General features: G+C 39.5%; 3 protein-coding genes and 1 non-coding gene across 6 annotated transcripts in view; 1 reads left to right on the forward strand and 3 right to left on the reverse strand.

Annotated features, from left to right (window-relative positions):
• PROX2 (prospero homeobox 2) overlaps nt 1–2,749 on the forward strand; it is a 9,153-nt gene extending 6,404 nt beyond the window's left edge. Inside the window, 2 exon segments of the mRNA XM_053601602.1 lie at nt 112–306; nt 2,023–2,749. Of these exon segments, the coding sequence (XP_053457577.1) occupies nt 112–306; nt 2,023–2,208 (381 nt within the window). The 3' untranslated portion in view covers nt 2,209–2,749.
• A 25,170-nt stretch (nt 2,750–27,919) lies between these two features.
• On the reverse strand, nt 27,920–110,185 carry YLPM1 (YLP motif containing 1). Of its 3 annotated transcripts, XM_053601603.1 has the most exons (21): nt 109,148–110,185; nt 97,635–97,871; nt 88,296–88,475; nt 86,609–87,591; nt 67,804–69,921; nt 64,752–64,872; nt 57,732–58,146; nt 57,528–57,620; nt 56,691–56,886; nt 56,073–56,191; nt 51,617–51,771; nt 48,248–48,310; nt 47,850–47,969; nt 47,186–47,362; nt 47,015–47,098; nt 46,385–46,468; nt 44,579–44,659; nt 41,386–41,437; nt 35,936–36,066; nt 28,642–28,824; nt 27,920–28,326 (listed from the first exon to the last, which is right to left on the reverse strand). In XM_053601603.1, the coding sequence occupies exons 1-20, from the start codon at nt 110,009–110,011 to the stop codon at nt 28,678–28,680; spliced, it is 6,420 nt and encodes a 2,139-aa protein (XP_053457578.1). In that variant the 5' UTR covers nt 110,012–110,185; the 3' UTR covers nt 27,920–28,326; nt 28,642–28,677. The 3 variants fall into 3 exon arrangements, 2 of the variants coding, with proteins under 2 accessions (XP_053457578.1, XP_053457579.1); XM_053601604.1 differs by lacking the exon at nt 57,528–57,620 and having other exon boundaries at nt 109,148–110,171; XR_008382377.1 differs by lacking the exons at nt 27,920–28,326; nt 41,386–41,437 and having other exon boundaries at nt 28,686–28,824; nt 109,148–110,171.
• Nucleotides 89,540–89,662, reverse strand: LOC128595212 (small nucleolar RNA SNORA19). The gene has a single exon (XR_008382861.1). It is a non-coding gene; the product is annotated as a small nucleolar RNA SNORA19 (small nucleolar RNA).
• A 13,322-nt stretch (nt 110,186–123,507) lies between the features above and the next one.
• LOC128594412 (NOP protein chaperone 1-like) lies at nt 123,508–124,074 on the reverse strand. The gene has a single exon (XM_053603198.1). It carries the CDS (start codon nt 124,072–124,074, stop codon nt 123,529–123,531), a length of 546 nt encoding a protein of 181 aa, XP_053459173.1. The 3' UTR covers nt 123,508–123,528.
• Between the last annotated feature and the right edge of the window lie 20,105 nt (nt 124,075–144,179).

Here is a 144,179-nt window from a genome sequence, read left to right on the forward strand (position 1 = left end):
AATGCTGGCTGAAGTCATTCATAATAACCCTTATGTTGAACTGGAAGCAGACAATCTGATTCTGAACACTCGTGCTAACTGTCTGACTTGATGGACCCCTTGTTTGTACAGTTCAACCGCTGCACTACCTCCCAGATGATCAAGTGGTTCAGCAATTTTCGTGAGTTTTATTACATCCAAATGGAAAAATATGCCCGGCAAGCAATTTCAGATGGTGTTACCAATCCCCAAACGCTGGTGGTTCTCCGAGACTCAGAACTTTTTCGAGCTCTCAATATGCACTATAACAAGGGAAATGACTTTGAGGTAAGATCGTGTACTGGGGTCCCATGAAGTCTGATGAGTGTCTTCCCTATGTGACTGGAGCTTTAGAAAGACTCCTTTCTGCATGTGTCCTTAGGTTACTGAGAGCCAGGGAAACCTGAGGGTAATCTCTACATCATCTACCTCAGCATCCTTTAGGTAACAAGTGGATGCAGCAAACTGAATATACAGCAAGTCTTCATTCTCAAACTTAAGCAAATGTCTGCCAGATGTTATGCCACTTTAGAGTTAATACTTTGAAATGTTCACCTCATATAACTTACTGCCAGGAGGCTCATGAATGATTACTGGGCTCTGTTGCAGCACCTAGCCTGCGTTTTCTGAACAATTTCTTTTCATCATTTGGTTCTTGTCTGTATTCTTACTTGACCAGTTTTATTATTTATTTATTTAGATAGAGTCTCACTTTGTCACCCTCTGTAGGGTGCCGTGGCATCATAGTTCACAGCAACCTCAAACTCTTGGGCTCAAGCAATTCTCTTGCCTTAGCCTCCCAAGTAGCTGGGACTACAGGCACCTGCCACAAAGATCAGCAATTTTTAGAGATGAGGTCTCACTCTGGCTCAGGCTGGTTTCAAACCTGTGAGCTCAGGCAATCCACCCACCTCAGCCTCCCAGAGTGTTAGGATTACAGGCGTGAGCCACTGCACCAGGCCTTTGACCAGTTTTATTTGTGGGCCTTGCATGGCAAGTCCCCTCATATCCTTTCTGGAAACAACAAATAAATAATATTCAAGCTTCCCAGTCCCTTGGGGATCTCTATGAAGGCACACTGGTGGCACCTTAAAGTGTCAGTAAAGGTTGAGTCTAAGTGTCACTGATGCAAATTTCCAATCAAGAGACACCACACACGTTGACCTATACGTACAGGTGACAGTTGTCTGGTCATAGATTACACTTCCCTCTTGTCTCTCTCACCTGTGATCACAAAGAGCAGTTTATCCATACCTCCAAGAAATATAAGAACTATTGACATTCCCTGGTTGAATGCCCAGTCACAATCTGTTTGGAAAGCTAAGCCTACCTGTGCGGAACACGGACCAAGCCTCCTTTCTAAGGCTTCAAGGGTCAGGGCCTGTATTGGGTGGGTAGCACTGCCACATCTTTCCACACGGGGACAGTCACTTGGCATGCAATAGCAGCAAGCCCCACACCAAACTGGATCTGGAGGACCCGTGGATACCCGATCGTTCACAGTGCCAGTCTGGGTAAGGATCTTGGAATAGCCTCCCTCTACTGGTTTTGAAAGCAGGAAGGGTAAGCTCCTTGGGTCCAGTCAAATAAGGTGGTGGGATAAGGTATGATTATCATAATTTTTTTCCTTTCCATAATAGGTACCAAGGGAAAGAATTCAAAAAACCACTTTCAGCCACAGATGTAACTTCAATAAACTTTTCTTTCCTACTTAACTTACTAAAAAGTCACCCATTGGTGACTTCTAAATCAGCTCCTTCTAAAGAGGGAGCATTTCTTATTCACCTTCTCCCAGGGCTGTCTCAGAGGAACTGTCATATTGATGTCTGTGTTTGATAGGGAGCAGGGGAGATTCCTGGGGCTGCAGAAATCAGGGGCCAGTCGAGCAGAGATGCTCTGAGCCCACTACCCAGGGAACAGGCAGCATCCATTAGTGAGTCTCTGCGGCACCAGTGCTTCCCAGCTCACGTCTTTTCTTTCTTGTGGGTGTCTTTGGGAATGCAGGTCCCAGATTGCTTCTTGGACATCGCCAGCTTGACAGTACAGGAGTTCTTCAGAGCTGTCTCCACAGGGAAAGACTCAGATCCTTCCTGGAAGAAACCCATTTATAAAATTATTTCGAAACTGGACAGTAACATCCCAGAGATATTTAAATCTTCCAGCTGTCCCCAGGAGCTGTTGCGGAGTTAAGATCCCACAAGGTGAGGAGTTACTGGCCAGGGTTTCCTGGGTTTGTCTTAAATGGCAGGTTAGCTATGGTCATGCAAAACAAAAAAAGCACAAGGACCCCCCTCCCCCATTAGTACTATTACTGTTTTGATAATTTATTTCCTTTTCCAGGATCATCAAAAATTTAACCTTAACTAGAAAATACATCAACTTAAGTATACTGGTGTGCTGGCAATACATTGTAAAAGGAACACAAATTTGGAATAAGAGAACTTGAATTTCACAGCTGGTCACAGTCACTCATGCCTGTAATCCCAGCACTCTAAGGTGAGATAATTGCTTGAGCTCAGGAGTCCAAGACCAGCCCGAGCCAAGAGCAAGATCCTGTTTCTACTAAAAGTAGAGAAACTAGCCGGGTGTTGCAGCGGGTATCTATAGTACCAGCTACTCGGGAGGCTGAGACAAGAGGATTGCTTGAGCCCAGGAGTTTGAGGTTGCTGAGAGTCAGGCTGAGGCCATGGCACTCTAGTTCTGGCAGCAGAGTAAGACTCTGTCTCAAAAAAAAAAAAAAAAAAAAAAAAAAAAAAGAAGACTTGAATCTCAGATCTCCACTTGGTTGTTTCCAGATGGTGTGACACCCTGGGAACTTACCTGGTGTCTCTGTATCTATAAAATTAGCATGTAATGATTAAAAGAGAATATATTCTAAAGTGATATAACATTTCTTACTTCACAAATGGTAGTTTTTTCCCCCTTGGCTTTAAGATAAGGTTACTTTATTTGGGGTTTTTATAAACTGCTATTTTGATTTTAGTTACCTACTTAGCAAGCTCCATCTGTTTGTTAGACACTTTCACATACATTATCTTTAAGCTGTTCACTCTGAAAAGTAGTTATTATCCTCATTTTTTTATGTAACCAAACAGAAGTTTTAGAATTGTGAGGTAATTTGCTAACAGCCATGAGACTGGACATCTGCATGGGTAGCCTGTCAGGTGCATGGAGGAACAACGAGCTTCTGACACCAGACTCACAGGGGACCCCCTCCTGCTGCCACTCAGACCTCACGCGGGACTCCACCCCACAAGAAGCATCCAGCACTGATAGGGCACTGAGGAGCACTTCCTCACCCAAGATTTCTGCTGATCATTTCAACAAGCTCAATACAAAATTTCTCTAGGATTTGAGTGTTGCTGTGAATTCACATTGGTCTGAGTTTATCAACTGGATAACCCACAGTCACCAGTTGATCAGTACAATTGATACCCCAACCTCTTATTTGAAAAAGAAAGTGAATTTCAGACAGTAAAAGCTAGAAAGGACTGTAGGAAATCATCTAAATGAGGGAGGAGGAAGCTTGAGGCCTAGACAGGGGGCTTGTACAGGCTGTGCCCAGCCTCACAGACAGTGGACTGCATAACTGTGACAAATGCATCATCTCAGCAAAATGGAAATTTTCCCACTCCATGAAAAATTCACAGTCCATGGATGATCTTCCACAGATGAAGCAATTCGTGAAATCAACACTTTTTCCCACCAGCCCTACACAAATTGTGACTTACTCTGAGCATACAGGTGAGATGTGCAAAACTGAGTAACTGAATCCACCTTCTAAGCTAAACAGCCAAAGGTGTGAGGGGTGGAGGGGACAGGCAGCTCAGAAAGCTTTGCAGTCCTGGTCAGGGGACTTTATTAGTTTACTTCTTTCTCATCTATACAAAGCAAGTTTTCATATTCAGCTACCTTACTTCCACAACTTTTTGGGTGAGGTGCTAGCTGGAGCAGATGAGATTAAGTCCCTAAATTAGTACTACACACATCACAAAGGGGTATGGAAGATGACTTGCCTTTGAATTTTTTCTCATTTCAAACAGCTGAGATGAGAAACAAAATAAACATACTTAGCCTGACCTGTATTTAGAGGTTATTTTTATGTATCCTTCAATACATTCAATTGCACTCAGATGATCTTTGCCCTATTTTCTTCCATAAAGTTCCTGTCACAAGAATGAAGGGATCTGCCAAATCTGTTTTAAACACAGGCAAGCACTGTGTACCCTGAGCAGGGGTAACTGGCTCTCTGCGTCTATAAACACTATCCAGAGTGACATTACAGAGCTGTTTAAGACAAACATGGAAAACAACTCCAAGTTCGCATGACTGTCCAATATGGAGCAGCCTCCTTTTCTGTCCCAAACCTGAAATTTATTAGTGTGTGTTTTAAAGATGGAGCCAAGCCACCTCCAGGGCAGTGAACCTTGTCTCGGGGACCGATTAGAGATGACATGAACAAACTCAAATTGAAAACATTTGTGTACTGTAGTCTTTCCAGGAAGTGTTCTCTAACCACTGAGCTAAACACAGAAGAATGTATAAATATATATGCTCTGCCAAGAGAAGAATTCTATTTTATTACAATTTTCTGTTTTTACCAAGTATATATCTTTCTCTGTTGGAAACACATTCTGAGTGTAAGCTGAGCTGGTTATTATGTTCTTTTAGCAGTCAAACTTTGCCAAAGATCCAGTCATTCTTTCCAGTAAGGTATATGTGGGTGCTATTCTTCTCCAAATTAGACATGCTTGCAGTCTAGTCAAATATTGCATAATTGTCTTGTCTTTCAGGGGTGGACTATAGGGTCTGGAGTATGGTTTATGATGATAGCACTATTGAGGAGTTAATGTCCAATTATCAATTAAAAGCAGGCAGTTAATTGGCATTCTGTGCAGGAAAATATTTATTAGAAAGCTTTATTTCAAACATGGTTTCACACAGTATATACAACTCCAAACCAGACTCAAACCTCTCTCAAATAGGAAGAGGCCAAAGGCATCTGATAGGCATGTAAGGTGCCAGAACCATTTCTTTCCATCAGAGAAAGGACAGAGTATAAATGGCCGTGATAACACAAAATTCATTAAATAAAGCTCTATACCCAGCCCCATTGTGGAGGTCCACTTTTAAAATGCTGTCTTTGTTTCCAGTGACAAGACACAGAATCCACAGAAAAAGAATTTTAAATTGCACTTCTAACCTAATTTTATATGTCTCCCAAAAAAATTTCCTTTAAAAATCCTAAAATTTTGATAACCAGTTTCCTGAATGAAGTCCTATATATTCCAGATTTCATAATTACTGATTATAGTCCTCTTTATAGTTTCAACTCTGTTTGATGTATGCATTCGAAACAAAACAGTTAAAACATTTTTTGTTAATTTTACACAAACTGTTTCTCTAAGCATTTCCATAGATTTCACATAAAGCAAGATCATTTTCTCAGGATTGAGAAAATCTTCAGATAATGAAATAGAGAGATGGGAAAAAGAGATATTGAACACTTTAGCTGAAATAAGTTATAGCGCTATCAAGGTGATGATTAAATTACATACATTTGAATTGGAAATACACTCTACAATTCTTTTTTTTTATTTTTATTTTTTTGTAGAGACAGAGTCTCACTGTACCGCCCTCGGTAGAGTGCCGTGGCGTCACACAGCTCACAGCAACCTCTAACTCTTGGGCTTACGCGATTCTCTTGCCTCAGCCTCCCGAGCAGCTGGGACTACAGGCGCCCGCCACAACGCCCGGCTATTTTTTTGTTGCAGTTTGGCCGGGGCTGGGTTTGAACCCGCCACCCTCGGCATATGGGGCCGTCGCCCTACTCACTGAGCCACAGGCGCCGCCCATTCTACAATTCTTAATTGCTTCAGGCCTCGATGCTTTGGGGGAAAAGATGAACTTGGGACAACATGGCGAATATACTATTTCTCATGAAAGTATTGTTTAAAAACATTATTGTTCAGATTTACTATATTATATATACACAAACATCTATAAAAGTATGAGCCCAGGTGATCTACCTGAGACCTACTCTTTTACTTCCTTCCTCACCCAATACTGTTCCTATGCATGTATCTCTGGGGTAGATCATGGTACCTTCACTTGAAACTATTTATTAAACATTCACTGTAGAAAAAGATGATTAATGAAAAGACTAATTTTCAGGGTTAAACAATTCCTATAGACCAAGAAAAAGCTCTTTTCAATTAACCTATAAAGTATAACCAAGTACCCATGACTTGAATGCTCAGTCCTTTAAAAAAAAAAAAAAACAAACAGCAAAAAGCAAAAATGATGCTAGCTTCCAGAGGAAGAAGGGAGTGTCTGAGGAAATGTTGAAGGCAGATACAGACAATGAAAACAGGAGAGGAATACCACACAAACCTCCCCAGCTTCATGTTTATCTCCTTGCTGAGGAGCCTCCCTTCCCTTTACCAAGAGTCTTTCCAGGTTATTTTCTGACAATCTCATTCCTTCGTGCTCATGAACTCTTGTTTTACCACTTTTTTTTTTTTTGTAGAGACAGAGTTTCACTTTATCGCCCTCGATAGAGTGCCGTGGTGTCACACAGCTCACAGCAACCTCCAACTCCTGGGCCTAGGCGATTCTCCTGCCTCAGCCTCCCGAGTAGCTGGGACTACAGGCGCCCGCCACAATGCCCGGCTATTTTTTTGTTGCAGTTTGGCCGGGGCCGGGTTTGAACCCGCCACCCTCGGTATATGGGGCTGGCGCCCTGCTCACTGAGCCACAGGTGCCGCCCTTGTTTTACCACTTCTAGACTCCCTAATCCCCCTCTCAAACAAATGTCAATTCCTATTTTTCCCTTAGAAAAATCTTTTTCTTCCCCTATTTACTGATTTCTGTGGCTCAGATTCTCATCTCCCTGACAACTGCTTTTGGCCTGGAAATTCAGACTTAGGCAAGAATGCATCCCATCCCTTACCTTTTCCGTCTTGTATTCTCAGTTATTTGACCTGAAACCGCTCTCCTTTCACACAATACCTTTCCTAAGTAGAGCACAGTGGTAGGTGCATGGGTTGAGGTGTGGTTTGCATCCCAGCTCAACCATCTAACCACCTGTCAGCTGTGGCTCTCTGCAAGTTACTCTCTTGGCCTAACCTTCCAATCTATAAAAAGGAATAACAAAATCGTACCTACCTCACAATACTGTTGGTACATAGTATGTGCTCTACAAATGTTAGCTGTATTAGTACTCGGCAGTCATAAACTGTTCGCAAAGTCACGAATTAGTACTGCTTTACAGTGAAAAAGAATTATTTCTTAGCTTAAGAACAGCACTGATGTGTGATGTTACTTATGCAAGCATAAAACTTACCTTTGAATTATGTTAATACATTTTGAGAGCTAAAGAAAACCCAGCTAAAAAGCTTTGTGCTATAAATTTTATGCATTTCTTCATTTACTCTTAGAACCGATGTGATTAGTTGATATCCAACCTAGCTCCTATTGCTGTTTGCTAGTTAGTTGTTAAGATATTGACCTGCTTTTGTCTTACACAGGTCAATATAATACACTGCATTTTAAACATCTTCTTAAATTAATTTTAAGCTTAGTGACTAATGTGATGCTTCTAAAATTATGCAATTTGCCATTTTAACCACTGCTTTGAGGGGCTGTATCTGTCCACTGAGTAGACCACAGGAATTCAAAATACCTTTGTAGTTTTTCTATTTGCTTTTTTTCCTTTGTAGAGACAGAGTCTCACTTTATGGCCCTCGGTAGAGTGCCGTGGCATCACACAGCTCACAGCAACCTCCAACTCCTGGGCTTCAGCAATTCTCTTGCCTCAGCCTCCCGAGTAGCTGGGACTACAGGCGCCCACCACAATGCCCGGCTATTTTTTAGTTGCAGTTCAGCCGGGGCCGGGTTTGAACCCGCCACCTTCAGTATATGGGGCCGGCGCCTTACCGACTGAGCCACAGGCGCCGCCCGTTTTTCTATTTGCTTAAAGGGGCTGGTTCATGGCTTTCTTGATTGGGTGAGGGATGCAGAGGGGAGCAGGTAACTGACACAATTCTGTTTTTTCTCTTGTGACATTTAAAATCTACATTTAGGGGTGGCGCCTGTGGCTCAAGGAGTAGGGCGCCAGTCCCATATGCCGGAGGTGGCAGGTTCAAACTCAGCCCCGGCCAAAAACCACAAAAAAAAAAAAAAAAAAAAAAAAATAAAATCTACATTTAGGATTACTTTTCCAGGCTCAGCACCTGTAACTCAACAGCTAGAGTGGCAGCCACATACACAGGAGCTGGTGGGTTCGAATCCAGCCTGGGCCTGCCAAACAACGACAACTACAACCAAAAAACAGTCAGGCAATGTGGTGGGCACCTGTAGTCCCAGCTACTTGGAAGGCTGAGGCAAGAGAATCGCTTAAGCCCAAGAGTTTGAAGTTGCTGTGAGCTGTGATGCCATAGCACTCTACTGAGGGCGACATAGTGAGACTGTCTCCAAAAAAAAAAAAAAAGGGATTACTTTTCCATTAAGATTTACATTCACTAATATTGGTAATCTTCTCTGTTCTATCATGCATGTGGATGTGGTTTAGTGATTACCTTTTTCAGAATATTTAGGACGCTAAGTGTTTTTTGGGTACTCTAAATAAATTGACTTCTTAAAATCAAATTTATGAGGCAGTGAGATAATTAATTTGAATTTTTGCTAAATTTTCACTATATTAAATTTCTAACAAAACCACACAATAACAACTGGCAGAATGTATTCTTTTAAATAGACCAAAGCTGCTTTTGCTTCACATTACTATATTGGTGTTTAGATACTTCTTGTCTCATCACCTCCCATTATTTCATCAGAGCTGCGTGTACTGACTCTGACCCACCCAAAACACATCTCTCCTACAGAACTCTTGTCCAACACAAGAATTTCTAAGGAAGATAGTGCAATGCAGCTATAAGAAAATAACACAGACACAAACTGGTTTTTTTTTTTTGGGGGGGGACACAGTCTTATTCTGTCAAAGCTCCCAGTAAACTCCAACTCCTGGACTTAAGCAATCCTATCACCTCAGGCTCCTGAGTAGGTAGGACTATAGGCACCTACCATAACACCCGGCTAATTTTTCTATTTTTAGTAGAGACAGGGTCTTACTTTTGCTCAGGCTGATCTTGAACTCCTGAGCTCAAGCAACCCACCTGGCTTGGCCTCTCAGAGTGCTAAAATTATAGGTGTGAACCATAGTGCTGAGCTGCTAAGATTGTAGATTTATCAGCAAATCTGGGAAACAGAAAGATTAGTAGGGCGGTGCCTATGGCTCAGGGAGTAGGGCGCCAGCCCCATATACCAGAGGTGGTGGGTTCAAACCCGGCCTCGCCAAAAACTGCAAAAAAAAAAAAAAAAGAAAGAAAGAAAGATTAGTAACACTGAACTTATTTTCCTAAAGACCTTAATTTTGACATACTAGATGCAAAAATAAATATTAATAAATATTCATGCCATACAAATGGTAGACACGGTTATGCATCTGTAAGCTTTGAGACAGTAATAAAATATATGAGTGAGGCTGGGCGCGATGGCTTATACCTGTAATCCTAGCAGTCTGGGAGGCAAAGGTGGGTGGATTGCCTGAGCTCAGGAGTTTGAGACCAGCCTGAGCCAGTGCAAGACCTTGTCTAAAAATAGCCAGGCATTGTGGTGGGTGCCTGTAGTCCCAGCTACTCGGGACGCTGAGGCAAGAGAATCACTTGAGTCCAAGAGTTTGAGGTTGCTGTGAGCTATGACGCTATATCACTCTACCGAGGGTGACAAAGTGAGACTGTTTCAAAATAAAATAAAACAAGTTGAGTGAGGCAGAGTCTGAATATGTTATTAAGTAACTATTCAATTTATCAGACCATTTCTCTGGGAGGCCAATGGTCTTCCTGTAGTAGGAACTTAAAAGATGCACTGACTATTAACTGACTAGGTCTTAAATGTCCTGAAATTTAGCAGAAAAATAACTTTTTAGCATTCAATTCATTGCCGTTGTGCCAGAATTGATAGATGTGCCCCAAAGCTAACATCTGTTACAGACTGTTATGCTTTGGGGTTTACACTTCTCATTTTACTCCCTTTGAACAAAGCAAGTGACCAAGCTTTAACTACTCAAACATGGCATTAAGAAAAGCACCAATAATAATGATCTCATGAAAAAAGGACTAAAAAGTCACTTTTTGTTGCCACTTACTCCTTCAAAATGGTAGTTCCCAACAACATAACGGTTCTTCAAAATCCCATCTGGAGACCTGTATCTTGATTGTAGTGGTGGTTACATGAAACTACATGAGATAAAATTATACAGAACTACCCCTCCCCACACACAAAATGCTTTTCAAACTAGTGAAACCTGAATAAACTCTATGGAGTATATTAATGTCAATTTGACACACATTTCTCTTTATATAAGCCCGAGTGAAGAACACACCTCAGACTTCCCAGTACATTTTTTTTTTGTAACTTTCTATGAATCTATAATTATTTAAAAATAAAATGTAAAAAAAAAAAAAAACCAGAGAAATCAATTGTTTAGAAAAAGATCTAAAGGAGCGATGTACCCTAAGAAAGAGGCAGAAAGTCCATACCTCCATAGAGTGCTTAGAGTGTGTTAGTAAGGATACTATGCCACAAATACCTAATTATCATAAGTATCAAAGCAAATTAATTTAACAAGATACATTCTACCTTTTTTTTTTTGAGACAGAGTCTTATTTTGTTGCCCTCGGTACTAGTGCTGTACTGTCACAGCTCACAGCAACCTCAAACTCTTGGGTTCAAGTGATTCTCTTTCCTCAGCCACCCAAGTAGCTGGGACTACAGATGCCCGCCACAATGCCCAACGATTTTTATTATTATTATTTTTATTATTATTAAATCATAGCTGTGTACGTTAATGTGATCATGGGGCACCATACACTGTTTTTACAGACCGTTTGACACATTTTCATCACATTGGTTAACCCAACTATTTTTAGAGATTGGGGAGGGGGTGTCTCGCTCTTGCTCAGGCTGGTCTCAAACTCACGGACTCAGGCAGTCCACCCCACTTGGCCTCCCAGAGTGCTAGGATTACAGGTGGGAGCCACTGTGCCTGGCCATAGCTTCTTGATTAAATAGTAGTTTTCATTTTGTTGTTTGTTCCATTTTGTCTGAGATAATCAGAACTACAACTATGAGCAAATTCTGCTCTTCTTAAAACCAGAAAAGTGAAGCCTTAGAGACAACTGGTTCTGGGCTCGGCACCTGTGGCTCAAGCTGCTAAGGCGCCAGCCACATACACTTGAGCTGGCGGGTTCGAATCCAGGCTGGGCCTGCCAAACAATGATGGCTGCAACCAAAAAAAAAAAAAAAGGCAGGTGTGGTGGCAGGTGCCTGTAGTTCCAGCTACTTGGGAGACAAGAGACAGGAGAATCGCCTGAGCCCAGCAGTTGGAGGCTGCTGTAAGCTGTGATGCCACAGCACTCTATCCAGGGTGACAGCTTGAGGCTCCGTCTCAAAAAAAAAAAAAGAAACAATTGGTTCTGGCTCAGTGCCTGTAGCTCAGCAGCTAGGGTGATGGGTACATACACTGGGGATGGCAGGTTTGAACCTGCTAAGGGCCTGCCAAACAATAACTACAACAATAAAATAGCTGGGCATTGTGGTGGGCGCCTGTAGTCCCAGCTACTTGGGAGGCTGAGGCAAGAGAATCTCTTTATTTATTTTTATTTTTAGAGACAGAGTCTCACTTTATCACCCTTGGTAGAGTGCTGTGGCATCAGAGCAACCTCCAACTCCTGGGCTTACGTGATTCTCTTGCCTCAGCCTCCTGAGTAGCTGGGACTACAGGTGCCCACCACAATGTCTGGCTATTTTTTTGTTGCAGTTTGGACAGGGCCAGGTTCAAACTTGCCACCGTTGGTATATGGGGCCAGCACCCTACTCACTGAGCCACAGGCGCTGCTCAAGAGAATCTCTTAAGCCCAAGAGCTTGAGGTTGCTGTGAGCTGTGATGCCACAGCACTCTACTGAGGGCTAAATAGTGAGACTGTCTCAAAAAAAAAAAAAAATTGGTTCTGGTGCCCATTGCACTTTTCTCCCATCTACAACCTCCTCTAAATTTTTAAGTTTAAATAACATTGCACATGTTTTGTTTTCTATCTTTTGTGAGGAAACTTCACCACAACTGCAAAGGTCTAGGCTTGTTTTCAGGCCCAGGGGCACACATATGCTTTAGATTAAAAGGTATTTTAATTCTTGGCTTTATCTGTTCCCTCCCAATAAGTCAGATTCTCCCTAAGCTATTCCTTGGCTATCAAGCACCTTTGGAAACTGCATTAACACTTTCAGGCTGGGTGGCTTTTATTTTGCACATTTTAAAAATGTTTTTTTGTTATTAACAAGTATCTTTCCAACAACTCTCTCTTCCACACCTGCAAAGCTAACTAACAGACCGGGGCTTTCAGAAATTGTGTTTAATGAGCATATCTTTAGCTAGATGTGACATAAAATTATTTATTTATTTTGAGACAAGAGCCTCAAGCTGTTGCCCTGGGTAGAGTGCTGTGGCATCACAGCTCATAGCAACCTCCAACTCCTGGGCTTAAGCGATTCTCTTGCCTCAGCCTCCCAAGTAGCTGGGACTACAGGCACCCGCCACAGCACCCGGCTATTTTTTGGTCGTAGTTGTCAGTTATTTGGCAGGCCTGGGCTGGATTCGAACCCGCCAGCTCTGGTGTATGTGGTTGGTGCCTTAGCTGCTTGAGCTACAGGCGCCACGACTATTTTTTTTTTTGAGACAGAGTCTCACTATGATGCCCTTAGTAGAGTACCGTGGAGTCACAGCTCACAGCAACCTCAAACTCTTGGGCTCAAGTGATTCTCTTGCCTCAGCCTCCTGAGTAGCTGGGACTATAGGCGTCCGCCACAAGGCCCAGCTATTTTTTGTTGTAGTTGTCATTGTTGGTTAGCTGGTCCGGGCTGGGTTCGAACTCACCAACTTCGGTGTATGTGGCTGGCACCATAACCACTGTGCTATGGGTACTGAGCCATGACATAATATTTAAAATGTTACTAAAAAAAAATATGTTACCCCACTGGTTCTCAAACTTGGCTGCACATTAAAACTACCTGCTGGCCTTTAAAAATTACCCTAGATTCTGATTTAATTGCTATGAAGTGTAACCTGAACTTTAGGAGTTTTAAAAGCTTTGCAAGTAAAAACCACTGCTTTAGCACACAACTCTTGATATGGAATGCTTTTCATATTTCATCATTCTCCAAACATGCATATGTAGAGAAAGGAGTAACAGAATACATGAATATTTAGGGAATCTAAGCCATTATTCCCTTGGAACCTTACCAATCTATCAACAGGGCCACCCCCGTCAATTGCCTTCCCTCCTGTCCTAACAATAAACACTGAGAATAATGCCTTTCAACCAGCACAACCAGATTCCTATCTAGTGAATAGAAGGCTCACATGAGAAATAGGAAATCCGCAAAGCATGTTCTTTTAATAAAAGCTTTAATATCCAAATGAACTAGATCCTAGTAAGAAAAGTGAGTGCTCCAGACTTCACTAATTATTTTGAAAAGGGTACAGAACCAAAAACTGTATTTTCTAGGATCATTCAAATCAGTATTAAAAGAAGAGGTATGATGTAAGAAAATATTTTCATAGCGTCTGTGGATCCAATTGTCCTAATTCCAAAAGGAGCAAAGAATGACTTGAAAAAAAGAACTTCATTAGCCGGGCGTTGTGGTGGGCGCCTGTAGTCCCAGCTACTCGGGAGGCTGAGGCAAGAGAATCGCTTAAGCCCAGGAGTTGGAGGTTGCTGTGAGCTGTGTGATGCCATGGCACTCTACCGAGGGCCATAAAGTGAGACTCTGTCTCTATAAAAAAAAAAAAAAACAGAAAAAAAGAACTTCATGATTAAAGAGTATCTTCTCAACTGACATTTAAATTTTTCCATGATTGAAAAACAGTACCCATTCCAAAAGCTTGTAAGTTTTTGATTATGGCTATTACTTAGAACTTATTTGCTTATTCTTATCAACTTCAAATCTAGATTCAAAAGGCAGAATTCAAACAAAGGCAGAATATAAAATTGGAATTTTAAAAATAACAAGAATTTTTTTTTGGATATCCCCAACATTAAGGTAGAACACTTTCCAAAACAGACATGCCCATAGTAGGTGGACATAAAAGGAGAAACTGTTTCCCAGGGGCCCAGTAATTCAATTCTTTTATATTTTCCCTGAGAAATTTTGAAAATACATCCACAAAGGGCATTTACAAGGATGTTTGATAAAACATTGTTATAAGAGTGAAAAACGAAAAAGAAAAATCCATTATATACAATAAGGAAACTTATACATATGCATGTATATATTTACATATGTTTATATATACATGCATGCATGTATCCAAGACATAGTGGGTTTGCAGAACAGTATGTAAAGAATATCACTCATGTAAAAAACTTTAAAATTATATTTTTATAAGTACATACATATGTACATGCAAATGCATACAAGTACATAGAAAAAGGTTTAGAAAAGCCACACTCAAAAGTGATAATAGCAATTACCTCTAAGATCTAAAGTACTTTTTTGCTTATTTTTCTTAGAAGTGTTCACTGACAGAAGATCTATGGTATTTGTGTTTGAGGAGTCTTTTTATCCGTAATAATTTAATTTTTTATATGAAAATTAATTCGTATCTTACAGCTGGAAGAAATGAATTTTAGAATACCCAGAAACATTCTTTAAGAAATGAAACAAAAGTATACCTACCTTGACAGTAACAGGCACCAACAAGGAAGCTTTAATGACAGGTATCCTTTTCTCCAGTGGAAATAGTAGAAAGCAGTGGAGAGGTTACAGCAGACTATTCTAATCAAATTTGCATCCAGGTATGGCCACTTGGCTGCTCCACTTAACCAAAGGAAATTCTCAGTGTCTTCTTACCCTGGGATAAGCTATCCCTACTTAACTGTATATACACAAGGTGCTTACCTGCATCTTAAGAAATGTTGGTACTGGAAGATGTTATTTGGGGTGATTATTGGAGGGTATGTATTCATGGTTCCATGCGCAAGCAAGCAATGGACAAAAATTGACCCCCTATAAATTCAGTGTATTAAAAATACATTGTCATCTGGCTTAATGTTAAAAGAACTACTTTTCTAAAATACCAGTAAAAAAGTTCTGGTCAAAATATTTATATATATAATGTATCTTACATTACCCGATGTTTCCTTTCCTACAAATATTTTCATTGCAACAACTGTCTTTCGGAATTTTCCCCATCCTTAGAGTGTATGTCAGAAGTGTCAACATAATGGCCCATTGGTACCATGTGGCCTGCAGATGTGATTTGTTTTGCTTCTACCATGTTATCTCCACAGTATTTTTTTTTGTAGAGACAGAGTCTCACTGTACCACCCTTGGGTAGAGTGCCATGACGTCACACGGCTCACAGCAACCTCTAACTCTTTAACTCTTGAGCTTTTGCGATTCTCTTGCTTCAGCCTCTCAAGCAGCTGGGACTATAGGCGCCCGCCACAACGCCCGGCTATTTTTTTGTTGCACTTTGGCGGGGGCTGGGTTTGAACCCACCACCCTCGGTATATGGGGCCGGCGCCTTACTCACTGAGCCACAGGCGCTGCCCATCTCCACAGTATTTTAAAAATACTATTTCACATAAAAATTCAGATTTCCACTTTATGTTCACCTGGTAAACACTGGGTCTTTCTTCGTGGCAACTTCTAGCTGGAGTACTGTCTTGGTGGGACAGCACAAGCACTCCGCGTCATCCTAGTTTCCACCATGCCCTATTGCCTTCCCAACACTGAGGAGTAAGCACCGTTGCCCTGCAGCATTCTGTGTTTGCTGTTATTTTTCTCACAGTAAAGAAAAAATAAATACTAATTATACTAATATTTCTACCAAAAGTAAAACTACAGAGTGCCAAATGTTTCAAGACCAGGAAAGAGGATATTTTCCCATGACAGTAAAGAATATTCCTACATATCTAATTTGCAAAGTATGTTTCTGTTGAAAGACTATAACTAAACATAGCATTATGAAACTTCTGGCCAATTCTCTCATTTACAGTATCTCCCTGTCCGTCACAGGCATTTGAATTTGCAGCACCTAGTTCACAAGAATTGGTTTTGTAATTATACAAATATGGACCTATATGAATTAATTTTATATTTAAAATTCACCAGGTCAAATTTCAATATGCTTATTGAGCATCAACTACATGATATATATATATAATTATAAATATTGCCTATTAGGTGTTGTTAAGGATTGAAGAGAAGTAAAACGGTTCTTGCCCTCAGGGAGCTTGCATTTGGGAGTGAGAAGGGATGAGGGAAAGGACAGACCGTCCTAAACGAGTATACTAGAAAGACAAATTAAGAAAAGACAGTAGGACAGTAAGAGCAAAGCTCTGTGAGAGCTGCGAAAAGGTAGCCAAGATAGGCTGAGCATTCCGGTTAGCTATAATTTCTAAAGCATTCGAACAGAAAGGCAGGAACACCAGAAACTGCAGGGAGTCTACACGTAAGAACAGTGGAGGAGGAAGCTGTAGAAATGGCTGGGATTATGTTACTGACATTAAATTTCATAGTCAAGTGGATGAGTTTGTCCTTAAGGTGAGTCATGGGGACCTACCCAGTGAAGCAGGTAAGATGCACAAAACTGTGGTAAAAGGTAAATAGGCCAGTTACATGACATAAGAAATTACAAATTATAGAAAACAAAATTACCTCTGTTATTTGCAAAGCAATACACAAATGATTTTTTCTATAGAGTAAATTTCACTGTTCTCGTATAACTGAATCCATTATTCCTATTTTTTTTTTTTTGAGACAGTCTCACTTATTAACCCTCCATAGAGTGCTGTAGTGTCATAGCTCACGACAACCTCCAAATCCTTGGACTTAGGCGATTCTCTTGCCTCAGCCTCCCGAGTAGCTGGAACTACAGGTGCCTGCCATTATTTTGACGCCCGGCTATTATTTTGTTGCAGTTTGGCTGGGGCTCGGTTTGAACCCACCACCCTTGGTATATGGGGCCAGCGCCCTACCCACTGAGCCACAGGCACTGCCCTATTGCTGTTGATTTTTAAGCTTCCATGATTAAAAGAATTATCCATCTGAGATCCTAACTGCATAGCTACCTTTTACTTGTGAGAATGTAAGGAAGATGGTTTTAGAGGCAATCACACTGTTCCTGACAAGAGATCTTTACATCAGAATAGAGTTTATGAAGGCCCTCATAAAGGAGTTGTAGTTAAGGAAAAAGAAAAGTGGAAGTTTATGAACCAGGAATCCCAAGCTGTAGCCTTGTTTTGCCATTGAGTAACTGTGAGACTTCGAGCAAGTCATTTCTCATATGACCAAGACAGACTTCCTGGTTTCTTTAAACTATTCTCTAAATATCAAGAATTTCAAACTAGTAGCCCTCAGCCAGATGTGGCAGGCAGGCTGTATGAGCCAAAGTACTTAACAAAAACAAAAGATCCCAGTGCTAAAATACTAGAAAATCTCACATAAAAATCCAGATTTCTTTCCTTTTCTTGAAAACCCAGAAAATCTGGCAACACAAGATCCACACCTCCACATGGCCACAATCTGCCATGTAGATAGGCTGAGTAGTTGCTTGCTAGCTGCTTAACTGGACTTTACTAGTTCTCCAGTTAGCCATGTTTCCTCACTCATTTGTTATTTGCCTAACTCTGAATGAGTCTGTGACTGCCATACACGCAGAAAAGATCCCCTGTATTTACTCACTCTACAAATATATGAGCCATGCACTGAGCCAGATGCTGTAAAAGAAATACCTAGTCAAGAAATATAAATTCACTGTCAGAAATAACAGATCATTAAGAGTGGGATTTCAAGTTACTGCAGAAGACATTATTTCAATTCTTTTTTTTTTTTTGCAGTTTTTGGCCGGGGCCAGGTTTGAACCCGCCACCTCTGGTATATGGGGCCGGCACCCCACTCACTGAGCCACAGGCACCACCCCTCAATTCTTTAAATATGGTTAAGAAAGAAACCTATGACCTAGATCAATAGTCAGGGGGTGGGGGAGAAAGAGTACAAATATTTGGTAGGAAGTTCAAGCTTCTTAAGTAAAAGACTTACAGTTAAGCCTTTCCCATACATTAAACCAGGGGTCCTCAAACTTTTTAAACAGGGGGCCAGTTCACTGTCCCTCAGACCATTGGAGGGACGGACTATAGAAAAAAAACAAAACTATGAACAAATTCCTATGCGCACTGCACATATCTTATTTTGAAGTAAAAAAACAAAACAGGAACAAATACGATCATACCACCTCATGTGGCCCGCGGGCCACAGTTTGAGGACCCCTGCATTAAACCATTAAATCAACAGGCTCCTGGCGGTGCCTGTGGCTCAGTGAGTAGGGCACTGGCCCCACCCATATACCGAGGGTGGCGGGTTCAAACCCGGCCCTGGCCAAATTGCAACAAAAAAATAGCCAGGCATTGTGGTGGGTGCCCTAATCCTAGCTACTCAGGAGACTGAGGCAAGAGAACTGCTTAAGCCCAGGAGTTGAAGGTTGCTGTGAGTTGTGCCGTCACAGCACTCCACCAAGGGCGGTAAAGTGAGACTCTGTCTCTACCAAAAAAAAAAAAAAAATCCACAGGTTCCTCTTAGGATCATGAATACCAGGCACTGCTAGCAGGCAGTGGGCTGCCCATAATTGCAAAAGTTCAGCCCCAGTCATGCGAATGCCCCTTGACTATGGTTAAACGTGAAAACAATGGACCTGAGAACCAAGATCAGATCAGTCACTGAGGTGTGGGTATATATAAATATCCAGGTTCTGAACGGTGGCCCTTGTATGGTCTTAACTCTTTCTTACATCATGTGTGGACAGGGAACCATCAGAGTCTATGGCCATTCTGGTCCTCTAAGGAACACCATGGATTTTTGCTGTCAGAATCCTATCATGTAGAATTTCCCAGGAAACAAGATCTCATTCATGTTCTCTTGATCGCAATTCATTGCTGTGCTGTGTGGGCTCTTCAGCACTTGTCACCCATTGAGGATGTCTATGTAAGGGATGGTATCAGTATCATTCTTTCATTGCTAGAAATTAGGAAAGTAGACCAAGTGGCAGAGTGATGTATACATGAAATTCACATTTTATAACAGCAAAAAATAGCATAAATATCCATTAATAGAGAGTTGTTAATTTAAATTATGGCAAAGAAAAAATACTCTGCAGCTGCAGAAGAGAATGGGATAGAATAATACTCAGTAGTAAAAAGGAATAAACTATTGATACATATAAACAACTCAAATGATTCTCAAGGGAATTACAAGTGAAAAAAGTCAAAATGCTGACCCCAAGGATTACATACGTATAACTTCATAATTGTAACATTCTTTAAATGACAAAACTACAGAAATGGAGAACAGATTAGTGATTGCCAGAGGTTAAAGACGAGCAGTGGGAGAGCAGGAGAAAGGTTGAGAGTGGTCACACAATACAAACAGACCCATACCATATATTCCATGCCATGAAAAGAAGAGAAACATAGCTGGAACAATTTTTTAAAATTTTCAGTAAATCTCTTTATAATAAAGTACCTTTAGAAAACTAAAGAGGGAGAAAGAGGGGAAAGGGAGAGAGAGAATGGAGTATTTATATATGATCTGAATGACTTAAGGCGTATTGTTAATAGAAGAAAATAGTGTGTGCACAAAGCCCAGGTAAAGATGTTAATACTTAATGCTTATCCACAGCATTTTTCTGAAAGGACACAAAAGACACAGTTAACATTGGTTGCTTTTACAGATGTGGTAGTGGGAGGCTGAGGACTGACATGGAAGAGACACCTTTATACACTTCTGAACCTTCTCAATTTCATACCATATGTTTTACTTATTAATATTTTCTTTTTGAATATGTGAAGATCAAGGCAAATCAATGCTTCAGTGCCCTCACCTGTTGTGGTCTGGCACCTGCTCTCTGTTATCACTCATCCCCTCCTCCATACTAAATCACCAGCCTTTTACACCGAAGCCTCTTCAGCTTCAAAATTGGTTCTGAGTATCAGTGTTCCTGGTTACCTGGAAAACGCTTCTGCATAATTACTTTTTCAACCCACACAACACTGTACTCTTTCAATGGCATAGCTTAATCTATGGTAGCTGACTATAGAAGTATCACCTTTATATCTTTAAGCAGCTAGACATTCTTAATTTCAAGAAGAGGACATTAGGACAAGGCAAAAAGTAACTGATGATGATGATAGCTACCACTTTTTGAGCTTTTACTATGTGCCTGGTACTGTGCCATGCAGCTCACATTGCAATATCTCAATTTAATCCTTATAGCAACGTTAAATAGGTGTTTTGTTTGGGTTTTTTTGAGACAGAGCCTCAAGCTGTCACCCTGGATAGAGTGCGTTGGCATCAAGCTCACAGCAAACTCCAACTCCTGGGCTCAAGTGATTCTCCTGCATCCACCTCCCAAGTAGCTGGGACCACAGGCGCCCGTCACAACGAACCACTATTTTTTGGTTGCAGCCATCACTGTTTTTTTTCTTTGAGAGTCTCATTATGTCGCCCTGGGTAGAGTGCTGCGACGTCACAGCTCACAGCAACCTCCAACTCTTGGGCTGAAGCGATTCTCTTGCCTCAGCCTCCTGAGTCACTAGGACTATAGGCGCCTGCCACAATGCCTGGCTATTTGGGGGTTGCAGTCTGGCCGGGGCTGGGTTGCAGTCTGGCCCCTCGGTATATGGGGCCGGCTCCCTAACCAATGAGCCACTAGGCGCTGCCCCAGGTCCTTTCTAATTTTTGATTTTTCGAGAGGCAAGAACTATTCCAAATGGCCACACCGTGGCTTTTGTACATGGCCCGTGACCCTCTCTGACCAGCAGCTGTCATTGTTGTTTGGCGGGCCTGGGCTGGGTTCGAACCCGCCAGCTCAGGTGTATGTGGCTGGTGCCTTAGCCGCTTGAGCCACAGGCACCGAGCCAGGTTTTTTTTTTTTTTTATCATTTTCATTTTATAGATGGCTTCAAGGCAAACACACACACACAATTACTCATGATTCAAAGTGATTCATGGGTAATTACCATTCCTTATTTCACTGGCATTCTGAATTATTGTCAATCAGAAACTAAAGTTTAGATGAGGTGTCCTCAAACTTTTTAAACAGGGGGCCAATTCACTGTCCCTCAGACTGTTGGAGGGCCGGACTATAGTTTAAACAAAAAAAACTATGAACAAATTCCTATGCACACTGCACATATCTTATTTTGAAATAAAAAACAAAATGGGAACAAATACAATTCATACCACTTCATGTGGCCCGTGGGCCGCAGTTTGAGGACGCCTGGTTTAGATGGTAAAAAGATTTGCTTAAGGTCACACAGCTTCTAAAGAGAAGAACCTGAATTTGTACTAGGATCTGTCAATACCAAACATAAGGAATCATTCTCCTATGCCTTAGTAAAATTCATCCCAGTTTTGATAGCTCAGAATTAAAACTCTATCCAAAACAGCTACACCATCTCATTGTAGCTAAGAACCTGTCGTTTTTACAGTCCTAGCAATTCAGTTAGGCTCTAGACTAGAGGTGTAGAAACTTTGCTTTTTTTCTTTTTTGAGACAGATTCTCAGTCAGCCTGGGGTTGAGTGCCAGGGCATCACAGCGTCATAGCTCTCAGCAGTCTCAAACTTTTTGGGCTCAACACCCAGCTAGGTTTAGGGACAGGGGCCTTGCTCTTGCTTGGGCTGGTCTCAAACTCCTGAGCTCAGGCAATCCACTCACCTCAGCCTCCCAGAGTGCTAGGATTACAGGTCTGAACCACCCTGCCTGGCTGGTGATGAAACTTTTTATGGTGGAAGGCTACATTAATTTAGCTGTAATCAAATAAGGCTGTACTCAAGAAACCTCAATTAAATTTACTTAAAACTGTACATTATTTTGTAAAAATCTATGTATTTAATTTCAAAAACCGAAAACTTTGTCAATTTTAAAGTTAACTAACCTTTTAATAACTTTGTTGTCTGCATTTTATTGGAAAACATTTGATATCTGGTTGCAGCATGAAGGTCTGCAGTTTCAGTGGATCCTATAGATGGGTATCAGTCATTAGTGACCTTAAGGGTTAGATAGGAGAATACAGATTCACAGCAATAAGTGGCCAAAAAAGAAGAAAGCATTTTTTGGTCATGTTGCCAAGGGCCTGGGTATTCTACTGCATTTTTCCATATTTCAATTGGATCTTTCTTAGCGTCAAAAAATGACATTAAAATATCATCTACTGAGAGCTCAATCAATTCCTTCTACATAGTTCTTTAGATGTCTTGATGGTATCAACTAGGTGAAGCTGACATGTAAATTTGATTGTGATGTCATGATTCTCAAAGTCAGTGAAACTTCTGTTCTCTAATTAATAGGTCCATAACAGCTGCATATTCTTCAAATGGTTCACACATACCATCCTGCTCATTTGCCACATATCATACATAGACTTAGTTTTACTTTGTGAAGAAATAGTTTCAATATTATCAAGTCATTTTGATTTGGTATCATACAGAAATGCTGGATTCCCAATAATTCACATTGTTGGTTGGGCGAAGTGGCTCACACTTGTAATCCTAGAACTCTGAGAGGCTGACGCAGAAGGATCGCTTGAGCACAGGAGTTTGAGACCAGCTTGAGCAAGAGTGAGACCTGGTCTCCAGTAAAAATAGAAAAATTAGCCAGGCTTCATGGCTTCCTGAACTGTAGTCCCAGCTACTTGGGAAACTGAGGCAGGAAGATTGCTTGAACCCAGGAGTTTGAGGTTTCTGTGAGCTATGGCGCCACAACAGTCTAGTCTGGGCAACACAGCGAGATTCTGCTTATTCTGTCCTTCATACTATCTGTTCTCACAGAGATAAAATTTTGGCTAACATCTGTCCCTATGATAGCCAACACACTTCAGAATCATACAGCAAATTGGAAAATTTACCCTGAACACCTACCTTATCCTTCAACTTTACCATATTACAAAATTGACAACGCTGTGTTATATTTGCATGAATATAGTTTATAATTTGTTGCAATGTGCCACTTGAAATAGCTTTAGCATAGAAATTTTACTTATGCAAGATACAATGAGAGAGTCTGGATTAATACTTTTTAAAATCTCTGCAATAAACCCTTCGTATTTTCCTGTCATGGAAGGTACACCATTTGTACATACACTCACTAAATTTACCAAATTCAGTACAACTTCACATTTATCTTGAAAGTTGTTGAAAATATCTATTCCTTATATTCTGTTAGCAAGAGTGTCCAAAGTGAGTAACTCTTTGTAGCAAAGAAAATCTTCTATTATGACCTGAATGAAATATAAAACCTGTGCCAAGTCAGTAGTGTCCGTTGATTCATCCAAAGTGATTTAATAATATATATTTTCCTTCTGAAGTATTGTACGAAGTTGTTCTGTTAAGTTGAAAGCTAATTCATGCCAATGAGTTATGCTTTTCCTTGAAGGAGGCAGTTGTTTGTACTCTGAAATGTTATCAGGGTCTAAGCATCCCACGACATGGACAATGCATTCTTTTACAATTTCTACACCACTGAATGGCTTCTCTTTGTTCCTGAGTATATAAACTACTTCATAAGTTATTTCAGGTCAGGTGCTGCGGCTCACGCCTGTAATCCTAACACTCTGGGAGACCAAGGCAGGTGGACTGCCTGAGCTCACAAGTTTGAGACCAGCCTGAGCCAGAGTGAGACCTCATCTATAAAAATAGCTGGGCGTTGTGGTGGGTGCCTGTAGTCCCAGCCACTTAGGAGGCAAGAGAACCGCTTAAGCCCAAGAGTTTGAAGTTGCTATGAACTATGATGCCACAGCACTCTACTGAGGGTGACAAAGTGAGACTCTATCTCAAAAAAAAAAAAAAAAGTCTGTTTTCTTCCTTCCTTCAGGGTCAGTCTTCTTTGACATGATGGACTGTTAAACAGACAGAATTAAAAACTGTCAAGCTGTGCAACTATTTGGAAATTCCACTTCCAAAAGAAACATAGTGCACTATTGTCAAAAGCTGATAACTGGTGTACTGGACCCCCATAAACTTGCCAATCACCCTCTTGTGGTAGTGGTGCTAGTCAGACAGCAAAAGTTAGAACTAAATCAGCATAGCAGCTGTCAATTTAGCCCTATGGCCTTACTAATGTTCTAACTGTGGGGACATTCAATCTGGGGGGATTATTTCACTGAAACATTTTTTTTTTTTTGGCTGGGGCTGGGTTTGAACCCACCACCTCTGGCATATGGGACCGGCGCCCTACTCCTTGAGCCACAGGCGCCACCCTTCACTGAAACATTTTATTCTTTAGTATTTTAAATATATTCACTTTACAAATAAAACAAAGGTATCAAAGATGAACAAAAATGCATTAACAAAAATAAAAGGATTTGTTCTATAAAATTTGGATTCACTCAAAAGGCCACACTTAAGGACCTAGAAAGCCACAGGTTTCCCAAAACTGGTCTAGACACTTATTACTAAAACATTTGCAACTTATAGCAGGATAAAATATTTAACACAAAAGTGTCTCCAAAGTAAGAAAAACTAAACTAAAATTTTTAGTCAATCCAATTCAAAATTTAATAGCTGGTCTCCAGAGGAGAGGGCAACTACTTTGGCTTGCTTCTTAAGTCCAAGCAGAAAAATTTAGATTTTACCTTAGTCAATAAACCTCTGGACTGATCACTCATATCTGAGTCAAACTCAATCTTCTATAAAATTATGTGAATCAACTGTTAACAAATAGACTATTGTGCATTATTGATAGCTTCTGCTTTCTGTAATTAGTCCCTAAATATTAGTATTTTGAATATGTCAGCCCTAAACAAATAACTCTCAAACAGAAAAATGTCTGCATCTCATCTACCAAGTTCCCAGCACTGGAAGTTTACAAGTAATATTTCATTACTAAAGGTTTACATTTAGTTTAAAATACCTGAAATGCCCAACAACATACCATGAAACATCTCTAATATCAGACAGTTTTCATAAAGTCATATGTCACCACAAAAAAACTTAAAAGTAAAATATGATTAAAATAAAAATTTTAAACCCTATCACCAACTTTCTGAGAGAAGAAAAACAATGTTAATGAAATTAAAATGCTAGCAAATAAATGGAATCCAAGTTTGGTCCTTTGCATTCTCCAGGTACTTCTTAATAAACTTAAATATTTGCATTATTGAGACATTTTCTAACCACACTAAATATCTCCAAGATGCCCTTGGACTTTCTGTTCTATTCTGCTTCTAGGAATAATGTAAGTTCAATAATTTCTTTTCTTTTTTTGAGACAGAGTCTTACTACGTTGCCCTCGGTAGAGTGCCATGGCGTCATAGCCCCCAGCAACCTCAAACTCTTGGGCTTAAGCAATTCGTTGGCCTCAGCCTCCCAAGTAGCTGGGACTATAGGCGCCCGCCACAACACCTGGCTATTTTTTTGTTCAAACCCAAAACCACCAGCCCCGTGTATGTGGCTGGCGCCCTAACCACTGAGCTATGGGTGCCAAGCCTCAGTATTTCTTTTTTTTTTTTGTAGAGACAGAGTCTCACTGTACTGCCCTCAGTAGAGTGCCGTGGCGTCACACGGCTCACAGCAACCTCTAACTCTTGGGCTTACGCGATTCTCTTGCCTCAGCCTCCCGAGCAGCTGGGACTACAGGCACCCGCCACAATGCCCGTATATTTTTTTGTTGCAGTTTGGCCGGGGCTGGGTTTGAACCTGCCACCCTCGGCATATGGGGCCAGCACCCTACTCACTGAGCCACAGGCGCCGCCCGCCTCAGTATTTCTTAATAGTCCAGTACTGGACTAGAAAAATCAACTAGCAATTGGCTGTCTCCGTATTTTTCTTTTTGGTGCCTAATCATTTTTCATTAATCTTCTTGAAATGAAGTTATTTGTTATACCAATTTCCTATTATAGGCAATCCTCTGTGTTCATTCCCTAAGGTCATGTAATCTATACCTTCTAAAAACTGGCAGCAGCCATTTCTCTCTCTGTTAATTCTTCCCCCAACCCTCTGGGTATAAGAGCACAGACACAGAGCCATGGCTTCAAGGCAAACACACACACACACACACACAATTACTCTTGATTCAAAGTGATTCACAAGTAATTACCACTCCTTATTTCATTGGCATTCTGAATATTGTTAGTCAGAACATAAAGTACCTTCTAGAACAGTGATTTTTGACTGGTGTGCTGTAAGATCTTAAGTGTGCACCAAAATTTTTAAAGATCATTAATTAAAGTATTTTTGCAAAAATTCAAAGCAAAATAAGTATATTCTTATGTTCTTTTTTTTGGATCAACATAAGTGTGCTGTGAAAGTTTAACTATAGGTTCAAACGTGCCATGAGATAAAAAAGGTTGAAAACATTGTTCTAGAAGAACACAAAGGTCTTCATTTCTTCTAATCTAGTCAACACATGCTTTTTTTGTGTGTGTGTGTGTGTTTTTGGCCAGGGCTGCGTTTGAACCCGCCACCTCCAGCATATGGGACCGGCGCCCTACTCCTTGAGCCACAGGCGACACATTCTGCAAGTCCCATTTTTGATGAGAAGAGACATTGGGTAACTTTAGTAATAAATGAGTCTTTGTTCAAACAATAATTCATTTGGCTATCTTGCGATATACCTGCACTCAACATTATAAAGGTAGCTAAAAAACGTTAGTACAAAAAAATGTAACGTAGGCCAATAAGCAGTCAAAGTGGCATATTAATACTATAAACGGAAGTTATTTAGAAATTTACAAATTCAATATTGACTTGCTAATGAATAGTAGTCTCTTATGCTTAAAATTCAGAATTTCAGAGAAGATAAAAGTACAGAAAGCTGTCAGTGAATATTTCCATTCAATTATTCAGTACCATAGTATCAAGTTGTTGAACTCAAAGTGATATTATTCAAACGCCAGTAAATATGACCTCTATTCAGATAGTATTTACTGAAGACTGTAAAACTAAAGGATTTTTATCTGTAGTCCAAAGGAGAACATTTCAAAATAAATGAAGTCTTCAGTGAACACATTTACAAATTGCTGAGTTAGAATACAAAATGGAAATGATGTTTGAGAAAGAAGGTTCTTCTCTATCTTCTTATATGTTAAAAGATAATTCTTTTTCTTTACAGAATGAAAAAGGGGAAAGAGTCCCCTTTCTGTGTTTAAATAGGAATGATACTTGCCTTTTACCTCTTTATGTTTCTGGATCTCACCTAGTATTATCCTCAAGAGAGGAAATTCTGTGCAGAAGGCCACGGGTTCTAATAACAAGCCATCTGGCAAGAACCTGAAAGCTGATAAGCTTAACGGTTGCACACCAGAGGGCTCTGTATCTTCATACTCCTTCCCTGAAATCTCTATTTAAAAGTCAATAATTCAAGTTCAAAGTAAGGCAACAAGCTCAAGTTCTGTGGAGCATATCAGTTCTGTCCACCAGAATTCAAAGCCAAATTAGGAAAAAAAAAAAAAATCAAAAGGAAGTGAAAAAAGGAAAGAAAGAGAGGGAAGAACAGAGAGAGGACCAAAACACTTTTATAAATAATCATGCTACAGAAAGTTCCAAGGAACTGATGAATATTTGAACTTGGTCTCTTTCAGTCCTCAAGACAGAAAGATAAAGAAATCATCTGTAAGACAAAGATCGAGGGTTTTGAAGCTGTGTTTTGCAAAATGTGCTAAGAAATCATGGAACCATTTAATATTTAGTGGAGAGGTTTTAGAATGTTTAGCTAGCATTTAATTAGGACACATCATATTAAAAAAGCAATAAAAATAAAATTAAGAAAACAAGAGAAAGGGGCCTGTGTTGTATAGCCCATGAATCTCATTGGCTTTATCGTGAAAGTTTATTGTTTTCAATTCTAATACAATCAGCTACCAGTTACATACAGTAAAAAACAAAACATCCACAAAGCAATGATGATATAGTCTGTGACATTGTACAGTGGAGGAAATATTCAGTTGGAATCCTCCAGCGGACCCCCTCCTGGCTTTAGCAGTTAAGCTATCACTCCCTCCCTCCCCAATACAGTTAAAAAGAAAAATTAACTTCTTGCTTGGGTATAGCAAGATTCTAATACCTCCTGGGGATACTGGAGAACTTTAAAAAAAACTAAAGCAGTAGAAACAAAATAAAAATTGAAACGTGGAAGCAAGGTGACACACAAAGAAGCTGCATGAGGCCTTCACTTCAGATCACCTCAAAGCGAACCACCTGGAAAGAAAAGAAAACGCTGTCAGGCCAGGAAAGAATAGGTAGAAAAGTCAGTGTTAGTATCACAGCACTCCAGTCCTTTCCAAATCTACAGAATTCAAGTATTTCTCAAGATTTTTATTTTTATAATTCAGCCAGGTTGCAGAAAATTGCTTTCTTTTCCAATAGTCTGTATTGTACATGTTAGCAACTAGCACATAACTTTCAGAACTAGAAAACAATATGGGAAGAGAGTATTTTTAGCAAAGCATGCTGTTTAACTGAAACCCTTATAGACAACCACACAGTAGGCTCTTTATGACTGTGTACCCTTACCTTATAGGAACAATGACTCCATTCAAAAACTAAGTCTCATATATATTTGGTTCGATTGAGGGCTTTTTCAGCCAGGTGACCACTTTCATCCGTGATCTTCTCCCAATCAGTCTGTCCGACCACAAAACCTATGGCCCTTTTCCTATCTGCATCCTTCTTTTCTTCCAGGTCTGCCCATCTGACCTAAAAAGAACACAGCATTAGGCTGAGCTTTAGGAAAAGTAAATGTATAAAGAGCCCCTCCCTCTCTGGATATTCTAAGGGGTAGAATACCTTACTTGAAACCAGTTAAAAATTTTTTCAATTAACATGGGAGAATTGGTGAAAGCCATATATCCTAGGTCTTAGAGAGAAAACTCTGGTCAATCACGAATCAAGTCCTAACCATTTCAGCTTCTGAATGGTTTAGCTCTCTGCTCAGTCCTGTCCTCTCCCTTTCCTTTGCCACACTTTAGTGCACTCACCTATTTTTTACCTCAAGTTACCTACTCTTCCTGTTATTACTCACTTCCTTCAATCCATGCTACTGACAGAATGATCTTTCTAAAACACATAGTTCTGACTCCACCTGCTTTAAATCCTTCCTAATTCCAACCCTACCAGATAAAGTCTAAGCACCCAGGACCCTCTTGATCTGACCTTCATCTACCCTCCTGTGATATACCTGGCCAGTGCCTATGGCATTTTATACAAGCCATACAGACTTTTTTCTCTCTCTCCCAGAGAGAGAAAATGGGCCATTTCACGTCTCTGTAACTTCGTATCTACATATTAGCTCTCTTCCTAAGACCTTTTCTCTATCCATATTCACCTGGTAGGAGTCTAGTCATCCTTCCCTTCTTTATCCCTCTTTTCCTTCGCCAAAGGGATAATCATTGCCTTCCTTGAGTTACTTCTGGAGTTTGCAATGCCTACTTTTGAACTTCTACCATGCATTGTAATTATCCATTTATGGATCTGTCTTACCTAACAGACTATAAATACCATAGACTGAGTTTTATTTTAACTTTATATAAATAAGTATTTCTTGAAATTGAATCTTAGAGAAAACAGTGAGCTGGTTATTATTACTTTCATTCATGAGATAAAGAGACTGATTTTATTGATGACAAGATAAATATATAGATCAGGAATATTTCCTATTGTACTGATTTAAACATATTCTTCTTCTTTTTCTTTTGTTTTGAGACAGAACCTCAAGCTGTCTCACTGGGTAGAGTGCCGTGGCATCACAGCTCACAGCAACCTCCAACTCCTAGACTTAAGAGATTCTTTTGCCTCAGCCTCCCAAGTAGCTGGGACTATAGGCGCCCACCACAACACCCGGCTGTTTTTTGGTTGTAGTTGTCATTGTTGTTTGGCAGGCCGAGGCTGGATTCGAACCCGCCAGCTCTTGTGTATGTGGCTGGTGCCCTAGCCGCTTGAGGCACTGAGCCTTTAAACATATTCTTACACATTAATAAGTTCTCAAGATACAAAGAGATACATCATATCTGTAAAAGTTCAAATACTTAAAGAGAAATTACGAAACTGCTGCTTGCAGTGCATAGTACCCAAGTCTGCACAGACTGTATTTTAAATATGGTTGTGATTTATTATCTGTGACAAGGAGAGAACCAGGGTACAAAAACTCTATGCTCTTTACACTGGACCTGGAAATGCACTATTGCTTTGAGGTAGACTATTTACCACTTGCAAGACTGGTAATGAAATAACTAGGCTTCTTCTAACAGCAATTATTTAGTCAAAGAGAATACATGTAGTAATAGCAAGGGAAAACTGATAACACCTGATTCTTGTTAAAGTATACTTTTAGTTTGTAGAAAACCTACAGCTTGATTCCTTCCCAGACCTCAGTAAGAAGTCTAATAAATAATGTGGGTTTCAGTATAGAAAGATCTTTGGTCATTCTATCCATCAATGCTGATGTGCTTATTTTGATTAATTCACATTCTCTCTCAACTCTGCCTGAGATCAAGGATATACATTTTAGTAAAAGATGACTAAAGATGATGTGTTAAGGGTCATGAAAGATGGATGAACAGACAGACAGATTGCGACCATTGACAAAAAGTAACCAGCCCATGGTAATAAATCCACACCCAGGGCATCATCCTTAGCACATAGTTAAATACCAGGTGGACATAAAAAGTTTGTGTGCAATTTTACTATGTTAAACTATTTTAAATTGCACATGAACTTTACATCCACCCTATATACTGATCAATCTTACTGTTACTTTTTTTTTTTTTTTAGAGATAAAGTCTCACTTTATCGCCCTGGGTAGAGTGGCGTGGAGTCACATTTCACAGTAACCTCCAACCCCTGGGCTCGGGTGATTTTTTTTTTTTTTTTTTTTGAAAACCATTACAACTTTGTAAGAAATTAGAGAAATACAAATTAAAATAATGAGAAACCATGTTTGGCATATCAAAGTGGCCAAGATTTTAAAAAAGTAATAATGCCAGTATTGGCAGAGATGTGGCAAAATAAGCATTCTAAAGGTAATATAAATTAATAAAACTTGTCTAAAGAGCAATTTAGCAATGCATGCAAAAAGCACAATAATTCCACTCCAGAAACTTATCCTAAAGAAATAGAGATTCATGTGACAAAGATAATCATTACAGAATTAGGAGACACACCTAAAGATCCAACAATAGGGTACTGGGTCAATAAATATACTAATGCAATTAAATACTAAGCACCACTACAAATCACACTGCAGATCAAAATTAAGGCTATTAAATACTCCTGATGGCTTGGCGCCTGTAGCTCAAGCGACTAGGGCACCAGCCACATACACCAAGGCAGGCGGGTTCGAATCCAGCCCGGGCCTGCCAAACAACACTGACAACTATAACCAAAAACTGGCCGGGCATTGTGGTGGGTGCCTGCAGTCCCAGCCACTTGGGAGGCTGAGGCAAGAGAATCACTTAAGCCCAAGAGCCTGAGGTTGCTGTGAGCTGTGACGCCACGGTACTCTGCCCAGGGCGACAGCTTGAGACTCTGTCTCAAAAAAAAAAAAAATACTCCTGATAAAAAGTGAGAAAAAAAAGAACTCTGAAGTATGGTGTAATCTCTATTTAATCTCTTTCATTTAAGAGGCAAGGTCTTGCTGTCACCCAGGCTGGAGTGCAGTGACACAATCAGGCTTAGGCGATTCTCTTGCCTCAGCCTCCCAAGTAGCTGGGACTACAGGTGCCCACCACAACGCCCAGCTATTTTTTGTTGCAGTTTGCCCAGGGCTGGGTTTGAACCCGCCACCCTTGGTATATGGGGCCGGCGCCCTACCCAGTGAGCCACAGGCGCCGCCCATTATTCTGCTACTTTTAAATCCACAGCTTATTCTAAGTCTTTAAAATTCAGATAAAATAAAGAACATAGGATTAGAAGAAAAAGCATATAGTTATTTGTCAAATAAGCAGTATGTTTTAGCATAAATACCCACAAAACCAAAGTTAAAATATTTTAAAAAGTGCCAGGTGCAGTGGCTCACACTTTTAATCCTAGCACTCTGGGAGCATGAGGCAGGTGGACTGCTTGAGCTCATGAGTTCAAGACCAGCCTAAGCAAGAGCGAGACCCCCATCTCTAAAAAAATAGCCAGGTGTTGTGGTGGGCACCTGTAGTCCTAGCTATTTGGGAGGATAAGGCAAGTGAATCACTGAGCCCAGGAGTTTGAGGTCACTGTGAGCTTTGATGCCACGGCACTCTACCCAAGGTGACAAAGTGAAACTCAATTAAAAAAAAAAAAATTTTAAATATTTAAAAAACTATTGTACTTTGTTAACATTTCTAATATATACTGCTGCTGCAGCTGCATTACAACTTTTTATTTATTTAACTGCAAGACAATGGAAAGGCAAAAAATAATTATTTATTTACACACTGGACTCTTCCACTGGAGGTCAGCTCCTTAAAGGGACTCATTCACAGACCTCAAACATGAACATTCAACACTGTAGAATGAATGGCTACCAAAACATTAAAACAATAAAGAGCAGAATTTCAGCTAGAAATGGCTTCCTGAATGTCAGTGTCCCTAATTGTCCCAGAGGTACTTTTGAGATTTACAACTTTTTAAAATTGTTGGTTTTGCCTATAAAAGAAATACTACCCTATTTCCCCGAAAATAAGACATCCTCCGAAAATAAGACCTACTTACAGGAAAGATAAGACGTCCCCTGAAAATAAGACCCAGCGCATCTTTGGGAGCACACCTTAAAATAAGACACTGTCTTATTTTCGGGGAAACAGGGTATTATAATACAGAAGAATCTTGACTAACACTCAAAGGTTTGAGGTATAGATATTTTATTCATTGTTGCTAAAAATATTCTAAAATATACAAATTCAGTAAACGAATAAGGGAAATGTACAGCCATCGAAGAAGTACAGATTAAAGTCCAAGTGAGCTACCATTTATATCAAACTAAGCAAGTGAAAATTTTTATATTTTATGTTACATAATATTAAAACCTAGCCCTTTAGGTAAAATTCTAATAAGATCAACTCTACAAAACCACCTTTTTGTTACAGAGCAAGTTAATCCCAGGAACCCACTGGTATCTGTAAAAAGCCAATTTAAGAAACCAAGATGCCCCAGGAAAGGAATAAGTAATGTACAGTATTCTGCATACTTTGCTACCTGTGGGATCTTGCACTTTGGTGTTGATTTTGGTGAGTAGTTTAACAGTTAAAAATATTTGAAGTCAAGTATAAAGTAGGGGAGGGGAGTTAAAGAGCAGCAACCTTAAAGAACTAGAATGTATACCACTCAGTTCTCTTTGGTTGCCCAACTTAACAAACTAAACTGCATGATGTAACTCCTTAATGAAGACAGTGATAGTCATCTGACAAAAATAAAGTCAAGGAAAAATTTCTCACTTCAGATTATTCACCCTTACCAGAACTACACATTATTATTATTATTCCTAAGGAAGAGCTACTTCTACTTCTGTTAGCTCCAACCTTAAAATTTCTATAAGATGTATCAATACACGTAGTCTTTGGGTGGGGCTGGCCACAAATGAAAGGCCATTAGTGTCATCTCCCTTTCTCACTCCCTCAAGCTAGGTAGACAAAGTCAGGCTTTGGACTGTCTGCAATATTTGAAAGAGCTTTGAAAGATGGATTCTTTGTACTGATATCCAATGTAATAAAGTTTTACAGGCATTTTTATTTCCTTGCAATAGGATATTCTCCTAATATTCAAGCATGGAGAAAATTCATTAAAAAAGACAATATATAAAGAAATAATGTACAATCTCATTCTTAAAGAAATGAAAAATGAGATGATACCACCTATTTCACCTATCGAAATGTCAAGTTAGGAAGTGTGATAATAGCACTGCTAGCTTAAGTGTGGAAAAATAGGCATTTATTTGCACGAAGGTATGTAAATAGGTATAACCTTTTTGGAAAATAACTTTATAGTATCTGTCAGAATGAGAAATCATTCTATGACCTTGCAGCTTTACTGCTAAAAATTCACTCTAGATGTATATTTGCAAAAAGATGCTAAGAGAGGGCCAGGTGCCATGGTTCACACCTGTAATCCTGGCAGTCTGGAAGGCCAAGGCAGAAGGACTGTTTAAGATCAGGAGTTTGATAGCCGGGCCTTGTGACAGGCGCCTGTATCCCAGCTACTTGGGAGGCTGAGGCAAGAGAATTGCTTAAACCCAAGAGTTTGAAGTTGCTGTGATGCCACGCACTCTACCAAGGGCGACATAATAAGACTGTCTCAAAAAAAAAAAAAAAAAAAAGATTTTGAGACCAGCATCAACAACATAATGAGACTCTGTCTCCATAAAAAATAGATAGCTGGGCATGGTGGTGTACACCTACGATCTTAGCCACTTGGGAGGCCAAGGCAGGAGGATCACTTGAGTCCAGGAGTTCGAGAATGTAGTGAGCTGTTAATACACGACTACACTCTAGTTCAGGTAGAAATCCTGTCTCAAAAAAAAGATGCCAGGACATAAGCACCCACGACTTTATTTCACTGTAAGATCTATAGTAGCAATAAAATGAAAACAGCATAAGCATCCATCTATAAAGGACTGAATGAATGATTCATTGTATAACCAAACAATAGCATACTAGGTAGCCCTTTGAAAAGCATAATACGTCTGTATAGACTTATACAGAAAGATCAAGATGGATTAGGTGCAAAAAGCTTGTGCAGAACAGTACATATACGATCCCTTTGCTTCGTTACTTTGTTTGAAAGGATATGCACATCTATCACTTTTACTGAAGTTGCCATCTCTGTAGAAAGCTCATCCAATATTCTGGCCTCATTTCTCTGCTCCCTTTCCTAGCAGAACTTCAAAAAGTTGACTACATTTTCTATTCTGTGCTTTTTTATTTCTACTTACTCTTCAATCTGCTCCAGAGCCTGTTACCCCTCATCTAAGAAAACTACAATCATGGCTGACTTCCATATTGCCAAATCCAACAGCCATCTCCCTGTTCCCAACTTACTTGTCATTTTTGCATCATTTAAAAATTAACTACTCTTTTATTATTTCAACACCTTTCTCTGAACTTCTAAATTTTAGAGCCCTGCATCCTATTATCTTTTCCTTTACACTTACTCCTAGGCAAGATAATTCAGTCTTGAGGTTTTAAATACCACTTTCTCAAATTTATACTTTCAGTCTTATCTCCCCCATGAAATTTCAGATTTGTATATCCAACAGTCAATCTGACATCTTCAATTAGATTATGGTCCCTTACTGAACTTCTGATTTTTTTTACCCTCAAACTTACCACTCTGCCAGTTTTCTTTGTCTTAGTAAATGGCACCACCTAAATGGAGTACTAATGGGGTACTCATGGCCAGATCCCAAGGAGTCACCCATCATTCTGTCTAAGCTTAGACCCTCTATACCAGTGGTTCTCAACCTGTGGGCTGTGACCCACAGGAGCTGTATTAAAGGGCCGTGGCATTAGGAAGGTTGAGCCACGAAAAAGTCCTACAGATTTTCTTTAACACCTCTACCTGGCTCTTTTACCCCATGACAAAATGGCACAAGTGTCAACTCCTTTAAGGCTGATACCATGCTAGCCTTGTGAGGTTCTGGTCTACATTTTTAAAGTTACTCGTACATTTTGATTTCATAATTTATAAGGTCTAACTAACTCCTTCTTTGAATGTGTGATACAATATAGTATAAACTAAATTGCTCTAAAAAATAGCACACGTGAGATTATCTGACTACTACTTTCTAAAACCAGATGGCTTTATGGGCCCTTCATGTGTGGCAGTTACTGACGTAGTCTCTTACCCTCTTTTTCCCAGGCTCAGAAGCACGAGTATCATAGTCATCAGGGAGCTGAAGATAATCCTCCATTCTGCTGGCAATCGCCTCCCAGTCACGTTTCCTTTTAGTACCCGTTCTCAAGCCATCCAACTTGTCTGAAGGACAAACACAGAGCCGTGGCATTAAGGAAGAGTGTGAGTTTGCATATAACACACAAACAAGGGAAAAGAAGGCTGGAACACTGTCAGAGGGCACATCCACATTTTTGAATGCAGCATCACTTGCAGATCCAAACTATCTTCTTGGCTGAGATAATATCAAGTTCTGTGCAATTTCCATTGTTTGGTATTCATGCTGGCAGTCATTACATTACAATGTTGATTTAAATATTAAATATGGACAAAGTAAGAAAAGGTACTTGTCTCTTGGCTTCTTTGTTTTCCCACCCTCCACAGCTTTTATGTTCTGAGGAAAATGCAAAGTTGGGTTTTTCTGTACAGTGTCTTTCATTCTTTTTTTTTTTCTAACACAATATATTAACACCACCAATTTGATCTGTAATCATGTGTGATACTGTGTCATATAAAAGCAGGTAGTATCCAGAACTTAATGAGGCAAACTAATGCTTAAGAAGGTTTTAGATTAACAGAGGTTTGTTTTTTGTTTTTTCTGGTTTGGTCGATTTTTTTGGATTTTAGCCACTGTGAGAGCATTCACCATGAGTTCATATTTATGAATAAGTTGACTGCATGATATCACTACTTTCTTTGGTTATACTATGAGGTAAGTGCTATTCACCACTCTGATAGTAAGGGCTAGTCAGTCAAAGAGACTAGATATGATCATTATTCTTGAACCCTCAATCTAAGAGGGCTAGGCTTCCCAAGGGCTCAAAATTAAATGAATAGGAACTGTAAATTCAGAAATTATGAAACATGCGTCTTAAAGAAGAACATGCAATGAAAATGTCTTGTCTTTTTTATTGGTTATTAATACTGATTTTGAATACCACATGTGGAATACAATGAGTTAAATACATTCTTAGCTACATTCAAGTACTAAACTTTAGAATCATCTTATGACTTCTTAAGAGCTTCCAACATTAAGAAGTTATATAAGAAACTGTTATTAAGCAGGCCAATAAAGGAAAGCCTAAAAACTTCAGAAACACATAACTACACTTCACTGAACTCCATAAAGGGTGCAAAGTGCATATAATAGTAATTTGTTAGATACCAAGTAGGAGAGAACTTCATATGAAAAGAAAAGTGCAATGAAAGCAGTGGCAGGAAGGAGGGTGAGCTTATGTATGCTTCATATATAAAAGTTTCACACACAACTAATTGTACAAGAAACTCTACTGCTTTAGAAACCAGTAATATTTCGCATACTTCACATAGCTTTTAGTTCCTAAACCCTTTCCCCATAAAAGCAATTATCACTGAAAAATCATTACGGCAAACTACAATACTTTATAAAACTCACGAAAATGTTATCTCATTTTGGCAAAACTATAACATGGATGGGTTGAACAGATCCAATCTTCTTTCTCCTCTATAAATCACATGCTGTACCAAACGGCTCTAACTACACATATATGATTGGCCATGTTATACATAATCTTAAAGAAGTGACCCGTTAACTCCACAGGGACACAGGATATGGTATTAGAAAACTAATGGAAGTCCCACAAACCATAAAACTATTCTCAGTTCAACAATGTATGGTATTACCAGAAGAGTAGGAAGCCCCAACACACTTATTAAATAAACCTCAAAGGATTTCCAAACTCAATACAACCAAGTTTGACGTTAACATACTTCAAAGGAAAAGTTTCATATTTCAGTTTGAAGAACAGAGCATGGCAGTAACGTAGAAAGGTAGTGTGAAACCTGCAAAACCTTTTCCTCATACCCTGGGTATATATGATAGGAATTATAGACCAGGAGTTGCAACATGGGATTTCAGAAGAGCATGTATTTCTATCCTGAGCACCCTGGACTGAAATGTTTAATTTGAAATTTTATTGTGCAAACATGTTTAAAGTTTCCTTGTTAGGCTGAAGAAAGGCTCACACCTCTTCCACATGGCATACTGGAAACCAAACACAAAGATGGATGGCATAAGATGAGGGAAGGGAAACCTGGGGTGTTAATTACAAATGAAAGACTGTTGTCAAATACACTCACACTGATGATTTTCAGATTTACAAAGAAGTTGTTTTAAGATGAGTTTTAAATCCAACTTGGCAGGTCACAGAATTCTACCAAATCATCGTGACAGTATATATTATTATAGCACAACAGCAGAATTCTTTACATACATCAATGTATTTTCTAAATATAAATGGTATTTCTGAAAATATGTTAAAGGTGAACAAACAAGAGTTATGTGCCTATATAATTACATTCCAACTGTGAAGAGATTAAGTCTGTGTGACATGTAGAAGGCCAATATACAATAACTCCTAAGTACAGACAAATGACACTGTTATGAGAAAACCAAAAGTACTTTATATGGAGAAAACCATAGGATGGTAACAGTCTTAAATGTTCTAGTTCTCACAGTCTGAAAAACTAAAATCATGTCATAGGAATTTAAGTAGCTGAATTCCTATGACATGGGATTCAATGCTGAATCCCACTACCTGATAGGGCATGTAATAGCCATCCTTGCATTAAGGTGCCTATGTCCCTGTGGGGAAGGAGCCAGTCAGGTGGGACTGCAGGTGGGCCATAGGGAGCCTTCAACAACTCCATGACACCCATGCCAGAGATAGCTCAGACCTCTTCTAAAATCATACCACTTCCAATTTAACATTGAAAGGCTGAACTATATGCTATATTTAATGAGCAGAGATCAAAAATGTGCAAAGAGATCTAACAAGCTGCTTAAAAGATTATAGGTAAGTATTCTCTTCCTCACTGGCAGACTCATTTTGAATCAAAATTCCTTAGTTTTAGATTCAACTCTTTTTCTGGCTCAATGTGTGACACTTGCTATAGGTTAATACATTTCCACCCAGCACAACTATGTTACCAAGAATAACTTAAGAATGTTGGTAAAGCACTCAGAAATTAATTGTACATAGTAATCAAATATGCTAAATTTGTTATGATGAGGCAATTTCTGAGACACGAATCCTCACATTTTAGAGAAGAATCTTCTCAGGTGGCTCAATGGACCAACCAAAGAAGTAAGCATTTTTATGAATGCTCACACTCAATTTCCCTTCCTCTATCGCTGGATTAGCTCTCAAGATAAGATAGTGGTACAAGGTACAAGCCCTTATACGCAGTATCACTGCCACTCTTATTAAAAACAAACAAAAACCCAACTGCAAACATGGTAAAATTTTTTAGAAGCATCACCAGATCTTCAGTGCCTTTAACTAAAATGGTTTATTAAGAAATCTATTTCTGGGGCAGTGCCTGTGGCTCAGTGAGTAGGGCACTGGCCTATATACCGAGGGTGGCAGGTTCGAACCCAGCCCCGGCCAAAGTGCAACAAAAAATAGCCCAGCATTGTGGTGGGCGCCTGTAGGCCCAGCTACTCAGGAGGCTGAGGCAAGAGAATTGCCTAAGCCCAGGAGTTGGAGGTTGCTGTGAGCTGTGACATCTTGGCACTCTACCGAGGGTGACAGAGTGAAACTCTGTCTCTAAAAAAAAAAAAAAAAAGAAAAATAATCTATTTCTAGAATTCAGTGCCTAATATTCTGTCTTTAATATTGACTAAATTCGTATAAAATGTATTTTCTGAGAAGCAAATGGTAGATAGGCCATTTCTAGGAATTCCAAGAAATGCCAAGATTAATGTCACATTTTCTTGAATCATCATCACAATTAAATTCCATTTTCTTTTGTCTTTAGAAACTAGAAAGTTGAAAATGGACTGGCTTAAGTTTAAAAATGCATTATAATAAAATATAACTGCATTATAAAATGCATTATAATAAAAATGCATTATATATAAAATGTATGATATATAGATCATATATCACATAAGGCTTTTAAAGATTATATGCCTTGCTAAAATATGGACCACTTACATAATCTCCTTGACTATTTATATTCTCTCTTTGCTCCAAAAAGATAATCAATATTCAAAGAACCAGAGAGAGAAAGGATCTTAGCATCTTATGGATTATTCTAAATGTATAGAACTTCAAATAGAGTTAATCTAATGTCAAAATAAGCAGAACTAAAGCATCATTATTAAAAAAAATTAGTTTATAATTATTATGTTTCTAAATATTTAGTTTCATTTAAACACGTAAGTGCTTTAAAGATCTAAGGGAAGAGATAGTTTATTATTATTAAGATTTCCCACAGAGGGAAGACTAGTAGAAGAGTATGTCAGAAACCGCATATAATTTTTACATGGCATACACTAAAAAAGAATTTGACTTGACAACAAAGCACCTATCCCAATAAAATTATAAAAGTAAACAAGTTGTGGAACTATCTTTCAACATAAGAGCTAGTCAACATGAACCACTACAACTACTTGGGCAAAGCAAAAGGCATAATGTAATTGTGTGTAAAATACACTCTAATGGTCTAAGAAACACATCCCAAGCAGAGAAAGAACTAAATGACTCAAACTTGTTCTATAGATTTAAGATATTTAGATGGTTACTTCAGTTTTGGAGTAATAGCATGATACCAGGAAGAAAAAGAGACTGACAATCATACTTCATATTATCAGTGAGGCTGAACCTCTTAAAAACTCTTTAGCACATTTTCTTAGTCTGGTCTTAGTTCATCTTAATCAACATGTTAAGGAAAGTAAAAAAAAAACTAAAAAAAATTTTGCAGTTATCACGAAATACTAGAAGAATCTATTGGATATGTATATTTTGTTGGACAGATAACCTCACATTAAGCAACTTCAAATTATTTTAACTGGTTTACCTTGTAATTAGCACTAAGGACAACTTGCATGTTATCAAAGATAGCACCTCCAAAACCAGAATTGCATATCTACTTCCCTCTACCTAGAAATTCTAATTTATTACACAAGGAAAAAAAAACCTATCTTTTAATTAATTTAGACTTCAATATATATGTATTATTATTATCATTACTATTATTATCCAAAGTACTCATAAATCAGGCTAAACTTTGGACTGTGGTTATATATTCTTTTAAAAAAGAAATCTCATCAGCACCAACATTTCTGATAATATAAAAAAATAGATATCTTTTAAGTGACAGTATTTTGTTACTAAATTTATCCAATATATCTCTTTACTCTAAAAACTTTAAATGATACCAAAGGCAGTTCTTTTAAAATACTCTTTTCAATCTGCCATAAGAACCAACAGGTAGCAAAATAGGCTGGAGGATGTAAGGTAGGCAGAAATCTTTGTTTAAGTAGAAGCTTTGGGAAATTTCTTCCTCTTACAGCAGAACGATCTATGATCATTACCATCAGGTATCACATATAAAAAACAGGAAAAAGGAAATACCCACCTAGCTTTGCCTCAGATGTGTCCATCTCCCATTTGCTTTTCGGAATGTAACCCTAAATCGTACACAGAGAGAAGCTCGAAGGGTTAGAAAGAGACACATACATGCATATCACTTTTGAATTGGAAAAGCATTAAAATTGGGAATGGATTCAGTTTCCACTCACTAGTTGTGAATATATCCTTAGAGGAAACACAATCTTATTATTTTTGAAGAAACTAAATGACCAAATTCACCAAACTTCACTGTCCAGATTTCAGAGTAGTAACTTTCAGAACAGTATCATGAACGCGCTCTGAAGTAGCTACATTTCAAGACTTCACAATTGTAGTTGAACATCAGCTATACAGCATATATGATAAGAATGTACAGATAGTTACTGTGCTAATATTAATAGCAATAAGAGTATCAGAGGATTTGTAATACTAGTGAGGTTATTTCCTAAATACAACTGCTATTCTCAAGTGATATGAGGTCTAAAACGTGTTCTTCAAGACAGTTACTCTGTATTTCCCTGTAATTTTACTTGAAAGACAGGAGAAATGGTATCTCTGAACTTAATTACCCAATTACGAAGTTCAACCTCATTTCAAAACGATTCAATCCATTTACCAGTTAAAGCATACAAAGTCTTATTTCATTGAATCAATTTCAGAGCATTTCTCTTTCATCAGGTGGAAATTAGATTATTACTTCTCATGTCATTTCAAATTACATTTTCCTGTTGCATGAAAAACTACAAATCTCCACTTGCAACTTATATCTTTTAAAATCTTCATAAAATAACCAGGTGGCTGAAACTCCCCCAAGATTTTCAAATTTCCTAATGTGCTCTATTGAACTATAATAATTCTCTCCATTTATTTACCTAGTAAGTACAGGCTTTTCTGTGTGATTTATGATTGCCTTTTTCCTTCATTTTGATTCTGTTTTTTATTAGACCCTAACATACAGAAACATTAACATTAGGATCTAATAAATAGGATAGATTCATCAGAAGTGTCAGCATATTCTTTAATGAATCAATATATCTCTCTATTATTGGGAATGTTCAAGTTCATAGAACATACTGACACACCAGTAGTCAGAAAGCATGTTGAAAATTTCATGACAACAGCCTTTGTGAGTTTACTAGAGCATAACATTATTCCAGGAAACCTATGGGTTTTATGTTTATTTCTAGTCTTGAAGCCAGAACTAATAATTCAATTTCAACCTACTACGTAGTATTTCAGATTCTAAATTATATTATTTTTTCCCAAATACATTTTTAGAACAAATCAAGACAAAGCTATGCTGAAGTAATGGTGCTGAAAGTTAAGTAGTAAAGAAACTTGTACAAGATACATCTCAAAAATCATCTGAAAACTTTAAGCATCACTGGGATAATCTATTTATAAACTCTGAATCTTATCTAATAGTTTATGAAAACACTAAAGAAGGCAAATTATACCAATGATCCCCCCAAAAGGATTCTCTTAATCAATAAAAGTTTGAATTCCAGTTGTATTCATCGTACAGTGTAGAAAATGAAGTGTTATGAGAATAGAACTGAGAATTCTATTAAAATTATCTGAATCACTTGAGACTTGCTCTTAACCCTTTGGTTAATATTCTCCAAAATCTTTTACTCTTGGTATAGACTCCAATAGTAGAAGATCTGGATTTTGCATCTTTGAATGGGTTAAGAGAAGTTCTTTAACATAAAGTTAAGCAAACAAGTATATTAATTCCTGCTGGAACCATCCTGTGATTTTCAAATTATACATCCTCCCACGGCCTGAAATAGTATGCCCCTTGGAAATAGATAGCCCAGCAGTGTAGATTTCTAAGGTTTCCTTGCCATGTCTGATGTAAAAATATGGTATATTATAGTTTTTCATTTTGAAAAATACTACTACAGTCAATTAAAAGTTCCAAGTTTTGATCTACACCTAAGCCAAGTCAGATGTTACGAACCATACCCTGAACTGAAATCTCCACAAAAGAAAGACGGAGCTTCAGAAAGCTAAAACATTATAGACTTCTCACATGATCACTTTCTAGTATACATGCTGCAAATTAAAGCTAGAGAGGTCATTGGCCATATTCCAGAACAGCATGGACCTTTAATGAATTTCCTATCTACATTTAAATTTATGTATGTCAAAATACAACTTAAGAAAAATATTTTGTTAAAAAAAAAAAACATACTGAGACTCAAATGCCATCAACTTTGAAACTTATTTTTTAATCCACATTTGAAATCTACGAATGTAGAGAGTAACACCATTTTTATATAAACACAGTTTCTATCAAGAATGCTCTATATTACACATAGGTTTAAAGGGACCATTCCTTGGAGACTCTGTATAGTCTAGGGGATAGAAATCAGGGTTCCAACTTTGTACATTTTCAGAAGAATATGAGAAGCAACTTTAGCAAGGGCTGAAGTATTAAGTAAACCAAGTATTCTGGATTTAAAAAACAACATTATTCCAAGGCTTTGCTAATTTCTGTATCTCATCAGAAAACACTGAAAAGTCAACAGAGCTCTATTGTCGCATATTCATGAGTGACAGGGAAAAGCAAACATCTCTACAGGCGTGTGATCAAAAGCATTTACACATTAGGTACACATGAACTCTGAACTCAACTATGTAAGCCTCTAATCAGTCTAAGCAAAATCTGTTGCCTACACAGTCATATTATTTTTCCCCATCACTTAGGATAAAATACAGAAGAACAAATCCAGCAGCCAGTGGCAATCTTTTGCCTCCTCATTCACTAAGTTCTTCTGCCTCAGTTGACAGAAACTCAAATTTTGAGATCATATAGCCAGCCGTAAAGAGACAATTATGCATATGTTGGGTAGGCTGTACCACATATCTGCTGGAATGTAAGAATGTCCTTTCATATGTAATTATTTTTTTAAAAAAGATACTCCCCTAAAACCACCCACAAATAAGATCAGCAAGTACAAAGGTAAGTTTCTTAGCACTTTGTTAAAATTTTCTTTTAACAACACAGTAGATTTTTTTGGTGGGGGTGGTTCTGGAGAAAAATAAAGAGTACCCAAAAGTCTCCTTGAGGATGATTATGGAAACTTTTATCATTAAAAGAATGTATCCATAGAAGAAATCTAACCACAGATCTGAATTTAAACCTTCCTTAAAATTTAAGAGACACTGTTCAAAGTGGTTGGTCTGTCTCCTACCAGTTCGCTTTCCTCTTCCTCTGCATCTTTCTTTTCTTCCTTCTGTTCTTCAATATTTGCATCAAAATCTTCCATCTCTACCTATACCGTGCCAATAACCATTTAAAGAATAAGATGATTGAGTTAACATTTAGGAAAATGCTGGTAAAAGCAAGCAAGACAGCACAGACTCACTGTTACATACAAAGTAATGTTAATATCCTACATTTTGAGATAGAATTGATAAAAGAATGATATTCCTACCTTAATTTCCCTGGGATAGCCATCTTTATAATTCCCTATAAAGTTAAATGTAATATTCTGTTCTAAATAGATTGCCTAGTTTTGAATGTCCATGGATTCAACATCTGTAAAGATTTTAAAATTTTTAACAAAGGCTGAGTATGGTGGCTCACACCTATAATCCTAGCATTCTGGGAGGCTGGGGTAGATAGATTGCTTGAAATCAGGAGTCCGAGACCAGTCTGAGCAAGAATAAGACTCTGTCTCTATTAAAAATAGAAAAACTATTAGGAGTTGTGGTGGGCGCCTGTAGTCCACTACAGCCTTGGGAGGCTGAGGCAAGAAGATCGCTTTGAGCCCAGGAGTTTAAGGTTGCTGTAAGCTAGGACAACAGCATTCTACTGAGGGCGACAAAGTAAGACTGTCTCAAAAAATTCAAAACAAACAAACAAAAAAACACAAAACAACAACACTGAGTATAGATAACTCTCACTCACTGGAAAAGGTCAAATATAACAGAAGTACACAACTGATTAAACTGAGAAATCGCTACTTTTTCATAATAAAGATTTTCTTCAAATAAATAAATAATTTAGGTTAAGAATTACCAATGAGTGAAAACTTGTTTGGGAACTGGATATTAACAGAAAGTATTTCCCTATAGATCACTTATTACAAAAAGGAAAAGCATAGAAAAATCTGACAAATATCATCATAACCAAGTGATTGGTGTTTAAATCACCAATAATGAGATAAAATGACCTTGTATGGCTTCTGCTGTGATGTATTGAGGATACTGTATTACTTACGTAGCATTCCTGCTAATCTTTAACCTAATCCTAAGCACGTGGAAACAAACAAACCCAAATTGAGAGGCATTCTGCAAAACACCCTATACTCTTTTTCTTCTGTGACAATGACAAAAAACTACTTTTTTTTTGAGAAATTATTTTTTTACATTAAAGGACTGGATCCAGGATTTTAAAAAGTTGCTACAAAGTACATTATAAGGTCAACTGATGAAATCTGAATATAAATTGTATATTACATTATTAAAGGAGTTTAATTCAGGACATTTATATAACTTAATATAGTATTTTATCAATGTTAATTTTTCTGAATTTAATAATTAACCTGTTTTGAAACACAATGTTCCTTGTTCTAAGGAGATACCTATGGAAGCATAAAAGTAAAAGATTATGAGGTCTGCAACTTAATTCTCAAATGGTTCCATAATAATAGTGACAACACTAATAATAATATTAATGAGTATATACAAAAAAAATGTAAACAAAATATTAACAAGAGGTCAATCTCTATGAAAGGTGTACAGGTGTTTTTATACTATACATGCAACTTTTCTGGTAGGTTTAAAATTTTTCAAAGTAACTGGGCACAGTCGTTTACGCCTCTAATCCCAACACTTTGGGAGGCCAAGGGAGGGGGATTGCTTAAGACCAGGAGTTCTAGATCAATCTATTGGGCAACCAAGCAAGACCCCATCTCTATCAAAAAACAAAATTTTTGAAATAAAAAGGTGAAAAAATGTTACTTTGCATTGCATTCAAGGTAAAGAACACTCACCTCTTCAATAGCAGCATCTTGTAGCAAAGAACGAATATCTAGACGCATCATGTGACGAGGTGCCGTTTCCCAGTGATCAGCCATCTATTGAGACATGTAGAAACCAAATTATCTCTGGAAACCACTCAAAGACCAAGTAGACATCCAAGACAAATTTAATTAAAACTGTGAAGACTAACAGACCAGTTCCAGGAAGAGCTAGACCACTCCCTTTTACTTCTATACATATGAAAAGAAATATTTACTAAAGCAGGCAGAGAAGATTTTATGAAAGAAAATGGGATAAACAAGAGCTTCTAAACTATAGTGCTGATACAGACAAATAGAAGTTTAGGGTATAATCATGCATCACTTAACAGTCAGGATGTGCTCTGAGAAATGTGTTGTTAGACTATTTCGTTACTGACTGTACTTTCACAAATGTACATGAATATAGCCTACTACACATCTTGCACAGTATGTTACTGTACTGAATAGTATAGGCAATTATAAAACCACGGTAAGAACATGTGCATACTAAACACAGAAAAAGTACAGTAAAAATAGAGTACTATATAATCTCCTGGGACTACCATCTTACATGCAGTCCCTTGCTGACTGAAACATCTATTCTATGTTTCTGAAAATCACCTTATTTATTTCTTTAAGCTTTCTTCCATGAATATTTCTCTTGCCACAAGTCTGGTTATCTGCACTCATTTCAGCCAAATACACCTAAGCAAGAATAAATAATAATTAGGCAAAGAAATATAACATTTACATGACAACATAAAGTGCTTTGAAGTTCTTTTAAATTTGTACCTCAAATCCCTTGGTTTTTGCTGCACTCCAAAACTGGTCAAAATGTCTAACTCTGTCATTGATGGCATCCAGAATGATGAAGGGGAAAAAGCCATCATCCAGAGTCTTTTTGAAAGTTTTGAACATGCTGGTGCGGTAAGTCTCCTCCATCTCAGCTTCATATTCATATTCCATTACCTAAGGTCCCCCCCAAAAGACGTGGAATTAGCAAAAGCAAAGAATCATCCTAAACCTTTTTCCTGGTTAGCATTTGGATAGAGATGACTTTGTACCCTTTTCTACACATCTGAGTACTAAAATTTGTGTTCACAAAAGAGAGAAGTCTTTGTCTTCAAAAAATCTACCTCTCTCCCTTGGTGTGTGCCACACCTTCTGGGGGCAAGACATGATAGCAAGAGGGACTTTACCTAACAAATGCAATCAGTGTAACCTGGCTTATTGTACCCTCAATGAATCCCCAACAATAAAAAAAAAAAAAAAAATCGGGCGGTGCCTGTGGCTCAACGGGTAGGGCGCCGGTCCCATATGTCGGAGGTGGCGGGTTCAAGCCCAGCCCCGGCCAAAAATAAAAAAAAAAAAAAAAAAAAAAATCTACATCTCTCTGAACGTATTTTCCTTTAATACTATTAATTAATCAGAATGTAATCTGAGAAGATTATCATACCTTCTTTTTAACTTTCTTTCCAGAATCTGGATCTTTTTCTTCTTTTTCCACTTCAGTGATGAAGTAATCATCCAGGCTTAGAACTCTGGGTGCAGGGCCTCCAAATTCTACTTCCTTATCCTAAGAATGATATAATCAAGAAAGTTAAAAAGAATTTATTGAACAAATTAATGAATTTTCACACCAAACTTCCCTCTTGTAGCTAATATGTAATATTCTGAGGGTTTCAAATAAACAGAGGCAAAAATGTAAATAGAATAAAATGTATATGACAATGTCTACTACATGGGTCAACTATAATGGATCAAATGGAAGATACTTCCATCAGTATCATGCTGTTTGCTAAGAAGGCAAGGGGCTAACATAAACAACTGCTCTTTTGGCTTTCCCATACTCACTCGAATAAGTTTTGCAACATGTGTCTTCCCACTGCCAGGCAATCCTCTCATTATAACAACAATCTAAAACACAATGGGAAAAAAAAAAAATCACTGAAGAGATTTTTTTTTGGCAATGAGGTCCTATTATCTGACCAAAACGGAATGAAATTAGAAATAGTGGGAAAAAATTGGGGAAATTCACAAATATGTGAAAATCAAACAACATACTCCTGAATAAATAATAAGTCAAAGAAGAAATCAAGAGAGAAATCAGAATATAGTCTGAGATGAACAAAAATGAATACACAACATACGAAAGCTTATGGAATGCTGCTAAAATAGTGCTAAAAAGGAAACTGTTAACTATAAACGCCTACAGTAGAAAGGAAGAAAGAACTCAAATCAATATCCACCAGAACACAGTGGAAAAACAGCAAACTAAAAGAAACAGAAAGAAGGAAACAATAAAGATTAGAGTAAAAGTTAATAAAACTGAGAATCGAAAAAGAGAAAAATCAAAAAACCACGAGCTAATAATTCTTTGAAAAGAGAGACAAAATTATCAACTTACAGCTAGATTGACTAAGAAGAAAGAGAGAAGATTTAAATTACTAGAATCAGAAATGAAAGAGGGGGGAGACGCCCATAGCCCAGTGGGTAGGGCACCATCCACATACACCCAGGCTGGTGGGTTCGAACCCAGCCAGGGCCTGCTAGACAACAAGGACAACTGCAACAAAAAAATAGCTGGGCATTGTGGTGGGTGCCTGTAGTCCCAGCTACTTGGGAGGCTGAGGCAAGAGAATGGCTTAAGCCCAAGAGTTTGAGGTTGATGTGAGCTATGATGCCAAGGCACTCTATCAAAGATGACAAAGTGAGACTCTGTCTCAAAAAAAAAAAAAAAGAAAAAGAAAAAAAGAAAGAAAGAGGGACCATAATTAACAACTTTACAGAAAGAAAAAAGGATTATAAAGAAATACTATGAACAACTATATGTCAACAAATTAGGACAACATAGGTGAAATAGACAAATTCCTAGAAAGACACAGACTACCAAAACTAACCTAAGAAGAAACACAATCTGAACAGACTTTGACAAGTGAAGAGACTAAATTAGCAATTAAAAATAACTCAGGCTTGGCGCCTGTAGTTCAAGCGGTTAGGGTGCCAGCCACATATACTGGAGCTGGCAGGTTCGAATCCAGCCTGGGGCCACCAAACAACAATGACAACTATAACCAAAAAAACAGCTGGGTGTTGTGGCGGGCGCCTGCAGTCCCAGTTACTTGGGAGGCTGAGGAAACAGAATCGCCTGAGCCCAAGAGTCTGAGGTTGATGTGAGCTATAATGCCATGGCACTCTACCAAGGGCAACAAAGTGAGACTCTCTCAAAAACAAACAAAAAAACCCCAAAACCAAAACTCTTCACAAATTCTTCCAATAAAAAGAATAGGAAGAAAATTTCTAACTTATTTTATAAGGCCAGCATTACCTTGCACTAAAACCAAAGATGACAACACAAGAAACTACAATGTTTCTTATGACTATAGATGGAAAAATCCTTGACAAAATACTAGGACATAGAAATCAGCAAATAAAATTATATACTCTTACCAAGAGGGATTTACCTCAGGAATGTAACTGAACATATGAAAATCAATTAAGCTAACTAGTCATCTCAACAGATTAAAAAACAAAATTCACATGATCATAACACTTGATACAGAAAAAGCATTAAACAAACCCAATTATCTTTTCATGATAAAAAACATTCAACAAACTAGGAATAGGACTTCTTCAACCTGACAAAGTATCTACAAAAAATCCAAACCTAACATCATTCTTATGATGAAAGACTGTATGTTTTCTCTCTAAGATCAGGAAAAAGATAAAGATGTCCACTCGTGGGTGAAGGGCACAGCTACAACAGGGACCTTAGCTAATAAATGCAAACACTATAACCTAATCATTTGTACCCTCATATTAATCTGAAATAAAAAAAAAAAAAAAGATATCTGTTCTTGCCACATCTATTCAACACTGTTACCAGAGGGTCTAGCCAGGGCAATTAGGAAAGAAAAAGAAATAAAAGGCATCCAGCTTAGAAAGAAAGAAGTAAAACTGTTTTTGCAGATGACATGATCTTATGTATTTGTGGTCCCCAACCCCTGGGCCGTGGACCAGTACTGGTCTGTGGCCTGTCAGGAACTGGGTCACACAGCAGGAAGTAAGTTGCAGGCAAGTAAGCAAAGCGTCATGTGTATTTACAGTCACTCCCCATTGATCACATAACTGTCTTAAGCTCCTGTTGAATCATCAACAGCATTAAATTCTCATAGGAATATGAACCGCACTATAAACTGCACATGTGAGGGATCTAGGTTTCGTGCTCCTTATGAGAATCTAATGCCTGATGATCTCAGGTTGGGAAGTAATTCATCTGAATCATTCCCAAACTATCTCTCCCACCTTTCATCCATAAAACCAGCCCCTGGTACCCGAAAAGGTTGTGTGTTGCTATTATATACAGAACATCCTAAAATCTGGTAAAAATCTTTTGGAAACAAGTTCAATGATGTTGTAGGATACAAGATAAATACAAAAAAATTAACAGCATTTTTTTGTATTTGGAATGAACAATTAAAAAATGAAATTAACCTAACTATATCAATAATAACATTAAATGTGAATGGATTAAACAATCCAATCAAGAGGCAAAGATGGTCAGACTGCATTGAAAAACATGATGCAGCTATACGTTACCTGTAAGAGACACAGTTTACATTCAAAGACACAAACAGATTAAAAGTAAAGAAATAGTAAAATATATATGATGCAAACAGCAACCACAGTAAAATTGGAATAACCATATATTAATAATAGGCAGAAAGACATTAAAACAATGACCTATTAATTCTACAAATATGGAATCAAATTATCTTGCTAAAATCTCCAGTAATAGTTTATTCAAATGGAGTCTAATTATCCTACAATGTAAAACAAATTTAAAAAAATTTATACATTTGGAGGTCACTAGGAAATTAAGCCTAAGCTCATCAAGTCTTCTAACTCTTCTTTTTGTTCTACTTACTATACAACAAAACTCACTTTTCTTCTCCAAAATGCAATTAAATTGAACTCTCATGAATTATCTTTTAAAGTTTTTAAAGTAACTTTTGCCAAGTAATTTAGTCCAACTTCTTAAAGGTTCCATAATGCAGGTGGTTTATAATATTTACATGGTTATTCAGAGATGGTTAAATGCCTTGCATTTGATGTTATTACAGATTTCTTGCAGAAGAACAGAGACATTCTGTTTAGGATATTAAAAAGATGTCCCATCATCTTCTGATTTGCAAGAAAACTAGTCAATTTCATAGGACTCACTCTCTCAGGTCTGCTCTCCCGGCCTGGTGGTTTCAAAATATCATCTACATTTTTCGATTCGGGCTTCTTCTCAACCCGTGGGGCTGGAGGTGGCTGGTGGCTTAGTGAAGGAGCTGGCAGGGGCATCCGTTCCTCTGGGTAAGTTCTTCGTTCTCCTAGGATTCCAGTAGTTGAACATTTTTATTTTGAAAGTTTTATATTTTGCAACTTAATTCTCCCCACGTATCACAGGGTGATATAATTCCAACCAAGTCTAATGATTTGAGAGCTATTTTTAATCCTAATTAGAGAAAGTCTGAAGTAAAGTAAATCTAATAAAATCAAGAAAATGAAAACACTTACGTTTTCAGGCAAACAGAATGTTCACCCTTATTTGCACTGAATGTAGGAAAGAAGTTAAGCAACAGGACATAGAAGAATAATAACTCTGCTGGATAGTACCAAGTTCTGTTAACTTCCGCTTTATAGTTTTTTTTTTTTGTTGTTGTTCTTCTGTTTTTGAGACAGTCTCATTATATCACCCTTGGTAGAGTGCCGTGGCATCACAGCTCACAGAAACCTCAAACTCTTAGGCTTAAGCTATTCTCTTCCTTTAGCCTCCCAAGTAGCTGGGACTATAGGCGCCCACCACAACACCCAGCTATTTTTTTGCTGTAGTTGTCACGGTTGTTTAGCAGGCCTTGGCTGGGTTTGAACCCACAAAGCCTCGGTGTATGTGACTGGCGGCTTAACCGCTGAGTTATGGGCGCCAAGCCTGCTTTATAGTTTTGGGTTTATTTTTTTAGAGACAGAATCTCACTTTGTCGCCTCAGGTAGAGCGCTGTCGCGTCACAGCTCACAGCAACCTCCAGCTCTTGGGCTTAGGTGATTCTCTTGTCTCAGCCTCCTGAGACAATTTTTTGTTGCAGTTTGGCTGGGGCCGGGTTTGAACCCGCCACCCTCGGTATATGAGGATGGTGCCCTTCTCACTGAGCCACAGGCACCGCCCCATATAGTTTTAAGAACAAAAGTCACCAGCTTCAGAAAGTGTATTTCTAAATCCACTTTTCTCCTTCAAAATGCAAGTAATTAAGCTCTCGTGAATTATTTTTTAAAGTTTACAACCTATTTTTTGCTAAGCAGTTTAGGTGTAACTTCTTAAAGATTCTATAAGGCAGGTGGTTTACAATATTATGTGGTAAAATGCCTTGAATCTGATGTTATTATAGATTTGTTGCAGAAAAGTGGAGAAATTCTGTTCAGGGTATTAAGAAGATCTCTTCTCATCTTCTAATTTGCAAGTGTGAATTTTAAAAACCTAGAAATAATCTAAATATCCAACAATAAGGGTTTTATATTTTATCTACTCAATGGAATGTCACAAAGCCATTAATAGGTTTACATGTGAAAAAATGTATATAGTCCAGTTATCAATCAGAGTTAAGTATAATAAATTATATTACCCTGTATTTATACTTTAATTTTTTTTTTGTTATTGTTTTTGTTTTTTTGAGACAGAGTCTCACTATGTTGCCCTCAGTAAAGCACTGTGGCATCACAGCTCACAGCAACCTCAAACTCTTGGGCTTAAGAGATTCTCTTGCCAAGTAAAACTGAAAGCTCTTCCTCTTAGAACTGGAACCAGACAAGGTTGTCCTCTGTCACCTTTACTATTCAACATAGTGCTGGAAGTTCTAGCCAATACAATTAGGCAAGACAAGGAAATAAAGGGAATCCAAATGGGAGCAGAGGACGTCAAACTCTCCCTCTTTGCTGACGACATGATCTTATACTTAAAGAACCCCAAAGACTCAACCACAAGACTCCTAGAAGTCATCAAAAAATACAGTAATGTTTCAGGATATAAAATCAATGTCCACAAGTCAGTAGCCTTTGTGTACACCAATAACAGTCAAGATGAGAAGCTAATTAAGGACACAACTCCCTTCACCATAGTTTCAAAGAAAATGAAATACCTAGGAATATACCTAACGAAGGAGGTGAAGGACCTCTATAAAGAAAACTATGAAATCCTCAGAAAGGAAATAGCAGAGGATATTAACAAATGGAAGAACATACCATGCTCATGGATGGGAAGAATCAACATTGTTAAAATGTCTATACTTCCCAAAGCAATCTACCTATTCAATGCCATTCCTATCAAAATACCAACATCGTACTTTCAAGATTTGGAAAAAATGATTCTGCGTTTTGTATGGAACCGGAAAAAACCCCGTATAGCTAAGGCAGTTCTCTGTAACAAAAATAAAGCTGGGGGCATCAGCATACCAGATTTTAGTCTGTACTACAAAGCCATAGTGCTCAAGACAGCATGGTACTGGCACAAAAACAGAGACATAGACACTTGGAATCGAATTGAAAACCAAGAAATGAAACTAACATTTTACAACCACCTAATCTTTAATAAACCAAACAAGAACATACCTTGGGGGAAAGACTCCCTATTCAATAAATGGTGTTGGGAGAACTGGATGTCTACATGTAAAAGACTGAAACTGGACCCACACCTTTCCCCACTCACAAAAATTGATTCAAGATGGATAAAGGACTTAAATTTAAGGCATGCAACAATAAAAATCCTCCAAGAAAGCATAGGAAAAACACTGGAAGATATTGGCCTGGGGAAAGACTTCATGAAGAAGACTGCCATGGCAATTGCAACAACAACAAAAATAAACAAATGGGACTTCATTAAACTGAAAAGCTTCTGTACAGCTAAGGAGACAATAACCAAAGAGACAACCTACACAATGGGAAAGGATATTTGCATATTTTCAATCAGACAAAAGCTTGATAACTAGGATCTATAGAGAACTCAAATTAATCCACATGAAAAAAGCCAACAATCCCTTATATCAATGGGCAAGAGACATGAATAGAACTTTCTCTAAAGACGACAGACGAATGGCTAACAAACACATGAAAAAACGTTCATCATCTCTATATATTAGAGAAATGCAAATCAAAACAACCCTGAGATATCATCTAACCCCAGTGAGAATGGCCCACATCACAAAATCTCAAAACTGCAGATGCTGGCGTGGATGTGGAGAGAAGGGAACACTTTTACACTGCTGGTGAGACTGCAAGCTAGTACAACCTTTCTGGAAGGAAGTATGGAGAAACGTCAAAGCACTCAAGCTAGACCTCCCATTTGATCCTGCAATCCCATTACTGGGCATCTACCCAGAAGGAAAAAAATCCTTTTCTCATAAGGACACTTGTACTAGACTGTTTATTGCAGCTCAATTTACAATCGCCAAAATGTGGAAACAGCCTAAATGCCCACCAACCCAGGAATGGATTAACAAGCTGTGGTATATGTATACTATGGAATACTATTCAGCCATTAAAAAAAATGGAGACTTTACATCCTTCGTATTAACCTGGATGGACGTGGAAGACATTATTCTTGGTAAAGCATCACAAGAATGGAGAAGCATGAATCCTATGTACTCAATTTTGATATGAGGACAATTAATGACAATTAAGTTTATGGGGGGGGAACAGAAAGAGGGAAGGAGGGAGGGGGGTGGGGCCTTGGTGTGTGTCACACTTTATGGGGGCAAGAGGGACTTTACCTAACAATTGCAATCAGTGTAACCTGGCTTATTGTACCCTCAAATGAATCCCCAACAATAAAAAAAAAAAAAAAAATTTTAAAAGAGATTCTCTTGCCTCGGCCTCCCAAGTAGCTTGGACTAGAGTAGGCACCCACCACAATGCCCAGCTATTTTGTTGTTGTTGTTGCAGTTGTCATTGTTGGTTAGCAGGCCCGGGCCAGGTTCAAACCTGCCAGCCCTGGTGTATGTGGCTAGTACCCTAACCACTGAGCTATGGGCGCCGAGGCCTATACTTTGTTTAAAACTTCAAAGTGACTGGGCTCAGTGGCTCATGCCTATAATCCCAGCATTCTGGGAGGCGGAGGAAGGCAGATCTCCTGAGCTCACGAGTTCCAGATGAGCCTGAGCTAGAGTGAGACCCCACCGCTAAAAGAATAGCTGGGCATTGTGGTGGGTGCCTATAGTGCCAGGTACTCCAGAAGCTGAGGCAACAGAATTACTTGAACCCAGGAGTCTGAGGTTGCTGTGAGCTATGATGCCATGGCACTCTATCAAGGGTGACAAAACAAGACTCTGACTTAAACTCCCCCCCCCCCCAAAAAAAGCAATCTTCAAAAGTATGTAAGTGAAGAGAAAATGAGAGGAAACATACAAAATTGTAATATGGTGGGCAGTGAGCCTGTAAGTACTTCCTATTTTCCAAAACTTCTTTAATATAAAAAACTTAATTTTACTTCATTAATCATATTGCTACTTTCAATGACAATGCTGCTATCTCTAAGAAAGCTGTGAATACTTTTTAGTTGGAAAGCTTAAATCCACAGTTACAATGGAAAGCACTTCCCACCGTTTACATTCTCAACATCCTTACAGATAATAAGACATCACTCTACCTCCAAACACGGATGGCCCTTCGTAGGCTGGTCGGTCAGATTTCCGGTCATAGGATGGCCTATCAAATCCCCCTCTTCTGGATGAGGAATGGTCTTTTTTGTCTCGGTATGACTGAGCCCTAGATGGTATAACAGGAAGTATTCTGGTAAATGAGAAATAATTGGAGGTCCCTGCTTTATAATGTAATACCACTATCTGTGTGATTTTAACTACGGGCAGTTGCTCTACATAGTCAATATTTACATATTGGTATTGTATTATATTTTTATTTCACTATACCTTATAATCACACATCTAAAAACCTCATGAACTGCCAAAAGAAATTATCATACTTGTTTAGTAACTAAGTAACGATTGCACCTTTATCAATAACACCATTTCCATTCCTTTCTAACTATCTCCATTTCCCATTTAATTCTTCAGAATTCAAGCTAGCAACTCAAGCACCTACATTCCTGAAAATTGGTCCAAAATTGCTCTTCCCTCTCCAAATTATGTGCACACCTGCATGAGAAGAGTATATCATTTACTAAATTTCCCTTAGAAACACTTTTGCTAAAATTAAATACAACATCTGGTCATTTGCACACTAAGCGAAGATATTTTTCATAGCATACCTATCATCTCGGGGTCGGCGTTCTCTGTCAAATCGATCTCGGTCATAGTCAATAACACCACGATCCCGGTCTCGATCTCTGTGTGTCTCACGATCCCTTTTAAAATCTCGATGATCTGCTATAATATTACTCTGACGATCAAAATAAGGCTCACGGTCTCTATCTCTATCGTAGCGATCACGCTGGCCTGGATGCTCTATAAAAACAATCAGTACAAAATCAAAACCATATGTCTGTTTTTCTTAGAGTAGAAAAGTATAAATCTAACTTTAGAACTAGTATAAACCGCTGCCCTAAATTCAACTTAAGAATCTTCTAGCTATATTTTTTATTTATTTTTTATTGTTAAATCATAGCTGTGTACATTTGTGCAATCAAGGGGTACAATGTGCTGGTTTCGCATACAATCTGAAATATTCTCATCAAACTGTTCAACGTAGCCTTCATGGCATTTTCTTAGTTATTGTATGTAGACATTTGTATTCTTCATTTAGTAGGTTTCGCCTGTACCCATTCTAAGATGCACCCTAGGTGTGGCCCCACCCATAACCCTCCCTCCACCCTGACTTCTCCCCTCCCTTCCCCTCCCTTGGCCCTTTCCCCATATTCTTGTGCTGTAGTCGGGTTATAGCCTTCATATGAAAGCTCTAAATTAGCTTCATAGTAGGGCTGAGTACAGTGGATACTTTTTCTTCCATTCTTGAGATACTTTGCTAAGAAGAATCTCTTCTAGCTATATTAAAGGGAGGCCCGCCCAGATAATCTCACCATAAGGAAAATCATCTGATAATTAGGCCCTAAAATGTTTAAAAATACTGTTCTCTCTGGGAATCCTACCTGTCTCAAAAGTTGATCTTTCAGGTAGTGGGTCTGGGCGGAGAGTTATTCTTTCTCCATAGGGAATCTGTTCAACTTTATTAGTGGATATATCTGGTAAATAAAACCAGGGATAAAACACTGTAATAGTAAAACTTAAGAAAGCTAAACTGAAGCTAATAATTCCTGTGGTATCTTAAATATAAGTTCACCACCATTACTCACCTCGGCCATGGCCATAATCAACAGTCTGCTGCACTGGTGGTGGTTTGGACATGGGTGGCATACCCATAGGCATTGGGCCAGGAGGGGGAATAGAAGAGTGAACAGGTGGGGGTGGTAATACTGGAGCAGGTGGAATTGCTGCAGAATCTGACTTAAATTCTGAATTCAGTCCTTGTTCATCATTTGTATCCCAAAGCCCATAGAAAGAATCTTCATCCCACCGTTCCTGTTCCACAGCTGAAGCCTGTGGCTTTATCACTGGAGGAGGAGGAGGTGGAGGAGGAGGAGGTGGAGGAGGTGGTATTGGGACAGGCGGCCTGGTCACAGGAACAGATGATCTTGGTGGAGCAGAGGGTCTTACAATGGAACCTGGTGGTTTACCCATAGGAGGGGGTGGTCTATAGGTCCCTGGAGGCTAGAGAACAGAGCAAATGGCTTAGTGGATGAGCACAATACCATGTTTTCATAGATCAGAGGAAGTTAAAAATGTGGTTCTTGATTCATTTTAAAAAATAAATCGGACTCATTCAAAACTTCATGCTTTAAAAGATATCTTCAGAAAAATGAAGACAAGTCACACAGGGGAAATATATGCAAATCTCCTATCTGATAAAGGACTTGAATTCAGAATATATAACATTCATAACTCAATATTAAGACAAATACTCAAAATATATGTACATATATATATGGGTGAAAGATGTGAATAGATATTTCTCCAAAGAAGATATATAAAAAAGCCAACAATCACATGAAAAGAAACTCAACATCATTATTCATTAGGGAAATGCAGATTAAAATCACAATGAGATAATTTTCATACCCAGTAGAATGGCTGTAATTAACAAGACAGACAAAAACAAATGGCAGCAAGGCTATGGAGTAAGAAGAACCCTCTCAGATTGTTAGTGACAATGTAAAATAGTAGTGCCACTACTCTGAAAATCAGCTTGGCAATTTCTCAAAAAGTCAAATATAAATTTGACTTATGACTCAGCAATTCATTCTGAGGTATCTACCCAAGAAAAATAAAATACATGTCTACCCAAACACTTGAACACAAATATTCACAGCAGCATTATTCAACAACCCAAATGTCCATCAACTAGTGAATGGTTAAAAAAAAATATGGTATAGCCACACAATGGCTTATTATTCAGCAATAAAAAGAAATGAAGTTCTGATTCATGCCTCAAGGTGGAAGAACCTTGAAAACATTATGCTAAGTGAAAGAAGAAAGATGCAAAAGACTATATATTGTCTGATTCCATTTATACAAAGTATCCAGAAAGGCAAATCTGTAGAGACAAAGTGAGTTAGTTGTTGCTTGGACTAGGGGTAGCAATAAGGATTAACTGCCTGTAAATTGGCACAGGGATCCAACTGGGGTGATGAAAATGTTCTAAAACTGGATTATGGTGACAGTTGTACAACTTGGTAAATATGGTAAAAAAAAAAAAATCATTAAATTGTACACTTAAAATGGGTGAATTACAAGGTGAATTATAGCTCAAAGAAGTTACTTTTAAAAAGGACAAAGAACTGCCCTCAACACTATCACCCCCTCTCCTGATATACCACACCTTTTCTATCTTCTCCTTATCCTAACTTAGGTGGTAGCTGCTTAGATTCCAAAGTCCTAGGCCAAATCCAAACCTACCAAATTTCTGTACTGGGGTCCTGCTATCAGTTTAAAACAAAATAAAACCCTCCATGAGTAATTCCGATCTTCACCCCTTGGTTAAGAACCTGTGTTATAAACCATCTTCCTATACTAGAGATCTATCTCCCTCCTCCGTAAGAACAGAAAAGTTTCAGCAAGAGAAACAAACTCTAGGTAGCCTCCTCACTTCTATCCCTTTCAGTTGTCTGGATGACAAAAGCAGTTTGTATTAATAGTGAAGCTGGTACCAACACAGAACATATGTACTATGAAACAAAACAAAGAAACTAAATGAACATTTAGTAATCTCTGCAAGAAGGATGGCCCCTGTTGTGTGCCAGGCTTACATTTATTTTCAAAGTATCACCAGATACCAAGAAAAATGTATTTTAAGGAAATGGTTGCACCTTTTGGCAGATAGGTCCCATCTATTTAACATTGAAACCCAATTATAAAGTGCATGTTATTTTAATCTTTGCAATCCTGATTAAACACTTATTTCTCTTAATTCATTGCCATTTGTTTTTTCTTTTTTATTTATTTTATTTTATTTTATTTTTTGAGACAGAGTCTCAATATGTCACCCTCAGTAGAGTGCTGTGGTGTCACAGCTCACAGCAACCTCCAACTCTTGGGCTTAAGCGATTCTCTTGCCTCAGCCTCTCAAGTAGCTGGGACTACAGGTACTCACCACAACACCTGATTATTTTTTTGTTGTACTTGTTTAGTTGGCCTGGGCTGGGTTCAAACCCGCCACCCTTGGTATATGTGGCTAGCGCCGTAACCACTGTGCTACCAGCACCGAGTCATTTGCTTTTACTTCTTTGACAGCTATTTTAGACTAGATCTAGAGAGCCAACAATATATATTACATAGGTATTTACTCATGTACTGGTTTTTGAGTTGCAAAATGGAGTTGGCTGGTATGTAAGGAACATTATTTAACTGGAAGCCACTAAAGACTAGAGTTTAAGACAAATGGCTATTACCTAAAGGTAAACTTTTTATTAACATAGGGCATTTTCAATTTTGTTAAGAAAATACCAATATAGGACAAAGCTATTCTTTTTTTTTTTTTTTCTGACAGAGTCTCACTATGTCGCCCTGGGTAGAGCACCATGGTGTCACAGCTCACAGCAACCTCCAACTCTTGGGCTTAAGAGATTCTCTTCCCTCAGCCTCCCAAACAGCTGGCAGTACAGGTGCCCACCACAATGCCCAGCTATTTTTTTGTTGCAGTTGTCATTGCTGTTTAGCTGGCCGGGTTCAAACCCACCAGTAAGTGGCCAGTACCCTACCCACTGAGCTACGGGCACTGCCATAGGATAAAGCTATTCTGTCAGGTGCACAGCTATCTAGAGAAGTTTTAAAGATCATAAGATCTGAGTCAGGTGCAGTGGCTCATGCCTGTGAACCTAGCACCCTGGGAGGCTGAGGCAGAAAGAACTCTCAAGGTCAGGAGTTTGAGACCAGCTTGAGCAAGAACAAACTTCTGTCTCTGCAAAAAAATAGAAAAATTAGCTGGGTGCTATTGCACACACCTGTAGTCCCAGCTATTCAGGAGGCTGGACCGGAGAATCACTTGATGACACCACTGTATTCTAGCCAGGGCAACAGAGCAAGACCTTGTCTCAAAACAAAACCCCAAAACAAGCCAAAAAAAAAAAAAAAAAAACCCATTAAAAAATGCTGTGTAAAACCTATTAAATATACCAAAAATACTATTAAATAGTAAATGCTTGCAAGGCTACCAGGGGTGTCCAATATTTTGGTTTCTCTGGCCACCCTGAAGAAGTGGAGTTGTCTTGAGCCACACATTAAATACACAAACACTAATGAAAGGTGATGAGAAAAAAGAAGATCTGTGCATAAATTTCATGATATTTGCCACCACAAATAAGCAAAAAAGTCCTCCCATAATCTGCCTATGGGTCGCAAATTACAGAGACCCCTGGAGAATCATTTGATTATACATGTACTACAGGAATTAGTATATGTAGTACATTTTAAAATGTCAATTTTTTTGAGACAAGGTTTTCCCCTGTTGCCCAGGCCAGTGTGCCGTGGCAGCATCATAGCATTCTCAAACTCCTGATCTCACGCAATCCTCCTGCCTCAGTCTTTCAAGTACCTGGGACTACAAGTGCATGCCACCATGCCTGGCTAACTTTTTCATTTTTTGGAGAGACAGGATCCTGCTGTGTTACCCAGGCTGGTCTTAAACTCCTGACATCCTGCTTTGACCTCCTCAAAGTGCTGGGATTACAGGTGTGAGCAATAGTGCCCAGCCAAAAAATGTCCTTAATTCTTTGACTGAAGTCGCCTCACTTTGCGAATTTAAAATTATTTTTAAGAAGTTATACAAAATAAAAAAAAAAGAAGTTACACAAAATAAGAAATTGATACAAAGACATTCATTAAAGTTGTATTAATAACAGTTAAAGATCAGAAACAAATGTTCAACAGAGGCGGTACCCATAGCTCAGTGGGTAGTCTGAACCTGGCCCAGGCCTGCTGAAACAACAATGACAACTGCAACAACAACAACAACAACAAAAATAGCTGAGCATTGTGGCAGGTGCCTGTAGTCCCAGCTACTTGGGAGACTGAGGCTAGAGAATCGCTTAAGCCCAAGAGTTTGAGGTTGCTATGAGCTGTCACACTATGGCACTCTACCCAGGGCCATAGCTTGAGACTGTCTTAAAAAAAAAACAAAAAAAACAAAAAAAACAATGTTCAACAGAAATCAAACAGTTCAATAAATTATTGTGCATCAAAAATAACATAGCATTTGCCAATATGGAAAAATGTTTAAGATTTGTTAAGTGAATAAAGTAGAAATGTGGATCTATAATCTAGAGCTTCTACTATTTGCTAAGATACACAAAGATAAACCTTATACTTATGAACTCATTTTAGAAGGAAAGATAGACAACAAAACAATCAACATACAATATGATAAAGGCTATGACAGAGACCAGTACAAGATGTTACAAAGACAGACAAGGGTAATCATCTTACACACAAAAGACAAAACAAGAATTAGCCAGTTGGAGGAACAGGAAAGGGAAAGAAAAGAAACTCTAGGCTTAAACAATATGTATGTGCAAAGGAATGAAGAAGTCAAAGAGTCTGGCACATTCACAGGTTTGTAAATAGCTAAAGCTCCATATGGAGGGAAAGTGAAGCGTTAAGAGAATGGAGTAGCAAGCAACAGTCAGCAGAGGCCAGGCCACCTCAGAAAGGACATAAACGGCCATGCAAAAGAGTCTATATATCATCCTGAAAGCCACAGGAGAACACTTAAGAATTTTAAAGCCAGGAGCCACACAGTGAGATTTATATTTTAGGATGTGCCTTTTGGCCAAAATCACATCAATACTGTCTCGAGTGTAGGGGTAGTCCCAATTCCAAAAGGAGATGAAGGAAGCCTTTGGGGTGATAATAATTTCTTTTTTCTTTTTGAGACAGAATCTCGCTCTGTTGCCCTGGGTAGAGGGTAGAGTGATGTGACATCATAGCTCAAAGCAACTTCAAACTCTTGGGCTTAAGCAATTCTCTTGGCCTCAGCCTCTCAAGTAGCTGGGACTACAGGCGCCCGTCACCACATCTGGCTGCCTGTGTAACCATCCAAACTCAAAATGGTAGAACTAAAATGGGTATATGTAAATTATGTCTCAAAATTTGATTTAAAAAATAATTATTTTGGCAGCAAAATGGAGACTGGATAAGAGGTCAATGAGATGGATAGAGATAGATAAAACTAAAATACATCTGAACTAATACAGACAAGAACTGATGAAGGCCAGAAATGAGATTGTGGGGAAGGGGAGGATAGAATGAGTAATATTAAAAAGGTAGTAAAATCAATCAGAAGAATGACTAGGTACAGAGGGATAGAACAGTGGCAAGAGGTAAGCTGCTGACTTTAAAGTTTTGAGTTAGGATGATTAGGTGATCAAGAAGAGAAAGAACAATTTAATGAAGGATGATAATGAGTCCCATTTTGAACATGTTGCATTTGACAGGAGTCATATCCATGGACAGAAACCTTGAAGGTCAGGAGATATGATTTTGGAAGCCAACAACATCATGGTGGTCATTCATGTCAACAAGTGTATGAGTGTTAGATCAAGACAGAAGGGAATACTAAGAAATGAAAAGAGTTAATTTGATAAAATGGTTCAACAGTTCTTTTTGTTCTCATTGTGTTGTTATAATAAAAATTATTTGCAGAATACTTTTAAAGCCCATCACTCAGTTAAAGGTAAAATAATAAATAATGAGGGGTGGTGCTATGGCTCATTGAGTAGGGCAGCGGCCCCATATACAGAGGGTGGCGGGTTGGAACCCAGTACCGGCCAAGCTGCAACAAAAAAATAGCCGGGCATTGTGGCGGGCGTCTGTAGTCCCAGCTACTTGGGAGGCAGAGGCAAGAGAACTGCCTAAGCCCAAGAGCTGGAGCTTGCTGTGAGCTATGACACCACAGCACTCTACCAAGGGTGACAAAGTGAGACTCTGTCTCTAAAAAATATATAATAATAATAAATAATGAGGAAAAAACAAAAACCCGCAAGCAAAACAAAGAGAACTTAATTACTCAATTAAGTTCTTAACATGAACACCCCTTTTACTACTGCCTGAACAGTCCTGGAATATGAACTGGGGTATAATGTTTGATCTTTTCCCCAGCTAAAGGACTAGTAGCATAAAGAGGTAGAATACGGGTGGCGCCTGTGGCTCAGTCGGTAGGGGCGCCGGCCCCATATACCGAGGGTGGTGGGTTCAAAACCGGCCCCAGCCAAACTACAACCAAAAAAATAGCTGGGCGTTGTGGCGGGCGCCTGTAGTCCCAGCTACTCGGGAGGCTGAGGCAAGAGAATCGCTTAAGCCCAGGAGTTGGAGGTTGCTGTGAGCTGTGTGAGGCCACGGCACTCTACCGAGGGCCATAAAGTGAGACTCTGTCTCTACCAAAAAAAAAAAAAGTTGTTTCTGTTGAGGAATGAAACAAAAAAAGAGGTAAGAATACATTATGAAGCCTCTATCTAGCCCTCTCTATATGGAAAACAGGACAATGTGGACATAAAAAATGAGTAGAAAAAGTCTACAACTGTGTAACCATGAAGCATGTAGTTCTGGTATGCTTGGTGTCTTATCAAAACCTGGGGAAAAGGAGTATCTCTGTTATACTTTTGAGCATGTTTTAAACTGTTCAACGGTCTATTACCATAAACTTACTTTCCCAAATTTACATTTTTTGTAGAGGAAATTTATACTTAAAACCAAAAAACCCCAAAGACTATATAAACATACAAAGTAGAAACCATTTCACTTTCTGAGCACATATTCTCCCATACCAGGTACATTCCAGGTCGTGAAGATGTATTCTGTAATCTTGATTCCTGCGGTGGTAGATGGTCAACAATCTGTGGTTCAGACCCAAAGTCCTTCATCTTTTGAAGTTGTTCTTTCTGTTCTCTGTAAACAAATAAAGTTGACATTGTACATAAGGTATGTTTATTTCTAAACGTTACAAATAATATTAAATTTTTAAAAATAGACTTAAAAACCTTGTCCTAAACCCCTCTGCAGTGCCCATACACCACTCTCTTGCTTTTATATAGCTAACTAATCAAGGGTCACGGCATTAGGAAGGTTGAGAACCACTGATCTAGGACATATGAATAATTATAAATTATTGAAGATCTTCAAGGACAGATTCTACAAAGTGCCTCAATAGTCTATTTTAATATTCACATGTCATGTCGTTTTTTATCTAACCAAATGCTGTCTTGCTATTTTTTAAAAATACTTTTTAGACCAGAGGTTGCAAAATGATGGAGCCTGGTCTAAATATGGCCTAGAATTTTTTTTTTTAAGTGTACGTGCATGTATGTAATTTGTACATGTGTATGATTTATTTAATTTTTATTTATTTTTTTGCAGTTTGGTTTTTCAAATTTGACTTTCACCTCAGATGTTAAAATTTGAATTAGCTACCATTATTTACACAGCAAAATATTCCATACACACATTCAAAAAGATCTGTAACATCAGTCCTACATTCCCAAATGCCAACAATCAGCTAAGTGAAGTAGTAGATGCCCATGTTGGATGAAACAACTTGCCACAAATCCCCACAACACCTACAACTGGCCCACTTTCATTCAATTTTGTTACCCGATTCTTAAGGGCATTTTAGTTTATGACCCCTGCTACAGATGATAACAATTGTCAGTCTATACTCTTAAAAACAACACTTCATATTTCTAAAGGTTAATTATGTAGCCCTTTGAGTTTTTTGATTTTTTTTTAAAATTTCTGGTTAAATTCCTTTTACTTTTCCTTATGATGCCTACCTTAAACATGCATAACATACGCTACAACCTCTTTGGACTTTTTATAATTTTCTCCTTACATTCTATAAAGTATAGTGATCTAAATGGACACAAAGTAAGGTCAAACATATGAGATTATTTTCTGCCTCATGTAAATCATATATCCCTTATGAGTTTACACAGATACAACATAACTGACTTTTATCCAACTCTGGCCATTATATCATTACCCATAACCCCATATATTTTAACTATGTTTACGATGCCTAGAAAGAGCTTTAAAAAAGATGATGAATAAGCAACACCTTTTATCCTACATTTCCATGCAAAGCAATAATGAACAAAAAGAAAATTTTAAAAAGAAAAGGAAAGAAACCTTGGCAGCTTAGCAACACCAGTCAGCTTAGTGTTCTTTATTAACAACACACATTTTAGAGTCAGATGGAGTTCAAATGCTAGGTTTGCCATGTATTAGTCAAATGAACATAACCTCTCTGAGCCTTGAGCGTCATTTATGAAGGAGAGATAACACTACTTATCTTCACAGGTATTTGAGACAAGAGGATAAAGATAATATACACTAAATTATTTATTAGCACAGTGCCCAGTACACAGTAGGTGTTAAACTAAAGGTGCCTATAACTTAGAGGTGAACAGTATTAACTAATTGTTCAATGGAATGCTTTCCACATTTCTTCACGAGTAATTTGGAAAAATAAACCTCTTAGCTGTATCTTCTATAGACACAGAAAACCTGATTTGTTCCCTGAGGCATCTGGTCTTTCAAAAATACCTGCAGGTATTTTTCTTCATCATACTTTTCTTTCCTACTGAAGTTTAAGTTATAATTTATTGGTATAATACACAAATGTAGACCAGAGTTGAAAAATGAAAGAAACACAATACATTGGAATCTATCAAAAGCTGTTAATTTATTTTCTCAAAGAACTGCTTAAAATTTTGCAATCTGGAGCCAGGTATAGTAGCTCATGCCTATAATCCCAACTACTTAAGTGGCTGAGCTGTGAGGATCACTTTAGGCCAGCCAAGCGGTTGAGACCAGCCTAGACAATGTATCAAAAGCCTATCTTTAGAAAAAATGAAGGGAAAAAAAAATTAGCCAGGTGTGGTGGTGCATGCCCATAGTCCCAGCTATTTGGGAGCCTAAGCCAGGAGAATTGCTTGAGCCCAGGAGATCAAGGCTGCAGTGAGCTATGATTATACCACTGTACTCCAGCCTGGGCAACAGAACAAAACCCCATTTCTCTTAAAAAAAAAAAAAAAAAAAGAATATATATATATATTACATTACAATCTGTCATTGACTCCTAAATTCTTATCTCAGGATAGAGTTGGTTTAAGGATTAAATGAATTATTATACACAAAGCACTTAGTACAATTCCTGGCCTGGAGTAAACATGCAATAAATAAATGTTAGCTTTTGTTATTATTGCTGCTACATGGAAACATTATGTAGATATCTACAAATAGTTGTCAACGAAAATATCTCATTATGTAGAAACAAATAACATCCTAAATTAGAAATACCTGCTTCTAATAAAATGAAAGATAAAAGATTCCCAAAAGAAAGTATCAATAGTTAGACAATTCTGAGGGTATTCCTGGGTAAACCATTCTTAGGTTCAGCAAAGAAAAATACAGGACTTTCCAAAGTTATAACAAAGATGAACAAATATGAAGTCTATCAGACCTAATATCAAAGATCAAACTGCCTACTGGGAAAAAATGTGGAGGTTACATATGAACCCTGAGAAATCCAGAGCACTGAAAAGTTGAAATTTGACACTTGCAACATGCACAGGCATGGCATGCTAGCCACACATCTATAAAGGCCAAGAACAGCAATCAATTTTCACATCTTAGGGCATACCTTTATAATTAACACATTTCCTAAATACCCCAAAACACCACTGAATGACCAGAAATATAAATTAAAAGCACGTGATAAGAATGTGAAATAAAATAATTCCATTCAAATATTATCACTTTAAAAAGAGCAGTCTGAATGTGGTTTTGACTAAAAGAAATGATCTTAAGTATTCGACTTACCGAAGCATTTTCAGTTCTTGTGCAGCTTTCAAAATGATTTCATGCTGCCTCTGACTGAGAACCATTACCCCTCCAAGGCCTTGGTCAGAGTCTAAGTTTGCATCAGACCTCATCATTTCAGAGGAATGATGTGAGGAGGGCATGTGTTCCGCCATGGGGGAATGTCTATCCACATCAGATGGGTACCATCTGTCTGACAACCGTTCTCTTTCCCAGTCCATTCTGTCAGGAACATAATCTCGCTTTTCCCGCCATGTATCTCCTCTTTCTGGATACTCTCGAATCCTCAACTCACCCCTATCACGGAAATCTCGATCATACCCATGGTCTCGATTTCTTTCTTCTCTCCATCTATCATCCCGATATCTATCCAGAGGTGGAAGAGGTGGGAGGGGTGGTAAAGGTGGAAGAGATGGAATATCCCGTTCATGAAATTGTGATTCTTGTTCATCCAGTGGTCTCCCATAATCTCTGTCCCACTCATTATCCAAATTTCTATCATACATATCCACGGGTCTTCCAATCCGATCCACATCCCTGTCCAAATCCCTGTCCATTTCCCTACTGTACTCCTCATCCATATCCTGATCTCTCTCCCAATCATCCCACCAAGGGCCTCGCCTATCTCCATCATGAGACCGAGATGGTGGTGCTGAGAACCTGTCCTCTCTGTTATATGGATCTAGTGTTTCATCTTGATAGTCACGTTCACACTCTCTCCAGTATCTCTCTCTATCCCAATCAAGTCTTTCTCGTTCCATTGGAGCATTTCTACCATCTAATGGGAACTCTTCGTGCCCTCTCTCTTCTCCATGGTTCCATGGAGTCCTAGGAGGTTCATCTCGGTGATATGGATAATTTTTTTCCCCACCATCTCCTGGTTCTTGTCTGAATGGACCTCTATCACGACCAAAATCTGATCTTCCCAGTCCCCTGTCCCGACTGCCAGGCCCTCGAGGTGGTCCCCTTTCCCTGCTCCCAGCTCTTCGAGGTGGTACTTGTTCCCTACTTCCAGCCCTTCGAGGGGGCCCTCTCTCCTGACTACCAGCTCTTCGAGGAGGTCCCCTTTCTCGGCTGCCAGCTCTACCTCCATCCTGGCTGCCTTGCAGACCACCTGGCACTTTCTCCCGACTGCTTCCAGGCCTCACCAAGCCTCTGTCCCGGCTGCCTTCTCCTCTGCTCATCTTCTCTCGACTATCTTCTCTTCTACCCATCATCTTATCACTAAAGTCTTCTTGCTTGACCAAACCTGGGCCTCGACTGATTGCCTGGCCCCGACCTCTGTTTACTAGTCCTTTATCCCGTGTATCTTCCATTCTGCTTTGCCCAGGACCTCTGTAAGATGAGCTGCTGCCTCGACTGCCTTCTAATCTATTATCTCTATTATCTGGCCGAGATAGCCCTTTATCTTGGTTGTTTTCTGAATGAGGCAGACCAATACCCATAGGTTTAAAATCATTATCTGTAGTTAATGATGATGATGTGGCTACTGCTGGTCCTCCCTCCATCCCCCCTGTTTTTGAGGGAAAAGTAGATTGAGCAGGTACAGGCTTATTTGCAAGGGGTACAGGCTGCGTAACAGCTTGGGCTTTGTCGATTTGAGTCTCCATACTTTGAGAATTCTGGTCCCAATTAGAAGGCTCTATGGGCCCTTCTGAGACTTCGCTTTTAGGTGGCTCTTGTTGAGAGTCGCTTAGATTCTCATTTGATTGAGCCGCCTTGACATCCTTTACATCTGCAACAATGGAAAATGCAGCTGATTGCATTTTAAAATTCTTCTGCTGGTTATTACTGGTGTCTGCTAATGGTTCTTTGTTTCCTGAAAGAGGTTCTGCTTGTGACTTAGGTTGCTGCTGATGTTGCTGTCCAAAAGATGGTTTGGGGCCTTTCCACTGTGGTCCACTCTGTCGAGGACTTAGGGATGTATTGGGCGTAATATAAAATTGAGATGCTGGCCCTCGGGGAATCATTCCCCATTTGCTTTTAGTGCCCTCTGCTGGGTGACCTTCATATCTGGGTCTTGGCCCATCGGGGCGATTTCCTTCAAAACGAGGCCCTTTGGGTCTCGGTCCTTCACACCTTGACCCTAAATCCTCAAATCTTCGAGGACCATCAAATCTACAAGTAAAACAAAAGATATTACTCAAGACAGTAAAGCAGAAAAAAAAAATCTCCATGTAAGAATATTTAAGGCATTTTTGCCTTAGAATCTGTGTATAACAATGACTTGTTTCGTCATTAAACAAATCTTGAGTCACCAATATCTTAGAACCAGTGTGTTAAGTTGGCAGTACTCAGAAGCTTAGGACAGGCTTTGGAAATCATGTCAGTATTACCAAATTTGCTTCAACACATCTCTTGCAGCAAGTCACTGATACACTGAACTGTTAAAAAACAATTATAAATATTGTGATTTAGTAGACAGAAATGTCTACTGATTTTAAGCAGAAAAAATTAACAAATGCCATACCTAACTCTGAGAATACTTTTGGAATTAACTAAATAACAAAAAACTAAGTATGAAATAATTAACAAGAAAATATAATATTATTATAAATATTGCTGGCGCTAGCACTAACATCTTGATTAACTGACAAAAGTTTAAAAACATAGCAGGGATAGACATTTAAAAAAAATCTGGACAGAGCTACGGACCAACTCACTCATTCAGTAAATATTTAGTGCACATCCCCTGTCTGTCAGACACTATACTACATGTAAGAAATAAACAAATAAAATGTCATCTCTGCCCTCAAAGAGTTTACAATCAAAAATCTAAGCATACATAAGAGCCAAGAAGTACAATGACTCAAGTCCATCTATGTATAATAAAGGCAAGAGAATAGGAAATGTTTAAATTGAATTTTGAAAGGTAAATTTTTTGAGATAAAGCTAGTAATGAAACACATACGAGTATATCATATTTGGAAATGCAAATAATTTAGTATGGCTGAAGCAAAGAGGAGACAGAATCAGCAACATGGCAAAGATGGAGAAGTAGAAAAGCAGCACACTCAGAAGGAAGGTAAAGAGGTAGACAAACATCTTCAAAGGAGTATAAAGGCCTGTCTGGCAGAGACTACTACTGTGGTCCTCTAATATCCATCCCCTTTTTTTATTTCAGAAACCGGGTTTTGCTCTGTAGGCTGGATTACATGATCATAGCTTAGTGCAGCCTCAAACTCCTGGGCTCAAGCAATCCTCCTGCCTCAGCCTCCCAAGTGGTTAGGACCACAGGTTCGCACCACTACGCCCACCTATTTTTCCCCCCATAGAGACAGGGTATTGCTATGTTGCCCAGGCTGGTCTCAAGTAATCTTCCTGCCTTGGCCTCTTAAAGTGCTGGGATTACAGGTGTGAGCCACCATGCCTGGTTCACCCATGCCTGGTTCACTGCACGCTTTTTTACAATAATAGAACTTCTTATTGTTAGCTAGACAAGGCTCCCCAGACTAGACCCTCTTTCACAACTTTTTTTTTTTTTTTTTTTGAGACAGAGTCTCACTATGTCACCCTTGGTAGAGTGCCATGGCGTCAAAGCTCACAGCAACCTCAAACTCTTGGGCTTAAGTGATCCTCTTGCCTCAGCCTCCCAAGTAGCTGGGACTACAGGTGCCCGCCACAATGCCCAGCTATTTTTTTTGTTGCAGTTGTCACTGTCGTTTAGCTGGCCCAGGCCGGGTTTGAACCTGCTACCCTGGGTGTATGTGGCCGGCACCCTACCCACTGAGCTATGGGGGCCGCCTTTTCCCAAACTCTCTTGCAGACAGAACTTGTAGCCACGTTCTGGCCAATAAGCTAAAAGTGAAAATGATGTATACATCCCTCTGGGCTATCCCCTCAAAAGAAAGAGCACATGCTGCTCTTTACTATTTCCCTTTTCAAGCTAGTTCCAACATAGTGGTGAAGCATATCGGATCAGGTAAATAAGGGATGGCAAAGTAACACATCAAAGGGAACTTGGGGTCAGACTGTAGAGACATCATATACCATATTTTGCCATGTAAATGTGCTCCCATATAAAACGTGCACCTATGTTTTTTGGCTTAAACTTTCAGAAAAACGCCCCTTGAGAAAGTGGCCAGTTCTCATCCAGGAAAGATGTATCTAGTGAGGGCTAATGTTCCCCTGGTAAATAAACATACAGATTGTACCACCCTCCCACAGCCATCCTACTCTGTGAAAGTTGTTCCTTCCCTCCCTGCCACATTGGGGACCATGGCCAGTGGGGCCAGGAGCATCTGAGGCCACTCGGCCAGGTGGGTCCCTGGGCCCTGCTTAGGGCTCCTGCTCCCCTTCACATGCCTGGGCCTTGGGCTTTGCCCTTGTCCTGTAGGGCCTTAGCCTGCCTCACCAGCCCTGCCACCACCCCTTCCTGATGCAGTGACTAGCAGAAGCCATTCCAGCTCACCCCCATCAGATCCTGGATCTACCTGGACTGGAAACTCAGGCACCCAGTGGACCCAGGTGGACCAGCTTTAGCAGCTCCCAGGAGACCAGCTGGGCTTCCCCTGTGCCCAAGCTGTACTACCCATATGTAACACACATCCCTGTTTCCCTCAAAAATGTGTGTGTTTGTGTGTGTGGGGTGTGCGTTATGCATGGCAAAACAGTTAAGACCTGAGAGAGAATGCACTTCTTACTTGTTAAAGCCTTCTTCCTTTGGATCTCTGTTATAACAGATAAATTAATTCACCTAGTTAAAGAATTTAGAATTACCTTGTAAGGACTGAGAGCCACTAAATATGATCAATTTTTAAAAGGCTACTTTAGCAGAAAAATAGTAGATGTACAGAAGGGGAAAAGTTTAAAGATTATTTCTATAATCTGGGGAAGTGAAAGTGATGCCTATTCTAAGGTAGTAACTAATATGAGGATGCAGAGAAGATACAAGTGAGAAATGTAAAATAAGGTAGAACTGATAGGATTTTTTAACAGGTGGGAATGAAATGATAGTGAAAAGGGAAGAATTTCAGATGATTTCAAGATGATGCCTTTCAAGGCTTTAATGTGAACTATGAGGGTTTTTGTTTCATTTGCTTGGGAAATCAGTGAAGAGTAATAATTCAATTTTAGCAGAATATTTATTTTCCATCCCTGTGAGTTTAAGCTTTGCTAGTCAAAAAGTCTTCATTTCAAAGGGAATACTTCCATCAGGGCACACAATACTGAACTGAAGTTGAGACTACAACTTTACTTTGAAGTTCTGAATCAAGGGTTATTGTATTGGCTGGAGGTGATTAATCCTGACTTTCAAGAGAAAATTAGGTTACTACTGCACAATGGGGATAAGGAGGAATATGTCTGAAATGCAAGAGAGCCTATATAATACCTCTTAGTACTTCCATGTCTTGTGATTAAAGTCAATGGAAAACTCTAATAACCTAATTCAGGCAGGACTTTTCCAAAATGAAGGTCTGGTTCACCCCACTAGGCAAGGAACCTGGACCAGATCAAGTACCTGCTGAGAGCAAAAGGAATATGGAATGGGTAGGAGAAGAAGGTAATTATAAATACCAGCTATTTCTGACTATTGCAAAAATAAGGACTGAAATAGCTATGACTATTTCTTCCTTAATTTGATATATATGTGTTAGAACACATACACACAGTGTACCAAAAAAAGTATATACATTTTAAGTAAGGAAAAAACTGTACTACATTTGTAATACTCAAGTCACATTTGACTTCTGCAATTACAAGAGGTGCTCAACATGCCTTGTATTCATCTTTTGTTTTTCATATATATTGGGTATTACAATTTTAATGCAATTTTTTCTTTCTTAAAATGTGCATACTTTTGGGGGCACCCTTTGTACACAGTATGAACATAAAGTTCATGTGCTATTGCTAATTTAAATAGTTTCTAATTTAAATTGCACACGAACTTTACATCCACCCTGTATAATATATGAACCAAATGTTTTGTTTCCTTCCTTATCATCTAACAAAAAAGTATTAATAATAGTTAACATTTTTATCTCAATATTTAAGTTACAAAATATCAAAAAGGGAGCATGAATCAGCTAGGGGAAGAATGAGCCAATATTACCCCAAAGACAAAAAAGGGACTTTATATCCTCTTTGGGGGAAAGGATTAGTGTGATTTTGGTTTTTCAGAGATAATCTCATGTTATCTGCAAAAATCTCCCTGTGGCCCACTCTAATCAGAAACATACAAGAAAAGGAATCCTAGGAAATATAGTTTAGCCTAGCCAAATTGACACTTTACAGACCATTGTGCAAGAAATTTAAAAATAAATAAACTCACAATAAACAGAGAGAGGTGTCATCAGCAGATGAGGATCTTGTTTTAAGTTCTGAAAGATAAAGACTAAATATGAGTGGTAATTTACAGCGCAGGGAAAAGTTGGAGCTTAGTGTGCTGGGGCTGATAGTAGAAGCAGATAAAATCAGAATAGGACTGCCTTGCCCAGAGAATCTCAAAAAGGGTCAGGATTGGAGATACCAGGGATGTTGGGCAAAGAAAGGAGGAAAACTTGGGGCTAAAAATATGCAAATTAAAATCTATACTCAGAACCATCAACCAGCTCCTCCTTAGGCTGAGTATCTCTAAGTTCTTGTATTTGAGAGTCACCTAGCAGTAGCAGACAGTTCTTTACCCTATCACCTAAAGAGTAAAACCTGACAGGTAAAAAGCTCTTCACACACAAAGCTCCCAATCAGTTCATCTGTGTCTACCACTTTTTTTTTTTTCTTCCAGTTTTTGGCTGGGGCTGGGTTTGAACCCGCCACCTCTAGCATATGGGGCCCGGCGCCCTACTCCTTTGAGCCACAGGCACTGCCGCTTGTCTACCACTTTTAAATATAAATGGAGAGTCAAGGATACCTAGACAGCCACCAAAGCGAAAGAAAGAGATCAAAGATACATGAATAGAGAACATCAATCTGAAGGAAATGGATAATACAAAAAAACAGGGAGAGAACTTTAAAAAAGACCTCAACTTGGGGCAGCTCTCGCAGCTCAGTGGGTAGGGCGCCGGCCACATACACCAAGGCTGGCGGGTTTGAACCCGGCCCAGGCCAAGCTAAAACAACAATGGCAACAACAACAAAAAAAAAATAGCTGGGTGTTGTGACCGGCACCTGTAGCTACTTAGGAGGCTGAGGCAAGAGAATCACTTAAGCCCAAAAGTTTTGAGGTTGCTGTGAGCTGTGATGGCAAAGCCCTCCACTGAGGGCGTCACAGTGAGACTCTATCTCACAAAAAACAAACAAACAACAAAAAAAACCCTGCAACTTGGTATCTCCTGAGACTTTTAAAAGAGATTGTACATATAAATCAAGAACAATCTGCTATTTATAAAAAAGATCAGAAAAAATTTTCTAATGCTCAAAATAAAAAAAATGCAATGAAAGAATTAGAAGTTAAGGCTTGGCGCCTATAGCTCAGTGGCTAGAGCGCTGGCCACATACATCCAGAGCTGGCAGGTTCAAAACCAGCCTAGGCCTGCTCAACAACGACGACAACTACAACAAAAAAATAGCCAGTGTGGCAGGCACACAACAGCACTTTAGCAAGGGTGACATAGTGAGACTCTGTCTCAAAATAAATAAATAAGAAGTTAAAATATCTAAAAGTACACCAAAAAATGAAAGAAAAGATAGAGACAAAGATAATAAAACAGGTCCAAAATCCTTTTAATAAGGAATTCCAGAAAGAGAAAAAAAGAAAACAAGAGAAAAAAATTAATGAAGAAATAACACAAAGAAATTTCTCAAGAGTAGTCCCAGCTGCTCGGGAGGCTGAGGCAAGAGAATCGCGTAAGCCCAAGAGTTAGAGGTTGCTGTGAGCCATGTGAGGCCACGGCACTCTACCGAGGGCAGTACAGTGAGACTCTGTCTCTACAAAAAAAAAAAAAAAAATTCTCAAGAGTTAAGAGACTCCAGTCTCCAAATAGAAAGGACCCACTACCCTGAGTACTCAGTATAATTAATAAAACTAAATAAACAAACAAAAAACACTGAAATTTCAGAATACTAGAGATAAAAAGTTTCCAACAATGGCAAGCAGAGGATAGCAAAACAGGAAAAGAATCAGAACAGCACAACAGCCCCAAAAGGTGATAGAAGAAAATAAATTGATGCCTAAGACTTTAAGGAATAATTATATTCAACATCAAATTCTATATCCAAATTATAAATTTAGTGGAAGGTTAGAATAAATATATTTTCAAGCACGTGGGGACTCAGAAAATTTACCTTCTGCCCCCATTTCCTTAGTAAGTTACTAAGTATGCACTCCAGAAAAAGGAAGCACTAAAGGCTAGACCATAACAGGAAGCTATGAAATTCAAAAGTCAATCCAAGCTATGAGATTCACTCCAATCAAAGAGGACAGACAAGGAAAATGCTATAGTAACAGCCACATGGCAGAACAGGACAGGAAGAAAAAAATCTAAAATGTGTGAGGGTATATAAGTAATATCTAAAATGTCTAAGTGGGCCAGGCACGGTGACTCGTGCCTGTAATCCTAGCACTCTGAGAGGCCAAAGCAGGTGGACTGCTTGAGCTCAGGAGTTCGAGACCAGCCTGACCGAGAGACCCCATCTCTAAAAAAAAGAAAAACAGCAGGGTGTTGTGGCAGGCACCTGTAGTCCCAGCTACTTGGAAGCTGAGGCAAGAAAATCACTTGAGCACAAGAGTTTGAAGTTACTGTGAGCGACGCCATGGCACTCTACCAAGGATGACAAAGACTCTATCTGAAAAAATAATAAATAAATAAATAAAATATGTAAGTGTATGTAAGTCATGAAAGGAGGAGCACATTATTTAGCACTATGAAGTTAGCTACCAAAATAAACTAAAGAATTAAAAGAGGATACCACTGGGAAACATCTAGGGTGGCATGGGGTAGGGGATGGACATTTTGCTATAATATTTTAGACCACTCTGATAAAAATGTAGAATGTATCTCTTTAAAGCTCACAGAGGATTGGTCTTCATCAGAAGGGCACCTTCTTCTAAGACTACAAGAAAGATGAACATGATTAAGTAAAGGCAAAGGCTAGAAATGAGGAGTTTTATTGGGCCTGATAGCCTTGATTTCCTCTGTGAGGCAGAAGGCTAAATTAAAGATATAAAGCAAATACACAAAAATGTTTGTTGAAGGGCGGAGCCTGTATCTCAATGGAGTAGGACACTGGCCCGTATGCCAGAGGTGGTGGGTTCAAACCCAGCCCCGGCCAAAAACTGCAAAAAAAAAAAGAAGTTTGTTGAGGCTGAGAAAGCAGCACGAGGGTAGATGGTAAATGCAAAGTAGTGAAGACTTGGCACCACTATCAAGGGCAAAGGGAAAAGTTGCTGACCAGACTTGTCAAAAAGTATATCACAATGCTAAAGATAGAGATCACATATTTACAGAGAGAAAAAAGTATGCTGTTTTAGGGCTTATGATGGTTTGGTTCCTTTTCTTGAAGTTATATTTATTAATTCAAAGTGCCTGGAATAATAATATCTTGATTCATTCAAGTTGTATAAAATCATTTGCTATGCATTCAATGAAGCAAATATTTTGTATAAAGTAATAAGACTATCTTCCACAATGTACAAGAGTTAGTGAGAAACCCTATCAACATCTACAATCAAATTCCAAAGGTGACTTCCTAAGAAAATTATGAATGCCTTGAGAATTTTACCCATGATTGACATTTTGGTATAAGCAACATTTATGAACATCTGCTGATTGTTAGGTACTGAGCTAAGGCTAGAAATAAGTCATACCTAGCCTCGAGAATTTCACAGTTCATGGGAAGTGTGAGACAAGAAAATCAACAATTAGAACAGAATTTGATAAATACAAGGCATGTTTGTCTTGCTAACCAATGTCTAATGCACTGAAGGATCCCAATATAAAATTAGTGAAGTACTACTGCCCCAGGGCAGGAAAAATAGAAAAGAGTAAAGCAAAATTGGCAGGAAGGGAATTCTAGAAAACAGCATGTGCAGGCAGGAGGAAAGGACAAGGAGAGCAACAGGCACTAAAAGATGTGCAGTAAGTGAGAGGGGCAGAAGAGCTGATAAGGGCAATGCAAGGGCAGGGTGCTCTGCTTTCAGATCAAGTTGCTAATCAACAGCCAAAGGCCATTATTTTATTTTCATTTGGGGAACAGAAAATGTTGATGTCATTTGAAATATACTTTCAACAATACACATAAATAATGGCAAATACTTAACACGACTGCACTTTCAAATTTTCAAAGTTTAAAGATTTGCAAAATGACAGACCATTAAAACCTTTCTCATTTATAAAAGTTGAGAGCTTTTAGGTTTTTGGAATAAATATATTAAGAGATATGTTAAAATTTATATTAAAATAAGCTACCTTTACATCAATACAATGAAATACTATGACTATTTTGATAGTATTTAAAATACAGTAAAAACATGATATACATTCACTAAATAAAAATCACATAAAAATGCATGTACTGCACATTGATTAGGTAAACAGAAGAAGAAATATTTGGTATTTAAATATTTAGAAAATGTTTATTTGTACAGTTAAGTGTTTCATAAACCCCTAAAAAGTAAAATCCTTAGAACTAGGTATAAACATTTCAAAATTTGACACAGAACTCCAAAATAGGTATAAAAACTTAAGAAGTATGCAAAAATACAAATAAATCTTAAACAAGGGTTGTCTGTATCACACTACTTGCACAAACATACTAAAATCAACATAGTATAGGAATTACAAAATAACAAAATTTAGGATAAAATTCCCTTCCTTTTAGTTTTCATGTGAAATAACTGGGGTTTTTTTTGTTGGTTTTTTCTTTTTTGTTTTCTGTTTTCTAATCTGTACAACCAATGTCCTAAAATAAAGATTCCCAAAGTAATCACTATAAACAGAAACAATCATGACAAATGAAACATAAAGAAAAAAAGTGCTCACAGTCCCTTATTAATAAGACAGCTATTTAAGAGCCTACAATTCTAATCTTAAAACCAATTAAGGTTGTGACTGATCAAAAACCTTGATATTATAAAGATTTTAATTTTTTCTCAAAATGATCGATAGATTACATGCAATGTTCCTCAAAATTCCAGCAGGTTTTTTAAAACTGGTAAGCTGATTTGTATGAGAATAACAAAGATAATCTAGAACAGGAGTATCCAACCTGCAACCCATGGGCCACATGAAGATTATATATTTTGTTAATCTGTGGTGTTAAGATATCAAAAAATGTATGCATAGACCTTTTCTTTTTGCTTTCATTAGTATTTGTGTATTCAATGTATGGCCTAAGACAACGCGTATTCTTCTAATATGTAGCAGAGAGGAAAAAAGTTGGACATCCTTGATTTCTAGAACTATGGACTATGGGTGAAATAGTTAAAAGTGATTTTTAAAACCATTTTTAAAGGTTATAAAAAAAAAAAAAGAAGAAAGAAAAAAATATTGACCACAAAGCCTTCAGAGAAAAAGATTGCCAACCCCTGATCTATAAGCGAAGAACCAGAGGCTTACACAAATATATTATCAAGATTTACTATAAAACCATAGTAATTAAAACAGTATGACTCTGATGCAAGGGCAGACAATAGAGAGTTCAGAAACAAACACATTTAGACACAAGATTTATGATGGAGTCACTGCAAAGTAGCCTACTGAAAAAGGGATGACTTTTCCAATAAATGGTGTTGGGGTCAAAGGATAACCCTGTGGGAAAATAAAGAACCTTGACCATACCTACCTCACACTATACATTAACAAAAAAAAAAAAAAAAAAAAAATTGTGAGCTCGGCACCTGTATAGCACAGTGGTTACGGTGCCAGCCACATGCACTGAGGCTGACAGCTTCAAGCCTGGCGAGGGCCAGCTAATCAACAATGACAACTGCAACAACAACAACAAAAACAACAAAAATAGCTGGGCATGTGGCAGGTGCCTATAGTGCCAGGTACTTGGGAGGCTAAGGCAAGAGAATCGCTTAAGTTCAAGAGTTGGAGGTTGCTTGGAGTTGTGACACCACAGCACTCTACTGAGGGTGACATGGTAAGACTCTGTCTCAAAAAAAAAAAAAAAAAGAATTTCTATTAATCAAAAGACACCACTAAATCTTAGGGTTCATAAGGGTTCACTGGATCCAATTATAGTTTTTTCGTTTTTTCCAACAATTCTACCTATTTGTAAAGATGGATGTATCGTGACATTTTAATAAATGGTTAAAGCAATAAAAGGGGGAAGAAAAAAAAGAACAATATATTAATAACTTTGGAGTTTCTTTTTTTTTTTTGCTGTTTTTGGCCGGGGCTGGGTTTGAACCTGCCACCTCTGGCATATGGGGCCGGTGCCCTACCCCTTTGAGCCATAGGCGCCGCCCTACTTTGGAGTTATAGCACCAGCCACACACACCGAAGCTGGCGGGATGAAACACTGTCCGGACCAGCTAAACAACAATGACAACTGCAACCAAAAAATAGCTGGGCATTGTGCTGGGCGCCTGTAGTCCCAGCTACTTGGGAGGCTGAGGCAAGAGAATCACTTAAGCCTAAGAGTTTGACGTTGCTCTGAGCTCTGACACCACAGCACTCTACTGAGGGAGATATAGTGAGACACTGTCTCAAAAAAAAAAAAAAAAAAAAAGAGAGTTTCTATTAATCAAAAGACACCACTAAGTCTTAGGGTTCACAAGGGTTCACTGGATCCAATTATAGTTTTTTCGTTTTTTTCCAACAATTCTACCTATTTGTAAAGATGGATGTATTGTGACATTTCTCTTCTTACAGGCCTACTCAAGAACAAAGAGCACATTTAATATTTTAAAAAATAAAATGAAACTGGCTTGGTGCCTATAGCTCAAGCAGCTAAGGCGCCAGCTACATATACTAGAGTTGGAGGGTTTGAATCCAGCCCAGGCCTGCCAAATAACAATGACAACTACAACCAAAAAATAGCTGGGCGTTGTGGCAGTTGCCTGTAGTCCCAGCTACTTGGGAGACAGAGGCAAGAGAATCACTTATGCCCAGGAATTGGAGGTTGCTGTGAGCTGTGATGCCACAGCACTCTACTCAGGGCAACAGCTTGAGGCTCTATCTCAAAAAAAAAAAAGAAAGAAAAGAAAAGAAACGAACTTATATTACTTTGCAACTAATTTATGGATCCATTAGATTCTTTCATAAATCTAAGATAAATTATAGGATCTTAGTAATTTTCCTCTATCTTAACACATTTTATAATTTCTTTATCCTAGAACTAATTATTCATCATTACATATCGATTATCCTCAACTATGCTAAAAAAGATTAAAATAAGACAATGAAAGAATGATGGAATTGCCAAAGACGATGAACCAAAGATAAAATAAGTTGTCACCATCCTTGCATTGACCAAAATACTGCAGTGGACTTTTAAGCTTCATTGAGCACAATTGAGAATTCAACACTTTTCATTTCCTGACTACAATGATAAAGAGAAGAAAATGACAGAGAAATTGAATGAATCAAAAGATAAGTACAGAGACAATAGTATAGTAGGCTCTAAAAATGATGTCAAATTGATCATATAAGTGAAATCTCTGCTCATGAGTCCTCAGGTGACAATATCCTAGATGAGTATCCTCAAACTCAAGATTTGATGAGCAAACATTGTATGTCTCAGAAATACAGAAAGGAAATGTGGTACTGTCAATCACTTACAATAGACTATTACATATTTTGTGGCAAGAACCTGGACCATCTTGATTTACTAAAAGGACATGTGACAGAATTACTTCATATGATGTCTGTGTGCCAAAATTTACTTGAGTTTCAGTCTTCTAAAATTTTAACTAAAATTTCTAACAAGTTGTTTTTCATTATCCCTTTGTTTTTATTTCTACTTTTCTGGTATATGGGGGTTAAGAAAGCAAAAAGTACTGCAAATTGAGAAATTTACAACACAAATAATGGATAAAGAACTTGTATCTAGAATATATAAAGAGCTTCTATAAATCAACAAGAAATAAAACCCACTAGAAAAATGGGGGGGACCTTGAATCCCCATTTCATAAAGGAGGAAATCCAATTGAACAATAATCAAATAAAAAGGAGTGTGATCTCAATTATCAGGGAAATGTACATTCAAAACCATTATCATTATACTCCTAAATGTTGCTAACATTTAAAAGTTTAACAATACCAGGTGTTGATGAGGATGCAAAAAAACTGGAACACCGAAACACTGCTGGAGAGAGTGTAAACTAAAACAATCACTTTGGAAAACTGTTCAATAATATCTTATCAGTGTAGAACATGTTCATACCTATAATCGAACAATTCTAATACTCATTACATATCCAAACAAAAGATTAAATACACACAAACACACATGCAACCAAAGAGAGATATATATACAAAACACCAGAGGACATGTAGCAGCATTTTTCATAATGACCAAAAACCTTCAATGAACATCAATATTAAAATGGATAAACAGATTGTGGTATATTCATACAATGGAATATCGTACAGGAATGTGAATAAACGAACTACTGCTACACACAACATGGAAAAATCTCAGGTAATACAATGTGAAGTAAAAGATGCCAGACTCAGAAGAGTACATACAGTATGATTCCATTAATATAATTAATATAAAGTTCAAAAATAGACAAAACTAATCTATGTCTCAGTATCATGGTTATCCTTCAGGTGGGAGAAAATGACTAAGACAGGATAATAAGGGGAACTTCTTGGGCACTAGTAATTTCTATTTCTTGACCTAAGTAATAACATGGGTGTGTTTATTTTGTGAAAATTCACTAAGTTGTACACTTAAGATCGTGTACTTCTCTAACCCTTTAATAAACAGAAAAATAAGTTTTATTATTAAATAACAGTTAAAATGTTCTAGGAAACATTCACTGATGACAGTTTATGGGAACCATAGCAGTCTTCTAGAAGACATAGTGAATCCAGTCATACACAATACACGTATGTCAAAACAGTCCAAAAATGTGGTATGTTATTTACGTGTAATACAGTTTTGTCATGTAGCTGTTTAGAAATCTTGCTTTTAGAAAGCAACCTCAATCTACATTTTGTAAAAACTCAAGGCAATTTACAATACTTTATTTTAATAGCATGCTACTGATAAATTAGTTTAGCAGTGCTCTCAATTCTTGACTCTCTACCCAGCTTTTTTTTTTTTAAAGGAGGTTTATCATTATCAGTTACAGGTACATAGCAAAATCTGAATTCAACTAATAAAAGAAGTTCACAAGTAGTTTCCTTAATAGTGTAGGTTATTCTCACTTCTGTCTCTCTTACTCACTAACCAGCTTCCCACTGATGTGATTTTTTACCTAATTAGAAAGAAGAAAAAGAACTATGTCTGGGTAACAGTCACAAACTATATACCCTGTAAGGGCTGAGTGAACAGAAGTAAAAGGGTGAAAAAAAAATGGCAATGACATAAGCTAGCTTGAGGAAAGATTTTCAAAACCAGGTGAATGATGTGAGCACGTTCAAACTCAAGAACCAAAAAAACTATCCTCATCAAAGCTACAGGGAAAAAAGGTGGAGAGAAGTATCATAAACCTAAAACAATATAATCAACCTTCACCAAGACTTCAGCTGACTAAAACGATGGCACAAACCCAACTAGACAAAATGTAAAGATAAATGTAAAGTCTTAGAAAAAGAAAAAAAAAACACAACAAAAAACTGCACAAGTTCAAGATAAGAGAGACTTGGTTTAATAATAGCTAACGTGAAAAAGAAGGGGGACTAGGAAGCTAAATTGATGCTAAGCTTAACATGAGTCAACACTGTGAGTGTGCAGACAAAAAAAAAAGCCATTTGTTAAGCTACACAGTATTAGCAAGCACATTATTTATAATGAAATTGGTAATAGGCCTAATGTCCTCTTCATCTGAAGTGTTCATTCTGAAGGAGACTAATAAACCAAAGGACAGTGAGCAGTGTAGCAGGAGAAGGTTAGAACCAATGTCAATGTGAAAAGAAAGAATTTAAGTTTATGTGATTGGCAGAGCAGAGTGGTTAAGTCAGGGTGGGGAGAGACATAATAAAATAAGTATACTGACACTACTGTAAAGTAGGGATGGGAGAATTCATTCTGTGTTGCTCCACAGAGGCAGATCTAGAATCACCAGGTAGAAGTACTAAAACAAACTTAGGTTCAATGTAAAAACTAAACTTTCTAGGAAACGAACATCATCTTATATGGTAGTATGCCTTCTAACAGTGCCAGTGTTCAAGCAGAGTTCATCTACTTGACTCAACCTCCCGAGTAGCTGGGACTACAAGCGCTCGCCACAATGCTGGCTATTTGTACTTGCTGACTGTCACAGGAAGTACAGAGGATGTAAAAGTGAAACAGAAGGCCTTGGATTCTAATCCCAGGTCAATTATTTATTAGCTATTTCATCTGTGGCAAAATACTTATAGTCTTCAAATCTCAGCATTCCTTATCTATTTACCTCAAGAGATTACTAAGAAGAATAAATAAGTGCAAGACTCACTATGATAAACTAAAATGCAATACAAATGTGAATTGCTGTAGAGGGATATTACACTAGATAATTGCTAAGATCCTCTCAGCACTGTGATTATTAACTGCACTTGTGAAGTAAGAAAAAACTTAAAATAGGTCCTATATTTACAAAGCCAAGATTTGGTAGGCAAAGAAATAAAACAATGTGACAAAAATCAAAGGAGCAGGGAAATGTGTTTCAGGAGGAGTTAAGAACGTTCTACTACAACAAATTAGTCACCAGATCTAAAAGGCAATGTTCATTCCAAGAAATAAATACAAATTCAAATCAAGAAGATGATACACAAACCAAACAAATAAAGTCTACAAATGTATTCTTAATCACTGACAGTATGGATTAATTGGCGCTTTTGCTTTGGGAACCCCCTAGACTCAGCTCCACCTGGGTGTGGACATGGGTTCTACTCTCTCAGCTACGTGATTCTGATTGAGCAAGTTACCTCCTAATCCTCTCTGTTCCAGTTTACAAAGGGTAAACTCAGAATACCCAGCCCAGTTCATGCAATGTTGAAAAGACTCCCAGGAGCCGGGCGCGGTGGCTCACGCCTGTAATCCCAGCACTGTGGGAGGCTGAGGAGGGAGAATCGCTTGAGCTCAGGAGTTCGTGACTCGCCTGAGCGACAGTGAGACCCCGACTGATGAAAAAAAATGGAAAAACCCAGCTGGGCGCCACAGCGAGTGCCTGTAATCCCAGCGGCTTCCGGAGGCTGAGGCAGCGGGGTGCCCACAGCCTGAGTCTGAGGTTGTGGAGAGCGCTGCACTCTGCTCAGGGGCATAGGGTGGGACCCTGTCTCAACAACAAAAAAAAAAAAAAAAGAAAGAAAGAAAAGACTCCCAGGAGATAACAAGAGTAATGCATGCTGGGCGGCGCTTGTGGCTCAGTGGGTAGGGCAGCAGGGTGCCACACCCACATACCGAGGGTGGCGGGTTCAAACCTGACCCCAGCCAAACTGCAACAAAAAATAGCTGGCATTGTGGCAAGCGCCTCCCAACTACTCGGGAGGTTGAGGCAAGAGAATCGCCTATGCCCAGGAGTTGGAGGTTGTTGTGAGCTGTGATGCTATAGCACTCTACTGAGGGTGATAAAGTGAGACTCTGTCTCTTAAAAAAAAAAAAAAAAAAGAGCAATACATGCAAAGTCTCTAGCAAGCCTTCTTGGTACAGAGGAGGAATTCATGTTAACCGCACCTAAACTTCTCTTTGCTTTGATCTGAGATGGAGTTTTGTGCCGCATTGTTTTCAAAATTATAAACTTAGGGAACAAATAAAAGATACATTTAGTTTTCAAATGTTAAAATAAGGTTTAAATTTAACATGATGATGTACATCCATTGATACTGAGATGGAAACCTAAACAATATACAGATTACTGGAAAAAACAAGTTACAAGACAATACACTCTGTATGATCCCTTTATTATAAAAGATATCTTTAAAATGACTATTAGTCTATGACATCTAATAATCATCACTATTCCAAATGATGGAATTAGGTGACTTTCACCACACTGTTCCGTGATGTCTAAATTTTGTAGAGGAAGTATAAATTACTATTAATTAACTGTACTAAAAAAGTACAATTTGTAGTTGGGGAAAAAAAAATCCAATTAAAAATATTTTTTAATTCTCATTTAGATCAACATAGGGAGAAAAATGTATTTTTACAAACTTTGAAAAATGAATTTAACACTTAAAATACAAAGGATGTAAGCTGAAATCCTGTCAGTTCTGTTACATTCACTGCTGCAAGCACACAAGCAGGAAAAACATTTGCTGCACAAATGGATAAAAGTCCTATCGACTCTCACACTAAATTTCATTGCCTTATTTCAGTAGAATATTGGATTCTTCATCTTTATCTCTAACTAGCACATAATCTAACAAACAGTAGTTGCCAATTCAATTATCTGTTAAATAAATGAAAGCAAAAAGATAAATAAGAAGTCTCAAAAACATTATTTGTGAAACTGAAAAGTCAGTAAGAAATGAAAGCATTAATCTACAATACTACATTCATTATGGACTGTAATCTCTACATATAGGATAAAAGCAGTGACAACAAAGAAACAGAGGCTTGGCACCTTTTCTAGATTACATTATATTTAATAAGCAAACAATATTAACATCATTAATTGTAAACCAAGAGTGTATATAAAAGTAGAAAGAGAATATAAAATTGTATAAATAAAGCTATTTATACCAGCAGGCCAATGCAACATAAGTCAACAAAATAGCCAAACCAAAACAAAAAAAAAAAAGAAAGAAAAGAAAAACAGACTTACCTTGGGCCCCTTGGACCTTCCAAGTAACTGCTTCTAGGAGGATCTGGAAGCAGGCCACCTGACCTCACTGGCATGTCCTTGACTGCAGTGATTGGTTGAGATGGAGCAGCTGAAGACTCCCCAAGTCCTTGCTCAGATGAGAATGAACCATATGGCAGAGTAGACTTGCTCAGAGGAGCTTTAGAATTCACTTGTTCTGATGGACCAACAGCTGATTGCAATGGAGGGTGGTAAGTTGAGGGTAGGGCAGAACCAAAAGACACAGGAGTGGGAAGCAGTGCTGGTCTAGGTTTCTCAGGAACTTGTGAGCTCTGAGAACTGGAGGCTGGTGGAACTGGGGCTGCTGTTAACTGAGGCGGTAGCCCTTGTGGAACCCCAGGGGGAGGTATTCCTGGAGGAGGTGTGGCTGAAGACAATGGTGGAAGAGACATAACAGGTGGAGGTGCTGTTGAAGAGAGAGATGGTGGGGGAAGAACTGGAGGTGGCCCTGCAGAAGGGGGAAGAACTGGTGGTGGCCCTGTTGAAGAAAGAGATGGAGGCATCCCTGGTGGGGGCACAGAGGTTGGTAGAGAAGGTGGCATCACAGGTGGGGGCATGCCAGGTGGTGGCACTGTAGCAGGGAGGGCAGGGGGCATCACTGGTGGTGGCAATGAAGGAGGCAACACTGGAGGGGGCATTGTTGGTAGAGGTGGAGGCATCTGAGAATATGGAACAAAAGGAGGTGGCATTGACATGTTCCCCATATACTGGTTCTTCATGTTCTGAAATGAACTGACTTTCTCCTGGAGATAAGTCTGAGTGGCTTTCATATGTCCCTGCCATGTTTTCCACTGCTTCTCATACTCCTGAAGCTGATCTTTATGAGGATAGGAATGGAGTTGTTCCTCCCACAGCTGAAACTCTCGCTCCCATTCTTGGTAAAGATGTTGAAATTGCTGCTGCTGCATCTCATAATGCCGCAGCTGCATGTCTACAGACATGGTCTACAAATAAAGGCACAAAAGTGATTTCAAAACATTTAAATAAGAGAATTAATCACAGGTTAAAATATTAATGAATCAAGGCTATTTGAAGCCTTAGGAAATGAGAACACTAAAGACTCTGGAAAGTTAAGGATAAGCTTGTCCAATTCCTTGAGTGATAATACTCCTTTCTTCCATTGGCTTACTTCTGTAACTTATTACAAAGTTGGAAAAAAAACAACCAAACACTAAAGCAAATACCCATCTCAGCAGTAAGTATTGTTCCAGTTTTTACTATTACTATATAGAATTTTGAGAACTTGAAAAAATGATCTATTATTAATATAGACACAAGATTATGCCTAAAAGGAGACAAGTACCTAAGTCACTTTATCTTTTGTGATACATTTGTTTAGGTTTTTTGTGATGGTTGTTTTTGGCCTTTTTGCTTATCTGTTACTATAGCGGTTTGTAGGCAAAACACAGGTTAACCTGCAGCTACATGGACAAATCCCTGCCTCTCAATCCTTTAGCAATAATACTCTAACACCTTGCCTGAGTGACATGATCAGGAGACTCCATTATACCCCAAGTAATGCGACAGACTAACTACTTGGGCAACTCCTAGGAAACATCTAATTATTCACACTCAAATCTTTTAGAAATAACAAATATTTTAAATGTCTTGGGGCAACTTTCTATTTGTCAACTATGGAAGCACTTACCTGTATATGTGGAGGATGCTGTATAATCTGCTGGTACTGTTGCAGAATCTGCTGTAACTGAGTGTGCTTCTGCATTATTCCCTGATACTGGAAGCCAACTCGATGTTGCTGGTGCTGCTGCCAATGTGCTGCTGCAGCCTGCAACTGTTTTAACCTGGCATCCTCTTCTGGGTCCTCAGACTAAATATAAAAGAAGATAAATTTTTATGTAAGCCACAAGGCAGCAACCAAATTAATATTTTATAAATTACAAAGTCCTGAGTTATATTGTTTTATTTATTTATTTCTTGTTGAGACAGAGTCTCACTAAGTCGCCCTCAGTAGAGTGCCATGGCATCACAGCTCACAGCAACCTCAAACTCTTGGGCTTAAGTGATTCTCTTGCCTCAGCCTCCCAAGTAGCTGGGACTACAGGTGACCGCCACAAAAACCAGCTATTTTTTTCCTGTAGCTGTCATTGTTGTTCGGCAGGCTCAGCCTGGGTTCGAACCCGCCAGCTCTGTTGTATGTGGCTGGTGCCCTAGCTGCTGAGCTACAGGTACTGAGCCCATCTAGTTGTTTTAGATTGAGTAAAGCTATTTTATCTTTATTTTTTTTTGGGGGGGGGGTATGGTTTTATTTAAACACAAATAAAATGTGCAAATGAGCTATCTATTCATTTTCTTCGCTGCAGAGCCTGGCATTGGGACTGGTGACTCTGATGGCCAGCTATGCTGCTCTTTCCACAATGGCTTTGCAGTTCTTAGAGGAAACGCGAGCAATCTCTGCGCAGTAAGATTTGTTGCACATCAGCAGCACTTCCAGCTCCTTGACATTGTGGATAAGGAACTTCCAGAAACCACTGGACAGCATATGCTTTGTTTTCTTGTTGCCAATGTTGGGCATCAAGATCTGGCCCTTGAATCTTCTCCAAACCCTGTTGTCAGTACAGGATTTCCACCAGTTACACTTAATTTTGATGTATCGGTCTGACTGGTGCCAGATAAACTTCTTGGTCCTCTTTTTGACAATCCTTGGCTTCACAAGGGGTCTGAGGGTGGCCATGATGCTGCATAGGAGATGGCTGCCACCTCTGTAGACAGCGTAGAGGAAAAGCTACCTTTTCTATCTTTAAAGAAAACACCTGGGGGTGGGTGAGTGGGATACTCTCACTGAATGGGCACAGTGTGGGGGTATTTGGCACACCTTTTGAGAGTGGGACATAATCACAAGAGGGATTCTACCTAACCACTTTTTATAAAGTGTTTTGTCTGAAGAAGACTGGCAGCATTACTATTTATGCTGCTAATTAACCTTTAACTATTTAAATAGCACATAAGAAATAACACTGTGCACATATAAAGAACGCAGGGCAATGAAATGTATACTAATCTCACTATTCGTAAAGAGAACAATCACTTCCCCAGCAGAAGGTGAACTTAAAATTATAGTCTTTTTCACTCTGAGAAATCCTTTCCCTTTTTTTGGTCACTTTTCACCAGTGGACTACAATGTAATCATTGTGGTGTGATATTCACATAAGGCTCTTAGTAGAACAATGACCTTCGGATCAATGTGGGAACTTTCCATGTGTTAGGCACTAAGCTGAGTGACAAGGATTATCACATTTCATACTTCAACAACTCTATACGTTAGCTATTACTGAATATGCCCGTTTCTTTCTTTCTTTTTTTGGAGACAGAGTCTCATTATGTCGCCCCCTGTACAGTGCCCTAGTGTCACAGCTCACAGCAACCTCTAACTCTTGGGCATAAGTGATTCTCTTGCCTCAGCCTCCCAAGTAGCTGGGACTACAGGTGCCCGCCACAATGCCCAGCTATTTTTGGCTGCAGCTGTTTAGCTGTTGTTTTAGCTGGCCCAGGTAGGGTTTGAACCTGCCACCTTCGGTGTATGTGGCTGGCGCCATAACCACTGTGCTTTGGACACAGAGCCTGAATATGCCCATTTTGAAGAGGAAATTAAAGCACAGAATGGTTAACTAACTTGCCAAAAGTCACTACCAGCAAGTGGCAATGCACGAACTACAGCATGGACAGCTTGCCTCTAAAAGCTAAAGCTCTTGATTAATGCTCTGTGCTGTCATTATGAACACACCCTGGCATCTCCCTTTAGTGTTTAGGGACACACAGATCAAAAGAGTATCTACTTCTTCACTCTCACTTAAACCAGGAAAAAAAAATTTCTTTGCTAAACCTGATACAGCAGATACCTGATTAGTTCACAAATACCATTTTACAAGTACTTAAAAAACACAAAAATATATTAGGGAACAGAACTAGCAACTCTGAGGTTGTCTCCCAGTGCTTGGCGGTGAAGAAGGAATAAAAGAAAATAAAGAGGCTCGGAGCCCGTAGCTCAGTGGTTAGGGTACCAGCCACATGCACTGGGGCTGGTGGGTTCAAACCCGGCCAGGGCCTGCCAAACAACAACAACAATAACAAAAAAATAGCCAGGCGTTGTGGTGGGCACCTGTAGTCCCAGCTACTGGGAGGCAGAGGAAAGAGAACCACTTAAGCCCAAGAATTTGAGGTTGCTGTGAGCTGTGATGCCACAGCACTCTACTGAGGGTGACAGTGAGACTCTATCTCAAAAAAAAAGAAGGAAAAGAAAAGAAAGACACAGAGACAAAGTATAGATTTAAAGAGTGGACCTGGGGGTCCAATGCTACCCAATGAGAGAAACAGTGCCGGCCTCAAACTCTTGATACACTCAGTTTTTATTACTTTCACTATCCCTTAATCAGCAAACCAGTATTTACGATAACAACAGTATACATCATCCTTGCAATTTCTCATGCCCTAATTCTCCATTATCCACCCAATCACCCTTTACCCGTTTTCATTACTTTTACTTCTTAAAATACTTATCAATCACTATCAGGATTATAGAAACAAAAGAAAAGGGAATATGCACTTCGAAGCTAGAAAGACTCAGTTAATCCTCTGTATTCAGGGAAGATTAGTTGATGCCCTATTCATACCGGGAGCCAGGGGGAAAAAAGCTGATTCCTCTTATCTCAACCCACACTAGTTTTTCTTGCTCAAAAAGTCAGCTGCACTTGCTGGTCTAGTTAATCTTAGAATAACTCACTACCTTCAAAGACCCTGGTACAGAGTCTTTGTAGATATGGGTCAGGCTTGGCCAGGCACTTTCATGCCTTTTTCCTAAGCCCTCTTAGGCCCCAGCCAGGCCCTTATGGACCTTTTTCCTGGGGTCCTTTCTGGCTTCAGCCAGGGCCTTGCAGGCCTTTTCCCTAAAGTCTTTTAATGTTCATGCCAAGCTGTCTCATGAAGCCCCCAGTATGGTAGGTTTGAATATCTGTTTTCACCAATTCATTTCTTTGTGGAGGCTCATGTCCTTATCCATTATCTGTATACCTGACCCTGATTACAAAACTTTCATACCATCATTTCTTTTTTTTTTTTTTGTAGAGACAGAGTCTCACTCTACCGCCCTTGGGTAGAGTGCCATGGCGTCACACGGCTCACAGCAACCTCTAACTCTTGGGCTTACGCGATTCTCCTGCCTCAGCCTCCCGAGCAGCTGGGACTACAGGCGCCCGCCACAACGACCGGCTATTTTTTTGTTGCGGTTTGGCCGGGGCTGGGTTTGAACCCGCCACCCTCGGCATATGGGGCCGGCGCCCTTCTCACTGAGCCACAGGCGCCGCCCACCATCATTTCATTATTATATCAATCTAACTCTATTCCCATAATCCTAACTTCCCTAATGTTCACCCACATAACTCCCTCTTCTATTGCTAAGAACTGCCATGGCCATCATCGCCTCACTTTATTGATAAGTATCTTACTGGAGTCTCTGGACGCACCTGCAGACTAAAAGCTAACAGAACAAACAAATGGCAAGTAACACCATACAGAAATGAGAAAACCTTAACAGTGTGAAACCATTTCACAGGGGTAAGATCTGACATTCTGTGAGACACACCCTCAAGGATTTCAGATGCAGGCACCAAATTAAGATGTTCCTGAGATGCTTCAAACATTTGGTCTTCCAACTTTTGAGACATCCAATGTTAAATTATCTTCTCTTCCTTGCAAGAGGGACTTTACCTAACAATTGCAATCAGTGTAACCTGGCTTATTGTACCCTCAATGAATCCCCAACAATAAAAAAAAAAAATTATCTTCTCTTCCTTGAAAATGTCTTTTTACCTCCTCCCATTGGTGTTTAGTATCATAAGAATAAGGAGTTAGACAAAAATTAGAAGTATTCCCATCACATTTTAGTTGCATTCTATACTCCAAATTCATGACCATACCACCTATCCAGATCATAGTTTGCCTAAAATCATTTATTTGATTTGCCAATTTTTGATCAGTTTTCACTTGAGAATTCCACAATCTAGGTGAATTCTTTTGCCATTTCTCCACAAAGTGTGCAGTTTGAATAGTTATAAACTGCTACCCCCACAGTAGTGGCAGCTATAGTAACTGCAGTAAGTCCCATAATCACAGCAATCAAGGCTGAACACTAATCTTTTAGACCTGCGTAAAATTCCTCTCAGAATCTCCATTACCATGTGCAATGACAGGTAAGATTCTCATGGTCTATATAAGATGACCGAATCCACACACCTTCCTTTCCTCTTACTAACAGCACACTGTCACTTTCATCAAAGGTAAAGTAAAAGCAGGTAAACAATTTGCAGTTTTTACAACCGACAGTCAGGCAAAATAATTAATTTTAGCACTACCGACACGTACGGAGGTTTTACACAAGCTCTCGGTGGAATATTCTTTGTAGACCTCAAGTACATGTGATATCCATAATAGTCAAATTCTCCCACAGTAACCGTTGTATTCCAAATCCTAAGTCCTATCATAGCAAAAACCAATTTCCAAATGTCAGCATACCAACAATATGCTGTATCATTTTAGGCCGGAGGGAAACTATCCCCTTTTCCTCCCATTTAAGGGGGTAGTTAGATTGTAAATGTCTACAAATTAACAGAGGATCTTCTTTACTTTCCCTATATGTAATCATGATAGGATCCTCCTGGCAATCATCAGGCTGGTAAGCACAATCACTACAAGCATGGCCTGTGGGTCCCAATTAATTAAGAGTTCCAAATCTATCCTGTTGTAGCACCACTGCTCTGGTAGCTCTACAGTCTCCCCAGTTCAAAATATCAAATGGGTTTGGTCCATCTCTGTCCTTTTTAGGACAGCTGTGCAATCCTTTTGTTTTACTGCCAGTTTTTTGTTTTGTTTTTTTTTTTAAGAGATAGAGTCTCACTTTGTTATTCTTAGTAGAGTGCCGTAGCATCACAGCTCACAGCAACCACCAGCTCTTGGGCTTAGGCGATTCTTTTGCCTCAACCTCCCAATTAGCTGGGACTACAGGCACCCACCACAACGCCTGGCTATTTTTTGTTGCAATTTGGCTGGGGCCAGGTTGGAACCCGCCACCCGAGGTATATGGGGCAGGTGCCCTACTCACTGAGCCACAGGCACCACCCATACTGCCAGACATTTTTAAGATCACTGCTATCTTCCTAGTTCTAGTGCTCACATATTAAGATTTTATAGCAAACAATAATCCACTAAACACAAGAAAAGCCTGTTGAGTTTTATTATACTCTAGCTGATGAGACAACCAAACTTTTTTTTTTTTTTGCAGTTTTTGGCTGGGGCTGGGTTTGAACCTGCAACCTCTGGCATATGGGGCCAGCGCCCTACTCCTTCTGAGCCACAGGTGCTGCCCGAGACAACCAATTTTTAATATCTAATTTCAAACAACCCTGTGAAGGACTGAGGCATATAGGTGGACAGCTATATCCCACTGAAACATTCACTGACATGCCTTCCTCCTTTGAGTTGGAAGCTGATCGTCAGCAGGCCCCAGCATCCATGCACTATCATTTGCATAAATTTCAACAACTGATTCCATCTAAGAAGTAGGTCTAATTAACAGTGGAAAGGGCACATACACCCAACAAGTAAAGTTTGCTCTGCCTTGGCGGTGGGGAAGACTTATTACAGCGGTAATTACCATCACTGCAGTCACAACATTAACCATGGTCCTTATCATCTTCCTTTCTAATCTTCTTGGTCTTTTTGGTCAGCTCCTGGACTTGGTCCCACATCTGCAGCATCTTCTGGCCAGTATTCTCTGTATCCTGTTAGCTTGGGTCAACTGTCATTTGTTTCAATTTTGTGAGCATTTTTCTCCCAGAAATTCTTGCCTTGGCCTGTCCCTTTCTCTTCTCCTTTGACTTTTTTTTTTTTGGAGACAGAGTCTCATCCTATGGCCCTCGGTAGAGTGCCATGGCCTCACACAGCTCACGGCAACCTCCAACTCCTGGGCTTAAGCGATTCTCTTGCCTCAGCCTCCCGAGTAGCTGGGACTACAGGCGCCCGCCACAAAGCCCGGCTATTTTTTGGTTGCATGCAGTCTGGCCGGGGCTGGGCTCGAACCCGCCACTCTAGGTATATGGGGCCGGCGCCCTATGGACTGAGCCACAGGCGCTACCCCTGACTTCTTTTTCAAATGACTCATGGTAAAATTTAAGATATCTTGCTGGAACCCAAGGTGAAACACAAGCAAAACCCCTGCTCCAAGTAATTACTTTGCCTAATTCCCAAGTCTTTGTTTTAGAATTCTTCCACCACACAGTCTCTCCTTCATGTGTACTGAGCTTTTGATCCATAAAATGTTCTGCCGTTGTGTATGACTGCTCTCCTGAGATATTCAAAAAATTTAAGGTAAAAAGTGCTAAATGTAGTTGCATGTGAGGCATGGCCTATCTCCGCCTCCCCCTTTCTGTTTTTTCTGTAATTGCTCTTTCAACATTCTATTTGCTCTCTCCACAATGGCGTGGGCTGTGAGTTGTGAGGTATACCTGTCACATGAATAATATTCCACTTTTTTTTCTTTTTAAGAGACGGAGTCTCATTTTGTCACCCTCAGTAGAGTGCTGTGATGTCACAGCTCACAGCAACCTCCAACTCTTGGACTTAGATGATTCTCCTGCCTCAGCCTCCCGAGTAGCTGGGAGTACAGGTGCCTGCCACAACGCCCGGCTATTTTTTGTTGCAATTTGGCCTGGGCCAGGTTTGAACCTGCCACCCTCCGTATATGGGGCCAGCACCATACTCACTGAGCCACAGGTGCCATCCAACATTCCACTCTTTCAAGAACATTTGGAAAGGCTTACTACAATAGCTTAGGATCATTACCAGTATTAATTTTTTGTGGTAGTTCCATGACTGCAAAATATGCCAGAAGGTGCATTTTCACATGGGCAGTACTTTCTCCAGTTTGACATGTTGCCCACAAGCAGTTAGAAAAGGTATCTATGGATACATGAACAAAAGACAGCTTACCAAAAAAAGGAACATGGGTGACGTCTATTTGCCAAATGGCATTTGGAGACAAACCTCTAGGGTTGGAACTTGTCAGAGATCCCAGTAAATTTATATGGGATCTGATGTGGGGAATATAAATTTTTGACTTTCTATCCTGAACTATTTGCTGCAAGCCCACAAACTTGAATACAACTGCTCCTCAGTAATACATTTTATTAGAGCTGTCTCAACATTATTTGCTACATGAACCCACAAAGGCAGAATCTTGCGGCTGGTAGTGGACCCTGATGTCCAGGCCCAGATCTTCCTGGAATTGGGTTGCTTGAGAATGCAGCCCAAAGCAGTGGGAAACTCCATCTATGGCTAAATACCAGCACAAGACTGATAGTTAACAAGTACTGTAAGGGAAAGTTGAAAAGAACTTTGAAGAGAGAGTTCAAGAAGTCCTTCTGATTGAGGCCCAGCTCACGGACAGTGTGAGGCTGGTAGCGGCCCCAGCATGCTGGGCCCAGCTAGAACAATTGATAGCATGGGACTCTTAATCCCAGGGTCGTGGGTTCAAGCCCTACGTTGGGCGCTAAATGTTGGAGACCAGCCCCAGCAACTCTGAGGTTCTCTCCCAATGCTCGGTGGTGTTGAAGGTATGAAAAGAAAATAAAGATGCAGAGACAAAGTATAGATTTAAAGAGTGGGCTCAGAGGGTCCAACGCTACCCAATGAGAGATAAACGGCACCAGCCCCAAACTCCCAATACACTCAATTTTTATCACTTTCATCATCCCTTAATCAGCAAACTGGTGTTTGCAACAATAGTACACGTCGTTCTTGCGATTTCTCAAGCCCTGATTCTCTATTATTTATCCAATTACCTCTTAGTCATTTTCTTGTTGTTTTGTTTTGTTTTCCTTTTTGAGACACAATCTCACTTTGTCACTATCAGTAGAGTGCCGTAGCATCACAGCTCACTGCAACCTCATACTCTTGGGTTCGAGCTATTCTCTTGCCTCAGCCTCCCATGTAGCTAGGACTATAGGCACCCACCCCAATGCCCAGCTACTTTTGGAGATAAGGTCTCACTCTGGCTTTGACTCATCTTGAACTTGTGAGCTCAGGCAATCCACCTGCCCCGGCCTCCCGGACAGTAGCCATTTTCATTACTTTTACTTCTTAAAATACTTATCAGTCACTATCAAGATTACAGAAACAAAAGAAAAAGGAACATGTACTTCGAAGCTAGAAAGACCCACTTAATCCTCTGTATTCCTTCGGGGAAGATTACTTGATGCCCTATTCATATCGGGAGCGGGGGGGGGGGGGGGGGGGGGGGGGGGGAAAGCTGATTCCTCTTATCTCAACCCACAACTAGTTTTCATGCTCAATGAGTCAGCTGCACATGCCATTCTAGTTAATCTTAGAATGACTCATTACCTTCAAAGACCCTGGTACAGAGTCTTTGTAGATATGGGTCAGGCTTGGCCAAGCATTTTCATGCCTTTTTCCTAAGCCCTTTCAGGCCCCAGCCAGGCTGTTATGGACCTTTTTCCTGGGGTCCTTTCTGGCTTGAGTCCGGCCCTTGAAGGCCTTTTCCCTGAAGTCTTTTTTTTGTTGTTGCAGTTTTTGGCCGGAGCTGGGTTTGAACCCACCACCTCCGGCATATGGAGCCGGTGCCCTACCCCTTTGAGCCATAGGCACCGCCCTCTGAAGTCTTTTAATGTCGGTGCCAAGTTGTCTCCTAAAGCCCCCAGTATGGTAAGTTTGTACATCTGTTTTCATCAATCCATTTCTTTGTGGAGGCTCATGTCCTTATCCATTATCTGCATACCTGACCCTGATACAAAACTTTCAATTATTTCATTATCATATCTATCTAACTCTATTCCCATAATCCTAACTTCCCTAATGTTCACCCATAAAATATATATATCCATTTATGACAAAAGTGTACATAAATGAATCAGAAAAAAACCTCAACATTTAATAAACACCAAATAATCAATTATATGGTTACCTGGGGTTCCTCAGGTGGGAGAGGAGGTGGCACCTCCTCATTTGGAGGTGGTAATGGGGGCTCTTCAGATGAAGGGGGTTCTGAAATTTGACTGGTGGCAGGTACTGTAACTTCTTCCTTTATTGTCTCTGGTGCATCCTTTGCTATGACAGGACCCTTTTTGTGTCCTGGCAAATGCACTTTTGTCCTCTGCTGCAAACTAAGCAAGTGCTGTCGATACCAATACTGCTGCTGTTCCTACAACAGAAACAATTTTAAAAATTTTTAGTAAACAATCATATATCTCTGCAACTTGGTGTTGACAGGGAACTACATTTGCATCTGTGCTCATATATCTATATATAAGAAAAAGTAAAGCTGGGCTGAGAACAGCAAATAAGTTAATAAGATGTTAATAATAGGCTACAGAATAATTTCAATTCCTCCCCCAAATTTAAATTAAATCATACATGTTAATTCAACATATTTCTCTACTCTCTTAAAACACATGTGTTTGTAGGCAAGAGCCCTCTTTTTGATAAATGGTCAGGATAAATCTCTTCAGTATTCACAGCTATTATTTTTATCTTCCTTCAGTTTGTTCATATTTATCTACAAAGATCTTATAATTAATGAATATAACCAAATATTCCTACCTCTTCTGCCTTTCTCTCCTTTCGTTCTCCTCCCTTTTTAAACACCTGTTGTATTATTAGTCTATCAGCATTTACATATACACACAAACAGGAGAATATGCTATGTTTTAAAATACTATTTCTGTAAAAAGTCTATTTATCTTAAAAGTCTCAGCTTTACCTTCTAAATTATACTGCAATTTAATTTTCTGGAAACTTGTTTTGTGCTTCCATTTTAAAAAAATTACAACAATAAGCTCAGCCTGAAAAAAAAAAGAGAGAGAGAAAATACAGCCTATCTTTATTATCCATAGATTCTTTATTTGCAAATTTTCCTACTGACTAAAATTTATTTTTAAACCCATAATCAATACTTGCTGAGCTTTTCCAATTATTCATGAACACGTGGAGAACAGTGAACAATTTCAGTTTACTGATGTGCATGTTCCCAAATGAGGTGGGGCCAGGTGAGGCTCTGCTTTTTTGTCCCAGCTTTCCTACTGTAAATAAAATGTCTTTTTCACGGGTTATTTAGTGCCACATTTTTCTCATTTGGGCTTTTGGGGGGGATTTTGCTATTTAAAATGGTCCCTAAGTATAAAGTGCTGCCTAGTGCTCCTAAGAGCAAGAAAGCTGGTATATGCCTTACAGAGAAAATACCTATGTTGGGTACGCTTTGTCCAGAAAGTGTTACAGTGCTGTTGGCTGTGAGCTCAGTGTAATAAAAGAGTATGTAATAAATAACGTGTTTTTAAACAGAAAAACGTATAAAAAAAGGTTGTGTACTGATTGGTTGGTGAAATGTGACTAGAGGCTCACAGGAACCTAGCCTTGTTTTTCCCCTAGGAGCAATGGTTCAGTATTCAATAATTTGGTGTTTACAGTGAATTTTTAGGACATAAATACCTCAAAGAAAATGGACTGTACAATAAGTAATAACCTATTAATTAAGATCAATTTACAAAACTCCCCACTTAGAAACAACTACAGGACTGTCATTATTCTAGTACTTATTATACAATTTCCCATGTTACAAGGTTGTGTAACAAAAATCAAGAGTTATTAACACTATTCTCTCATGAATTATCCTGTATACTTACACGATTAACAAAACCCTATGTTCTTACTATAATTATAAGGATATAGTACTTAGAGCCAAGTGAGGTGGCTCATGCCTGTAATCCTAGCACTCTAGGAGGCCAAAGCAGATGGGAATGCCTAAGCTCACCAGTTCAAGACCAGCCTGAGCAAGAGTAAGACCTCGTCTCTAAAAGTAGCTGGGCATTGTAGTGGGCACCTATAGTCCCAGCTTCTTGGGAAGCTGAGGCAAGATAATTAAGAGGCTTAAGACCAAGAGTTTGAGCTGTTACACCACAGCACTCTACCGAAAGTGACAAAGACTCTGTCTCAAAATTAATTAATTAATTAATTAATAAGGATATCGTATTTTATAAAAGTGGTGTTGGAGAACTTTGAAACTCATTACCGATAGCTGAGGATCTGGCAGAAGTCCTACCACAATCAACCACCAAAGAGAACTTTAAAATGGGAACCGCAAAAGAGAATAAGCTGAATATAAAAATAACAACACAGGAGTGGCGCCTGTGGCTCAAGGAGTAGAGCACTGGCCCCATATACCAGAGGTAGTGGGTTCAAACCTGGCCCTGGCCAAAAACTGCAAAAAAATAAAAATAAAAATAATAATAATAATAATAACACAGAAGCCCAATCTACACTTTATTCACTCTAGGACTCAGCTATATTTTCATTTATAACAATTCCATTAAATATAAAATCAGCTTATTCTTATCATTTTGAGCTTTTAAGATTGGATCTTGAATTATTTTTTCAATCAAGTTGAACCAATTGAATTTTTTTACATTTTTACAATGAACTTTTGGTCTCTATATTAAATGGATTCATTTTACTTGCTTTTTTTTTTTGAGACAGAGTCTCACTATGTCCCCCTTAGTAGAGTGCTGTAGTGTCACAGCTCATAGCAACCTCAAACTCTTGGGCTTAAGCAATTCTCTTGCCTTAGCCTCCCAAGTAGCTGGGACTACAGGTGCCTGCCACAACGCCCAGCTATTTTTGTTGTTGTTGTTGTTTGCAGGCCTGGGCTGGGTTTGAACCCACCAGCTCCAGTGTATGTGGCTGACGCCCTAGCTGCTGAGCTACAGGTGCCGAGCCAACTTGCTCATTTCTAATACAATTACCTTTGCATAACCAAGATTTTCTATATTGTCACTATTTTATTTAATAAACATCATTAATAATAATAGCAATCCTGGTAACTGATGTTCTCCCTCTCCCAATTTTCCACATGCAAATAGATCCATAAAATATATATTATAATATATGCCTTTTTTCACCAAACATACTAGCTTGTTATCTGTTTTTCACTCAAAGAATGTTTTTGTCTTGGGAGAGAGATGCCTTTTGCTTTTCTTATGTACAGTTATTTAACCTTTCCTTCTAGGTCTCTCATTTCTATGACCTAAAACTTATTCCAACCTATTGGGAAGAGAACATATTCTGTCTCACTAACTTTATCCTGAAGTCTGAATATGGTTTTTCTTTTTCTTTTTTTCCAGACAGAATCTCACTCTATTGCCCCAGGCTAGAATGCTGTGCATGCACCTAGCTAGGTCACAAACACCTCAAACACCAGGATTCAAGTGATCCTCCGGCTTCAGCCTCCCAAGTAGCTGGGACTACAGGTGCCCACCAGAATGCCTAGCTAATGTTTCTATTATAGAGACAACAATAGAGACAAGGTCTCACTCTTGCTCAGGTTGCTCTTGAACTCCTGAGCTCAAGCAATCCTCCCACCTCGGCCTCCCAAAGGGCTAAGATTATAGGTATGAGCCACTGCATCCAGCCTGATTTTTTATTTTTAATTATCATACCCATAATCAGCCCTCAGGATATAATTACAGATGGTCCCTGACTTATAATAATGGTTCCACTTAAGATTTCTTGACTTTGTAAGAATACAAAAGTGATATTCATTCAGTAGAAACCATACCTTGAATTTTGAATATTGACTTTTTCCAGGCTAGTGATATTTAGCCTGATACCCTCTTGATGCTGGGCAAGTGGCAACAAGCCACATCTCCCAATCATGCAATCAGAAGGATAAATGACCAATATGCTACGGTGTTCTTTGTTGCCAGATGATTCTGCCCTACTGTAGGCTAATGTAAGTGTTCTGAAAACATCTAAAGTAAGCCAAGCTAAGTTACAAGGTTTGGTAAATTAGCCGTATTAAATGCATTATTGACATTTTTCAACTTACGCTGTATTTACCGGAATATGGCCTTGCTGTAAGTCAAGAAGCATCTGTACTTTTACTATCCAAAATAAAAAAAAAAAAAAGCACACTGACCATGATAGTCAACAATAATGTAGTATTAAAGACACTTTCTTTTTTTTTTTTTGAGACAGCATCTCACTACATCACCCTCAGCAGAGTTGGTTGTAGTTGTCATTGTTGTTTGGCAGGTCCAGGCTATATTTGAACATGCCAGCTCTGGTGTATGTGGCCAGCACCCTAGCTGCTGAGCTATAGGCGCTGAGCCTTAAAGACAACTTTCGACTTTCTTCTATTAAAAAAAACACTAAAAGGCTTGGCGCCCGTAGCTCAGTGGTTAGGGCACCGGACACAAGCACCGGTGCTGGTGGGTTCAAACCCAGCCCAGGCCTGCTAAACAACGACAACAAAAAATAGCCAGGCGTGTGGCAGGCGCCTGTAGTCCCAGCTACTTGGGAGGTTGAGGCAAGAGATCTCTTAAACCCACGAGTTTGAGGTTGCTGTGAGCTGTGACTCCATAGCACTCTACCGAGGGCGACATACTGAGACTCTGTCTCAAGAAATAATAAAGAAAACACTAAAAACATTATCAGCTCTAACCTTCAGCTTTAAAAATTAAAGAATTCGGTCTCTTTCAAATGCTTTAAAAATTAACAAATTCAGTCTCTTTCAAACAGAAGTTAAAGTTTCCTTTTTTAAAGTTGCTTTGAAAACCTCATGTTTTCAGATACAAAGATGTAATCTTTCACAAACTAGAAGCCAATGGCTACAGACACGATGACAATCGTAGGGTCCAGATTCTTTATCCATCTGCACCCACCTATTCTCATGCTTCCCATCCTTGTCTTAGATGTAGTCCAGAGTTAAGAACCTTATTAATGGCTCAAGTACTTGTTGATTCAATGCCTTATAGGTCAATTTCTACTAAATATGAATGCTATACACGGTAACCAGATCTTGTTCAATTCTAGGACTAGGCTTCAGCACATTTTTTAAGCTTTACAAATAAATAAAAATGACATCACTCAGAAATGTCCTTCGCAACCCCCAAAGAAGAGTGACTATCTCTATTTTAGAAAAGAAAAACATGTCTGAACTTGCTAATGATGACAATTCTTCTGAATGTCCCACCACATCAGACAACTACACCTCATAATGTTGGTTCCTAAGTAGAAGAATACCATAACATGTCACACTATTAAAAAGATCAAATGAAGGCATTTAAAATGTGAAAAATGTGAGAACTATCTGTCACAAATACCATTACTAGACCAGATGCCAATTTATTCAGGAAGCACTCACTGACCACTTACTACTGGTATGGTAAAATGATCTTCCACATAGGCAACTAGATAAAGGAGATGCATGTTTGTGTGTAATGTTTTAAAGATCAATTTTATGGTTACCTTTCCTATCCAGGTTTATTATTATAAATGCCCACAATATAACATTCTATGTCTTATACCCTAAAGCAAAAGGAAGGAAAATCTGGTACTGGATTTCCATTTTAGTAACTTTCTCTCTCACTCTCCTTCGGTCAAACTTCTTGAAAGAGTTGTCTATACTCACCATCCCCATTTCCTCACCTTCCATCACTCCTCAAATCAATGCAATATGGCTTCAGTCACTATGAAACTGCTCCTGCCAAGGTCAACAATAATCTACATGTCAGTAAGTGCAAAAGATAACTCAAAGTCTCTATCTTGCTTGACCTCTCCGCAGTACTTGATACAGTTGACCAGTCCCTGTCTTAAGAGTCTTCCTCTTTATTTCTGTAGCACTGCATTGTCTTGATTTTCCATCTATCTATCTGACCTTTCTTCCACTATGTCCCATAGATGCTGTTATTCTGTGGGACTACGCTCATTGTTCTCACTCCACACCAGTGATTCTCAACCTCCTAATGCCGTGGCCCTTTAATACAGTTTGACCCACAGGTTGAGAACTGCTGCTCTACACATACTCCTTAGGAGACCTCATCTATTTCTGTGTCTTCAAATATCGTAATTATGTGGATGACTTATAAATTTTCCAGATGTTGCTTCTAGACTCCTCTGTATCTAACTTCCAACTGGACATCTCCATTAGGAATCTATGTCTCAAGAACCTCAAACTCGTAAAACTTAACTCATCTTTTACCCCTCCTCCTCAGACCTGTTCTTCTTCCTCCTTTCTAGGTTTTTCTATTTTAGTAAATGGGACTTTTACTAAATGGAACTAGCAGCCCATCTCAAAAACCTAGGAATCATTCTTTTTTTTTTTGCAGACGAAATGAATGGTTTATTAAGGGATGGCTGGTGTTCGCTCAGGCACAGCAGCCCTAGGAATCATTCTTTATGTCTCCTTGTCCACTATTCAGTCTCCACCTGGATTCTAGCAGCTAAATATTTCTTTAGTCTTTCCACTTCTCTCCATCTACACTAACATCATTCAACTCCAAACCATTATCATTTCCTGCCTGGACTACTTCAACAACTATTCTCTCTAAATCACTCTTGTTCTTTTACTACTCTTCATACTACAAGCAGAGTGAGTTTTCAAAAATGCTGATCTGTCACATTTGCCTATATACAATCCTTCAGCTACTTCCTATCGCCCTCAGAATAAATTCCTTACAGGCCTTCTCTGATCTGATTTACGTCTACTACCCTTACCCTAGGTTTCAGGGAGCCTTACTGAACTTACCTAATTCTTTGAATCTGGTTAATTCCTAATCGTTCTTTAGGTTTCACTTAAATATCACTTTATAAAGGGAGGCCTCTTCTTTTTTTTTTTTTTCCACCCTTGGGGACAAACCTCAACCTCCTGGGCTCAAGCGATCCTTCTTGCCTCAGCTTCCCCAGTAGCTGGGACTACAGACGCCTGCCACAACCCCCGGCTAGTTTTTCTATTTTTAGTAAGACAGGGTCTCACTCTTGCTCAAACTGGTCTCAAACTCCTGAGCTCAAGCAATCCACCCACTTCAGCTTCCCAGAGTGCTAGGATTACAGGCCACCAAACCCAGTAGGGCCATCTTTTCTATTAGGTTAAAGCTCTCATTTGAAACATTTTGTTCTCCACCTACCACACGCTAGAGTGCATGGCACTATGTATACAATGGTGAACTTAAAAAAAAAAAAAAAAAAAAGCTCGGACAGCGCCTGTGGCTTAGTCGGTAAGGCGACGGCCCCATATACCAAGGGTGGCGGGTTCAAACCCGGCCCCGGCTGAACTGCAACCAAAAAATAGCTGGGCGTTGTGGCGGGCCCCTGTAGTCCCAGCTACTCGGGAGGCTGAGGCAAGAGAATCGCTTAAGCCCAGGAGTTGGAGGTTGCTGTGAGCTGTGTGATCTACCGAGGGCCATAAAGTGAGACTCTGTCTCTACAAAAAAAAAAAAAAAGCTCACCTTCTCCAGTTCTTTATGAAACAGTCTAGTGATTTTTATATTTTACAATCCTACAGCACCCTCTGATTCTCTTTTTTCATCTTTTTAAAAATTTTAGATTAATATAAGAGTACATATGTTTAGGTTACATTGTTTGCATTTGTTAGGTAGTGTCCAAGTTGTATTTGAGTCCTTCACCCAGGAGGTGTGCCCATTAGGTGGAAGCTTACTCAGTCCTCTCCTACCTTTCTCCCCTCCCCCATTTGAATTTATTTTTTTTTTCTCTTTGTGGACCTATAATTGTTCATCTACTAGGTAATTCGTATAATTACTTATTAAGAGGATCGGCACCATGTCTATCTCATTTCCATACTAAGCACAGTACTTGGCACTTAGGTGCCAGTCAACAAAGACATTAAATAAATGGCATCCCTAAAAGCTCCAATGAAAGCCAACAGTTTTACGTAAATAACTCAGTCCTTTAAGCAGACAATCTTCAAAAAGACACATTCCATTAAATCATCAATGCTTTACTTCGAAAAGTAGAAAAATATAGAATTATATCAAGTATTTATCCCGCCTTTCCTACACAAACTGTATTTCCAATCAAGTAGCTCTGGCTCTTAAGTTAAAAGTTTTTCTTTACAGAATTACATATAGTAAATGTGGAAGAAATGTCAGAGAAAAAAAATCATGATGCTGCAACCCCTAATGAAATAATTTATTTAGGCAAAGACCATCAACGAATGAACTGCTAGATGAAACATTAGGCTCAAGATGGATGGGAAGCTTTATAGCAGAAGGACCAGCCTGTCACCACCTGAATCTATTGATCAATATTGACACCCCTAACACTTAGACAATCAAGCATTGTGAGATTCATGATGGAATGTAAATGAAATACACAATACCACTTACAAACTACAGTTGCCAAAAGAAAGCTGAACTTAAATCTAGAAAGATATCAAAGTTAACTTCTAATTTACAAAAAATATGGAAAAAAGAGGAACAAGTCAAATGACACCATGAGAAAGCAAACAAATGCAGAATGCAGGACATTCTATAGAACAAATGACAGATTTTTCATTACATTTAATGGCATTAAGTTGTAAAAGAGAAGAGAAGGGACTGATCAATATCAGGGGTTCTCAATGCAGGACAATTTTATGCCCAAGGGGAGATCTGGCAACATCTGGAAACATTTTTGGTTGTCAGATTTGAGGCTGCCACTGGCATCTAGTGGGTAGAGATCAGGGATGCCACTAAACATCCCACAATGCAAGGGACATGTCCCCACAACAAAGAATTATTCTGCCCAAAATGTGTAGTGTTGAAGTTTGAGAAATCCTGATCTATAATAAAAAAGGCGGGTGGTGCCTGTGGCTCAAGGAGTAGGGCACCGGTCCCATATGCCGGAGGTGGTGGGTTCAAACCCAGCCCCAGCCAAAAACCACAAAAAAATAAATAAATAAATAAAAATAAATAAATAAAAGAGGCTTTTGTATACCCTATTTGGATCCTGATTTGAACTGAAAAAACATCAAAATTGATTTGAGGAATTTAACATGAATGACATCAGGAATTATTTTTGTTTTGTTTTGTTTTTATTTTTTTTGGTTGCAGTTTTTGGCCGGGGTTGGGTTTGAACCCACCACCTTCGGCATATGGGGCCGGCGCCCTACTCATTGAGCCACAGGTGCCACCCCAGGAATTATTTTTAATTCCATTAGTATGATGAAACATTAGGGGAAATCTGAATATGGGATGTGATACCAAGAAACTTAATTTTGTTAGGTCTTACAATGTGTTTAACAAAAGGACCTAATTAAGAATGCAGGGATGAAATATCCTAAGACCTAAGGTTTACTTTAAAATATTTCAGCAGTAACAAAAAACGCCTAGATAAAATAAACATGTTAAAATCTTGATAGTTGTTGAATCTGAATGATAAGCACACAGAGGAAATCACATAATTTTTCAATTTTGTGTACGTTATAAATCTTTCATCATAAAAAAAATTCTGAATAAGGCCAGGCATGGTGGGTCACGCTTGTAATCCTAGCACTCTGGGAGGCCTAGGCGGGTGGATTGCTTGAGCTCACTCAGTTCAAGACCATCCTCAGCAAAGAGTGAGGCCCTGTCTCTAAAAATAGCCAAGCTACAGGTGGTGGGCACCTGTAGCCCCCAGCTACTTGGGAGGCTGAGGCAAGAGGACTGCCTGAGCCCAACAGTTTGATGTTGCTGTGAAGTATTATGCCACAGCATGCAACCCCAGGCAACTGAGTGAGACTCTACCACAAAAAAAAAAAAAAAATTTTTTTTTTTTTTAATGACACATTCCAAAATTAAAGTAAGAATCAAAGAATAAAAAATAAGCAGAAGAACTGTCAGAGATTGGCACTGTCATGAAGATGTGTTTATCATCTAATAAAACCAAAGTATCCTAGGTCTAGCACACAACAACTCTCATATCTTATTCAACAAATCTTTGTGGAGAGCCTACAATTTGCAAGGCCCTGTCCTAGGTGCTAAAGAGGATAAGATAAACAAGACAGACCCTGTCTGCAAGGGACTTACAATCTGAAGAACAGAACCAAACCAGATGAGTAAAAGAACAAGCACAGCTTCAGGGAGATCTTTATATTTGAGATAGACCTTAAAAACGATACAATTTTTTTTTTTTTTTTTGTAGAGACAGAGTCTCACTGTACTGCCCTCGGGTAGAGTGCCGTGGTGTCACACGGCTCACAGCAACCTCTAACTCTTGGGCTTACGCGATTCTCTTGCCTCAGCCTCCCAAGCAGCTGGGACTACAGACACCAGCCACAACATCCGGCTATTTTTTTGTTGCAGTTTGGCTGGGGCTGGGTTTGAACCCACCACCCTGGGCATATGGGGCCGGCGCCTTACGCACAGAGCCACAGGCGCCGCCCAAAACGATACAATTTTAAGTGGGGAGAAAGAGGGTGGAGGAAATTGGAAAGAATTCTAGACAGAGGTGAGAAAGCCACAGGTTTACAAGGCTCTTCTTGATCTGGTCCACTGGCATACTTCAATTCTCATCTTCCGCAAGTTTCCTTCTGCCTCTCACTAAAGAACTGGAAGCACTGAATATTCAGGACATTCAGAAATTCATTACAAACAAAGGTACAAAGGCAGGAAAGCAAAAGCAGTGTTCGTATTCATATTAAGGCCCCCTCTGACATATAACCCCTCCAAAAAACACCAAAAACAATTTATTCATTTCTCTACAAGACCAGAAAAATAATCTAGTAAAGGGCGGCACTTATGGCTCAGTGGGTAGGGTGCCAGCCCCATATACTGAGGATGGCGGGTTCAAACCCAGCCCTGGCCAAACTGCAACAACAGAAAAGTAGCTGGGCGTTGTGGCGGGCGCCTGTAGTCCCAGCTACTCAGGAGGCTGCTGCAAGAGAATCGCCTAAGCCCAAGGGCTGGAGGTTGCTGTGAGGGGTGACACCACAGCACGCTACCAAGGGCGACACAGTAAGACTCAGTCTCAAAATACAAAAAAATTTTACAAAATATAGCTGTTACTTTGGAGTAAATAATAACAATAAAATGCAGGTAACTGTTCATGTCTTAAAACTACCTTTAAGTAATGTGAGAAAAGGACGTATAGGTCAATTCCTAAAATGGACCAACAGATCCCTAAAAGGGTCAAATGGCTACAGACTCATTTACGTATTGTATGTGCACAATTAGGATGCTCCTTGTACTTCATCCTTCATTTGCTGAGTCCTTTAAATTCAGGAAGTTGAGAGCTATTCCTGGCCCCTAAATAATTTTCTAAAAGATATTAACTGGTCATAAAGTTTACAAGCATTCAAAATCTGAAGTCTTTGAAAGGTTTCCTTTTATGCTGCCTCTCAGCTGGAATTTTCAGTTTGAAACAAGGCTTTCTGGAACAGCAAAAAATCTAAGAGATTGGTCAAAGGAAACCAAGGAATGTATCTGAAAACTAACTCTTGAACCATCCCTCTACTCTATAGTATCTAGACACATCTTCAATTCCTGTTGCTTAGTAATCCATATTTAGCTAATTAAAAAGTTGGGTTGTCAGCCCTCTAATTGTTAAGGAAACCTTTGGAGTGTAAATTAGGTAGTCACTGTGTGTTGGAATAAACTCTGATTAAAGCCCTCATGAGGCCTTATCACATAGGGCCCTACGTGAAAGATTAGGCTAAGGAAGATGCTTTCTTACCTGTGGAGTCATCATAGAGGGATCTGGCTCAGAGGAAGCTTGCTGCACTTCAGCACTCCTGTTCTTGGCTCCACTTTCCAAAGACTCTTGCTGGACAGTTGTCTTACTCCCAGAGGGGGCCGACGGCGGTGGAGCTAAGAGTTGAGATTTAGAATGGCCCTGAGAGGGGCGCGAAGGAGATGCCTGAGAAGAGGGCAAGTAGGACTGGGAATGGCTCATATACGATTGCGAGGAAGAGGAGGAAGAATAAGAAGGGGTAGGCGCCAGATAGGATTGGGAAGGCGGGGACTGAGAAGGGGATGGCTGAGCAGGAGGCAGGTAGGGCTGAGAGGAGGAAGGGGGATAGTACGAGGGTGGCGGCTGAGGTGGGGGCATGTAAGATTGGGATGGGGGCATGTAAGACCCAGGCGGTACAGGGGGAGATTCAGGGGGGGAATCCAGCTCCATTGGAACCAAACCAGAAGGCCCATCTCGTTGGTGGAGCATCTGGTGTTTGTACTGCTGCTGCTTCTGATAGCTGAGGGCAGGCCCAGGTGGCGGGGGCATCGGTGGCGGCGGCGGCTGCCAGTCTCCGTAGCCGCCCCCTGGCATCACCGGCGGGGGCGGCAAGGGGGGCGGAGGAAGGTGGTGGGGCTGGAGCACACACTGCATTTGCTTCTGGTGCATCTGCTGCAGCTGTTGGAGCTGCGCCAAGTGCTGCTCGCGGAAGCTCATGAAGCCCGAGGAAGAGGGGGCCGCGGGAGTCGTCGAGCTCGAGTACCCGGGCCCCGGCGAGGCCTCAGGAAGCGCCACTGGAGGCGGCGGCGGGACCGGCGGCGGCGGATAGTGGCTGCTCCCGCCATACCGGCCCCAGTTCGGGTACATATCAGAAAAGAAGCCGCAGGGTTTGTCCCGGAGCCGTTACTCGTCGCAACCGACCTCCAGGAGCCGCGGCGGCGACGGCGACAGCCGGAACTCGCGGCGCCTACAGGCCCCAAAGCGTATAAACGGAGCGCGCCAGTGCGCCGGCGCTACAGAGCTGGGCCCGCGATCGAGAAGGCGGGGACAGGACTTGGGCTATAACGCCTGCGCAGTAGCCATAGAGAAGAGAACAAAGGCGAGATAGAGCGGCCTTTAGTGTGGAGATTCGAGGTTGCCATCTCCCTGGGAGTTCGGACACTGCAGGAGGGTGTAGAATGTTCTCATAGAACTGAGAAACCATAGAGTCGAACAGTTGAAAGGGGTGGTAGAGATCCTATCGCTCCACGGGTTCATTTTTGAATGAAAAAAAAAGAAGGTTCCATTCACAATAGCAACAATCACAACAACAACAAAAACATAAAACAACTAGGAATAACTCTTATAAGAAATATGTACAACTTATATGAAGAAAACCACAAAATGATATCTGAGTAGGATAACATTAGACTTCAAATAACGGAGAGGCTAAGCATGGTCTTGAATGAAAAGAGGAAAAATTGAAAAGATGTCAGTTCTTCCAAATTAAACGAATAGACTTACCTCAATTATATCCCAAAATCCAATTGGGAATAAAGCTGTGAAGAATGGAAACATATTTTGAAGGCAGAAGGTAAGACTGCACCAATTCCTGTAGGCATGTAATAGGTAATATCTGCAGATACTGTAAAAGAGGTGAAATAGAATTCTTTAGGCTATTTCCACACATAAAATTCCGCGTTGGAGAATCTCAAAGCTACAGCAAAGAAAGTAAAAACTAGATAAAAAGATCGTCTAAAGATGACCTAGAAGATAATCTTCCAAAAAAGAATCTCTGAACATAATACTAGGTGAACTCTTTCTTTGGCTTGAGTGAATCACTGAAAAGCAAAACTAAAACACTGAATTCTCAAACAAACAAACATTAAAAAAACAAACTCTGAGCATATTGTATGTCAGTGTGTCAGTTGTGTACCACTCAAAGATTTGACCTTGCTTCTGTCTTAGCAACCCAGATCTTCACCTCTCTCAGGAGGTGAATATAAATGGAAAGTGGGGGAGCAAGGTATTCTTTGGAAGGAAGAGTTTTCTATTCCAAAGAAGAATTTTATTTAGCATGTCATAAGTACACACTGTAGTGAATTTTCACAAACAGATCACACTGAAACCAGGACTCAAGTCAAGAAATAGGAGTTAAACCTCAATACAAATGAGGGGAATATGAACTAAAACCAATATGAGATACCAGTAAATGTGCAACTCATCAGCATTAAGGTCAAAAATAGGCAAATTGGGCTTAGCACCTGTAGCTCAGTACTAGGGCACCAGCCACATACACCAGAGCCGGTGGGTTTGAATCCAGCCCGGGCCTACCAAACAACAATGACAACTACTACAACAACAACAAAAATAGCCAGACGTTGTGGTGGGCACCTGTAGTCCTAGCTACTTGGGAGTCTGCAGCAAGAGTATTACTTAAGCCCAAGAGTTTGCGGTTGCTGTGAGTTGTGATGCCACAGCACTCTACCCAGGGCGGCATAGTGAGACTCTGTCTCAAAAGAAAAAAAATAGGCAATGGGCAGTGTCCATAGCTCAGTGGGTAGGACACCAGCCACCTACACCCAGGCTGGCGTGTTCGAACCCAGCCAGGGCCAGCTAAACAACAAGGACAACGGCAACAACAACAACAAAATAGCTGGGCATTGTGATGGGCGCCTGTAGTTCCAGCTACTTGGGAGGCTGAGGCAAGAGAATAGCTTAAGTCCAAGAGTTTGAGGTTGCTGTGAGCTGTGATGGCACAGCACTCTACTGAGGGCAATAAAGTGAGACTCTTGTCTCAAAAAAAAAAATAGGCAAATTGTAATGTTAGAAGTGAGAGTGGTAGTTGCCTTGGGGAGAAAAGAAAGGATAGTGACTGGGGGAGAAGCATAAGTGGGTTTATGAGAAAATGTTTTGTTTTTGAACCAAGGGGTAATTTTTCAAATATTTGCTTTGTTAAAACTTATGGAGATGTACATTTATGCATTATGCTTTCATATTTGTGTCCTGTACTTCATAATTTTTTTTTGAGACAGAGTCTAACTATGTTGCCCTTGGTAGAGTGCCATGGCATCACAGCTCACAGCAACCTCTAACTCTTGGGCTTAAACGATTCCCTGATTCTCTTGCCTCAGGCTCCCAAGTAGCTGAGGACTACAGATGCCCGCCACAATGCCCGGCTATTTTATTTTTTTATTGCAGTTGTCATTGTTTAGCAGGCTTGGGCCAGGTTCAAACCCTCCTGCCTTGGTGTATGTGGCCGATGCCCTAATCAATGAGCTACAGGCGCCGAGCCATGTACTTCATAATTTTAAAACAAGTTTTTAATAGGCCAGGCTCAGCGGCTCACATGTGTAATCCTAGCACTCAGGGAGGCCGAGGTGTGTGGATCAATTGATCTCAGGAGTTTGAGACCAGCCTGAGCAAGAGCAAGATCCCATCTCTACTAAAAATAGAAAAAGTAGCTGGGCATAGTGGTGCACACCTATATTCCCAGCTACTTGGGAGACTGAAAGTGGGGGATTGCTTGAGCCCAGGAATTAGAGGTTACAATGAATTAGGCTGACTAGAGGGCACTCTAGCCCGTGGTAGGATTGAGACTCTGTCTCAAAAAATAAAAATAAAAATAAAAGTTTTTAATAGCAAAAGTTGGAAGGAAAAAAAAGTGATGGTAATAGAAGACACAGAAAGGTGAGATTAAATGAAGGCAGTTGGAAATCTTCCCTTCTTTCCCACCTGGCCCATTAGGTTCTAGCTTCCAGGTCCTTTATCCAGAATCCCTCCCTCAAAAGGAGGTCTTTCAGCACCCTCCTAAGAGAGGAGACAGCACAGTTATCTAAACAGGTACTTCCACATTCCCCTCATTGTTTCAGAATAAAGTTAGGCACTGTTCTAGATGCTACAGGGATCCTATCCCATGGAGTCTTTGTTTTTTTGGCCGGGGCTGGGTTTGAACCTGCCACCTCCAGCACATGGGGCCGGCGCCCTACCCACTTGACCACAGGTGCCACCCTGTCCCATAGATTCTTACTCTCAGAGAAGAGAGTTCTCTAGTTCAGGCACTCAATACTTCTAGCCTACACAATTAATTTTCAAAATCACAGCCATCTTTAGCTGGGCGTGGTGACTCAAGCTTGTAATCCTAGCATTCTGGGAGGGCAAAGCAAGAGTTTCCCTTGAACCCAGGAGTTCAATACCAGCCTGATCAAAAGCAGATGCTGCCTCTACGGACAACAGAAAAAACTAGCCAGACATGGTAGTGCATGCCTGTAGTCTCTGCTACTTGGGAGGCTGAGGTGGCTTGAACCCAGGAGTTTGAGGTTGCTATGATCTAGGCTGACACCACTGCATTCTACCCAGGGCACAGCGTGAGACCCTCTTAAAAAAAAAAAATCACAGCCATCTTCATTATACAGAATACCCTTCAAAAAATTCTTTACAGGAAGGCTTGTTTGTGTAATGCTCTCTTCATGACATCTTAGTAACATTGACTTCACATTAACATTTTTAAGATCAACCCAGGCCCATTTTTAAGAGATTAATTTCACTAATCTAGAATGTAAAAATACTGAACAATCAAAGTATAGAATGTTCTTATTCAGAATGATCTAAGGAGATGAGATAAAGCACAATTCACACAGAAGGTTTTGTGTGGGAGACCCCAGAAAGGTTCAGCTGCTAATTGTCAGCGCTGTTCAAGTCAACTACCATGAATCTTCTCTGAACTAGATTTGTAACGCAGCTGCCATTTCTGACTTGTTATGTTTCATTCTTTCTGTTACTAGGGTGATTTGGGTGAGGCTACAAAGAGGAGACAATATTTTATTGGCTAGTGGTTTGAGGCCATATTCTGATTGGCTGAGATCGTGCATATCATTTTGTGAAATAAAAAAACACCTACTAGTTCTTGCATTTTATACTGGTGGGAACAATAGGATCTAAATGCAGATTATCTGCTATTGGGCCTACGTACTCTCAAGCAGGCATTTCACCAGGGTTCTAGACTCAGAGTACTTAGTCATACATAGCCTTGGCAATATGAACGCTTCTTTCCCTTCCCATCACCAAGGAGCCATGATCCCATTTTATCCTAAAAAACAACAACAACAACAACCAAAGAAAAACCAAACCAATTTATAGGTAATCTCAACTGTCCTATTGTTAGTCCTTTCAACCATTACCAGTTAAGGAGAGACTGGAATTTGAGGGTGGTTGTATCCATTAAGGTCTTTGGTTGTTAGCTGTAGCAATAGTTGAAACTTAAAAAGAAATATATAAGAAAGATACTGTGTGGGCTCGGCGCCAGTGGCTCAAGCGGCTAAGGCGCCAGCCACATACACCTGAGCTGGTGGGTTCGAATCCAGCCCAGGCCCGCCAAACAACAACAACGGCTGCAACCAAAAAATAGCCGGGCGTTGTGGCGGATGCCTGTAGTCCCAGCTACTTGGGAGGTGGAGGCAGGAGAATCGCTTGAGCCCAGGAGTTGGAGGTTGCTGTGAGCTGTGATGCCATAGCACTCTACCCAGGGTGACAGCTTGAGGCTCTGTCTCAAAAAAAAAAAAAAGAGAAAGAAAGTCAAAAAATCTATGCACCTTAGTCTAGGAGTAGGAAAAAGCCAGGGCAGGACCTATTCTACTATCAAGCCTCTGGGTGCTGAAAGAAATGAGGTTCAAATCTTTTTTCCCCCCCATAAGTCACTTAACACCTTCTTAGATGTATGAGATAGTGAGAGGAAGGTTCTAGAAGGAGCCTCTAGTGCCTCCTTCACCTTATGCAGTGAAAAGAATGGGCACTCTGATTTATTCAAATTCTACTAAACACAACTGAGGAAAATGTAACACTTCAAAGAAAAAAAATCTGGGCCTTATGACGAAGGAGGGGAGGATGTGGGCAGACAAAAACTACAAATAGCCAGGCACGGCGTCTCATGCCTTTAATCCTAGCACTCTGGGAGGCTGAGGCAGGAGGATTGCTTGAGCTCAGGAGTTCAAGACCAGCCTGAGTAAAAATGAGACCCCCACCTCTACTAAAAATAGAAAAAATACCTGGGTGTCATGGGCTACACCTGTAGTCACAGCTACTCAGGAGACTAGGCAGGAGGATCATTTGAGCCCAGGAGTTTTTGGTTGCAGTGAACTACAACGACACCACTGCACTCTACCTGGGGTCCAAGGTTCATGCTTACATGCTAAGGAGCGGAATAATAGGGTCATAAGGCATTGTGTATCTTTAGTTGTATCAGATTGTCAAATTACTCCTTTTTTTTTTTTTTACTTACTCTGTCACCCTTGGTAGAGTACCTGGCATCATAGCTCACAGTAACCTCAAACTCCTGGGCTCAAGAGATCCTCTTGCCTCAGCCTCTTGAGTAGCTAGGACTACAGGTGCCCTCCGCAGCCCTGGCTATTTTTAGAGGTGGAGTCTCTGTATAAAAATACAGTTGAGGGCTCAGCGCCTGTAGCTCAGCGGGTAGGGTGCCTGCCACATACACCAGAGCTGGTGGGTTCGAACTCAGGCTGAGCCTGCCCAACAACAATTGACAGCTACAACAAAAAAATAGCCAGGCGTTGTGGTTGGCACCTGTAGTCCCAGCTACTTGTGAGGCTGAGGCAGGGGAATTGCTTAAGCCCAAGAGTTTGAGGTTGCTGTGAGCTGTGACGTGAAGGCACTCTACTGAGGGCAACTAATGAGACTCTGTCTCAAAAATAAATAAATAAATAAATACATAAAAATACAGTTGAGTCCAGGTGTGGTGGCTCATTCCTATAATCCTAGTACTCTGGGAGGCCAAGGTGGGTGGATTGCTTGAACTCAGAAGCTCTAGAACAGCCTGAGCAAATGCGAGACCCCACCTCTAAAAATAGGTGGGCCCTATAGTGGGTGCCTATAGTCTCAGCTACTTGGGAGGCTGAGGCAAGAGGAGTTTGAGGTTACTGTGAGCTATGACACCATGGCACTCTACCGAGGGCAAAAGTGAGACTCTGTCTCAAAAAAAGAAAATAGGAAAACTAGCCAGGCAACATGGTGGGCTCCTATACTCCTAACTATTCAGGAGGCTGAGATAGGAGGATCACTTGAGCCCTGGAGACTGACATTGCTGTGAGGTCTAATGACACCACATCACTCTACCCAGGTTGACAGAGTGAGACTCTGTCTCAAAAAAAAAAAGTAGTAATTTGACAATCTGATATAACTAAAGATACACAATGTCTTACGACCCAATTATTCCATGTAAACAAACATGAAATATTATGCAGAATGAAGGTAAATGAACTATAGCTACATATATTAACAGGTGCAGCTCACAAACATAACTCAGCACAAAAGAGAAAGTTGTAACATATATAATCAAGATAATTGAACAAAGACTCAAACAAATATTTGTGCATCCATATTATAGCAGCATTATCACGGTAGTCAAAAGGTGAAACGAACACAAATGACTATCAACAGATGAATAGATTCTTAAAATGAAGGATATACATACAATGAAATATTGCTCAGCTTCAAAGGGAATGAAATTCTGACACATGCCACGTAAATGAATCTAGAAGATAGTTTAATGTTAAGGGAAATAATCATTTGTCGTAAAAGGACAAAGACTATATAATTCCACTTATGTGAGGTACTTAGAGTAGTCAACTTCATAGAGACAGAAAATAGAATCATGATTGCCAGAGGCTGGGGGAATGAGGAATCATTCTTTGCTGGGTACAAGTTTCAGTTTGGGAAAACAAAGAAAGTTTTGGAAGTAGATGGTGGTGATGGTTGCACAACATGAATGTACATGAAGCCATTGAGTATATGTTTAACATGGTAAATTTAATGTTATATAAACAATAAAAAGATTATATACAGCATAATTTCATTTATAGGCAGCCCAAATACATAAGTAATAGGTAAAATTGTAGTGAAAAGCAAGAGGATGACAAAAAATCCAGGATGATAGTTACCTTTGGTGGAGTCAGGGAAAGGTATGAAATGAGGGGGAATTACATAGAAAGCCTCAAAGTTATAAGCAATCTTTTATTCTTAAATCAGGTGATGAATGCAAGGGTGTTCATTTTAGTAATATTCTTCATACTTTAAATATACTCTCTATATATACAATATTTTATATCATCCATGTGTGTTACACAATATTTCATACATTCAAAAGTGCATACACACAAATAAATATATACCTTTAAATGCATGGGGCACATCACATACTATACTTTTATGTGGGAAAATTGAAGGGGAATGGAGAAATATTAAAATAGGGATAATTGGGGGTGGGGGCCGTCGCTCACGCCTATAATCCTTGCACTCTGGAGGCCGAGATGGGTGGATTGCCTGAGCTCACAAGTTCGAGACCAGCCTGCGCAAGAGTGAGACCTCGTCTCTAAAAAGAGCCAGGCGTTGTGGCAGGAACCTGTAGTTCCAGCTACTTGGGAGGCTCTGAGGCAAGAGAATTGCTTAAACCCAGGAGTTTGAGGTTGCTTTCAGCCATGACGCCACAACACTCTACCCAGGGCAACAAAATGAAACTCTGTCTAAAAATGAATAAATAAATAAACAAATAAATAAAGTAGGGATAATTCGAAAACCTACTGGTAAGACACATTTCCTACATTCTGAAACATAGCTCAACTTGCATAATTCTATTGATGGCTCTAATGCTCACATTTTGAGTGTTTGAAAATGAGGTGTAATGAATAATGTTTGCCTAGAGAATATCCATTTCCTTTCTTATTTCTTCTTCCTTCTTAATAAAAATGCCAGTTTTGTTAAAATGAGGTCGAATTAGGTCAGGTGTGGTGGCTCATGCCTACAATCCTAGCACTTTGGGAGGCTACAGTGGGAGGATCATTTGAGCCTAGGTGTTTGAGACCAGCCTGAGTAACATAATGAGACCTCTGTCTCTACAGCAGATTAAAAAAGAGTTAGCCAGGCATAGTTGTGCAAGCCTGTAGTTCCAGCTACTCAAGAAACTGAAACAGGAGAATTACTTGAGCACTGGAGTTTGAGATTGCAGTGATTATGCCACTGCATTCTAACCCAGGAAACAGAGTGAGAGCCTGCGTCAAAAAAAAAGGGGGGAGGGGTGGAATTTGAAAAAAAGTCCTAGTTTTATTCAAGTCTCTTTATTTCCCCTTAAATATCACATGTCACTCAGAAAAAGCTATTTCCAAGTCCAGGAGTAGGTCCCAATTAGTCAATTATGGTGATATCATCTCTCTTGCAATCTATTGGTTCAGAGATTCTGGATTAACCTAATGAGCATATGGCTTCTCTTTGGCCATCTGCTATCGTTTGAATATTTGTCCCCTCTAAAAGTCACATTGAAATCTAATCCGCTGTGTAGCAGTATCAAGGGATGGGGCCTTTGAGAGGTGATGGGGTCATGTATGAATGGATTAACCCTTTCATGGGTTAATAGATTAGTGGATTATCATGGGATTGGGACAAGTGGTTTTATAAGAAGAGGAAGAGAGACCGGAGGTAGCCTAATACTCAGCCCTTGCAATGTGACGCCCCATGCTACCTTAGGAATCTGCAGAGCCCCAACCAGTAAGCAGGTCCTCACCAGATATGCCCCCTCAACTTTGAACTCCTAAGCTTCCATAACTATAAGAAATAAATTCCTCTTCTTTTTAAATTACCCAGTTTCAGATATTCTGTTATAAGCAACAGAAAACAGATTAAGGCTGGGTGTAGTGCTGCGTTAACACCTGTAATACTAGCACTACTCTGGGAGGCTGAGGCAGATGGATTGCATGAGCTCAGGAGTTCCAGACCAGCCTCAGCAAAGCCAGACCCCCTTTCTACAAAATAGAAAAACTATCTGGGTATTGTGGCAGGCACCTGTAGTCTCCAGCTACTTGGGAGACTAAGACAAGAAGATTGCTTGAGCCCAAGAGTTTGAGGTTGCTGTGAGCTATGACACCACAGCACTTTACCCAGGGCAACAGAATGACACTCCTGACTCACAAAAAAAAAAAAGAAGGAAAAGAAAGAAAAGAAAAAACCGATTAGGATACCATCCATCCCAGGGTTAGCATTTGCCCAAAGTTGGCACAATTATGCTGAAGGGAAAGGTTTTTATTGTGAGGCTGGGGAAGAAGCCTTTTTTCTCACCAGTGGTTGAAAACAAGGAGCATGTTACCCAATTGCTATTCACAGTTAACTGGGAACCATGAAGGAAGTAAGTTCAATGACAAAGCCAATAGAGGGATGAGGTCAGAATTGAGGAATATAGTGTTACAGCCGTGATTGTGCATAGAACTGCACTACCTTGCAAGTTCGTGTTATTTGAGGTGCATTTCCTTATTGTTTAAGGAACTGAGTTAGAGTTTAAGGAACTGAGTTAGAGTTTCTGCTGCTTGCGCTTGAAGCTCTCTAATTTCTGGATATATTCTAACTATACATATGGAAACAGGAATCTTGGGCCTCATGGAAACTCAGGAATCCCATTAGGCACTATAAGAAAGGCCACTCATGTAGGCCTCACAGAGAATGTCGTTCAGGAACTGGATGTCCCTTAGCATCGAGTGTAGAACTAGATGTCATCGTCACTCCCTCAGCATCAAGAGGTTCTTCAAAAAAATTTTTTTTTTAATAACAATAATGAAAAGCTCTTCAATCTCTTTCATTTTGTTTATTTTGAGTGTTTTGTGGGTTCACAAATTCTATTACAAATCAGTGTGCTATAATCCATTGCTGTAGTTATTCACTTTGATGTTTAAATTATTTCAAATTTGACCAGCAGGAGTCTTTTCAAGTTGGTTTCAGTATCTTCTGATATATCCTTGTTAGATTTAAGGAGTTCAGCTCTGCACCTGTAGCACAGTGGTTACTGCGCCAGCCACATAGACCAAGGCTGGCGGGTTTGAATCCAGCCTGGGCCAGCTAAACAATAATGACAAATGCAATAAAAAATAGCCGGGTGTTGTGGTGGGCGCCTGTAGTCCCAGCTACTTGGGAGGCTGAGGCAAGAGAATCACTTAAGCTCAAGAGTTTGAGGTTGCTGTGAGCTGTGTCACCACAGCACTCTACCGAGGGTGACATAGTGAGACAGTCTCAAAAAAAAAAAAAAAAAGATTTAAGGAGTTTCTTGCATTTTTACATAATTTAATTTTTATAACATAAAAGTTTCAGGGCCCTCGCTGATCTTTCCATTAAAAAAATCCCTAAAATGCCATTAAAAATGCTTAAGTAAGTGCAGCAAAGCGGTTCACGTCTGTAATGCTAGCACTCCAGGAGGCTGAGGCGGGTGGATCCCTTGAGCTCAGGAGTTTGAGACTAACCTGAGCAAGAGCAAGACTCTGTCTCTACTAAATACGGAAAAAGTAATCAGGCTTCGTGGCAACTGTAGTCCCAGCTTCTTGGGAGGCTGAGGCAAGATAATTGCTCAAGCTCAAGAGTTTGCTATGAGCTATGGTGATGGAGCACTCTACCAAGGTGACAGAGTGAGACTCTGTCTCAAAAAAAAAAAAAAAATTAAGCAAAGTACTTTTTTTTTTTAACAAGAAAAATATTAGTTGGGCAGCGCCTGTGACTCAAAGGGGTAGGGCGCCAGTCCCATATGCCTGAGGTGGCGGGTTCAAACCCAGCCCCGGCCAAAAACCACAAAAAAAGGGAAAAAAAATAGTCAATTTAATGAACATTTATTGTATATTCCAACCAAGTGAAAGGCACAGTGTTAGGCACTAAGGGGAATACAGTGAAAGAAGGACTCACACTCTTTCCTTATCTTTCTTACCATAATAGTGGATAGAGGCCCAATAACATAAACTACTGTGTAAGGTGGTTTTAAAAATAAGTGCATTTGATGCTCAATTTACGTTTTATAGCAATAGATGGGAAAGTCATTCAGAGTGAAATTTTTGCTTCAGAAACAATTACGCCTAATTTGCTAATTTGTAACTGTCACAGAGCATGGAAAGATGGTACTCAATATGTTTGAAGACAACACTTCTGTAATTCTAGGAGGAACAAAACTGTCCTCCAAACGGCTGCCATCACGGCACACATAGCATCAGAGGAAGCAAGGGCTGAACTAATGAACTCACAATAATGACTGTGCTCCACAGACTGTAGGGCAAACTACTTACAAACAAAACGACTTTTTGATAAAAGTATAATATACATAAAATGTTATATTTACCACTCCATGAACTTTTACACAGGGATGAGCGGAGACAACTTTTTAGTGACTCACACAAAGAAAAGGCTTAGCAAGTACCAGCTATTGTTTTATCTGCCAATTTGGTAGGTATAGAATCCAATCTTCATTTTATTTGCATTATTTTGATAAATGGAGTTGAGCTATTTTTCTTATGAAGGCTGACGGGCTATCCAATATTGAGATATTAGACATTTTTTACTAATTTTTGAGAGCCCACTATATTTTTATTGAAAAAAATACGGTATATAATATATGTATACACAAAATAAGTGTTAATTAATTGTTTGTTATCAGTAAGGCTTCCAGTTAAGAGTAATCTACCAGTAATTAGTTTTTCGGGAGTCAAAACTTATATAACATGTTTATTGCACAGGAGGTCAGGGCCCATTACCCCCATTGTTCAAGGTTCAAACATAAGTAATTCTTTTATTTTCTTTGTAAAAAACTGTTTCGCTTACAAAGATTTCTTCTTCATTGAACCCATTTTGAAGGTGACAAATAATTTGACTTCTTAATAAACTAAGTAAAACCAGGCTGTTTTTCTTCACTCCCTGGTAAAAAATTGAGTTTACAGCCATGGTAAAAGACTTTTCTAGCCCAAGGGGAAACCCTCACACATTTGTTAAGGAATTTAGAATACTCCAGAGCTTACAATCTAAGACTCCCGAACCAATGCATTCCTATGATATCGGGGAGTAGTGAAGCTTGAAAATGAAAAGTAACAACAGAATGGGAAACGCCTGATGAGCATATTAAAGACTTTTCCCAAACTTCCTCAAATAAGCCAAAGGGGGTTAGAAAAATTGGTGAAAACTTTTTAAATTCAATTCCTCAGATTTTTACACAAAAAACTGATTGGTCCCTCATATGTTCTTGTAGAAAAAAAAAAAAAGGATGAACTAGTTTCAGATTATAGGGCCCATTGAGAAACAGTATTTGTAAAACATTATGGGCTCAAAATATACCAAGAGATAGTTTTTGTAGGGCCTAAAACAGCACTAATGGCTCTATTTGTAAATGTGGTTTATCCTGAGCTTGTAACCTAATTAAAAACATAAACCAGGATGAGAAGTTATAGATATGATTAAATTGGTGGTCATAGCTGAACATTTGGAAAAGACTCTAGAGGAAGAAAAAAACCCAAAAGGCTAACAAATTATGTCTCTTCGGTTACAATAATTACCAAAGACTGGGCGGCGCCTGTGGCTCAAAGAAGTAGGGCTCTGGCCTCATATGCCAGAGGTGGTGGGTTCAAGCCCAGCCCCAGCCAAAAACTACAAAAAAAAAACAATAATAATAATAATTACCAAAGACCAGAGGAACCTCTTCCCCTTTATTTTAAACCACAACTAAGAGGTCCTAGACCAAGAAATTCTTTACCCCAAGGTGTCTGTCTTCATTGCACACAACCAGAATGCTAGTGAGAGAGAGTGGCATCAATGCCCAGAGAGTGAGTCAATCTCTCAAGATTAAGAAGTTGACCAATGGCTCAGTGCCTGTGGCTCAAGTGGCTAAGGCACCAGCCACGTACACCTGAGCTGGCGGGTTCGAATTCAGCCTGGGCCTGCCAAACAACAATGATGGCTGCAACCAAAAAATAGCCAGGCATTGTGGTGGACACCTGTAGTCCCACCTACTTGGGAGGTGGAGGCAAGAGAATCGTTTGAGCCCAGGAGTTGGAGGTTGCTGTGAGCTGTGATGTCACAGCTCTACCCACAGTGATAGCTTGAGGCTCTGTCTCAAAAAAAAAAAAAAGAAGTTTACCAAAAGAGGGGAATTGCTAAATTAAACAAGCAGGAGGCCATTACTTAGCAACACCTAACTCAGTAGATAAACAACCAAAACCTAACTTGGGAGAGTATTTTTAACAGCTGAGTTTTAGCCAGACACAAACTGCTGAGCTTCAGCCAATCATAGGCAGCCAAGTGATCAGAACATCCCCAAGTAAGGCCAATGCGCTGTAATCCATCAAGTTATTTCTGTTCTTTACTTCCATGCTCACCCTATAAAAACACCCACACTGCAAAGCAGAGGCCTCTGAACCCCTTTCAGTTTAAAGTGCTGCCTGACTCATAAATTCTTCTTTGCTCAAATAAGCTGTTAAATTTATCTAAAGTTTTTCTATTAACACATAAAAAGCACCATAGATACCTGAAATGTAAAACAGCCAGTGAACGGTGTACTTTTTCACAGAATTCACAGCAAATGTCATCTCTTTCTTCTCAGATAATTTATTTCACTGCTTCTGTTTTTTACTTGCTGGACTGTCCAAAACTTCAATCTTGCCTTTTCCACCATCAGAATTAGGAAGCTTAATGTTGTCTACGATGACTTCATGAGAGATGCTGTCATCTTCATCTTCAGATTCCAAAGTGTTCTCTGAACTACCTTGTGAACTCTCCTCTTCTTTTGAATCTGACTGATTCATCTCAAACAAGGCTACATCCATTTGTATAACTTCTCCAAGAGAATTAATATTTTCAATATTGAAATGATCAGGTGGTGCAGATGCCATTTCATTTCTTAGCTTTTCATTTGCCTGGGCCATCTGTGGGAGAAACGTCTGTACTCGGTCCAATGAGGGACTCCTCTCTATCCGAACTGTTTGAAGAGTGGGTTTTTTTCTAGAATTAGTCTGGGAGTTAATGAGCAACTTTTCCCATATCCCTCCACGGCCATCGCTCCCCGCTGACAGCAGTTCCTTGGACACCGAGACCCTGGAGCAGATCCGAGTGGGCGACCAACAGCTTGGGCTGGCCTGAGGCTCGCTGCTGACCTCCATGCTCCCTAAATCTTCTGAACCCGTGCCACCTCGCCCGGATGCAGGAAACAAGCTCGTGTAAGTACTTTTAAAATCTTCTGGAATGTATTCATGAGCTAGGAAGAAATTTTGGAATTTTCAAGCTATGAGACATTGAAGGCAAGAACACAGAATGATAAGCAGAATATTGAAGCCAGAATTTGCCTTGAAGATTTTGCCTAATCTTTGTAATTTTAAATTAAAAAAAAAACTAATTTTAAATGAATATAGGGGTACATATGATTAGGTTACATTGTCTGCATTTGTTAGGTAAAGTCCAAGTTGTACATGAGCCCTTCACCCAGGCTGTATGTATTTTTTTTTAAAGATAGAGTCACACTATGTCACACTTGGTAGAGTGCAATGGTGTCACACCTCACTTTCTTGGGCTTAAGCAATTCTCTTGCCTCAGCCTCCCAAGTAGCTGGGATTACAGGCACCCACCACGACACCCGGCTATTTTTTTGTTGTTGTAGTTGTCGTTGTTTAGCTGGCCCCGGCCGGGTTCGAACCCTCCAGCCTCAGTGCATGTGGCTGGTGCCCTAACCACTGTGCTACAGGGGCTGAGCCCAGGCTGTATATGTTTACGTTGTGCCCATTAAGTGAGAGCTCACCGGCTCTCCTCCTTCCTCCTCCCCACTTATTGAGTTTAAATGTGTTTTTCTCTTGCATGGATATGTAGTTATCTACTAGTTTCATATTGATATTGAGTACATTGGATACTTGCTTTTCCATTCATGTGGTACGTTACTTAGGAGGATGTTTTCCAAAACCATCCAGGTAAATACAAAAGATGTAATGTCTCCATCTTTCTTTATGGCTGAAATATTCCATGGTATGCATATACTACAGTTTATTTATCCTTTCATGGGTTGATGGGCACTTGGGTTGTTTCTACATCATTGTGATTAAAAATTAGCATCAATTTCTTGTCAGAGTTAGAGGGACTACAAATGGTTATGAATTAACAGGGTATAAGGAGACAAAACAAAGAAGACCCTGCTTTATTCACAGCGTTAGAGTAAATAAGAAATCTCTCCTTTTCTAGGGCTTTGAGGAAAGTTGCCCATTTTGGGGACCCGGTACAGTCATGAAAAGAAACAAATAAAAACAAAGTCGTTCATTTTGAACTTTGGTATCAAGGGATGTTTCACGAGAATATATAACAAGCTGTCCTTTAAACTGTTTTTAGCTCAAGTTCCAAATTGATTGAAAAACCTCAAGCCCAGAATTTAGTAAACCGTTATTGCTAGGAGCTTCGGAAGTGTGACAGAGGCAAACTCATTCATCTGGGAAAGAACTTCATCCCAGTTCTCAAAACATTTCCCTAAGAAACCATTCTAAGGAAGGCAAATCACTAAACACACAAGAAAATGAGAAAAAAATGAGTACCAGAAGAAAAAATAAAGAGAAGAATCAGACATTTGATGGCTTCAGATATTGGAGTTATGAGATATCAAAAATAAAATAAGAATGTTTGGGCTGGGTGCAGTGGCTCACACCTGTAATCCTAGCACTCTGAGAGGTCAAGGCGGGTGGATTGCTTGAAAACAGGAGTTCAGGACCAGCCTGAGCAAGAATGAGACCCCATCTCTACTAAAAATAGAAAAACTACCTGGGTGTTGTGGTGGGTATCTGTAGTCCCAGCTACTCAGGAGGTTGAGGAAGAGGATCACTTGAGCCCAAGAGTTTGAGGTTGCTGTGAGCTATCATGTCATAGCACTTTACTGAGGGAGACAAAGTGAGACTCTGTCTAAAAAACAAACAAAACCAACAGAAATCTCATAGACTTCAAACAAACAAACAGAAATGTTTATTTATCATTCACCCTAATGTTTTCATCATGGAGCTGGGTTCCGTTTTCCATGTTAGCATGAGCTAACATGCCCAGTGTTAGCTCCCTGATCGTTAACACAGGGCAAAAGAAGCATGGCTAATCGAACAATGACTTCTAAAATACTACCTAGAAGTGACATATGTCATCTTCACTCACACTTCACTGGCACACCTAAATTCGAAGGTGGTGAGGGAAAGCAGTCCTTCTCTGGGTCCATAAAATAGTGAGTCAGCAATATTTTGTAAACAGCCCAAATGACTGTGATGATCTACCCTTCTGGTTACTAAATGTTGAACCACAAGAGACAATCTCGAAGTTCTGTCCAGAATGGCATCCTGCTCAAAGACCAGAATACGTAGGGGCTGCACAGCAGTTCTACAGAAAAGGGTATATATAGTAATTTCTATATTAGGAGGCATGACTTCTCTTGATCAAAAGACCTACGTACCAAAAAGACAAATTGTCTATTTTCAAAAACCAAATATATGATGGTAGAATAGGAACAGGACATCCCTTGTTTGAATGAGTGAACACTCTCATTCAAAAACAGAAATTAAAAGAATACACAGCAGCAAATAGTCAGTAGCAATTCTGTATACTTGTACAAAGTTGACAGTGCAAGAGTACCCTACTTTGGGAATAATGAATTAAGAAAAGCGTTCTCATGATTCTCTCAGTTGACACAGAAAAACCTTTTGATAATATCCAGCATCCCTTCATGATCAGAACACTTAAGAAAGTTGGTATAGAAGGGACATTTCTCAAAATGATAGAGGCCATCTACAGCAAACCCACAGCCAATATCCTATTGAAAGGAGTCAAATGTATTCCACTCAGAGCAGGAACCAGGCAAGGTTGCCCATTGTCTCCACTGCTCATGGAAGTTTTAGACATCGCAATTAGGAAAGAAAAGGCGATCAAGGGTATCCATATAGGGTCAAAAGAGATCAAACTTTCACTCTTCACAGATGATACGACTGTATATCTGGAAACACCAGGGATTCTACTACAAAACTCTTAGAAGGGATCAAGGAATACAGCAGCATCTCAGGTTACAAAATCAACATTCATAAATGGATAGCCTTTATATAAACCAACAATAGTCAACCTGAAAAAACAGTTAAGGACTCTATTTCATTCACAGTAGTGCCAAAGAAGATGAAGTATTTGGGAGTTTATCTAACAAAGGACGTGAAAGACCTCTATAAAGAGAACTATGAAACTCTAAGAAAAGAAATAGCTGAAAATATTAACAAATGGAAAAACATACCATGCTCATGGCTGGAAAGAATCAACATTGTTAAAATGTCCATACTACCCAAAGCAATATACAATTTTAATGCAATCCCTATTAAAGCTCCACTGTCATACTTTAACAATCTTGAAAAAATAATACTTCGTTTTATATGGAATCAGAAAAAACCTCAACTAGCCAAGACATTACTCAGAAATAAAAGCAAAGCAGGAAGAATCACACTACCAGACCTCAGACTATACTATAAGTTGATAGTGATCAAAACAGCATGGTACTGGCACAAAAACAGAGGTATGGAACAGAATAGAGAACCAAGAGATGAACCCAGCTACTTACTGTTATTTGATCTTTGAAAAGCCCATTAAAAACATTCAGTGGGGAAAAGATTCCCTATTTAACAAATGGTGCTGGGTGAACTGGCTGGCAACCTGTAGAAGACTGAAACTGGACCCACACCTTTCACCACTAACTAAGATAGACTCTCACTAGATTAAAGATTTAAACTTAAGACATGAAACTATAAAAATACTAGAAGAGAGTACAGGGAAAACTCTTGAAGAAATCAGTCTGGGTGAATATTTTATGAGGAGGACCTCCCCCCACACCCCCGGGCAATTGAAGCGGCTTCAAAAATACATTACTGGGACCTGATCAAACTAAAAAGCTTCTGCACAGCCAGGAACACAGTAAGTAAAGCAAGCAGACAGTCCTCAGAATGGGAGAAGATATTTGCAGTTTATGTCTCTGACAAAGGTTTAATAACCAGAATCCACAGAGAACTCAAATGCATTAGCAAGAAAGGAACAAGTGATCCCATCTCAGGGTGGGCAAGGGACTTGAAAAGAAACTTTTCTGAAGAAGACAGGTGTTGTGTGACTGGAGACGCGAGAGAACAGCAGCTTTGCCATGGGTATAAGCTCACTCCTGCAATTATTAAGGGTAAACAAGAAACAGACTACATCATATGGGATGGTGTGTAGCAAAGGATCTTTATTCTTGATCACCTTATATACACTGGTGGTCACATACACACTTAATCTATGATCTCTAATTCTATCTAACCTTAACTTGTGAGGAGACACTAAGTCTACAAATCAGCACAGTTTTCTCTGCTTTTTCTTTCTTCTCAGACATGTGTTAATTCTCGAGCAAGGTATCCAAAAAAAAAAAAAACTCCTGGAGAAGAAGGGGAAATGAAATCCTTCAAGCACACACTTAGTTTGCCTCATAATGGAGTAATGACTTTGTTCTTCCACAAGGCAGAGACCTTTAGGCTCCAAAGACAATGTGTTTTTAACGCCTGTCAACCTCTGGCCGGTATCTCCAGCGGAGAGATTGTAAGTCTCTGACCATGTGGGCTTACCAGGAGCATAACATCGGAGAAACTGCTCTGGAACAGGCTCTGAGTATGCCTCAGAGGGGAACCCAGTTCCCTTTTTGCCTTTGTGTTAGCAAAGCCATTTTTAACCCATTACAGACTTGCCTTGTGCAGCTTATGTGGGACAGTTTAACCCACAGATAGGCGCACGGCCTACAGACATATGAAAAAATGCTCATCATCCTTAATCATCAGAGAAATGCAAATCAAAACTATTTTGAGCTATTGTCTAACTCCAGTAAGATTAGCCCATTTCACAAAATCCTAAGACCAGAGTTGGTGGCGTGGATGTGGAGAAAAGAGAACACGTCCACACTGTTGGTGGGAATGCAAACTAATACGTTCCTTTTGGAAAGATGTTTGGAGAAAACATAGAGATCTAAAAATGGACCTGCCATTTGATCCTACAATTCCTCTACTAGGTATATACCCAGAAGACCAAAAATCACATTATAACAAAGATATTTGTACCAGAATGTTTATGGCAGCCCAATTCATAATTGCTAAGTCATGGGAGAAGCCCAAGTGCCCATCGATCCACGAATGGATTAATAAATTGTGGTATGTGTACACCATGGAATATTATGCAGCCTTAAAGAAAGATGGAGACTTTACCTCTTTCATGTTTACATGGATGAAGCTGGAACATATTCTTATTAGTAAAGTATCTCAAGAATGGAAGATAAAGTATCCAATGTACTCAGCCCTACTATGAAACTAATTTATGGCTTTCATATGAAAGCTGTAACCCAACTATAACCTAAGAATATGGGGAAAGAGGAAAGGGAGTGGAGGGAAGGGGGGAGAATGTGCGAGGGGAGAGAGGATGGGCAAAGGGAGGGTAATTGGTGGGACCACATCTACAGTGCATCTTATAAGGGTATGTGTGAAACTTACTAAATGTAGAATATAAATGTCTTAACACAATAACTAAGAAAAAGCCAGGAAGGCTATGTTAACCAGTGTGATGAAAATTTATTTGTTTGTTTTTTTTGTAGAGACAGAGTCTCACTTTATTGCCCTTGGTAGAGTGTTGTGGCATCACAGCTCACAGCAACCTCCAGCTCCTGGGCTTAGGTGATTCTCTTGCCTCAGCCTCCCCAGTAGCTGGGACTACAGTCACCCGCCACAATGCCTGGCTATTTTTTGTTGCAGTTTGGCCGGGGCTGGGTTTGAACCCGCCACCCTCAGTATATGGGGTCGGCGCCCTACTCACTGAGACACAGGTGCCGCCCGAAAATTTGTTAAATGGTATATAAAACCAGTATATGGTGAAAAAAAGAAAAGTGTGCTCTCTTTCTTGGTGCTGCCTCTGATGGTGTCAGCCATCTCCTATTCACTTGCCCTCAGATCCTTTGTGAAGCCCAAGGTCATCAGAAAAAGGACCAAGAAGTTTATCTGGCCCCAGTTAGACCAATATGTCAAAATTAAGTGTAACTACCTGAAACCCAGAGGTACTGATAACAGGGTTTGGAGGGTTATGTGAGCAATAAGAAAACAAAGCATAATGCTGCTCAGAACATAATGCTGCTCAGAAGCATAATGTTTCCAGAACAACAATATCAAGGAGCTGGAAGGGCTACTGATGTGCAACATACCTTACTGTGCGGAGATTGCTCACAATGTGTACTCCAAGAACCACGAAGTCATTGTGGAAAGACCAGCCTAGTTGGCCAGCAGAGTCACCAGTCCCAATGCCAGGATGTGCAGTGAAGAAAATGAATAGACAGCTCATGTGCACATTTTATTTGTGTTTATTGTTATTATTATTATTATTATTATTTGGAGACAGAGTCCCATTATGTGGCCCTTGGTAAAGTGCCGTGGCATCACAGTTCACAGCAACCTCAAACTCTTGGGCTCAAGCCATTCTCTTGCTTCAACCTCCCAAGTAGCTGGGACTACAGGTGCTCACCACAACACCCGGCTATTTTTTGTTGTGGTTGTCACTGTTGTTTTAGCTGCCCAGGCTGAGTTTGAACCTGCCAACTTTGATGTATGTGGCTGGCGCCATAACCACTGTGCTATGGGCACCAAGCCTTTATTAGTGTTTAAATAAAACCATAAATACTGCAAAAAAGAAGAAAATCTTTAACATAAAATAAACTTTAAAATAAATTTACAAAAGCAGAAAATAAAAAAAGAAAAACACATTTATAAAAACTAAAGGGTGAGGAGTGAGAGCAAGATGGTGGTGGAGTGACAGCTTCCCTGCAACTGGGCACCATGAGTCTGGGGAGATAAGACTCCAGGCATCTCTGGCTGGTGGGATCTGCCTATAATCATCCCTTTGAGGACACAGGGAGTTAGCAAGAGACTTCTGGACCCCAAGAGGAGGACAAAAACAGTGGAAAACTGGCAAGTAGTTGCATGTGTTCCATCAGTCTAATCCCGCCATCAGCTGTAAGTATACAGCAGTGAGACGGCAAACTGGAAAGGCCTTAGCTGTAAACTGTTTTGGTGTTTTTGTACTTGGCACTCAGTTCAACTGCCTTGGGGAGAGCTTGGGCAGGAGTGCGGAGAACTTTGGGCGTTGTCCAGGGCCCCAGGCTGAGCCACTGAGCCTGATGGAGCTAATAGTGTTTGGCTATGGGCCGCAGGGAGCCATTGTGAGAGAACTGCCCCAGCAAGCTCCACCCTCAGGGTCACAGAACAAGGATGGGGCGGGAGCTAGTAATCTAGTGACTGAGCAGCTTAAAGGTGGGGACTGAGCCGCCTTACAGCCTTAACCCTCAGGGGCAGAGTGAGACCTTTTTTGGCTCACTGGGTAAGTGGACAGCCACTTCAGCAGTGATTCCAGTGACAAGCACTTTCCTGGGAAAGCTTTTGCTTAGCCATGTTTAGAAGTTTAAAGTGCCTTTTAAGAGGGCTGAAGAGAGATTTAGGGTCTCCACCCTGTGGGTTTTGAGAAATCAGTGGAGGCTTCCAGTCATATCAACATTGTGATTAACATCTCATACCCCAGAAGACCACCTGTTGCCGAGACAATATTCAACAAGATATATATACTGCTTTGTTTTTGTTTATTTGTTGTTGTTTTGTTTTTTAATTTCAGCCTTTTTCCTACAGATTTTTTCTTTTCTTTTTCTTTCTTTTCTTTCTCCATTTTTCTAGTTTAAATACAATTTCCCATTGCTGCCTTTTTCAATAATTAGAACTTCATTTTTGCTAGTGTTTCTACCCCTATTATTTTTTATTTATTTATTTTTTTTACCCAATCTTATCCCATAAAGTTTTCTGTTTGCTTGTTTTGGTTTGATTTATAGCATTTTTGTCTTTTCTCTCTACTAGGTGGAGCTGGAGTACTGTGTCCAATCAGGTTAGGAAAGAGCTTCTGACCTCAAGGGAACCACCCAACCGGGCACCCCCAGAGGTTGGGCTTTTTTTAAGGTTGTGTCAAAGTACCCTACTGTGCACCTATATTGCTCTGTCTCCCTCTTTCTGTGCCTCTCTTCTTTTTGTCAATATTCCCTTTTACCCACCCCCTCTCTCTATTTTCTCTTTCTTTCTTCCCTTTTTACTCTTCAACCTTCTCATCTTTCTGGTCCTGTACCAAAAGGACTCATTAAAACCCTAGTCCACAGGCACAGGAACTTAAAGAGCAAGAGCAAGTGAAAGGAAAATTATGGCAAGGAAACAGATAAAAGAAATCACTCATGAGAAAGAATCAGCAGAAAACTCCTGGCAACTTGAAGAATCAGTCCAGAGCAACCCCTCCAAGGGACCATGAGGTAGCTACTGCAGAAGATTCCACCTAAAAAGAAACATTAGGAATGACAGAAAGGAATTTAGAATACACATGATGAAAACAATGAAGGAAATGATGGAAACAATGAAGGAAACTGCTAATAAAGTGGAAAATAACCAAAAGGAAATCCAAAAACAGAATCAAATAAGAGATGAATGATATGAAGAATATAGAAAGGATATAGCAGAGCTATAAGGAACTGAAGCAGTCAATTAGGGAACTTAAAGAAAGATGCAATAGAAAGTATCAGCAACAGGTTAGACCATGCAGAAGAAAGAATTTCAGAGGTAGAGGACAAAGTTCTTGAGATAACTCAGACAGTTAAAGAGGCAGAAAAGAAGAGAGAGAAAGCAGAACGTTCACTGACAGAATTATGGGACTTTATGAAGTGTTCCAACATACGAGTTATAGGAATCCCAGAAGGGGAAGAAGAATGCCCCAGAGGAATGGAAGCCATACTAGAGAATATTATAAATGAAAAATTCGCAAATATCACAAAAGATTCTGACATACTACTTTCAGAGGGATATCGGACCCCAGGTCGCCTCAACTCTAACCGAGCTTTTCCAAGACACATTGTGATGAACCTGTCCAAAGTCAAGACAAAAGAAAAGATTCTTCAAGCTGCCAGGAGTAAGCACCAGTTGACCTACAGCGGCAAATCCATCAGAGTGACTGCAGACTTCTCTAATGAAACTTTCCAAGCAAGAAGACAATGGTCATCTACATTTAATCTACTTAAACAGAACAATTTTCAGCCCAGAATTCTATATCCTGCTAAACGTTAAAAGTGATGGAGAAATCAATCATTTACAGATATACAAACATTGAGGAAATTCACCACAACAAGACCAGCTCTAGAGGAAATACTTCAACCTGTTCCACACACTGACCATCACAATGGATCAGCCTCAAAGTAAGAACTCAAAAATTAAAGGACAGAACCTAACTTCCACACTGATGCAAAAGATCAAACTAAGCAGTGGACTCTCACAAAATAAGATGAATAGAATACTACTACACTTATCAATTATCTCAATAAATGTTAATAGCTTGAATTCCCCACTGAAGAGACATAGATTAGCTGACTGGATTAAAAAGCACAAGCCATCCATTTTCTGTCTGCAGGAAACACACCTGGCTTCAAAAGACAAATTAAAACTCCGAGTCAAGGGTTGGAAGACAATTTTTCAGGCAAATGGAATTCAGAAGAAAAGAGGAGTTGCAATCTTATTTTTAGATACATGTGGATTTAAAGCAACTAAAGTCAAAAAAGACAAAGATGGTCACTTGATATTGGTCAAGGGAAAAATACAATAAGAAGACATTTCAATTCTAAATATACATGCACCCAATTTAAATGCTCCCAGATTCTTGAAACAGACCTTACTCAGTTTGAGCAATATGATATCTGATAATACCATAATACCAGAGGACTTTAACACTCCTCTTACAGAGCTGGACAGATCCTCTAAACAGAAATTAAACAAAGATGTAAGAGATTTAAATGAGACCCTAGAACAACTGTACTTGATAGACGCATATAGAACACTCCATCCCAAAGATAAAGAATATACATTCTTCTCATCACCCCATGGAACATTCTCCAAAATTGATCATATCCTGGACACAAAACAAATATCAACAGAATCAAAAGAATTGAAATTTCATCTTGCATCTTCTCAGACCACAAGGCACTAAAGGTGGAACTCAACTCTAACAAAAACGTTTGACCCCACACAAAGGCACAGAAATTAAACAACCTTCTGTTGAATGACAGATGGGTGCAGGAAGAAATAAAACAGGAAATCATTAACTTCCTGAAAGAGAGTGCATCAACAAACTCACAAGCCATCTTATGGAATTGGAAAAAGAAGAACAAACTAAGCCTAAACCTGGTAGAAGAAAAGATATATCCAAAATCAAATCAGGGATCAATGAAATTGAAAACAAAAGAATCATTTTGGAAATTAATAAAACAAGGAGTTGGTTCTTTAAAAAAATAAATAAAATAGATAAACCTTTGGCCAGACTAACTAGAAATAGAAAAGTAAAATCTCTAGTAACCTCAATCAGAAATGATAAAGGGGAAATAACAACTGATCCCACAGAGATACAAGAGATCATCTCTGAATACTACCAGAAACTCTATGCCCAGTAATTTGACAATGTGAAGGAAATGGATCAATATTTGGAATCACACCCTTTCCCTAGACTTAGCCAGGAAGAAATAGAGCTCCTGAACAGACCAATTTCAAGCACTGAGATTAAAGAAACAATAAAAAAGCTTCCAACCAAAAAATGCCCTGGTCCAGATGGCTTCACACCAGAATTCTATCAAACCTTTAAGGAAGAGCTTATTCCTGTACTGCAGAAATTATTCCAAAAAATTGAGGAGGAAGGAATCTTCCCCAACACATTCTATGAAGCAAACATCACCCTGATACCAAAAAAAGGAAAGACCCAACTAAAAAGGAGAATTTCAGACCAATTTCACTCATGAATATAGATGCAAAAATTCTCAACAAAATCCTAGCCAATAGATTACAGCTTATCATCAAAAAAGTCATACATCATGATCAAGTAGGTTTCATTCCAAGGATGCAAGGCTGGCTTAACACACGCAAGTCCATAAACGTTATCCACCATGTTAACAGAGGCAAAAATAAAGATCATATGATCCTCTCAATAGATGCAGAAAAAGCATTTGATAAAATCCAGCATCCTTTTCTAATTAGAACACTGAAGAGTATAGGCATAGGTGACACATTTCTGAAACTGATTGGAGCTATCTATGACAGCTAATATTTTACTGAATAGAGTAAAACTGAAAGCTTTTCCTCTTAGAACTAGAACCAGACAAGGTTGTCCTCTGTCACATTTACTATTCAACATAGTACTGGAAGTTCTAGCCAATACAATTAGGCAAGACAAGGAGATAAAGGAAATCCAAATGGGAGCAGAGGAGGTCAAACTCTCCCTCTTTGCTGATGACATGATCTTATACTTAGAGAATCCCAAAGACTCAACCACAAGACTCCCGGAAGTCATGAAAAAATACAGTAATGTCTCAGGATATAAAATCAATGTCCACAAGTTAGTAGCCTTTGTATACGCCAATAACAGTCAAGATGAGAAGCTGATTAAGGACACAACTCCCTTCACCATAGTTTCAAAGAAAATGAAATACCTAGGAATATACCTAACGAAGGAGGTGTAGGACCTCTATAAAGAAAATTATGAAATCCTCAGAAAGGAAATAGCAGAGGATATTAATAAATTGAAGAACATACCGTGCTCATGGATGGGAAGAATCAACATTGTTAAAATGTCTATACTTCCCAAAGCAATCTACCGATTCAATGCCATTCCTATTAAAATACCAACATCATACTTTAAAGATTTGGAAAAAAATGATTCTGCATTTTGTATGGAACCAGAAAAAAAAAAACCCATATAGCTAAGGCAGTTCTTAGTAATAAAAATAAAGTTGGGGGCATCAGCAAACCAGATTTTAGGCTGTACTACAAAATCATAGTGGTCAAGACAGCATGGTACTGGCACAAGAATAGAGACATAGACACTTGGAATTGAATAGAAAACCAGGAAATGAAACTAACATCTTACAACCACCTAATCTTCGATAAACCAAACAAGAACATACCGTGGGGGAAAGACTCCCTATTCAATAAATGGTGTTGGGAGAACTGGATATCCACATGTAAAAGACTGAAACTGGACCCACACCTTTCCCCACTCAGAAAAATTGATTCAAGACAGATAAAGGACTTAAACTTAAGGCATGAAACAATAAAAATCCTCAAAGAAAGCATAGGAAAAACACTGGAAGATATTGGCCTGGGGAAAGACTTCATGAAGAAGACTGCCATGGCAATTGCAACAGCAACAAAAATAAACAAATGGGACTTCATTAAACTGAAAAGCTTCTGTACAGCTAAGGAGACAACAACCAAAGCCAATAGACAACCTACAGAAAGGGAAAGGATATTTGCATATTTTGAATCAGACAAAAGCTTGATAACTAGGATCTATAGAGAACTCAAATTAATCCACATGAAAAAAGCCAACAATTTCATATAGCAATGGGCAAGAGACATGAATAGAACCTTCTCTAAAGAAGACAGATGAATGGCCAACAAACATATGAGAAAATGTTCATCATCTCTATATATTGGAGAAATGCAAATCAAAACAACCCTGAGATACCATCTAACCCCAGCGAGAATGGCCCACATCACAAAATCTCAAAACTGCAGATGCTGGCGTGGATGTGGAGATAAGGGAACACTTTTACACTGCTGGGACTGCAAACTAGTACAACCTTTTTGGAAGGAAGTATGGAGAAATCTCAAAGCACTCAAACTAGACCTCCCATTTGATCCTGCAATCCCATTACTGGGCATCTACCCAGAAGGAAAAAAATCCTTTTATCATAAGGACACTTGCACTAGACTGTTTACTGCAGCTCAATTTATAATCGCCAAAATGTGGAAACAGCCTAAATGCCCACCAACCCAGGAATGGATTAACAAGCTCTGGTATATGTACACCATGGAATACTATTCAGCCACCAAAAAAATGGAGACTTTACATCCTTTGTATTAACCTGGATGGAAGTGGAAGACTTTATTCTTAGTAAAGCATCACAAGAATGGAGAAGCATGAATCCTATGTACTCAATTTTGATATGAGGACAATTAATGACAATTAAAGTCACCGTGGGGGTGGGGGAAAGGGAGAGCAGAGAGAGAAAGAAGGAAGGAGAGGTGGGGAAAGGAAGAGCAGAGAGAGGGAAGGAGGGAGGGGGTTGGGGCCTTGGTGTGTGCCACACCTTTTGGGGGCAAGACACGATTGCAAGAAGGACCTTACCTAACAAATGCAATCAGTGTGACCTGGCTTATTGTACCCTCAATGAATCCCCAACAATAAAAACAAACAAAAAACCCCACTAAAGGTTAGACAAAATGTATAAGGTAAATGCAATACAGAAAATAAAAATAAAGCAGACGTCCCGTTCTTAATAAATATCAGAAAAAGTAGAATTTAGGCCAGCAAGCATTAAATCAGGCAAAAAGGCTAAATCATGCTAACGGCTATAATTCACAACAGATATGTCAGTTATGAATACCGGAGCACCAACTAACACAGTAGTAACTTTCATGAAGTGGAAACTCTAACAAAAGCAAGGAGAAATAGATGAAATATACTAATATTAGAAAACTTTAGATGCTGGTGCGGATGCAGGGAGAAAGGGACACATACACTATTGGTGGGACTGCAAACTAGTACAACCTCTACAGAAGATAGTATGGAGATTGCTCAAAGAACTAAAAGTGGACCTATAATTTGATTCAGCAATCCCTCTACTGGGTATTTACCTAAAGAAAAAAAGTCATTTTATCAAAAAGATATGCTCTAGAATGTTTATTGCAGCATGATTCACGATCACAAAGATGTGAAATCAACCCAAGTGCCCATCAATTCATGAGTAGATTAATAAAGTGTGATACACACACACACACACACACACTTCAGCCATAAAAAACGAATTAATACCTTTTGCAACAATCTAGATGGAACTAGAGACCATTCTAAATGAAGTGTCTCAAGAATGGAAACACAAACACCACATATACTTACTACTAAATTAGAACTAATCAATCAGCACTCATGTACACAGATGGAAGTAAAACTCGAAAAGAAGCAGGTGGTTGGGGAAGGAGGAGATAGGTAAAACCATACCTAACAGGTACAATATATACTATCTGGGTGATGGGCACATTTGTAACTTTGACTCAAGCAGTACAAACCAAAACATTTATACCCTTGTATTTTTTATGGATAAATATTAAAGCTTTTACCTTGATACTATAGAATGTACCTCCTTTCCGAGTGAATGTAGAAATGTCATGAAATTGTCTATATAGGGGCCGAGGATGGTAGCTCACACCTGCAACCCCAGCCCTCTGAGAGGCTGAGATGGGTGGATTGCCCGAGCTCACAGGTTTGAGACCAGCCTGAGCCAGAGTGAGACCTTGTCTCTAAAAAATAGCTGATTGTTGTGGTGGGTGCCTGTCGTCCCAGCTATTCGGGAGGCTGAGGCAAGAGAATCACTTGAGCCCAGGAGTTTGAGGTTGCTGTGTGGTATAACACCATGGCACTCTACCAAGGGCAACAAAGTGAGACTCTGTCTCAAAAAAAAAAAGAAAGAAAGAAATTGTCTATACATCAGCCCACAAAGAAAACCTCAATATTTTCCATATTGTATATTCAAACAGCATATTTATTATTATTATTTTAGACACAGGGGCTTGCTATGCTGCCCAGACTAAGCTTGAATTCTTGGGCTTAAGCCTCAAGCCCCAGCCTCCCAAGTAGCTGAGACTCTAGGCATGCACTATAATGCCCAGCTAATTTTTCTGTTTTTTGTAGAGCGAGGGTCTGGCTATGTTGCCTATGTTGGCCAACCTGGTCTTGAACTCCTAGCTTCAAATGCTCCTCCTGTCTTGGCCTTCCAAAGTGCTGGGATTATTGGCATGAACAGCTTACTCTTTTTCCACCTTTTCTTTTGCATGTCTTTCCCCATATTTACTGAGATATAATTTACATACAATGAAGTGCACTCATTTTGCATGCATTTCAATGTGTTGAGACAAACTAATATACTTAAAAAACCATCACAATGGCTTCGCTGCTGTGGCTAAAGTGGCTAAGGCTCCAGCCACATACACCTGAGCTGGCGGGTTCGAATCCAGCCCAGTCCCGCCGAACAACAATGATGGCTGCAACCAAAAAATAGCCAGGCATTGTGATGGGCACCTGTAGTCCCAGCTCCTTGGAGGCGGAGGCAGGAGAATGGCTTGAGCCCAGGAGTTGGAGGTTGCTGTGAGCTCTGATGCCACAGCACTCTAGCCAGGGCAATAGCTTGAGGCTCTGTCTAAAACAAACAAACAAAAAAAAATCACAATGATCAAAATACAGAACATTTCCATTAACTCCCCAAATTCTGCTGTGTCTGTACCCAGCCAATATCCCACTTCCACCTCAGGCAAACGATGATTCACTTTCTATCATTATAGATTAGTCTTTTCTAGAGTTTCATATAGATGGAATCATACAGTGTGAAGATGCTCCTTGACTTATGATGGGGCCACGTCCTCTCTGTAATTTGAAATGTTATAAGTCAAAATGCATTTAATACCTTAATAAACATACCGGGAAGTAAAAACACCCTAAATCAAACCACTCAACTGGGGACCATCTGATATTCTTTTACTCCACTTAACAGTTTTGAGATTCATCAATGTTGTTGTATTGCTGTTTATTTGCTGAAAAGTATTCCATTGTATGAATGTTATCACATTTGGCTTATTCATTTATCAGTCAATGCCTGCTTGGGATGTTTCCGGTTTTTATCTGTTATAAATAAAAGCAACTGGCTTGGCGCCTGTAGCACAGTGGTTACAGCACTAGCCACATACACCAAAGCTGGTGGGTTTGAACCCAGCCTGGGCCAGCTAATATGGCCCAATGACAACCACAACAAACAATAGCTAGCCGTTGTGGCGGGCGCCTGTAGTACCAGCTACTTGGGAGGCTGAGGCAAGAGAATCACTTAAGCCCAAAATTGAGGTTGCTGTGAGCTGTTATGCCACGGCACTCTACCGAGGGCAACATAGTGAGACTCTGTCTCAAAAATAAATAAATAAAAGTAACATGAACATTAGTGTACAGGTCTTTTGGATATATTTTCATCTCTCTCAGGTAGATACCAAGGAGTGGAATTGTTAGGTTGTATAACGTATATAACATTGAACCCTTCTCTCTTTTTTTTTTTTTTCTTTTTGTAGAGACAGAGTCTCACTTTATGTCCCTCGGTAGAGTGCCGTGGCGTCACACGGCTCACAGCAACCTCCAACTCCTGGGCTCAAGCGATTCTCTTGCCTCAGCCTCCCGAGTAGCTGGGACTACAGGCGCCCACCACAACGCCCGGCTATTTTTTTGGTTGCAGCTTGTCCGGGGCCGGGTTTGAACCTGCCACCCTCGGTATATGGGGCCGGCGCCCCACCGACTGAGCCACAGGCGCCGCCCCCTTCTCTTTTTTTTTGAGACAGAGTCTCACTTTGTCACCCTTGGGAGAGTGCCATGGCGTCATAGATCACAGCAACCTCAAACTCTTGGGCTCAAGCGAAGACTCTTGCCTCAGTCTCCTGAGTAGCTGGGACTACAGGCACCCGCATAACACCTGGCTCTTTTTTTTTTTTTTTTCTTTTTGTAGAGACAGAGTCTCACTTTATGTCCCTCGGTAGAGTGCCGTGGCGTCACACGGCTCACAGCAACCTCCAACTCCTGGGCTCAAGCGATTCTCTTGCCTCAGCCTCCCGAGTAGCTGGGACTACAGGCGCCCGCCACAACGCCCGGCTATTTTTTGGTTGCAGTTTGGCCGGGGCCGGGTTTGAACCCGCCACCCTCGGTATATGGGGCCGGGTCCTACCGACTGAGCCATAGGCGCCGCCCACACCTGGCTCTTTTTAGAGATGGGGTCTCACTCTTGCTCCGGCTGGTCTTGAACTCCGGAACTCAAGTGATCCACCAGCCTTGGCCTCTCAGAATGCCACAGCGCCTGGCTCTCCTCTTTATTTTCAATTGTTCTGCACCATTCTGTTTTAGGTGTGTCTAACAATACCAAACAGGTGCAAGATTGAAAAAATATCCAATCTGAGCATCTGTCTTTTAATAATTTAATGTAGTCATATATGTCATGACTACTATATGTTTGGTCTTATTCTTACACTCTTATTTTATGTACCATTATTCCTTCTTCCCTCCTCACTTCTGCCTTTTCTTTTCCTTTTAGTTTCTGGAATTTTCTTTTTTTTTTTTTTTTTGTAGAGACAGAGTCTCACTGTACCGCCCTCGGTGGAGTGCCGTGGCGTCACACAGCTCACAGCAACCTCTAACTCTTGGGCTTACGCGATTCTCTTGCCTCAGCCTCCCGAGCAGCTGGGACTACAGGCGCCCACCACAACGCCCGGCTATTTTTTTGTTGCAGTTTGGCCGGGGCTGGGTTTGAACCCACCACCCTCAGCATATGGGGCTGGCGCCCTACTCACTGAGCCACAGGCGCCACCCAGTTTCTGGAATTTTCACATAGTGAAATATACAGATCTCCAATGGTGCAGTTCAATACATTTTGACAAATTGCTTTTTTAAATTGAGTTTCCTTTCCCTATTTCTTTTATTTGTTGGTTTTAGAGATGGACATCCTGTATATTGGTTAGAATTAGGTTGTGCTAGGTAATTAAAGTAAAACCCAGGTAAGCTTTTCCAATGTGTTAGCAAATATAGTTTCTCAACTTTAAAGCTTACATTTAAAGCTTTTAGAAAAAGTGAACAATTCTCTGGTAAAAACTCTGGTTACAACTATTAGGCTTGACTTTGATACCCAGATTTGAAATAATCACAATTGCAAAGGGAATCAAGAAATTCTGATTGGCCCACCCAGAGGGGCCATTCACATTATGGTTGTGGTTAGCAGTGAGCTAAAATCTAGTCCTGTGACATTGGTTTTCTCTAACAGGAATTCTGTACCAGTGAAGGGAGAAGAGGGAAAGCATTATTTTCAGACATTTTTATTTTTATTTTTTCTTCTTTTTTACTGGGCTTCTAGCCAAAGGAACAGACCTTTTTCCATCCACGTATACATACTACATATGTATATATATTCCTATGTAATTATATATTTCCACTCTTTCAAAACTTAACAGATGTCACACTATACCTAACTGTTCTACGATTTGTGTCTTTCTTGTAATAATACTTCATAGAGTTACTTATATAGCTCTACCTCATTTACCATCATCAATTATAGTAAAATACATAAAAGAAAATCTACAGTCTTAACCATTTCTAAGCATGCAATTCTGTTTGTTTTGAATTGGCTCATTTGTTTTCATCTTGCAAAACTGATACCCATGAAACAATTCTCCATTCCCCACTTTTCTGAGCCCCTGATAACCACCTTTCTTTCTGTTTCTATGAATTTGACAATTCTAGATACCTCACATACATAGAAATCATACAGTATTTGTCTTTTTGTGACTGGCTTATTTCACTTAGCCTAAAGGCCTCAAGATTCATCCATGCTGCAGCCTGTGTCAGAATTTCCTTCTTTTGTAAGGCTGAATATAATCCATTGTACAGCTATGCTACATTTTGTTTATTCATCCATTGACAACACTTAGATTGATTTTACCTCTTGGCTATTGTGAATAATGCTGCCATGAACATGGGCACTCAAATAATTTCTTTTTTTTTTTCTTTCAGTTTTTGGCCGGGGCTGGGTTTGAACCCACCACCTCCGGCATATGGGGCTGGCGCCCTACCCTTTGGAGCCACAGGTGCCACCCCAAATAATTTCTTTAAGAGCCTGCTTTTGATACTTTTGGATACATACCCAGAAGCGGAATTGCTGGATCACGTAGTAATTCCATTTTTAACTTTCTTTTAGGAACCACCATACTGTTTGTGGCTGTATCATTTTACATTCCCACTAACAATGCACACTTTCTAAATAGCCTTACCTATGCTTGTCTCATTTTTCTTTCATTTTTTTAATAATAGCCATCTTAAGTGGTGAGGTGTTATCATGGTTTTTATTTGCATTTCCCTAATGATACTGGTGTTGAACATCTTTCCATGGGCTTATTGGCCATTTGTATAACTTCTCTGGAGAAATATCTATTCAAGTCCTTTCCCCATTTTTAAACCTATTTCATTGTTTTTAAATGCTTAAGACTTTCCATAGATAAGAACATTTAGTTTGTTTTAAGTTTTTCTATATTATAAATGGCAGTGCAGTAAACTTCCTTCTGTATGCTTCATGTGAATGTTTCTTTATACATATGTATATGTATGTGTGTGTGTGTATGTATATATATAAAATTGTCCGTGGTAAGGTAAGAAATCACCTGCATAACATTTATAAGTAGCGGATATCTGCCATTTTTATTTTAATGGATTCTGCCAACAGCTGTCTAAAATGGTTTTACCTATTTATACACTTGTCAGTAAGACAGGAGTCCTCATTTCCCCACACCCTTGTTATGTATGTTAGAAAATTTAGCCAGGCATGGTAGCACGTGACTGTAGTCCCAGCTACTTGGGAGACTGAGGCAAAAGGACTGCTTAAGCCCAGAAGTGGGAGACTGCAATGAGCTAAGATTGTGCCTCCACACTCCAGCCTTGGCTAAAGAATGAAACCCTGTTTCTTTAAAAAAAAAAAAAAAAATCTGATCAGTCATTTGTTTTGGATGGGTGGGGGAGTGTCTTGTTCTTGCACAGAAATGTCTAATTTTAATATATTCAAAAATTTCTTTTCTTTTCTTTTTTTTTTTTTGAGACAGAGTAGCACTCCGTCACCCAGGCTAGAGCACCATGGCCTCAGCCTCGCTCGCAGCAATTGCAAATTCCTGGGCTCAAGCAATCCTCCTGCCTTGGCCTCCCAAGTAGCTGGGACTACATGAACATGCCACCAAGCTGGCCCCAGCTATTTATTTATTTATTTATTTTATTAAATCATAGCTGTGTATGTTAATGCGATCATGGGGCACCATACACTGGTTTGACATACTTTCATCACACTGGGCAACATAGCCTTCCTGGCATTTTCTTAGTTATTGTGTCAAGACATTTATATTCTACATTTATTAAGTTTCACATGTACCCTTGTAAGATGCACTGTAGGTGTAATCCCACCAATCATCCTCCCTGTGCCCATCCTCCCCTCCTTCTCCTCCCTCTTCCCCTTCCCCATATTCTAAGATTATAACTGGGTTATAGCTTTCAT

The sequence above is a fragment of the Nycticebus coucang genome, chromosome 9 (assembly GCF_027406575.1).
Source record: "Nycticebus coucang isolate mNycCou1 chromosome 9, mNycCou1.pri, whole genome shotgun sequence".
In the NCBI taxonomy this organism is placed as follows: Eukaryota; Metazoa; Chordata; class Mammalia; order Primates; family Lorisidae; genus Nycticebus; species Nycticebus coucang.

What these genes read in the sequence shown, in the direction of transcription:
- LOC128594412 (XM_053603198.1), bottom strand. Translation starts at nt 124,074, where the DNA reads ATGGAGGTCAGCAGCGAGCCTCAGGCCAGCCCAAGCTGTTGGTCGCCC.
- YLPM1 (XM_053601603.1), bottom strand. Translation starts at nt 110,011, where the DNA reads ATGTACCCGAACTGGGGCCGGTATGGCGGGAGCAGCCACTATCCGCCG. An exon ending in AGCATCCTCCACATATACAG is followed by an intron (nt 87,592 to 88,295) that starts GTAAGTGCTTCC and finishes CTTTATTTGTAG; the next exon opens with ACCATGTCTGTAGACATGCA. An exon ending in AAGATCAACTTTTGAGACAG is followed by an intron (nt 56,887 to 57,527) that starts GTAGGATTCCCA and finishes TTGTTTTTATAG; the next exon opens with AGCATCCAGGCCAGCGTGAT.